This window comes from Oncorhynchus keta, chromosome 27, assembly GCF_023373465.1.
Source record: "Oncorhynchus keta strain PuntledgeMale-10-30-2019 chromosome 27, Oket_V2, whole genome shotgun sequence".
In the NCBI taxonomy this organism is placed as follows: Eukaryota; Metazoa; Chordata; class Actinopteri; order Salmoniformes; family Salmonidae; genus Oncorhynchus; species Oncorhynchus keta.
This window is the reverse complement of record NC_068447.1, coordinates 14149848-14283816: the sequence shown is the minus strand read 5'-3', so window position 1 is coordinate 14283816 and position 133969 is coordinate 14149848. Positions and strand designations below refer to the sequence as shown.

Here is a 133969-nt window from a genome sequence, read left to right as displayed (position 1 = left end):
GTGTGAACATCTGGCACGGTAATCTCTCTTAAATTAAAATGTGAGCCATGCAAAGCACCCTGCCTGGTCATGGCCCTGAGTGGCTCAACTTTGTATTAAGGGGAAGCATGGAGTCTAACATCTGTCTAAGGGTTGTGTTTCTAATGCCAGAAAGGGCTTTTCAGATACTTAGTTATTATCCCTCATTTCAACATGAGAGCACCTAAACAAGGTTGTTCATCGCAGCATTCAGAAAAACAATAACAGACCTTAGTTCCCAGCATTCCGTAAAATGCATAATGTCAGGTCTGGTGCATATTGTTTATTCATGAGGAGGACTGTTATTTATTAACAACAGGGTGTTGTTGTCTTCCTAGGACATTAGCTTACATGGTTACCAGTGCATTTAAAAAATATGAAATTACAATTGTAAAGCAAAAATTGGAGTGAGAGGTAATACATAGTGATTAGTGGTTAATTTGTTGTTTTGTGAGGTTGTCATTTTAAAGAGCCGCATCCATCAAAATGAGACAGCTGCAAGCATCTGATGCCCTAGGTCTAGGAGCACAGTTTACAGCCTAAAAATAACACTAGACCTTTGGACAATTTATTCATATACTGTCTGGATTGGACAGACACATCACTCACGGTTAGGAGAGGAGGCAAGAAGTCATGTCTGAGTGACAAAGGATTGGATAATGATGGGGACTGAGTATCCTGTTGACAAAGGATTGGATAATGATGGGGACTGAGTATCCTGTTGACAAAGGATTGGATAATGATGGGGACTGAGTATCCTGTTGACAAAGGATTGGATAATGATGGGGACTGAGTATCCTGTTGACAAAGGATTGGATAATGATGGGGACTGAGTATCCTGTTGACAAAGGATTGGATAATGATGGGGACTGAGTATCCTGTTGACAAAGGATTGGAGAATGATGGGGACTGAGTATCCTGTTGACAAAGGATTGGATAATGGGGACTGAGTATCCTGTTGACAAAGGATTGGATAATGATGGGGACTGAGTATCCTGTTGACAAAGGATTGGAGAATGATGGGGACTGAGTATCCTGTTGACAAAGGATTGGAGAATGATTTGGACAAAGCATCCTGTTGACCAAGGATCCATTGTAGTTGGGTTCTTTAAACATGGCTAGAGGGGTTGATAATGGGGCGAGGTATGTCTGCCTGGGTAGTGATATCAAAATCGATATGAAGGAAAATGTACAGTGATACTGGTGTCAGAGTACTGGCTGCTGAATGTGCCTCTGATCTGGTTGTTGTGTTCTCCCAACTGATCCATCCCTCCTACTGTACATCCTGCTGTAAAAGCATTCTCACACACACTATTTTGTATATACCTACATTTCTATATTTTAGTTACACCCACTGATCTTTCAGCTCTGTGTCTATCCTGTCCTCCATTTGCATGTTCCAGTGTTCCACCCGTTAGAGCCCGTTGAGGTTTTAGAGATAAGGAACAGCCACGGAGCACCAGCCATTAAGAGCAGCCCAAGGGTTGGTTCCTTTGCTACTTCCTGTCAGGTTGCCATGGCATCAGGCAAGGTGGCCCTGTTTCCTGCCGCCCAAAGGAACTGTGGGGGTTACGTCCTAAGTGTGCCCCTGTTCTCTAATGTGATCAGACAGGCGTGGTGGAGACTGTCACACTTCCCAGCCAGACAGGGGCCCCAGCCCATCGCTGAGTGCTGCCAGCTCAGCGAGTACCACTCTGAAACATCTCCCAATGTAATATTAGGACTGGAGCTTGCCTCCACTGTAGCCTCCTCCATCAGATATATTTTAAAGCCACTAACCGTGCTTGGCTCTGCCCCTCTGCGGCTTAGCCTTCTCTGATGCAACTCTCCAGGGAGTCAATTTGTGTGCAGCGCTTGAAAGGAGCTGGGTAATTATTCCCATCTTGTTTTCATTTTCGTGTCTTTTCATTCTGGTTCTATTGGTGTAACTCTAGTGTGTCAATGTACCGTCTTTGTTCAGAAGATTTCAAACAAGGCTTTGTCATGCCAACGTTTCCAAAGGCTGAGCAAGAGAATATGTCTTGGGAGCACCACAGAATACTCACACTGTGTTTTTGTGATTTGATTTGTTACCCACTTCTTTTTCTCCCCACACTGTACTTTAGTGAATAATTGAATGAGACTGTGGGTTTGCTGTCTCTTTGGTGTAAGCCACTGACAGCATGAGGTATGTGTCTATGGAGGTTTGTGGAGAAACAACAGATTTGGAGTGGGTTGACAATCGACCTCTTGACAGCTATAATTTAAAAAATCATAGTTAATACATTGGATGTGGGCTAGAGTAGTCCACGTTACTGGGTTTGAATGAGATACTAATGTTTTGTGCTGATGAATAAGTTACATTTGAGGAAAGGCGTCTGACCTAAATACCAAAAATACCCCAGTCTACCTGCGCATCTCTCACATTTTAGAGCTATTTCTCTCATAAAACATCAAGATGGTTGAGCAGAGAAGAAACATCAAGATGGTTGAGCAGAGAAGAAACATCAAGATGGTTGAGTGGAGAAGAAACATCAAGATGGTTGAGCGGAGAAGAAACATCAAGATGGTTGAGTGGAGAAGAAACATCAAGATGGTTGAGTGGAGAAGAAACACATCAAGATGGTTGAGTGGAGAAGAAACAATTCCCTGACATTACGTCAACAGAGCCTGATGCTTGTCATCTTAAGGCATTCCAATCGCACTCTGCCAAAGTTCAAATCCTCTTTACTGTGAGGTCATTGGTAAACAGAGTCATTCTAATGTTTGGAGAAACCGGTGTGTGTTGACATTTCCCTATTGAAGCTGACTGGTAGTTTTTAAAGAAGCTTTTTTGGATAGCAATATGAACCTCAATATGGCAGGTATGCTATGGAGGCTTCAGTTCCATGAGTATGACACTGAGGTATTTAAAACAAGCAGTGGAATCAAAGTCTGTAATATAAAATTAGGTGCCAGTTTTCAAAATGTCACCCTTGTCTGGTTTCAGGTTCTCATTTCATGTTGGTGTTGTTTCTGACCAGTGCGGAGGCAGAAGGGAATAACGTTATTTATCTTCCTGAGCAGTAAATGCTGTTCAACCCACTGATTCATTGTGTAACAATGCCTATTACCTGTCACCAGCCTCTCACTGCCTGCCACAGAACCCACAGAAACTAGTGGAGAGAGACCTGGAGGCACACGTCTCAACCCCACACATAAACTGATCCTAGAATTATTGTAACATGTAAATTATCGTCACAAACACATTACATTATTAAAAAGCCACATTCAAATTGGATATACACAGCTACAGTATTGATTTCTACATTTAGTTTCCTCAGGGCTAGAAGATAGATTTTGTGTCACAGAAAACAGCCCAATGTCTGCTGTGCCATGTGGAGGTTCGGTTGAATTTACCGTGGGTTCCATAAGCTGATGGACACCTTAATGCCTTTGGCTTGACAATATGTTTTCCTGCTGGGTCAGGCTGATTTACAGAGTAACAGGAGCTCTGAATCATTCATACTGCCCCAGTCTTCACATAGACTTTTATTTCTTATAGTTGTGGCCCCTGAGGTAACACAACATCACAGCTTTAAGGAAACCTTGTTGTCCACAATGTGTTCTACAATTACCATGAATGTGAAAAAGAGAGAACTATTCATCACCCGTTTAAGTGGGCTGCCTAATTCAATTGTATTTTTTTATTGATTTGCAGGTGTGTTGTAAAACATAAACAAATACCTGATAGATGTATCTTTACCTTAAATAAATAATAACTTACAAATGAATGGTTGTTGACCATATTTACATGTGAAATGCATTATTGTCATGCAATATTTTTGACAATATGTTTTATCATTTCTTCTTACAGGATTAGACCTAAGCTCCATCGTCATAGCAGAAGAAGGCACAGTTTAACCTGGCCCAGGGTTAACAGGGTTACCTCATTCTACTGCAACATGGGAGGATCTGGGATCTGTGCTCGGCTGATGATTGTCTGTCTAATGGGGATCTCATGTCAAAGTTCAGAAGCTAGTTCTCCCTGCCCAGCGCAGTGTGTATGTGAAACACGTCCATGGTACACACCTCAATCGGTATACCATCAGGCCAAGACGGTGGACTGCAATGAGCTCCATCTTAGTGGGGTCCCGTGGAATATTTCAGGTGACACTCAGGTGCTTCTCCTCCAGAGTAACAACATCTCCTCTGTGTCTGTGGAGCTCCAGAGTCTAGTCAACCTCACAGAGCTAGACCTCTCCCAAAACCACTTCACACAGATCCAAGACATTGGACTGCACAACCTGACCCAGCTTGTCACTCTCTACCTTGAGGAAAACCAAGTAAAAGAACTGCAAGATTTCTGTCTGAAGGATCTTGACAGTTTGGAAGAGCTTTACATCAACCATAACCAAATCTCCTCCATTGGGCCTAAAGCCTTCTCTGGGCTCAGAAACCTCCTGAGGCTCCATCTCAACTCCAACAAGCTGGTGGCCATAGACAGCCACTGGTTTGAGTCTCTCCCTAACCTGGAGATTCTCATGATTGGGGAGAACCCCATCCTGGGGTTACAGGATATGAACTTCCACCCCTTGTCAAAGCTGCACAGTCTGGTGCTGGCTGGCATGGGCCTCAGGGAGGTCCCGTCAGGAGCTTTCCAGGGGTTGGAATACCTGGAGAGTCTGTCCTTCTTTGACAACAAGCTGACAGCAGTCCCCAAAGATGCCCTCCGGGTCCTACCAAATCTCAAGTTCTTAGACCTTAACAAGAATCCCATTGGCCGTGTTCAGGAGGGAGACTTCCATGATTTCCCCCATCTGGAGGAGCTGAGTCTGAATAACATGGAGGGCCTGGTTGCCATTGAGAGGGGGGCGTTCTCCAACCTCCCAGAGATGGCAAAACTGGAAATTTATAACAACCCCCATTTAGCTTATATTGATCGTGCTGCTTTCATTGACATGGGTGGCCTGCGCACTCTGTTAGTCCACAACAATGACATCAGCCTCTTGTCACACGAGGTTTTGTCCTCTTTCCCTAGCCTGGATGAAGTGAGTCTCCACAGTAACCCTCTCAGGTGTGACTGCCTCTCTAACTGGGGCCCAGTCCTGGGGAACCAGTCCACCCTCAAGTTGCTGGAGTCCCAAATCACCCTCTGTGCCTCCCCTCCCCATTTGGTTGGCCACGCCCTCCAGGAAGTGGTCACCACCAGCTGGAATGTTGTCAGCAACACCTGCCTCCCTCACATCTCCCTGCACACATTCCCCCCACTGCTCAATGTCACTGCTGGACAACCCCTGACTCTGGACTGTTGGGCTGTTGCTGACCCTGCACCTCAGTTCTACTGGGTGACGCCAACAGGAGACAAGGTGACCTCAGAGGCTGTCTCTGCAGTCATGGTGGACGGCAGGAGCACAAAGAAACACAGACTGCAGGAACAGGGGGCTCTGGAGATCCTCCAGGTTGAGCCAGCTGATTCTGGTCTGTACACGTGCGTGGCGTGGAACACAGAGGGGGCGGACACGCGTAGTGTGTCAGTGTACGTGGAGAAAGGAGACTGGCACGGTGGCAGGCTGAATGTCGGGGGGCACACGGTAAACACCATAATGGCCCTGGTGGTCCTGGCTAAGATCATCCACTCCCAGTCAGTGGTCCTGGAGTGGAAACTCTACCCTCCTCATTTCCACAGCCATGAGGCATCTCAGCCCAAGTGGTCCAGCGCCACCATGAAGATTGACAACCCTCAGATCAGCTATACAGCCAAGGTTCCGGTTGATGTGCAAGAATACAACCTGACTCACCTGTTGCCCTCGACAGAGTACAGAGTGTGTCTGACCATGTCAGCTACAGAACAACAGACGCAACACTCCTGCATCAACGTCACCACCAAGGAGGCCAGTTTTGCTGTGGAGATGGTGGCCCAGCCCACCAATGTGGCCCTTGCAGCTGTCATGGGCTCCATGTTTGCCATCTGCATCATGGCCCTGCTTGTGTTCTACATGGGCCGGCGTATGAAGCAGAAATCCTGCCATCACTCCCTGAAGAAATACGTGCAGCATGCCACCTCCATCCCCCTGAATGAGCTCTACCCTCCCCTGATCAACCTGTGGGAGAACGAGACTGAGAAGGAGAAAGAGGGTCCAGTGGATCCCCAGAACTCTCAGATTGACACCTCAAAGACATACATGTGGTAATAAAGGTCAAAGTGCGTAGATGTAAAAGAGACATTTAAAGACGTTTATGTACTGTACTGTATGTAATCTTAGTTACTGCTCAATCTTGAGATTTAAGAGTAAGATGTCATTGTGAAAGATAAGGTATTTTTAGACTGCAGATCTCTAGCTCAAGCACACTTAGTTGTCCCGTTGAATAAGGATCCTATTGTAATGCAGTTGTTACATAAGGAAATATGCTGAGTGGGCCAGGTTTGAAGTATCCATGGCCAAACACACCTCCACAGAAGTACACTAACATTAAGCATGTAAGATATTTTATTGTTTATTTAATTCACTTTCTAGATTATATTTAACTAAATATGAAACGAAACCATACTACATTTCTGCCAGAGCACTTAGGTCAAGACCTGTTCACTGCTGCGTACTAATTCCAAATCACTGTTTAGGATTTCTTGCATGTCTACCTGCATGTTTTTCCTGTGCTCTGAGTATTTAGTCAAGTACCACTTCTCTCCTTTCCCTTTGAAATATACAGGTGTAAAGCTGACAACGAAACATGTTTCTTCTACTTGGGGGTCGTATCCTGTTGTTCTTTCTTCTTTAGATGATTACTCAACGGACCCTGTTTCGTAGCTTTAAAGGTGGACTCGGCGATATGACGTAGATGGAGAAAGTAAACAGCATAGTGGGTCAATTTCCGCAACAACTAAGACAGTTGAAGCGCGAGGCTCAACTTCTCCGCTTATTTTGGTGCCATGGCTACCACGCTGTGAACCCCGTGCACATGCGCATATACTGTGTGACTGTGTGAGAGCGAAGTCTTGCTCATATCTGCGGTGCAGCTTGTGGCAACGTAATTTCACTGAGTCTACCTTTAACAGTTCATGAACATACAGTAAGGAAATAAATGCCATTCTTGTCTGGCATTGCATTTATTGTCCATTTGTTACTGTTAGCCTGCACACGAAGAAAAAAAACAGCATTTGAATGTATGTTTATTTATTTGTTTGCTAACTTGTTTCATATATATTTATTTTCTCACATTTTATAATCGAAAATGTGCATTATAGTTAACCTATGCAGGATAAATGAACACTACCCTCATGTTCTTTGACTTGTTCATTACCAGACCGAAATCATAATGAAGTCATGCAGAGTTGAACCTTTATTAAGATTCTCTGCATGGACAGTTAAGGGGTATTAACAACATGCGTTTTCCTTCACACACAATGCAACATTTAGTGCTATCTACTGTCTATCATGGTGGTTAATTACCACATACGTGATTTATTTATGTTCTATTAAAAATATATTTCTAGAATATAGCAATTTAAGGTTGCACACAATGGCCAGTTACTGCATGAGTTTGCACTATATTTTGTGGACTGTTTTTTAAACCATGCCATACAGTACAAGTGAACCTATTTAAGATGGAATATTTACTCACAATACAATGCACTTAGTTGTTGGACTATGCTCATCCAAATGTCTCCCCTGTACCAAAATATTTCAACCAAGATTCGACAGCTTGAGCAGATCTGGAAAATGTCTCCAGGATATACTGCTTTTTAACTCAGATGTAACACAATATTTAGACACATTACATGGTTTTGCATTAGATGTAGGAAACTGCTTATTTTTTCATTTAATTTTATAACCTGATGAAACATCCAAACATTTTAGTTATGTGCTTATTTGTTTATATATTGATTGATTATGAATATGACACATATTAATCAAAAATCAGTTTTTTATATATATATAATATATATATATATATATATATTGAGCTATTCAAAAACATTAAGCCAAGGAATAACATTTCAGACACAATACATTTATTGTGTGTATAGTTCCATAACAAAGAGGCTGAAAATATCTTTTGAGCTATCAAAATGCTGTATGTAGCAAAAGGCTGACTCTCAAAATGAAAATGAAAATGTTGACTAAAGCATGCCATCTAGTGGCATTAGGTCATTAATCAAAGTACAGTGTAACGTTTCAAATGCTGTAGTCTAGAATTTGATTAAACTTGACAGTGAATTGCAGGGTATTTTGTAATATAAAGCAATCTTGTTATATTTTAATTAAACCATTAATGTTCCTCAACACTTTAGACGTATCGGTCTGTGCTTCTGTAGTTAATGGGAGATGACTGCGAAGAAATGTATTTCTTGCCATGAATAAAATCATTATCCCACTTATTTGAATTTCCTGTATCCATTTTTTTTGTTACGGGAACATTCTTCTCTTGTAGTATGAAAGAGAAAACATTTCAAATTTTAGAAAATGATAGGCAGAATCTACTGCACACCCACAGCTGATTAGTGAAGGTGTTGTAGGCAAAAGTGAAGAAACAGGAAAAAGTATCTGCACACTTCTAGTCAGATGCCATTTTTCTTTAATTGTGGCTCAGCTTTCAGTCAGCTGACCTTCATCAGCTCAGCAACAAGAATCTGAATGCAAATGTGCAGACTTTCCTGTTTCTCAAGTTTTAGTAAAAAAAAAAAAAAAATCAAATCAAATGTTATTTTTCATACACATATTTAGCAGATGTTATTGGTCACATACACATATTTAGCAGATGTTATTGCGGGTGTAGCGAAATGCTTGTGTTCCTAGCTCCCACGGTGCAGTAGTATCTTAACAATTCACAACAAATCACAATACACACAAATCACTGGAGACTCATATCCCTGGAGACTCATATCACTGGAGACTCATATCACTGGAGACTCATATCACTGGAGACTCATATCACTGGAGACTCATATCTCCCGCATTAGCTTTAAGCACCAGCTGTCAGAGCAGCTCACAAATCACTGCACCTGTACAAAGCCCATCTGTAAATAGCCCATCCAACTACCCCATCCACATACTGTATTTCTTTATCTTGCTTCTTTGCACATTCATCTTCTGCACATCCACCATTCCAGTGTTTAATTGCTATATTGTAATTACTTCGCCACCATGGCCTATTTCTTGCCTTACCTCCCTTATCCTACCTCATTTGCACATACTGTATATAGACCTTTTTTCTCTCTACTGTATTAATGGCTGTATGTTTGTGTATTCCATGTGTAAGTAACTATGTGTTGTTGTATGTGTCAAACTGCTTTGCTTTATCTTGGCCAGGTTGCAGTTGCAAATGAGAACTTGTTCTCAACTACCCTACCTGGTTAAATGTAGGTGAAATAAATTAAATTCAAAATCTAAAAGTAAACATATGGAATTACGAAATATATAAATATTAGGACGAGCAATGTCAGAGTGGCATTGACTAAAATACATTAGAGTAGAATACTGTATATACACATATGAGATGAGTAAAGAAGTATGTAAACATTATTAAAGTGACAATATATATAAGTGTAACGGCGTTCTTCGTTTGTCGAAAGAGAGTCGGACTGAAATGCAGCGTGGTGGTTACTCATGATCTTCAATGAAGGATCGCGATACATTAAATAACTTATACAAAATAACAAACGGAACGTGAAATCTAATTACAGCCTATCTGGTGAACACTACACAGAGACAGGAACAATCACCCACGAAATACAAAGTGAAACCCAGGCTACCTAAATACAGTTCCCCATCAGAGACAACAATTGAGAACCGCCTCAGGCAGCCAAGCCTATACTAGACACACCCCTAATCAACCACAATCCCAATGCCTACAAAACCCCCAATACGACAATACAATAACCCCATGTCACACCCTGGCCTGAACAAATAATAAAAGAAAACACAAAATACTAAGACCAAGGCGTGACAGAACCCCCCCCTAAGGTGCGGACTCCCGGACGCACCTCAAAACCATAGGGAGGGTCCGGGTGGGCGTCTGTCCATGGTGGCGGTTCCGGCTCGGAACGTGGACCCCACTCCATTAAAGTCATAGTTCCTCCCTGTCGCGTCCTGGGATAATCCACCCTCGCCGCCGACCATGGCCTAATAGTCCTCACCCAGAACCCCACTGAACTGAGGAGCAGCTCGGGACTGAGGGGCAGCTCGGGACTAAGGGGCAGCTCGGGACTGAGGGGCAGCTCGGGACTGAGAGGAAGCTCAGGCAGGTAGTAGGAAGATCCTGGCTGGCTGGCGGATCTGGAAGAGACTGGTTGACTGGCAGATCTGGAAGAGACTGGATGACTGGCAGATCTGGAAGAGACTGGTTGACTGGCCGATCTGGAAGAGACTGGTTGACTGGCAGATCTGGAAGAGACTGGTTGACTGGCAGATCTGGAAGAGACTGGTTGACTGGCAGATCTGGAAGAGACTGGTTGACTGGCAGATCTGGAAGAGACTGGTTGACTGGCAGATCTGGAAGAGACTGGTTGACTGGCAGATCTAGAAGATCATGGCTGACTGGCGGATCTAGCTGCTCTATGCAGACTGACAGCTCCTTGCAGACTGACAGCTCTGGCTGCTCCATGCAGGCTGACAGCTCCTTGCAGACTGACAGCTCCTTGCAGACTGGCAGCTCCTTGCAGACTGGCAGCTCTGGCTGCTTCATGCAGACTGACAGCTCTGGCTGCTTCATGCAGACTGACAGCTCTGGCTGCTTCATGCAGGCTGACAGCTCCTGCAGACTGACAGCTCCTTGCAGACTGGCAGCTCCTTGCAGACTGGCAGCTCTGGCTGCTTCATGCAGACTGACAGCTCTGGCTGCTTCATGCAGACTGACAGCTCTGGCTGCTTCATGCAGACTGACAGCTCAGGCTGCTCCGAACAGGCAGGAGGCTCCAGCAGCGCTGTAGAGGAGAAAGGCTCTGATAGCGCTGAACAGGCGGGAGACTCCGACAGCGCAGGAGGGAAGGAAGGCTCTGATAGAGCTTAACAGACAGGAGACTCCAGCAGCGCTGTAGAGGAGGAAGGCTCTGATAGCGCTGAACAGGCGGGAGACTCCGACAGCACAGGAGAGGCGAGGCGCACTGTAGGCCTGATGCGTGGTGCTGGCACTGGTGATACTGGAGCGAGGACACGCACAGGAAGCCTGGTGCGGGGAGCTGCTACCAGAGGACTGGTGTGTGGAGGTGGCTCTGGATAGACCGGACCGTGCAGGCGCACTGGAGCTCTTGAGCACCGAGCCTGCCCAACCTTACCTGGCTCGATGCCCACTCTAGCCCGGCCAATACGAAGGGCTGGTATGTGCTGCACCTGGCTATGCACCCGCACTGGAAACACCGTGCCGCTCCATAGCATAACACGGTGCCTGCCCGGTCTCTCTAGCCCACCGGTAAGCACAGGGAGTTTGCGCAGGTCTCCTACCTGGCATAGCCATACTCCCTGTAAGCCCCCCCCCAATAATGTTTTTGGGCTGCTTTTCGGGCTTCCATCCGCTTCGCCGTGCTGCCTCCTCATACCAGCGCCTCTCCGCTTTTACCGCCTCCAGTTCTTCCTTGGGACGGCGATATTCTCCAGGCTGAGCCCAGGGTCCTTTTCCGTCTAATATCTCCTCCCAAGTCCAGAAGTCCTTTGATCGCTGCTCCTCACGATTAACAGGGAGAGTTGGCTCAGGTCTGACTCCTGACTCTGCCAATCTCTCCCTGAGCCCTCCCCCAATACATTTTTGGGGGTGACTTTCGGGTTTCTTTCTGCGCCGCCGTGTCTTTCTCTTCGACTCCATTCTCCTATAGACCTCTTCGCACTGCTCCAGCGAATCCCAGGTGGGCGCCGGCACTCTCTCTGGGTCGACCGCCCACCTGTCTATTTCTTCCCACGTAGTATATTCCATACTTCTGCTGTCCATAACGTCCTCCCTTCGCTGCTCATGCTGTCGCTGCCTGTTAACACGCAGCTCGGTCCGTGTGTGGTGGGTGATTCTGTAACGCATTCTTCGTTTGTCGAAACATTTACATTTACATTTACATTTAAGTCATTTAGCAGACGCTCTTATCCAGAGCGACTTACAAATTGGTGCATACACCTTATGGCATCCAGTGGAACAGCCACTTGCATCTAAATCTTTTTTTTGGGGGTGAGAAGGATTACTTACCCTTACTTACCCTATCCTAGGTATTCCTTGAAGAGGTGGGGTTTCAGGTGTCTCCGGAAGGTGGTGATTGACTCCGCTGTCCTGGCGTCGTGAGGGAGTTTGTTCCACCATTGGGGGCCAGAGCAGCGAACAGTTTTGACTGGGCTGAGCGGGAACTGTACTTCCTCAGTGGTAGGGAGGCGAGCAGGCCAGAGGTGGATGAACGCAGTGCCCTTGTTTGGGTGTAGGGCCTGATCAGAGCCTGGAGGTACTGAGGTGCCGTTCCCCTCACAGCTCCGTAGGCAAGCACCATGGTCTTGTAGCGGATGCGAGCTTCAACTGGAAGCCAGTGGAGAGAGCGGAGGAGCGGGGTGACGTGCGAGAACTTGGGAAGGTTGAACACCAGACGGGCTGCGGCGTTCTGGATGAGTTGTAGGGGTTTAATGGCACAGGCAGGGAGCCCAGCCAACAGCGAGTTGCAGTAATCAAGTAATCAGTAATCAAGACGGGAGATGTGCCTGGATTAGGACCTGCGCCGCTTCCTGTGTGAGGCAGGGTCGTACTCTGCGGATGTTGTAGAGCATGAACCTACAGGAACGGGACACCGCCTTGATGTTAGTTGAGAACGTCAGGGTGTTGTCCAGGATCACGCCAAGGTTCTTAGCGCCTGGGAGGAGGACACAATGGAGTTGTCAACCGTGATGGCGAGATCATGGAACGGGCAGTCCTTCCCCGGGAGGAAGAGGAGCTCCGTCTTGCTGAGGTTCAGCTTGAGGTGGTGATCCGTCATCCACACTGATATGTCTGCCAGACATGCAGAGATGCGATTCGCCACCTGGTCATCAGAAGGGGGAAAGGAGAAGATTAATTGTGTGTCGTCTGCATAGCAATGATAGGAGAGACCATGTGAGGTTATGACAGAGCCAAGTGACTTGGTGTATAGCGAGAATAAGAGAGGGCCTAGAACAGAGCCCTGGGTGACACCAGTGGTGAGAGCGCGTGGTGAGGAGACAGATTCTCGCCACGCCACCTGGTAGGAGCGACCTGTCAGGTAGGACGCAATCCAAGCGTGGGCCGCGCCGGAGATGCCCAACTCGGAGAGGGTGGAGAGGAGGATCTGATGGTTCACAGTATCGAAGGCAGCCGATAGGTCTAGAAGGATGAGAGCAGAGGAGAGAGAGTTAGCTTTAGCAGTGCGGAGCGCCTCCGTGATACAGAGAAGAGCAGTCTCAGTTGAATGACTAGTCTTGAAACCTGACTGATTTGGATCAAGATGGTCATTCTGAGAGAGATAGCGGTAGAGCTGGCCAAGGACGGCACGCTCAAGAGTTTGAGAGAAAAGAGAGAAGGGATACTGGTCTGTAGTTGTTGACATCGGAGGGATCGAGTGTAGGTTTTTTCAGAAGGGGTGCAACTCTCGCTCTCTTGAAGACGGGAGGGACGTAGCCAGCGGTCAGGGATGAGTTGATGAGCGAGGTGAGGTAAGGGAGAAGGTCTCCGGAAATGGTCTGGAGAAGAGAGGGATAGGGTCAAGCGGGCAGGTTGTTGGGCGGCCGGCCGTCACAAGACGCGAGATTTCATCTGGAGAGAGAGGGGAGAAAGAGGTCAGAGCATTGGGTAGGGCAGTGTGAGCAGAACCAGCGGTGTCGTTTGACTTAGCAAATGAGGATTGGATGTCGTCGACCTTCTTTTCAAAATGGTTGACGAAGTCATCTGCAGAGAGGGAGGAGGGGGAGGATTCAGGAGGGAGGAGAAGGTGGCAAAGAGCTTCCTAGGGTTAGAGGCAGATGCTTGGAATTTAGAATGGTAGAAAGTGGCTTTAGCAGCAGAGACAGAGGAGGAAAATGTAGAGAGGAGGGAGTGAAAGGATGCCAGGTCCGCAGGGAGGCGAGTTTTCCTCCATTTCCGCTCGGCTGCCCGGAGCCCTTTTCTGTGAGCTCGCAATGAGTCGTCGAGCCACGGAGCGGGAGGGGAGGACCGAGCCGGCCTGGAGGATAGGGGACATAGAGAGTCAAAGGATGCAGTAAGGGAGGAGAGGAGGGTTGAGGAGGCAGAATCAGGAGATAGGTTGGAGAAAGTTTGAGCAGAGGGAAGAGATGATAGGATGGAAGAGGAGAGAGTAGCGGGGGAGAGAGAGCGAAGGTTGGGACGGCGCGATACCATCCGAGTAGGGGCAGTGTGGGAAGTGTTGGATGAGAGCGAGAGGGAAAAGGATACAAGGTAGTGGTCGGAGACTTGGAGGGGAGTTGCAATGAGGTTAGTGGAAGAACAGCATCTAGTAAAGATGAGGTCAAGTGTATTGCCTGCCTTGTGAGTAGGGGGAAGGTGAGAGGGTGAGGTCAAAAGAGGAGAGGAGTGGAAAGAAGGAGGCAGAGAGGAATGAGTCAAAGGTAGACGGGGGAGGTTAAAGTCGCCCAGAACTGTGAGAGGTGAGCCGTCCTCAGGAAAGGAGCTTATCAAGGCATCAAGCTCATTGATGAACTCTCCGAGGGAACCTGGAGGGCGATAAATGATAAGGATGTTAAGCTTGAAAGGGCTGGTAACTGTGACAGCATGGAATTCAAAGGAGGCGATAGACAGATGGGTAAGGGAGAAAGAGAGAAAGACCACTTGGGAGAGATGAGGATCCCGGTGCCACCACCCCGCTGACCAGAAGCTCCCGGGTGTGCGAGAACACGTGGGCGGACGAGGAGAGAGCAGTAGGAGTAGCAGTGTTATCTGTGGTGATCCATGTTTCCATCAGTGCCAAGAAGTCAAGGGACTGGAGGGAGGCATAGGCTGAGATGAACTCTGCCTTGTTGGCCGCAGATCGGCAGTTCCAGAGGCTACCGGAGACCTGGAACTCCACGTGGTCGTTGGGACCACCAGAGTAGGGTGGTCGACGCGGTGTGGAGCGTTTGTATGATCTGTGCAGAGAGGAGAGAACAGGGATAGACAGACACATAGTTGACAGGCTACAGAAAAGGCTACGCTAATGCAAGGAGATTGAATGACAAGTGGACTACACGTCTCGAATGTTCAGAAAGTTGCTTACGTAGCAAGAATCTTATTGACTAAAATGATTAAAATGATACAGTACTGCTAAAGTAGGCTAGCTGGCAGTGGCTGCAATTGTTGACACTACACTAATCAAGTCGTTCCGTTGAGTGTAATAGTTTCTACAGTGCTACTATTCGGGGCTAGCTGGCTAGCTAGCAGTGTTGTTTACGTTACGCTCGACAATAGCTGGCTAGCTAACCTAGGAAATCGCTCTAGACTACACAATTATCTTTGAAACAAAGACGGCTATGTAGCTAGCTATGTAGCTAGCTACGATCAAACAAATCAAACCGTTGTACTGTAATGAAATGAAATGAAATGAAAATGTGAAACTACCTGACCGGGTTGTTGAATTCAAACAGTAGACGTTGGCTAGCTGTTAGCTGTTGGCTAGCTAGCAGAGTCTCCTACGTTAAGGACGACAAATAGCTGGCTAGCGACCCTCAGTGAATTAAGATAATCACTCCAAGGCTACACACACTAAACTACACAATTATCTTGGAAACAAAGACAGCTATGTAGCTAGCTAACACTAGACTAATCAAGTCGTTCAGTTGAGTGAATAGCACTACAGTGATGCTAATCCGTGTGCGTTAGCTAGCGTTGCTAGCTCCTGGGCGAATAGCAGTGAAGGCTACGTTAGGGCGACGAAATACGATAATTATGCAATTATCTCTGATACAAGGACGGCTATGTAGCTAGCTAAGAAGAATTGCTAAGATTAGACAAATCAACCGTTGTACTATAATGAAATGTAATGAAAAAGTTATACAACCTGCAGAGCCGAACAAATTGTCGCTCCAACCCGGAACCGAGAAAGAGAGTCAGACCGAAATGCAGCGTGGTGGTTACTCATGATCTTCAATGAAGGATCGCGATACATGAAATAACTTATACAAAATAACAAACGGAACGTGAAATCTAATTACAGCCTATCTGGTGAACACTACACAGAGACAGGAACAATCACCCACGAAATACAAAGTGAAACCCAGGCTACCTAAATACAGTTCCCCATCAGAGACAACAAGAATCACCTGACTCTGATTGAGAACCGCCTCAGGCAGCCAAGCCTATACTAGACACACACCTAATCAACCACAATCCCGAAGCCTACAAAAACCCCAATACGACAATACAATAACCCCATGTCACACCCTGGCCTGAACAAATAATTAAAGAAAACACAAAATACTAAGACCAAGGCGTGACAATAAGGCTGCAACACAAGAATGATGTGTATATGGCTACCTGTGGAGATGAGAGGGGAAGAATGAAGACCAAGAAATCCATTTAATTATTTTGGATATGATATAATTAATTAATCAATAAGGCCCGAGGGTGTGGTATATGGCCAATATACCACAGCTAAGAGCTGTTCTTTTGCATCGCATAGTGACTAGACACAGCCCTTAGTTGTGGTATATTGGCCATATACCACAAACCCCAGAGGTGCCTTATTACTATTTATAAAAATGGTTACCAATGGAATTACAGCAGTAAAAATAAATGTTGTCATACCGGTGGTATACGGTCTGATATACAATGGCTGTCAGCCAATCAGCATTCAGTGCTTGAACCACCCAGTTTATAATTGCTATTCAGTTTATAATTGCTATAATAAACTGGCTGGTTCGAGCCCTGAATGCTGATTGTTTGACAGCCGTGGTATATCAGACCGTATACCACGGGTATGACAAAACATTTTTTTTACTGCTCTAATTACATTGATAACCAGTGTATACTAGCAATAAGGCACCTCAGAGGTTTGTGGTATATAGTCAATATACCACGGCTAAGGGCTCTATCCAGCCACTCCGAGTTGCGTCGTATGTAAGAACAGCCCTGAGCCATGGTATATTGGCCATATACCACACCTAGTCGTGCTTTATTGCTTAAGTAACTCTACCTAAATAAACACATTATGACTATATTTCCTCTTTGAGGAATGAAAGGATTAGGAAATTGTGAAGGTAAGGCAGGATAGCAGCCCTAATTAAACTACTAGTTTAATTAGTATTCTAGTTCCTAATTCTATGGCAGCAGCATCGCCATTTGATCATTCCAAGAATTACAGCTAGTTTAGCAGCATTCTAAATGCTCTTCCCACAATGAATAGCCTATGAATTGGAAGATACCTCACATGACTTCATGCTTTTGTCACAGTCGTCCTCTTCATCTGAAGAGGAGAGGCGAGAAGGATCGGAGGACCAAAATGCAGTGTAGTATGTGTTCATGATGAATATTTAATAAAAGAAAGCACTGAATACAAAAACAATAAACAAATAACGACCGTGACGCTATAAATGAGATCTGTGCTGACACAAATAACTAACATCACCCACAAACAAACAGTGAAACCCAGGCTACCTAAGTATGATTCTCAATCAGAGACAACTAATGACACCTGCCTCTGATTGAGAACCATACTAGGCCGAAACATACAAATCCCCAAATCATAGAAAAACAAACAGACTGCCCACCCCAACTCACGCCCTGACCATACTAAATAAATACAAAACAAAGGAAATAAGGGTCAGAACGTGACAGCTTTAAATTAGGTGAGGTAGGCAAATAGAATGTAATAGAATTACAGAACAAAAATATAGATGCAACATGTAAACTGTTGGTCCCAGGCATTTTCCATACGTACCAAAAAAAGGATGTATCTCCAATTTTGTGCACAGATTTGTTTATTGACCATTTCTCCTATGCCAAGATAATCCATCCACATGACAGGTGTCAAGTAGTTGATTAAACAGCAAGATCATTACACAGGTGCACCTTGTGCTGGGGACAATAAAAGACCACTTCAAAAAGTGCAGTTTTGTCACACAATACAATGGCATACATTTCTCTAGTTTGGAGGGAGCGTGCAATTGGCATGCCGACTGCAGGAATGTCCACCAGTGCGGTTGCCAGATAATTGAATGTTAATTTCTCTACCATAAGTAGCCACCAAAGATGTTTAGAACATTTGGCAGTACGTCCAACCGGCCTCACAACTGCAGACCACATGTAGCCATGCCAGCCAAGGACCTCCACATCCGGCTACATCAGCTGCGAGATCGTCTGGGGGGGCTGTCTGTAATTAAGCCCTTTTGTGGGGAAAAACTCATTCTGATTGGCTGGGCCCAGTGGGTGGGCGTATGTCCTCCAAGCAGTGGCGTTGGCCTTATTTCTATTACAGTATATTGGATGACTCATTCATTTTACATTCACCCAGTTCAATGTAAAAGCGATGCGTTTAGGCTACTAAATGATACTCAAATTTGCCCTATACCCATCATGAGATTGTTACAACCTAGCCTATGAATTCAAATTGACAACGTAGGTGCACACAGGTCGAGAGACAAATGTGATACATGGACAGACAATGACATTCAATACAGCCTTGCACACTCTTGCCTGCATCTATCTGAAAATGGTGTAATCATTAGTCCAACAGTTGCAAAAGAGAGTTTCTGTTGGACAAATTCGGATATGTTTTTCCCTGTTTTGTTCTGTTTGCTTCCGTTTAAGAAACGTTTTTCAACAGAATCGTCAGAATTAATACACCCCTGATCACACGTAAATACAGTTCACTTTTATAGCAGCCACGTTGTATTCCTTCTTGCATCCAGGTGCTCTCCTCCTCTCACCTCTTCCTTTCACTTTTGGACTTCAATGCACAACACATCAGCTGTATGTGACCAGGCGAAAAAACCTTTCCAAACCAAACCGCTACACACAGCCTACATCGTTGTCACCATGTTAGCTAAATTAACATCATAGTCAGCATGGCTAATAGAACTAACGCGTTAGTAAACCCGCTACAATCATACAATAAATTAGCAACACCAAAAGCTTACCTTGACTTGGAAAAGTTCCAGTGTTGTGTTGGAAAGCCATAGGCAGCTAACTAAAATTGTTAAACTATTGTCTTTCGCTCTCTTTGAGTCAACTACTCACCACATTTTACACACTGCAGTGCTAGCTAGCTGTAGCTTATGCTTTCAGTACTAGATTCATGTCAGTTCATGTTGCAAGAGTTCTGATAGAGGACGTCCTCCGGAAGATGTCATAATTACTGTGTAAGTCTATGGAAGGGGGTGAGAACCACGAGCCTCCTAAATTTTGTATTGAAGTCAATGTACCCAGAAGAGGACGGAAGCTAGCTTTCCAACCAGCGACACCATGGTTCTACCCTACAAAACAGTGTGTTTTAATCAATTATTTGGTGACATATTTAGTATAGTTATCAAAAACGTGTAACTTTTTTAATGTTTAATTTAAAAAAAAAATGTATTCACTGAGGAGGATGGTCCTCCCCTTCCTCCTCTGAGGAACCTCCACTGCAAGGCCCAAACATTGCTGCACCCATACCCAGTCATGTGAAATCCATAGATAAGGACCTAATTTATTTATTTAATTTGACTGATTTCCTTATATGAACTGTAACTCAGTCAAATCTTTGAAATTGTTACATGTTGCATTTATATTGTTGTTTAGTATACTTTCTTTTTCCAGGAACAACTTCAGTTGATCAGAGATGTGATGACCCACCTCAACCATGTATTGTAGGCCCAACAGAGTAAATATAGACTATGCATATTCACAACATCAACAATACTACATACAGTAAGGTTTGTGCAGTGGGGCTTGGAGCATATCTAAACATCTTGGTGAAAAGTGAGTATTTAATTTGTTTTATTAGACCTACTATTTCAGAGGTGAATGCTGAAGCAATTGCCATCACATGGGGCTCCTATGCCCAATCACACAAATCAAGTAAAGTCGGCTTTATGAACGGAAAAAAAATAACAACTAATCATGACACATGCCAATTGTTATCATATGGATTTTCCAAAATGCCTCTTCTTTTGAGGGTACATTTAATTAGGCTAAATTGCTGGAATTTGCATTAGGAATATGTGCATTCAGATACTAAAATCAAACACACATTTTATCTAATTATTTTATTCATAATATGAGTCCAAAAATAGTAAGACATGATTAGTATAGAACGGCAGGTAGCCTAGCGGTTAAGAGTGTTGGGCCAGGAACCAAAAGGTTGCCGGTTTGAATCCCCAAGACAACTAGGCGAACAACCTGTCATGGTGCCCTTGAGCAAGGTCCATAAACCCTAGTTGCTCTGGATAAGAGTGTCTGCTTAATTACTAAAATGTAATTAATTATATGTTCAGCAAACATTTACTGTGGTCTCTTTCAGGAAAAAACAAACACTTAATCAATGACATGTGGATTAATAAAGAAAAAACTATCTGGTCATATTTATATTTTCCATTAAATGTATACATTATTTGCATTTGTTCTACATTATCATTAAAATGCCACAAATAGTGTTTCCATTAGTTACCACACCCAAAGTGGCTATATGGTAAACATTCATAAAGACTAAAATGAGCTTTTCAGTCTAAACTTAAGGTTGGGGTTAAGTATAAGGTTAGCTGTTTGGTTAAAGTGAAGGTCAAGGTTAGGTTTAAAATCCAATTTTAAGAAAATAAATGGTAGAAATGGGCAGGGTTTTGGACTTTGGGGCTGTGGTAACTGGTGACGACCCAGAAAGACCATTGACGAAGGAAAACGTCCAACCCTAATCTCCTAACCCCTCAACTACAAACCTTTCCTAACCGTACCTTAACCGTTTTTAAACGTCAACTTCAATGGGGATGTGGACGTTCCAGGGATCCCGAGTAGCACAGACCCTGAAAAAAAGCTCTTGCAAGGGAAGTGACGTTCCTGTGTCGTCAGATCTGTGTTGATGTTTTGTGGGGAATGGAGAGCTTGGAGGACGGGAAGAGGGAGACGGTTTGTTATTGTTCAACTAGCTAGCTATCCCCAGAAAACAAAGCCAATAACAGATGATATCGATATATTTTGTAACCTAAGTGTTTAAGGTCGAATATTGCACAAAAACTGACGGCCTTAACGGCAAAGTAGGCCTACTAGCTACATTCTGGAAAGAAGGAATCGTCACCCCGTTGACCCCCTCCCTAACAGACAACCATGACGATTCTTCCGAAGAAGAAGCCGAACTCGAGTGTCGGTGTTTCGGACCACCCGGACGAGACTGACAGAAGGAGTGGCTCTGACCCACATCAACATCCACACGGAGGTCGTACAGGTGCAAGACCGAGGGCCTCGCCGCCACCATGGTCCTATCAAGCCGCTCCACCTTCGACAAGGGAGGATAGACGGAACGAAGCTAGCTCTCGGCCGCAGCAGGCCTCTCCCCCTCCCGTGGTTTCAGGGTCTCCTGTTGGACCTGGGGATGGTAATGGGACTGGAGGAATACCATGCGTTGCTGGGACACGCGGAGAACTGTCAGGCAGCGTTGGTTGTGGTGGGGGAATTGGAAGTTGTTGCTCGGGGCCTGGTCTGAGTAAAAGGCGACGGCAAGCAACCTGCTCTGGGGTGGCCGGTGGTGGAACACCCGGCGTAGCTGGAGGTGGCGGTGGAGGTCCTAGTGCTGATTCGGAGGAAGGTGCGGGTTACAACAGTGAAGATGAATACGAGAACGCATCGAGACTGCAGTCTGAGGACCCAGCGACAGTGGAGCAGGTAATGCTGTGTAAAATGTAGTTCATTAGTTCAGCTCATGGCCTCCAGGGTGACCACTACCTTCGTACCGCAACTAGCCATTTAAATGAACATTTCTATTAAAATGTCTTCCTGTTTATTTCACACAGACTTTTTTTTGCAAAATGAAGCAATACCAGTAGCACATTGGTTTTAAATGGGCGTTCTAGAAATGACCAGTTTGGGAGTAGCGGGTAAAATGTATATGTTTTGAATGTCACAAGTTATTTGCTTTTTCCATCCAGGTCTGTTCTATCAACCACATCAATTCAGGCGTCATCTAAAATGGAATGTGAAAGTATTCAACGTTTGGAGAAATAATGAGCTAGCTATTTGTTGTTGTTGTATGCCAGTCATTTGTTTTTATTACATAGCAGGTGTCATAATGCAGCACCTTTTCATTAAGCCTTAGCATTAAAGACTATCAGCATCACAAACAATGGAGCAAATGCATCCCATTCTTTTTTCACGTGCAAATAGCAGTTTGTTTGCTCTACTGCTAGTCAATAAATGGCGTTAGGCTACAGGATAGCAATATCTCTGGCTAAATATGATATGATGTGGTAGCATTAAAAGCTTGTGTAGGCAAACCAGTAATATTCATCCATTAAAAAAGAGGGCTAAAATGAAATTGACAGATTATAGAGTTGCTCAACGATCTCAAATAAGTGTATTCTTGAAATTCATCATAGCTTCTTATTCTGACTGAATGTTCATCATTATGAACATATCTAGGCTGTTTATTTTTTTAATTTGACCTTTATTTCACCAGACAAGTCAGTTAAGAACAAATTCTTATTTTCAATGACGGCCTAGAAACAGTGGGTTCACTGCCTGTTCAGGGGCAGAACGACAGATCAGTGACAAATGAGGGATGCTATTTAATAAACCAGGAATTTTCAGTTGTTCTAGCGTCGCAGAAAGTAGGCCTATTTAATTGTTCAATCAGCAATAGTAAGCCTACTTCTCCTTTTCAGTGGTCATGTCCATTATTGATATACCTAGTCCTATTTGTTTCTTCAAGAATCAAAATGCCATGAACATACTCATGAACTTATTAGTACAGCTGTCTTACTCCATCATAACCCAAAATATAGGCTGTTTGTTTTACACAATTGTTTAAACAATGTCTTTTAAAACCATGTAGCCTAGGCCTCTGCTTTTAAAAAGGATGAAATAATTGCAATAGGTTACACATCGATTTGAATAAGGTGAATAGACTAAGCCAAGGATGTGTTTAATAGGCCTACTCATACGGTTGGCTTTGAAGACATTTGAGGATATTTGTATTTTACCTCTCGATAAGAAAAGGACAAACTTAATACTACAACTTGTCATTAATGAATTAGCCTACATAAGTTAGAAACAAACATATTAATGTAATGGTGTGGTAAACAAGGATTTTCTTTAATTCAGTTGGACGTTGGCTTGGCAGATATACCATTTCGACTATATCCCGGGGGATTTTAAATTACCGACCATAGGATTTTCAAAACTGTTTTTTTGGGGAGGTTGGGGGCATCCCTGCCTCACGGGGGCAGTGGGGATGCGTGCACTGTTTATATAACTATAAGTTAAGTATAACTATAAGAAATGTAAGATGTCAAATAAATGATATCCAGCTCAGGGTTCCAGCGACACATTTGGTTTGCTAGCGAAGTGTCAAGATGTTGTGATCAAGCTTCCAGGTTACAGCAGAGACATTCAATCCCCTCCTGGATCAAGATCCCTATTACCTAAATTGTTTTGTGCAGGTGTAAAAAAAAAAAAATACCTCTCGTTGTGTGCACTTTCGGTAATATCGTATACCCCGGTATGACGTGTGAAAATCTGGATATTGCCAGTGGTCGAAAAATTACTCAATTGTCATACTTTAGTAAAAGTAAAGATACCTTAATAGAAAATGATTAAAGTGAAAGTCACCCAGTAAACCACTACTTGACTAAAAGTAAAAAAGTATTTGGTTTTAAATATAGAATTGCTAAAAGTAAATAGAATTGCTAAAAATGTACTGAAGTGTTGAAAGTAAAAGTATAAATACTTTCAAATTCCTTATATTAAGCAAACCAGAAGGTACAATTTTCTAGGTACTTTTTTATTGACGGATAGCCAGGGACGCACTCCAAAACTCAGACATAATTTACAAACAAACAAGCATTTGAGTTTAGTGAGTCCGCCAGATCAGAGGCAGTAGGGATGAGCAGGGATGTTCTCTTGATAAGTGTGTGAATTGGATCATTTTCCTGTCAAAATGTAAATAGAACTTTTGGGTGTCAGGGAAAATGTATGGAGTAAAAAGTACATTATTTTATTTAGGAATTTGGTAAAATAAAAGTTGCCAAAAATATAAATAGTAAAGTACAGATACCCCCCAAAAACGACTTAAGTAGTACTTTTACTAAAGTACTTTACACCACTGGATATCGCTCAACCCTAGTTGGACGAAATGATTCAATGATTTGAGAAAGTTTTGGCTGTTACCCATCTAGAGGGCGTCAACCTCACACCTTGCTGGCACACAGGTCTGCTTTAATGTCATTGGAGACTTTGTAAACAAATGTGTAGCTAAAACTATATTTTAGCCTAATCTGCACTCTTTGAATGTTATTCCAAAAATACTTCAACAAGCACACTTGAGACGTTAATGTAAGGTTGCCTCCTATGGTAGTCGGATAGACCTGCCTGTATAACCCACTGCATTGAATTACAGATGTTCTATTTCTCTCAGCAGGAGCACTGGTTTGAGAAAGCGCTTGGGGAAAAGAAAGGCTTCGTCATTAAAAAAATGAAAGAGGACGGAGCATGTCTCTTCAGAGCTGTCGGTAAGTGGACAGCCTTCTCATTTGCCCTCTAGTGGACCCAGGCCTTGTCTTTGAACTTGATCAATCCAACATAAAACCTACAGCAAAGATGTGCTGATCATTTGTTAAACCTTTATTTGACCAGGGAGTCATACTGAGACCAAGGTCTCTTTTACAGAAGAGCCCTGAATTACAAAAATTACTAAACTGCATCAAATACGAAATGCAAGCGGAAACTAAACACGGTCATAAATAAACAAAAACATTCATCAGTAATAATGTCCTCAATCACCAGTCTAAATTGCTCTAGAGGCACCGAAACGTCAAATCAAATGTATTTATAAAGCCCTTTTACGTTACCAGATGTCACCAAGTGCTATACAGAAACCCAGCCTAAAACTCCAAACAGCAAGCAATGCAGATGTAGAAGCAAATTTAAGAGAAATGTTAACATTGTTTCTCAAATACAGTGCAAAAAAACCCTAAAAGCTGATTTACCTAACTCAGTGGAGACCGAAGGAATTTACAGAGTTAGCCATCCTTGAGACTGGATGTGGTAATTCATATGTTTTAAGATTATTAATGATGTAAGGTACAGTGGTAGTTTTTGTAAAAGGGCTTTATAAATAAAGAAATTAATGAATCGATGTCAAAGATTGCAGTGATGTGAAATGCTCCAATGAAATGTGGAAAGAATTTTGAAAGAATGTCAGTAATGGACTCCATGGAGGAGCTTGAATGTTATGCACATGTTTTTGACATTGGTATCGTTAGCCTGCATTTTGTCTACCAGACATTGAACTAAAATCAAGGTATAATTTGGTAAAGAGCAATGCCAACCAATTTCCGTTTATGCCACTAGATGGCGCTACTTTACCATGGTTATTCATAGTGGATTCAATGACGCTGTGACTGTATGAACCCTGTCAAAAAGCACAGGGGCAATTTTAATGCTTCCAGTTCATGTGTTTTTAAAAAATGAATTACTTATGTATACTATTTCTTGACCCCAAAAACGTTGTTTAGGCCTACTTGTAAGGTTTTCATTTTTGTCATTATTTTGTCGCATTTCTTCCTGAATTGTTGTGAAAAAATGCATTGTTTCCCTGAATGTGTTCTGTCGATTGAGCATCCCATGACCTGGCCACCTGCAGGTGTCAGAACGGACTGAGAATGGCTCCTCTTATCTGGGTCTCATAGCTTTGTTATTACCCTTAGGCATGGATGGAAACCACATTCATATTGACCTACATCTATGAATTCACACCAGTTACATTTCTCTTCACACTCCCAGTACTTCTTGTATGAAATCAATCCATTCCCAAACAATTGGGATAGTTGAACAAGAATGGGGTTATATAAGAGCAGTTCTGAAATGAGGCTAGCGCTTTCCCTTCAGCCAGGTGCTCAAAAAGACTGGCCTAGTTTCTTCTCACTCCATGGGAAAACATTACACTAAATTATTTGGGAATCTGATGGAGGTTTGTTATTTTAGTTTAAAGCCTTCAGGTGTTTGCCTTTGTTTTTCTGGTTAATATTTTTATTTGATCTGGATACAGGCCTAGCTAAAGAGAAGATTTAAACAGTAAAACATCCTGTATTCTTATGCATCAACTGTGTGTGCTTTACAACTGTTTACATATCACTCAACTGAATGAGGGTTATTGGAATGTTGCATCCTTCCTCTCCCAGCAATACGCAACCACAATACCTAAAGCACTCTCTTCTTAAACATAATACAGCTCTTTTAGTCACCTCACTTACAACTAGGGTTCTCAGGTGAAGTCATGAAGGTCTCCATTCGCTTCAGTTAAAGTTTTGCCTTAAACTAGTTTCATTTCATAGAAATGAATTTCTCCATCAAAGTGTAACAATAATACACAGACGACATGCAGGTGGTTTTTCTACATCAGTGGTGTGAAAGTGAGTTGTATTTGACCGTAATTCACCCCTGTCCACACCTGATGTGTTGTGGTGGGGATTTCTCAATGCTGTAGTTTCTGCTTTGGTTTCAGATGTGGCCAGATCACATTTAGACCAATGCTTTCTCTCAGGAACACTATCTAACCCACAACACACTTTTTGTAAACCGGTATATCTCCCTCCCCCTGTCCACTGAGTATAATTTACCTAGATGTTTAAAGACCTATTATCATTCATTACTGACTTCTGAACTGTGATGTATTATGGCTTAACTAAGCTAAGCTACAGTGAAAAAAATATATAAATGCAACAATTTCAAAGATTTTACTGAGTTATAGTTCACATAAGGAAATCAGTCAATTTTAAATAAATTCATTAGGGCCTAATGTATGGCTTTCACATGACTGGGAATACAGATAAGCATCTGTAGGTCACAGATACCTTTAAATAAAGATGTTGGGGCGTGGATCAGAAAACCATTCAGTATCTGGTTTGACCACCATTTGCCTCATGCAGCACGACACATGTACTTTCCATAGTTGGTCTGTTTGTTGATTGTGGTCTGTAGAATGTTGTCCCACTCCTCTTCAATGGCGGTGCGAAGTTGCTGGATATTGGCGGGAACTGGAACACGCTGTCGTACACCTCAGTCCAGAGCATCCCAAACATGCTGAGTGGGTATACAGGCCATGGAAGAACTGGGACATTTTCAGCTTCTAGGAATTGTGTACAGATCCTTGCACCATGGGGCTGTGCATTATCATGCTGAAACATGACGTGATGGCGGGAGATAAATGGCACGACAATGGACCTCAAGATCTCGCCACGGTATCAAATTGCCATTGATAAAATGCAATGGCAATACTTCACATATTAACAAATCAAATTAGTGACATTTTATTGTCCCCAGCACAAGGTGCACCTGTGTAATGATCATGCTGTTTAATCAGCTTCTTGATATGTCACACCTGTCAGGTGGATGGATTATCTTGGCAACGGAGAAATGATCACTTACTGGGATTTAAACAAAGTTGTGCACAAAATTTGAAAATTTGAGAGAAATAAGCTTTTTGTGCATATGGAAAAGATTGTGGATCTTTTTTTTCAACTCATGGAACATGTTGCGTTTATATTTTTTTTGTTCATTAGGCAATATAATTACATATTTTTTTAAGAGTATCCTAAATACCCTCACTCCTCCTTTCATTAATTGGAGATTTTCAGTCACTTTGTTCCCTTTCCTTGCTCTGTTGGCAGAGAATAATGCATAGCGGAAATCAACTTGACATTAGAGCTGTGTGTAAACTTTGTGTGGACATGTGGGAGTGGGCCACTCTAACCCAGGCAGCTAATCACCTGGTCAACCATCTAGGTTATCTGTTAATATTTTCCTGACACTGGCGCCAGAATAATAGAACTTCATTGGTATTGTTTTGGTTGACACATTTAATTGATATCCGTGAGATTAAAATGGTTAATGGGGCATTCCACGAAAATAGTGATATTTTAAGTAGAAATAGTGCACCAATGTTGAATTTTAAAAGCCTTTTATATTAAAACAAAGTTCTCTTTTACTTTAGATAACATGGAGAATTCAATCAATCAGATTTGTAATATTAATAAAGACTTTTTAAAGTGCACCCTCTGTGACTTCTAGGAAGACTTTCACCCACTTAATCCACACAGTTTTCACCATCATTTTAAAGTCCTAGTTATTTTGTTGCATTTCTGAAGATCATTATTTATTTAATGTGATTAGTGATTCATTTACGTCTGTCCCTCATTATAAAGTCAACCCTGTTCTGTGAACTGAACTCTTGTTTTAATATGGTGAAACTATGCCTTTAAAAAAAAAAAAGTCAAAAGCAACATTGAACATCTAATAGTCAAATCATAGTGTAAAAGCAGTTTAGCCGGTCATGTATTTGTTTAGTGTTTTCTGGTGGAACACGTCAACCCTGTTACCATAGACGGACAGGTTCCAAATGTTAATACATTTTTGGGGGTGAAGCTTGCATTCAATTGCAACTCCTTGTTGCACGCAACAAGCTTCCATTCCTCCTGTCACACGGGGATTCATGACTGATTTAAGATGAGATCGTCAACCCTGTTAGTTTTATTTGGCACTTAATAGGCAATTACTGTAGTAATTCCTTTTCCCTTTTAACCTGCTGAAATTAGAACGTGTTTTTTTATTAAGTTCAACAGCTCTTTATGACAGAATGTTAAAAAAATAATTAAACATGTAAACACTTCTCAAAATGCACTGAATTGGTGCAATGACCCTAATATTGAGAGGACTTATTGGATAAATTAATTGTCACTGTCTTTCTCTCATCAATATCGAGCCTGTTTTGTGATAATTGGTTGGTAGTGGGACACTTGTGCAAAAGGAGCTCTCGTCTAGACCCTTTGTGCTTTTGATCCCTACCCTTTCTTGATTAACAGACTGGAACGCACACTGCCAATGAGCCAGAACTAACAGTCCCAGCCGAGCACTTATCATTCCCAGGACTATCTCTTCTCTACACAGCCCAATTCCACTAACTATTATTAAAACACTTTTTTTGTGTGTGTGTGCCTAAGAGACAAACAAAAGTTAGTATGTTTTTGTTCGTTGCCAATCGCACAAGATAATCAAATATCAATCAAATATGTCTGACAGTTCACATACCATGGAGCATTGCTTTGATCAGAATGTCCTACTAATTATATTGCCATGGTTTCATACCAATTAACATTCCAGCAGTATTCTCGCCAACCTTGTGGCATTCTCAGGTGTGAGTGATACTATCACTAGTCACAATCCTATACGGTCTGTAAGTAGGAATGTGAATTACACATTAACATGCCAGGGCTGAAACAAGTTAAACCTGTGTGTGTTGAGACTAGGTCATCTCATTTCTCAGGTGTGTGTATGAACCTGTCGGAGAAAGCCTTCAATTATGCAAAACACATTCCAGCTGCATGTGACTCTGGGTTGTGTGTCCATCAGGTTGTGTTCAATGTTTCTCTGTCTGTGGTAGTAAACAAAATGATTGAGATTCTTTCTGTCTGGCATCCAGAGAAAAGACAGGTGTGAGTTAACATGTCCTTTGTTTGTGTTTTACACTGTGAATGTATTTTTGTTTAGCATTGTCTGTCCATGAATCCAAACATGGACACTTGCTGCACAACAACAATGATGTCATCCAGAGAACCAGGCTTGATTGATAGACCCATAGCCTCTTCTCATTTCCTACTTTTTCCCATGACAACATTGATGGGTTCCCCTCCATTAGGACCCTGCAGGGCCTGTATATTGCTGCTATCATTTAGGCCTTAGTTATTGACTTCTGTGCAGTCCTCTCCCCAGTCCTTTGATTTCATTGTGCGTTAAGGTGCGGTTGAAATTCCTCACTGACAATGTTGACACGGTAACGGGGTCTCCACTAAGGAAAAGAGTCGTGTGCATTGTCATTGTGTTTAACAGGCCCAGAGGGGCTTTAAAATAGTCTAAACTTCTTAAAGAAAGTTCTTAAAGTTCCAAATCCACATAGCCTAAATTAAGTTTATGACTGGTCTCTCTGTTTTACAAAATGTATTTAACAACTTGGCATACAATCTGAGGTAGAAGCCAGTTAATATATTTTCTTTGCTAAGTGAGTGAGTGTCCCAGGAGGCTCAGGATTTGTACCTGCGACTCCCCAAGCCACTGAACACACAGCCTGAAGGCTGACGAGCATCTGGATATTATGCTCTCACATTTTCATAGTAATAAAATTACTGGCATGAAGGCTACTGGCTGAGCTTTGATAACATTGAAGCTGCTCCACTAAGGATCTCATTTTATTTGTCTATTCAAAAAAACGTAGAGCAAAGTTTGAAGCTAAACTGGAGTTAAGATTTTCTGTGGTGCATTCCAAAGACGTCGATCATTGTGTTGACCCTGTGTTTCTTCCAGGCCTCAGGACTACACATTTCATAAGGATCACTAAACACTACCCATGTAACCGGTCAGGACAGCACATTTGGTTGCCTTTGACCTTTCACAGTGAGGTCATGAGCGACGCTAGTTGTACCTGTGTAAATTAAACTTCAACTGGCAAGATCTTTTTTTTTTTTTTTTTTTTTTTTTGCGAGAGAAAAATGTGAAGGCACACTGTACTGGTGAACTTAGATATGGTGCCCTTTGGCTTAATTACTGTTACAGTGAGTCTACACATTTTCGTCTGTCTGGTCTGAAAAAGCAGAGTTTTGCAATAATCCCAACCAGCATAGACGACTGTCTGAAAAATTGAGAAAGATTGGAGATCACCCCCCACTGTCATTTTGAAATGTTACCCCAGAGTCAGTCTGATCAGAATATACTTCATGATCTTAAGCCATACTATGATTCAGAAGTGACGCTAATCTTAAGTAATAATTGTTAATTTGGACTTTTTGAAGTTCACACATTGCTCACTTTGCCCTTTTACCCAATTGCACATTGCTCTTATGAGTTGCAATAGTACAGACAACACACACCCACACACACACACACAACACGTGGGACCCCCCACACACCCACACACACACACAACACGTGGGACCCTCCCCACACACACACACACGCTGGGCTTAGTAATTCAGAGCTAGTAAGTTTGAACTTTTCCATATTGAAATGGTTCTGAACTGTTAGATGATGGTGAAGACAGAGATAAAGGGGTATAATGACAGAATAAGCCCTTACAAGTGAGGCTTTAAGTAATCTTTCATCCAGTTTTAGGCCTAGCAGCCTGATTGAGGAAGTCTAATTCGGGTAAGAATTACACTGAAGCGAGCATTGAGGCCGCAGTGTAATTTTAGCTCAAAAGATCAGACGGTAGTAGGTAGGCCTAATCTGTGATTAGATGTTGAATGCAGTTGACATAGGTAGGGGGCTATTGATCTGTTTATGTTTAAAGAGCAAAGTTCAAGTTGGAGATGTCCGGTCAAATACAACAGGTCACTGGAACCTGGCAGTATCATTGTCAAATAGGTTACACTGCTCTGCCTTTGACTGTGACAGTGGTGTTCATCTCTTCCAGGATCATTCAGTGGGTCAGTATTCAGTAGCAAAACATCAACAATGGTAGCCATGATTCACCTGCATCTGACTGGCTGGGCTACCTTACCCTAAAACGTTCTTCTTCTAGTTTTTTTTGTATGCCCACTCAACTGTGGTGTCGGAAATGGTATGAATACAGGGCCGTTCATAGCATTCAATATCTGCTCTCAACTCATCTTCTTGAGTTGATTCTGCCCTCAGACCTTATTATTTTGTTTCCTGGCCAGAGTAGCGTGAGTGAAGCAGTCTCTAAGGATCTTTTAGTAGCATGTCTTATTACAGCCTACTCCAATACTGTTTTGAGTTGGCAAAACACTGCACACTGTGTTTTTTTTCTATCTTTCCACAACTCGCTGCATGAAGACACAATGGGAGCAACGTCAGGCCTTGCCGATATGATTCCAGTGAAGAGCAGATTTCTTTATTCACGTGCTTGTTCTCCATTGACGGGTGACTTAAGAGTAATTTATGCATCATTTAGATAAACTTTATCAACCGTTGACAGACCAGCAGGGTAGGAACCAAACTAATCTGCCTGTCTCTAGATCTGCATAGAGCCCTGCCCCTTTCTTAGAAATGCACTCATTGGTTACTTACACAGCATTGCATTATCGCTTGGTTGTAGCTAGTATGCATGTGGTTTCTGGTTCTCTGTGTGGTGTTGGTCTCTTCTTGTGAAATGTAGCCTATCTATTCAGCTATTTTCTCAGTAATCTTGCACATAGAATTTCTTCCTCTTCCGTTTTTCTCGTCAGTCTCCTCCTCATTGACCAGTTGCCTGGTCATGTTTTCTGACAGGCATCAAACCCCAGTTCGTCATATTCACCAACCCTACCCACTGATAGGTTGCTTTGGGGGGATATTCTTGGTACAATATCTCAGATTGTTCTGGTAATTCTCACATAGAAACTTCATTGGGAGGAAGAATGTTTTTTTAATTTTACATTTATATTACTAGTTTTTCTGTTTTTATCATGATGAAAGTGGCCATTTTAGGCCCCTTTTCAGACCTCTTCATTCTCCTGTAAGACCCTGTGATCTGTACATGATACATCCTGGTGTCACTATAGTTCTTATATGGAGTATGTCTAGATTCTGAAATACACATTTATACATGAATGATATATCTCAGACTACCCTTTTTTAGATTGTTCATTTTTAGAGGTTTTGTTTAGAACAATATACTCTACAAGTACATCACATTTCCGGAGTGGGCTCTGCAAATTCCGAAGTTCTAATCCATTTTATGAGCACCGTGAATGGTAAATGGTAGGCATGTGCCGAGTACTCGGACAAAACAAGTATCGTTACTGATATGAATTTTCCGAATATGATTATGACACAAGTCTATTTTTTGAATTTTTTTATTGTCCATGATCGGAAGAAGAACAAAAAAACTATTTCAGCTGCCAACACACATCTCTCTTTCATTCAAACAGTGTGAAGCACTGTGTGTGATAAATGACTGTTGGCTATTTCTTCTGTCTGTAAAGAAACGGGCGGGGTATCGGTTGAGCCTGTTGCAACGATTGGATTATAACATATGCCGCTCTTCCTCTGCTCTCATTCCCAAGACAGACACGTGACGATCTCTTTAACTCACTTACTCATCTCCAAACATCATTTCTGAATCCGTAGCTAGTCATTGTTGTTCAATCTACAACATGCGGTGCGACTAGACTTCACCTTCAGGTGGAAGGCGCTTTCCCCTCTCTCTGGTCAGTCTCACCATAGGAAGGAGAGAGCAGGGACCGTGAGAGGCGGACCCTCTGCCGCTCTCGCCCGCCCTTCAGCTGAGACTAATGTCGGGTTGCAGACAACTGGGAATTCAGAGGGGTGGGGGGGGGGGGTGAGATCCGACTGGGGGGAAATGGTTTTGAACGGTCATCCAACTCGGGAATTCAATGTTGGAAACTCTGGCATCTTTCTAGACCTCCGACTTGAAGATCACTGACGTCATGATTTGACCTTGTTTTTTTCAGTTGTCTTGAAAGCACCATGACCATTAGATGCAGGTACCATCACTCCATTAAAATAAAAAAGATAATTATTTAAATTTATGCTCAGCTGTGCCTTGCAAGTGCTACACCAACTGATCTATTTTGTAATCAAAGCTTGAGTTTTGAAATATGGTTTGAGAAGAACAATATTGTGTGGCCAGGCATATAGCCAATATGCTGTGATAATGTATTAGGCCTAATGCACAAACCTCATTCACATAGAACTGTTTTATTAGGTTAATAGTAATAAGTAAAAAAAATATAAGTTATGTTTAAAACAATCTGAGCGGTAGATCTCTGCTTGCTTTTTGACTGAGAAAGTGATCTTGACTCAGAAAAGGTTGGTGTCCACTGCTATAAGGAATATAATGACACTAAGATGTCTGTATCGTGTACAGTTCACAGATCAGAGGGTCTTACAGGAGGCATGTACAGGTCTAAAAAGGGCTTAAAATGGCCACTTTCATCATGGATTTCAAAAAAATGGTTTGTGATACAAATGTAAAAAGCATTTCAAACATCCATCCTTCTAATGAAGTTTATATGTGAGAATTGCCAGAATAATCTGAGATACCAGACCCTTTGTACTCTTCATTGATGATTTTTGTTATTTTAGAAAATGGCTGAAGGCTACATGACAAATCAACCACATAACTAAATGAGGTCCTAGCATCTGTTTTGTTCAGAACTGAAACGTGCAGTGGAAAGATCTCATGAGAATGGGATTTTTGGCAGATGAGTCAGATTTACACCAATGGGTTTGGGGGTATTCCCCATCTCATACAGCCCTCCTACACCTGTCCATGTCATACTTCACTGGAGTTCACTTGGTTCATAGACCATTACATCTCAACCTCATCAGGGGAATTGGGTACTGAAAGCAGTCAAACATGTGACTCGTCTCCTCAAGCCTAATTCTCCACCACTTCTTTAAACCAGTAGGTCACAGGCTGCTGAATGATATTTAAACATCCATACATCTGTATTGTAGGCCTATTTGTTTAAATCTGACTCTGTCCAGAGTGACAGTGAGGAACATGTTGAAGGTCAGGAACACCACGAGCAGCTCATTCAGGCGTGTTGCTGAGGCATAATGACAAACTGGACCTGCCAGAAAATGTGCCCTCCATCCAACACTAGCCACTTGGAGTGTTGCCAGTGCCACATCTTGCCATGAGAACATTCAGTCACAAGGGAACTAGAATATTTTGTGCTAGTCATACACAAGCTTCAAAGCACTTATGTTTTTTTTTTTTAATTCAGGACTACGTTGTCAATATTGACATTTTGGAACTGACATTTTTCAAAGACTTTAATAACCACCCTTCAGGTTAAAACATTGAGGCTGTTTACTCTTTTTAGTTTGCATTATAGATGTATTTAGTAAAAAAATATATGTTTGGTGGTGGGAAGTAAGATAGGTTTTTACTGTTATTCTATTTCCATAGCCATTTTTGCTACATGTATTTCTGTTCCTGCCCTGGTTAAGCAGGTTGATGCTGAGAAAGAGGAAATTGACTAAGAGTTTCTCAGAATCTTTGCGGCCTACATTACCATGTGACTTGCCGGAATGAAGACTGAATCGGGTGCTCATTTGCATATTTTGCGCTGGTTGAGGAAAGGGGGGTCTTTGGAGAAGAAACCTTTTAGTTTTGTTTACATATGTGGATCATACAAGTGACTCAACTCATCTCTCTATATAGATCACGTATAGCTGGGGATGCAACCACAGAGAAAGCCCGCCAAAATACCCCTTTATAGTCAATCTACCATTTTATGCATTCAAATGTGCAATACTGATGATAAAGCATTTGCACCTGCTTTAATAAAATAGTCCGAAAGATTCATATTGATTACAGTACCAGTCAAAAGTTTGGACACACCTACTTATTCAAGGGTTTTTCTTTATTTTTTACTATTTTCTTCATTGCATAATAATCGTGAAGACATCAAAACTATGAAATAACATATGGAATCATGTAGTAACCAAACCAAATGTTGATAAACTCAAAATATATTTTATATTTGAGATTCTTCAAAGTAGCCACCATTTGCCTTGATGACAGCTTTGCACACTCTTGGCATTCTCTCATTCAGCTTCATGAGGTAGTCACCTGGAATGCATTTCAATTAACAGGTGTGCCTTGTTAAAAGTTCATTTGTAGAATTTCTTAACTTAATGCATTTGAGCCAATCAGTTGTGTTGTGACTGGGTAGAGGTGGTATACAGAAGATAGCCGTATTTGGTAAAAGACCAAGTCCATATTATGGCATATTATAGCTCAAATAAGCAAAGAGAAACGACAGTCCATCATTACCTTAAGCCGGGAGGGTCAGTTAATTAGGAAAATGTAATGAACTTTGAAAGTTTCTTCAGGTGTCACAGAGCTCAAGTAACAGACACATCTCAATATCAACTGTTCAGAGGAGGCTCTGTGAATCAGGCCTTCATGGTTGAATTGCTGCAAAGGAACCACTACTGAAGGACACCAATAAGAAGAGACTTGCTTGGGCCAAGAAACACAAGAAATGGACATTAAACAGGTGGAAATCTGTCGTTTGGTTCAAATTTGAGATTTTTGATTCAAACCGCTGTGTCTTGTGAGATGCAGAGTAGGTTAACAAAGGATCTCTGCATGTGTAGTTCCTACCATGAAGCACGGAAGAGGAGGTGTGGGGATTTAGAATTCTAGGCACACTTAACCAGCATGGCTACCACAGCAATACGACATCCCAGCTGGTTTGTGCTTAGTGGGACTATCATTTGTTTTTCAATAGGACAATGACCCAAGACCAAGAAGGAGAGTGATGGAGTGCTGCATCAGATGACCTGGCTACATTGAAGAATCTCAAATATATTTAGATGTAACACTTTTTTGGGTTACTACATGATTCCAAATGTGTTATTTCATAGTTTTGATGTCTTCACTATTATTCTACAATGTAGAAAATAGTAAAAAATAAAGAAAAACCCTGGAATGAGTAGGTGTGTCCAAATGTTTGACTGAGAACGGTAAATGACATACAATTGCATTAATCGTACTTTGTTATACTTTGTCAGTCATATGCTACTTCCATACGTATTAATTTCATCTAGGCTTCGTCAGAAAGATGTATAATTGCATTTTGTTGTAACACCTAATTCCCTCTTGTTTGCAGCTGATCAAGTATATGGAGACCAAGATATGCATGAAGTTGTCCGTAAACACTGCATGGACTACTTGGTAAGTTTTCTTCTTTCTTTGGTGACCAGGTAAATTTCACCTGTTGGGATTTTTCATAATGAAAATGTGTACTCTAATTTCAGACGAAAAATGCAGACTACTTTTCGAACTACGTGACGGAAGACTTCACCACGTACATCAACAGGAAGAGGAAAAACAACTGCCACGGGAACCATATCGAGATGCAGGCTATGGCAGAGATGTACAATCGACCAGTGGAAGTTTACCAGGAGGGCACAGGTGTGTTTTTCTGTAGTGGGCCATGCCAGGTGCATTGTTATCAGAGCTAATGGCCCTCTGGTAGGTCCTCTGTAACTCAGTCAGTAGAGCAAGACGCCAGGGTAGTAGTGGGTTCGAATCCCAGGATCACACATACGTAAAGATTTATGTAACCATGACTAAGTTGCTTTGGATAAAAGTGACTGCTAAATAGCATATATTATTATTACTGTATACAGTTTGCAATTTTTGAGTTTTATGGCCTTTGATGTGTAGGCCTACTTGAAAGAGATTACTAATAGGTACTCCTGTGAGTCATTGGACTGTTTTTCAAACAGGACTGACATTTTATTATTGATTAAAATCTAGACCATTTGGGCATTTGTGTTTTAAATCAAATAAGTGTGGACATAGTAGTGCACTACATTCTGGTTCTGTTAACTCTTTTTTTCCCTCTCTTCCAGAACCAATCAACACGTTCCATGGCATTCATCAAAACAATGACGAACCAATCAGAGTCAGCTACCATCGTAACATTCACTACAACTCTGTGGTGAACCCCAACAAAGCGACAATTGGAGTAGGCCTTGGGCTTCCTGCTTTAAAACCAGGGGTGGGTACCTACATCTTGTCTATGGGATTTAACACTGAAGTGGGCAATATATCCTTGTGGTTGTTACATTACTAGAAAATAAAAACAGTATTTAGATGTATAAAACATGCCATTTGAGGACAACTGGTAGAGTGTTATGTAGGCTCAGCTATAAGATACCTTGGTCTCAGCATGGCTCCCTGTCAGAATAAAGGTTAAATGTGTGTTCTGGAGAATTTCATTAGGTTCCCTTGATTCACCTTGATTTACGATGCTAGAGATGTTGGCCCAGTTTACGACGGTGTGACTGTCTTCTTCCTGAGTGTGACTCAGTTGACCCCTCTGTCACGCTAAAGGATTGTTTGAAAGCACGGTTGCCTAATCGTTGCTTTTCAGTGCATTGACATGTTCCAGCTGGCAGCCTGCAATGCCTCTGAGTCACAGACGCATCTCACATTGCAGTGTCATTTCAGTGACGAGTAGTTTAAGTTGAGGTCATGATTATTGGTGATTTATTGACATTAACCAATTAGCAGCTGCCTAGCATTGCTGTTAGTGTTGTTATCTTTTCCTGTCTTAAACAGGTGGTTATCAAATTTGACTAAGTTGATTAGCCACATAAAGTTATAAAGGCTTTTTGGATGCTGCGTTGGTTGTGTAATAGTGCAATTGAAATCTTTCATAACTGAATCATTCAGAGATCTTGTGACTTTCCCCTGACGAAATGGATGACGTCCATGGGTCCATCCAGACACAGTCAGGCAGCCAGGCACACTCAGTCAGAGTGGAAAAGTGGGAGAGAGGTGACAGTCTTTGGGTCATCATAGCTTAAGATCCCTGCGAGACGGGAGCGTGTGGCTTGGAGTGTCCCACTTTCAGAACACATACACATCAAAGGAAGGGAGGCTGAGCTCAGAGAGGGGCAACATTCCACATGTCCCCGTCTCTCTGGAGGAGCCTATTAGCAGTACACTGTGCTGTTTGTCTTGAGATGCCTAATGATAACACTACCATGATCAACAAGCAGCGCATCATGGTGAATGACCCACAGTAATTAGAAAACACTAGCCAGAGCTCCCTGGCCAGGAAAACCACTGTAGCACTCAACAGAATAGCTGTTTGTTGATGTATATTGTATTTATTGAAGATTCCTGTTTTGTATTGTTATTGGTTAAATGTTGGCAGATGTTTGAGCCAGTTAGAAGCGACAGTGTTTTGATTACAACACATAAATTAGGATGTGTTAAACTTTCTAATTTGTAAAGGAAAAACATATTGTCTTAGTCTAATTTGTTGTCAGTAAACAGCTTCACATTGCGGTTGTCACGGAGTGCTAGCTAGATAACGGTGGTACTGTTGAGGTATCTTGGGTACTCAAAGTGCTTTAGAAGCACATCAGATGTTATCGGTAGGCCTAAGGAGTTGTTAGTTGGGAACTAGCTGTGAACTTTGTGCATTGGTCTCATTCATCATATTGAGCAGGGCAGAGGACCATGACGTTATGGGGAACAGACTGTGCAGTTGGATTGTTCAGGCACTAAGGACATGTTGTCTTCCATGGGCGGAGCTCCCACATAGAGGGCCACACACCTAGCCATCTCCATTAAGCATTAGATTAGGAAACGGCATGCTTTCCCAGAAAGGCTAGAGGCAGTTTTTCCATTTGCTAAATTCTGAGTGTCCTGATTGTCTCTTACTAATGCGCGCATGGACAAAGATATCAAAGAGCTGGAGTCATTTCTAGACGGATAACAAAACATTCTCTTGATAGCCAGCAGACTAAACTTGTCAAATCTCCTTGATAAGGTGTGAACGATCTAAAGAGTTTGTCTTTGTCGTTACACATTGTTACTTGGTCGTTACACATTGTCCCCTAGGCCTGGGAATTGCCGGGGACCTCATGATACGATATTATCACGATACTTAGGTGCCAATGCGATATGTAATGCTATTCTCATGATTCTATATGTGCATATTGCTCACCATATGTCTGCTGCAGAGGGACAAGAGAGAGAGAGTGAGAAAAGAGAGTGAGGCACTCTCACAAGAGAGTGAGCCATGAGAAAATGAGTTTGGATCCCTATTTTAAAAATTGAGTTTTCATGCAGGCCCAGCCAACTAGTGCAAAAATGATATTGTCGATATGATATATCATCAGAAATAATATCCCGATATGTAACTATTTTTTTCAGTTTTATGTCCAGTTAGTGACCTTTGTCCTCTCCCTCCATCCCAGCAGTATGTAGACCAGTCACTTATGAAGAACGCTATAAAGACCTCTGAGGAGTCATGGATCGAGCAGCAGATGCTGGAGGACAAGAAGAGAGCCACGGACTGGGAGGCCACCAACGAGGCCATTGAGGAGCAGGTGGCCAGGGAGTCCTACCTGCAGTGGCTCCAGGACCAAGAGAAGCAGGCACGCCAGGTGAGAGAGAACTTGGAAGTACATGGCAGATTAAAGAGCAATTCAGTGACATCCTTCTTAGAAAGACAATAGTACCACATTTGGTTCATATGAATCTAGTGTCCAGTATTGAAGTGTTGCAGCAGCTGGCATGTGTTTTAATGAGGTCCATGTTTCCCTCTCCTCCCAGCCCCGAAAGGCTAGTGCCACCTGCAGCTCGGCCACCGCAGCATCTTCTAGTGGTCTGGAGGAGTGGAGTGCCCGCTCGCCCCGGCAGCGCAGCTCAGCTCCCTCACCGGAGAACACTGACCCCTCTCACTCAGACACAAGCAACAAGCCTCCCTCCCCTGCTGGGGCAGCCCACATGTCCAAGCCCCCTTCACCTTGTGCCCCAGGTTCGTCACTGTGACAAACCATCAGAAGTGTCATGAATCAACTGAGAGGGTTGTGAATCAAATGAACATTGGAATCATAGGGTTCCATCTTTGTCTCATGATGGGAATGTCTCTCTGCCCTCTACTCTAGGTCCCAGCAACCAGGCTTGTGTTGGGCCTGATAGACCCACCTCCTCTCTGAAGTCTCTGTACCCGGCCCTGGAGTACCGTGCTATCATGAAAGAAATGTCACCCACCGCCTTTGGTAAGATAATCACTTGCTCTTTCTTTACTTAAAGACTTACTCAATTGAATGCATTCAATTAAGTTCAAACGACTGTATTACTCCCCTTAGGGCAGTTACTGCTGTTGTATGTTATGTTATTCATAGAATGGGTAGTATGTTCAGTTTGAGATATAATATTTCGCTTGGGATAGTTTTCAACACTAGCTGCAATCCTTAACATAAGGCATATCAATCACAGTGTTCTAGACAGTGTTATTACACATCCTCTGTTGTGAAAGCACGGTGCTGTAGCTGCTGCTGGACTGAAGACACTTGAATAACAACATATGTATGCTAGAGATTAGTGGAAATGTTTGTTTTATTTGACATAACTTTCAAATGTTAATGATAGGATAGGTAGGTTACAGTGTATCATCATAATGTTTATTTTTTTATTCGATTTATTAGGATCCCCATTAGCCAACGCCAATGGCGAAAGCAAATCTTACTGGGTTCCGACACATAACGAAAAATACATTACAGACAAAATAAGTTCAAATGTACATAATGTACATTTAAAAAAACTGTGTGTGCACCTATCAGTTATACATACATGTAGCTTTAAAGTATTTTGGTCACCATAGGACATGTATTTTTATTAATGATAATTTCTCATGATGGTATATTCTATCGCTTAGCAACTCTGTATCTGAAAGGACAACAAACAGGAAATCAGAAGAAGAATTGTAAAAACGTAGAATAGTAGAAACATGAAACAAGGTTGTGGTGCCGGAGCAAAGCTGAAAACGGATGCACTTCACCTGAAATTTCCTCCCTCTCATATTGGCTGGGTCGTGATTGGGTGCATATACTGCCACATTTGTATTTGTGTACAAGATTTTTCAACCCAAACTAAATCTATGTTAACCACTGTCACTAATGTGCAGAATATAAACAGCAACTAACAATATTTTATAAACTAGTAATTCCAATACCCCTCTTGATTTCAAATAACTACCAGATTTTTTCCCCCTCAAAATCCTCTGACATTAGAATGCTAGAATGTGTATTTTTTCCTTTCTCTATGGTGTAGGCTTAACAGACTGGGAGGATGATGAGATTCTGGCCTCAGTCTTGGCCGTTTCACAACAAGAGTACCTCGACAGCATGAAGAAGAACTCAATGCATAGAGAACCCTCTCCAGACAGCAGTTGATAAAGGGGATCAAGCACACACACAACGTCCCCTGGAAGGAAGGTGGCAGAACGGGGAAAAATCCAAACGTCATCATGTAACCATCCAGTCTTCTCTCCTCCTTCTCCCTATCATCCATCTCTGCCTCTCCACACTTACCAATAAAGATCCAGCATAATCAGACTCCACCCCCTTCCTTTCTAATACCATAGACACCATCATTGGACTTATTTAGTTGCATGTTTAATTGAACACAACCAATATCATCATAGAAAACAAGAAGAAAAAATATATAAAAATGGTCATACTTATCCTCTTAATGATTGGTTAATATAAGTTTGTTTTATTTTCTTTTCTTGTTTGGGATGAAAATACTTTTTTTTTCTTGGAATAAAAGAGGAAATCTTTCTGAAAAACAGCATTTTTGTGTATTTCTTTTTGCTATAACTGTACTTATAGCCACTCGAAATGATATACACTTCTAAATATTGAATTGCATTTTACCTGAATAATTGATTGGATTTGTACATAACGAGTGCAATGGAATTACCATTTATGTGAGGTTTTTTCTCTCTGTCATTGCCGCCCACCAGCGCCCACCCTTCACTGTTTACTTGTGGGCAGTTTTTTTTACTCCCACCTCAAATGAACGTTAACCTCCCGGCAGCATTTCTTTCACAAATTAATCTGAAAGGATTATATCCTAACAATAACAGACATATGTGTTGACGGAAATGTGGCTGCAATTGTGACAGGCAGACAATACTTTGTTATTATTAATCTATTACTATACTGTCGATGATGACAGAGCTGTGTGCAATTTACTTAAGTAAAATGTTAAATATTATGTTCATGCCATGAGCACACACCTATGCACAGTGAATACAGATACAGAATCAAGCACTGTAAGAAGAAGAGAGATGTGCGCGCTAAAATTAAAAAGTACCACAAGAAAGGTGCTTCTCATCAAAAGACCGCCCATTTACTGGAATGTAGCTAATTCGGAGGAAAGTAGTAGTGGTATATGAATATTAATATAGTTAAATCATGCTACATTGTGATTGGACCACAATTCAAAATACTACCGCTAATGCAGCGATGATTGGATAGGTGCTTCGTGTGGGCGTGTTCACCGTTTTAACCTTAAAAAACAGCAACAAACTTTCTTTGGCCAGACGTGTCAGTTTGTTGTGCAAATTGGTCTTTCTGAGAAGCGCATCTGTCTACAGCAACTTGCTCTGTGTTGGATATTTTGAAAACGGAAGATTCTTCACGGATTAAATTCGAAATGGACATAACCTTGAACTAAATTTATACAACTGTTTTTACTTCGGATACATTCAATTTATAAAAATGTTGGACAAACGTAGTGTTGAGCTCCAATTGGATCAGGAGGATGTCAAAGGAAAAAGCGGTAAGAATTTGGAGGTGCCAGTGCCATATGTTTTTCATTTAATGGCTCATTAATGTATGGTTCACGTTTGACTGGAATATCAAGGTTGATCAAGAAAGGAGGTATAGCCAGTACATATATTTGCTTTCACAACAAGCAAGACACATACCTAGTAATGACACAATGTAGTGGACATAGAGACAGTTTCTTACATAGGCTACCTACATTACCTACATTCATTACAACTTTGACCATGTTTTGATGTATGTTATTTGACACCACAGGTAAAGAGTCCTTTGAGAAGCATTACCAATTCGGTGCGCTTCTTGGAAGTGGTGGATTTGGGTCCGTCTTTGCTGGTCAACGCATCTCAGATGGTCTGCAGGTACTTACAGCAAAATATTGTATTTAATTTTTTTCTTTCAAGTGACGAGAAAATAGTCAATCAATGACAATAACAAAAATTCAAAACGTGTTTTTAGACTAATAAAAAAAATGGATATATGAACACTTGTTTTTTTAATCCTTAGGTGGCAATTAAGCAAGTTTCAAGTGACAGAGTGCAGCAATGGGCGCGATTGGTAAGTTACATTTTTTAAAATATGATTTAAGATGTGCGTTTATGTCTTGTTGGGGCTTCTGCCAATTGTATATTTTTTTGTGGTTACCATTCTTGTACACCTGACAGTCTTGTCATGTGTGGAAACAAAAAGCGGGTATTTCGTGCCCTCTGCTGGAAATCGAAGAGAAACCACATATTGTTTTTTCATAACCGTGACGTAGTTGTAATATTGTGGAAATTACGTGGTAGGGTTTTTCCTCAAATATTTTTTTTTTTGAGGAACTTAATATCAGTACTTACCCTGTCTGGACCAAAAAACAAATGTCAGTATATGTAAAAATATATATATATACTATTTTTATTCTCATGTGTTTTAGGAACAAGTATATTGATGCTGACCTACTCATAATAAGACTAACCCTCCCTCTGTCTCTCTCTGCCGACAGCCAGATGGACCCAACCTGGTACCCATGGAGATAGCCCTGCTCTTACAGCTGGGGGGTGGTGCAGGGGCAGGACCCTGGCACCATGGGGTGATCAGGATGCTGGACTGGTTTGAGGTGCCAGGGCAGGGATTCCTCATCGTGTTCGAAAGACCACAACCCAGTCAGGACCTCTTTGACTTCATCACAGAGCGGGGAGCCCTGGACGAGACACTTGCACAAAGGTATATTACTGTTTCAAGTCAGTACACTTATTTCACTCACAGGTTGATCATCTCCACTAAGTTTCCATGTTTGGGAGGCTGCTGGATTTTCGGTGCTCATTAATGTGATTTTATATTATATTCTAATTAAGGCTTCTTTTTCCAGGTTCATGCTCCAGATAGTGGAAGCGCTGCGGTTCTGTCAAGCACAGGGGATCGTGCATAGGGATGTGAAGGATGAGAACATTTTAGTCGACACTCGGACAGGAGATGTTAAGATCATTGACTTTGGCTCCGGTGCTCTGCTCAAAGACACTGCTTACACAGAATTTGAGGGTGAGTGAAAAACACTACTTATGATATCCATATGTACCCTTCTAAACTTATTTTAGAAGTATTGATGACTCTTATTTTTTTGTTAGTAATGTAACCATCCCTTTCTCTCACTAGGCACCAGAGTGTACAGTCCTCCTGAGTGGATCCAACATCAACACTATCATGCCCGGTCTCTGACTGTCTGGTCACTTGGAGTGCTTCTCTTCGACATGGTTTGCGGGGACATCCCCTTCGAGAGGGACAGAGACATTGTGCAGGCCACGCCAAGTTTCACCAAACGCATTTCAAAAGGTACATTACTACATAGGCCTATTCTTACTATCTGACAACATTTATAGGGCAATGACAGAATAAATTATGGATTTAATTTCTATATACAATTCATCATGACTGAAAATCCCACCCCCCCCACAGAGTGCCAGTCTTTGGTTCGTTGGTGCCTTGCCTACAGACCAGAAGATCGGCCAAGCTTAGAAGAGATTTTACTCCATCCCTGGATGGAGTCATCTAACGACAGTGGAGACTTGCATGGGGATCACAACTCTTTGCCAAGCCAGTCAAGCCTATGATTCCTGGAGACTATTGGGTGGCTAAAGAAACTTCAGATGCCTTTTAAGATCACACTTATATTTACTGTGCTTAACTTATCAAGTCCCCCTATGGAAAGCTATTTATTTATCATTTTGTGGTGTTGCAATACTATTTTATTTTAATTTGACAAGTATTATACAAAAAATTCTGCACTAATGTAGTACCTTAGTACAAAGAAATGTATCACACACTTATCTTGAGCCAAGGCAAACTATATCTAAATTATCTTCATAAGTGTTACAAAACGGCACATTCCATGGTAATATAGACCATATTGGGAAGAGATATGTATGCTTTATTTAAAAAAAAAAAATCATTTATGGGTATTTATTTAAATTACTATTTATTTATCTTTAGGGTTGGACTTTCTGTTTACATCAGTTATACTGGAGGCATGTCGGAGTTTCTGATACCATTTGATTATATTATTTAATGTGATTTGGTTGAGATCACATACTTTTCCATGTGAAGACCTGGTTTTACAGGTTATTTAAGTTACCTCGTTTCAAGAGGAATAGAGGACTACAGAACAACAGTAATCCGGAGCACTATGGATATCTTAAATTTTCTATGGATTTTGTCCTGATGTTTTGGTAGTGACACAGGCAAGGCAACATCTCTATGGACACACAAGTCAGGCTCATACGCCTCATACAATGGACTTATTCGCTGGAGCTGAGTAGTCTTGGGAATGGGACATTGACACTGTTTTCTCTGCAAAATAATATTTGCATATTATTTTGGAACTTTAACGCATTTAGAATGTCAAATAGTATCCAGGATGTAATACTATCCTTCAGGATTGACCTTTAGAATGTCTGTGTAATTTTTTTGTGATGGGCAGGCCTCCAAGGGTTTGTCAACACCACAGCAATGAATCATCCAAGAATGTGTCCAAACCAGAAACTAAACTGGATGATCTTTCACATACTTTATCTTGGAGGGAAGTTCAAATATGTGCTTCCATTTTCCTTCCTAGGACGTATGTTCTTGTTTTCTGTGGAGTTTGAAGGTTTACCTGAAGTAAATGCCTCAGTGTTTTAACCAGTGACTGTTGTTCAAGACAATAGACAACGTTCAAAACTGGGTGATTTTGACTTTTGTGTTATTTATTTACTTTTGTTCTATTGTTGCAAGTGGAACCCACATGACCAATTGTATGTATGTATATATGTTGTTGTTTAAATGTTGGTGAGACTTCATCATATGCCTTAATCTAAATCCTACCTTAATGATGGGACTGCAATGACAAACATTTTCTCATTCATGACTCAATTTACCCAATGGAAGAGTTAATACATTGAAATCTTGTTGTGAAAATTGGATAAAAAAACAAACATAATCATAGTCAATGAGCTGAGGTAGCATAGTCATATTTGTTGTAAATACTTATGTATTGTTTTATACACTGTCAGTTGTCACAAATCTCTTTACATTAAATTAGAATTTCAGGAGACACATTCTGTAAAATTCTTGATTCTTAAGTGTACATAAAGGCTGTCAATGTTTATCTGTACTGTTTGGTTTTCATTAATCATGATTTCACAAGATTAGACTTCACTCATTTAGAGTGCCTTTGTTACAAGTCAAACACGTATAGGAAGGATAGGCCTCCATTTAAAGGGCTTGATAGCAGTTGGAAGTTTGAACCATCACTTAGTTGTTATATCAAAACGAATGACAACATCACTCATAAACAGGCAATGGGGTGTCCCTGACAAAAGAAGATTAGCGTTTTGAAACTGCAGTAATGGCAGTCGACTATGGCATTTTGGACACAGTAATTGCAGAATAACTGCAGTGTACTGCAGTTATAATGCACTGTAACTACAGTTACACTGTACAACTACTGCATTATATACAACTGCGGGATCATACTGCAGTTATACTGCTCTGTAACTGTGGTTACAATGCAAAATTACAGCAGTAAAAAAACTATGGGATCATACTGCAGTTAAACTGCACTGACTGCAATATTTTTTTGTAAACGGGGCAAGGCAAACACAGGACAGAATGGTTTAGTACCTCGCCCTGTGGGCAAGCACCAGTACTGTGTGTGAAAGGAAGTTATGTGACTGTTGGTTGACACTTTTGGGATATTTAAGAAACTTGAGGATCGTATAAATTGGTATGGGTCCATTAGAGGATCAATTTTAAGATCCCAGTCTGTCCTGGTTGTACAATGATCAACCAACCCTATACAGCATATCAAACGTGGTTTCTCTCATCAAAGACAGGCGGACCATTAGTTGATACTTTCTTTCACAGCTCGAGTGCAATGCTGCCGTAGCCTATAATTTGAGTCTGGCGTAATCATTTTAGGCTAATGTTGAAATACAGTAGTCGTCTTTATGGTCTCCAGAAGATGAGGACACTAATGGCGGTTAATTGGCGAGTTCGTTTTGTTTGCATCGACGGGATTTGCACATTTTAGACCATTCCATTGGTCCTATCAGTACCACCGAACGACGGAGAGGCTGTCCCTCAACTCAACAACCAATAGGATCATCTGTACTGGAAGCCCTGGGGGTTTTGTGAATGTGCCAGCGAACAAGGAAATGATTGTGAAGTAAAAACGAAAAACAACATATCAGTGTTTTAATCGTAACGTGGAATGGCTCAGCTAGTGGAGTTGGGAATCCTAGCACTCGTTGTCAGTTGACGTGTGAAAGGGGCTGCAACAGCTATTGGATGCAAGCTAGCTACCAGTGCTAAATTAGCTAACATTAGGTGAAAGTCAAAGGCAAGGAATTAGCTCACTGGCTAGGTGACAACACATTCCAGTTCACATAACGTCAATGCCAACATGGCAGGGGGCAACAACAACGGCCAAGGGACAGGAGTTGGAGAGGAGAAGACAGCCTCTCCTAGACAGAGTGAAGGTACAACTATATTTTGTTCAGCTGCTAGTTAGCATGATGTTTAGCAGACTGTACTGTGTTGATTTGCTATCCATGTTAGCTCATTTAGCTAACGTTAGCTAACTAACTATACAGCTACAGCAGTGTCAGTCAATGTATCCGGTGGCTCGTATCTAGCTATTTTAAAATAGCTACCTAGTTCATTAATAAAGTATCCAGGTAGAGGATATGGCCTATTATTCAGCGTGTATATATATATATATGTGTGTGTGTGACTCTGAAAGTTGCATTCAAAAGGTTAACTATAGCCTCTTTCATGCATTGAGCCTGTGTGTGTTGTAACTTTGGTGATGTGGAACTTGTCTTTCTCTTTCTTTTTTTTTACAGCCAGGTGAGGGTGGGGTCAGAAACTCCTCACACCTGTTTGAATTAACTGCGCCTTAATGTAACTAATATGATTCAACCAACCAAACAAGTCAGACAACTAGTAGGAGAATGTGAAAAGAGTAGTCCTTTATCGTACAGTAGGCAGATATTAATAATTGTAAACTGGGTAGTTCGAGCCCCGGATGCTAATTGGCTGACAGCCGTAGTTTATCAGATCTTATACCAACGGGTATGACAAAGCATTTATTTTTATTGCTCTAATTACATTGGTAACTAGTTTATAATAGCAATAAGCCATCTTGGGGGTTTGTGGTATATGGCCAATATACCACGGCTCAAGGCTGTATCCTTGCACTCCGAGTTGCGTCTTATGTAAGAACAGCCCTGAGCTGTAGTATATTGGCTGTATACCACACCCCCTCGGTCCTTATTACTTATTAAAAAATGAACGGTTTAAATCAGCACAGTAGTTTATTATAATAATAATATGTTCTGTTTGCTTTTGAAAGTAAAAGTCAAATTGAAAACATTGGCATTGTTGAATTCAATTTTCATAATAGCAAGCTAGGACTGATGTTTTGGTTAGCTAAACTAGCAAGTCATTTTGTTTGGATACAAAGGCAACAACTGTAGCTATCTGGTAAACATGCCAGCTATCTACTTCAGTGCATGTTGAACACATTTCTAGCGGCAAATGTGTTAAATTATAGCCATGGTATTTAAGTGATAATGCCTGAGAAGCCGGTGTTTGGAGGATATATTGGCACGGTGTTGTTACGCCTGAGATGGCAAACCGTACCAATATATCCTCCAAACACCGGATTCGAGGGCATTATCACTTTTATACAACATATTCAGATAACGATTGACATATTTTCATAAACATTATTTGGATTAATATCTTCCTTCCACAGGTTATAGTCCCTATTACATCTAGGGTTGCAACCCAAGCCGGCTGGTCGTTTGTTCTATCAGTTCAGTTGCCAGAGACGGGACCCACTCTTTTTGTTCTGCATCTATGGACGTGACACAGTCGGCCATATTGGCTGGCAACGTTCTTATCCCTTGCTATCAAATAAACGTAACAATCCAAGTTTTGTCCCAACCACACCATATTCCTGCCGAATTAGACACCGGGCTGCCATTAGACCACGCAAGACTTCTTAACACATAATCTACCTGTGTCTACACAGCAGGAATATGGTACAGTTTGGACAAAAGTTGGATTCAGATGTTTTATTATTTTACATTTTTTATTTAAAATTGTACCCCCTTTTCTCCCCAAGTCCGTGGTATCCAATTGTTTGTAATTACTATCTTGTCTCATCGCTACATCTCCTGTACTGGCTCGGGAGAGGTGAAGGTCGAAAGCCTTGCGTCCTCTGAAACACAACCGCACTGCTTCTTAACACAGCGCGCATCCAACCCGGAAGCCAGCTGCACCAATGTGTCTGAGGAAAACACCGTGCACCTGGCTACCTTGGTTAGCCTGCACTGCACCCGACCCGCCACAGGGGTCGCTGGTGCGCGATGAGACAAGGATATCCCTACCGGCCAACCCTCCCTGATCCGGACAACGCTAGGCCAATTGTGCGTTGCCCCACGGACCTCCCGGTCACGGCCGGCTGCGACAGAGCCTGGGTGCGAACCCAGAGTCTCTGGTGGTACAGCTAGCGCTGCGATGCAGTGCCCTAGACCACTTTGCGACCCGGGAGGCCCAGATGTTTATTTGATAGCTAGGAACAACTTCACGTTATGTCTGATAAGTAAAATCCTTAGATTATACATATGGTTTTGTTGACAGGTAACTTTTTTGGGGGGTGACGACGGAGGGGTTCCAACCAATACACAGACTCTAGAAGTTGTCCCAAAGCTATGCTCTGCCTATGTCTTGTGAGAATAGATTTTCAACTGACTTGGATTTTCAGCTATGCATGCAAAGTAGTCTAATGATGTCATCTGATGTTGTCTTCTTACTACAGTGAACAGAAAGCTGAAATACATCAGTTTGGCCATCCTTGTTGTCCAGAATGCCTCTCTCATCCTCAGCATTCGCTATGTCCGTACGCTGCCCGGTGATCGTTTCTTCACCACCTCTGCAGTGGTTATGGCAGAGGTGCTCAAAGTACTTACCTGCCTTCTCATCATTTTATTCCAGAGAAAAGGTAAGCCTCAATGATTGAATATTGAAACCCCCTAAGGTCGTTGTCCGCGCCTGTACGGAAATTGAATTAGCGTAATACAAAATCCCCAATAAATATCTGCCCGTTTAATCTCTAGATATGTTTTTATTTTGTATTGGATGCATCTCAATCCCCTACATCCGTCTGTCTCACTTCCACATCTGCCGGCAGAGCTGGAGCGGTGTTTGTCAGACCATGAGACATCACCAAAATCGGTGTTCTCATAATTGTCTGAACAGTTTGGCCTACAAACTATGGTGAACAGATGAGACTCTCACGAACACAAAAGGGTGTTCTCTGTTTTGCACTACGACCCCCACAAGCGTCTTGAGACTTATCTGAAGTCGGTACAGCCGATCTGCCCACTTCTGTCTGAAGCGTCTGATCAGTTTGGGCTACAAAACTAATATGACGCCTCTGGGTAAAGGTGAGACTCACACATGCATTCAGAAAGTATTCGGACCCCTTCCCCTTTTCCACATCTTTTAATTGATTGGACATGATTTGGAAAGGTCCCACAGTTGATAGTTTTTGCTCTGACGTGCTCTAAGCCATGAGGTTGAAGGAATGGTCCGTAGATCTCAGACAGGATTGTTTCGAGTCACAGATTTGGGGAAGGTTACCAAAACATTTCTGCAGCATTGAAGGCCCCCAAGAACACGGTGGCCTCCCTCATTCTTAAATGGAAGAAGCTTGAAACCACCAAGATTCTTCCTAGAGCTGGCCGCCCGGCTAAACTGAGCAATCTGGGGAGAAGGGCCTTGGTCAGGGAGGTGACCAAGAACCAGATGGTCAGTCTGACAGAGCTAAATACTTCTCTTTGGAGATGGGAGAACATTCCAGATGCGCAACCATCTCTGCAGCACTCCCCTAATCAGGTGTTTATGGTGGAGTGGCGAGACGAAAGCCACTCGTCATTAAAAGGCACATGACAGCCCCCTTAGAGTTTGCCAAAAGGCAGCTAAAGACTCTCAGACCATGAGAAACGAGATCCTCTGGTCTGATGAAACCAAGATTGAACTCTTTGGCCTGAATACCAAGTGTCACATCTGGAGGAAACCTGGCACCATCCCTATGGTGAAGCATGGTGGTGGCAGCATCGTGCTGTATTTATTTAGTTTTGCGGCAGGGACTGGGAGACTAGTCAGGATCGAGAGAAATATGAACGGAGAAAAGGAGAGATCCTTGTTGAAAACCTGCTCCAGAGCACTCAGGACCTCAGACTGGGGCGAAGGTTCACCTTGCAACAGGACAACGACCCTAAGCACACAGCTAAGACATACAAGAGTGGCTTCGTGACAAGTCTCTGAATGTCCTTGACTGGCCCAGCTAAAGCCCGGACTTGAACCCGATCAAACATCTCTGGAGAGACTGGAAAATAGTTGTGCAGCGACGCTCCCCATCCAACCTGACAGCGCTTGAGAGGATCTGCAGAGAAGAATGGAAAAAAACTCCCCAAATACAGGTGTTCCAAGCTTGTAGCGTCAAACCCAAGAAAACCCAAGGCTGTAATCGCTGCCAAAGGTGCTTCAACAAAGTACTAAGTCATTTTAAATGTTTTATTTAATTATACTTCAAGGGGTCTTAAAATTCTAAATCAAATGGCAAAATGATGCTTGGTTTGGCCAGTATTAAACATGCCATATAGCTTAGTAGAATGGGTTAATGTGTGTAATGGGGATTTTCAGTTGAACCAAGGAGCGAAGTCATTGTTAATATCAAACAGAAATGTTTTACAACAATTCAGGGAAAACACCTCCAGAGCAGAAGCAAAGAACATGAATTGGAGACAGGCCCTTAATACTGTAATCAGTACCCAATGTTCTCCAAACATCAGCCTGAGAATCTTGTACAAAGTCAAAACAAAAGACAGTGACTTTGCCAGCTGCTGTAGAATCGGTGTTCATAATGTCATCAATACAATAATAATCAGTGTGTCCTGGGTCCTTGTACCTTCAGTAGCCCTGACGTCAATCACTATCAAACGGCATAACAACCCATAACATTCGGTAACAATTCTGCTACTGACCATCAACCAGTATGAAAAATGAATATAGCACTGGAAGCATTGTTAATTACTCTAAACTGAATATGAACTTTATTCATCTTAAATATTTAAATTTACATTGTGTTTACTGCATAAACATTTTGGCATTGTTTTTAAAGTTCAATACTTGGCTAATTTGTGTTGTCAATACACATGACCTACCTGCAAAATGTAAATGTGGTGGTCTGCATTTTCACCTGTCTCTTACAATCAACTCGCTCTCTCCCTCTCCCAGGAAACCTAAAGGAGTTTATTGTATTGCAGTACAACTCCATTGTCATCCAATACAAGGACACGCTTAAACTGGCTGTCCCAGCCCTCATCTATACCTTGCAGAACAACCTCCAGTATGTGGCCATCTCCAATTTACCAGCAGCTACTTTCCAGGTTAGTTGCTCTGGCTTCCCGGTAATGAGATATGTTTCTTCTAGCGTCGCATCCTTGATTATGATATCTCATAGCAAATCACTTTACCACAAGCATAAACCCCTTGAGTACCCCACAATAGCCTATAATGACATTTTTTGTTTTGTTTCCCATACCCTCCTGTAAGCCATTAAAATATATATATATATTTTAGTCTGCAATATGCAAAATGTATGTTGTTATATGATGTTTGGTTTAATGAATGTTGTGGTTATTTCTCCAGGTGACCTACCAGCTGAAAATTCTGACCACAGCTCTTTTTTCTGTGCTGATGCTGCGGAAGAGCCTATCACGGATTCAGTGGCTGTCTTTGCTCCTGTTGTTCGCTGGGGTTGCTATCGTACAGCTGGAGCAGGAAGGAAAACAGAAGGAGACTACCGTCACTGGACCGAGCCAGAACTATGCCAAAGGACTGGTGGCAGTGATAGTGTCCTGCCTCTCCTCTGGCTTTGCTGGAGTGTACTTTGAGAAAATCCTTAAGGGCAGCTCAGCCTCTGTGTGGATGAGGAACATCCAGCTGGGCATATTTGGCACTCTACTAGGCCTGTTGGGCATGTGGTGGAACGATGGCCTTGCCATTGCAGAGAAGGGCTTCCTGTTTGGGTACACACCCATGGTGTGGGGCGTCATCTTTAACCAGGCTTTTGGGGGTTTACTGGTGGCGGTGGTAGTGAAGTACGCAGACAACATCCTGAAGGGGTTCGCCACTTCCTTTTCCATCATCGTCTCCACTGTCGTCTCTGTCTACCTCTTTGGGTTCCACGTGGACCTCCTCTTCACTCTGGGTGCTGGTCTGGTCATTGGAGCCGTCTATATGTATAGTCTGCCCAAAGCAGCTGCTCCCTCCCCGTCTACTGCTACCCTCTCCTCTTCCAGCCACAGTCTGGCCGACGGCGCTGGAGACTCGGAGACGGAAGCTTTCCTCCCAAAGTCAGTCCTGGTGAAATGAGCGCTCTGCAATCCTGTCTGTCCTTCTCTTTTTCCTTTCAAATCTCATTATTTTTCCATCTGGACTAAAACAAACTTTGCCTTCCATCTTTATCTTTCTGCTACTTATATTTAATTTGGGAACTTCATATCAATAGATTTTTTTTGATACAAACGGAAGGGGTACGGCTTTGCTGTATTTTAGTTCTGTAGATAGCCCAAGGTTGTTATTCCTCAGACGACCCATCAGTTTATTATGCCTATAATGGAATTGGTAGCCAGAGATTTTAACTCTGTTTTCGTGCAGTAGTCTGCTAAGTTACAATACTTTTTGAAAGCACAAGAGGGTGAAGTATGAAAACTTGTGATATTCTGTTCATGTTAATCATGCCTCTGGGAATATCTTTGCTTTCAATACTTAGTTCTCTACAGACCCCTCTTTGCCTTAAACAATGTATTTTTAATCAAAAGAAAGCCTTACCACATATCCAGATGACTTGCCAGAGGACTTAAAATACAGCTGCAAATTTAGTTGTTTTAAAAAAATTGAAGTTATGGTCTTCAAGAAACCTAGTTACTTGGATACAACTCTTTAGACAGAGAGTCTGGCCATTCTACCATAAAGGCCTGATTAGTGGAGTACTGCAGAGATGGTTGTCCATCTGAACTATAATGGAATATAGTTGAAAGACTTCCAATTGGCATGGTGACTTTATAAATGTCTATAAACCTAAACTGAAAAGGAGTTTGAGGTGTTCTGGAATTAATGTATTTCTGTCTGCTCTCGCTTGAGCTCCTCAGGTGTAGACCCAACTAATCGAATCCCATCCTAACGGCGCCTAAAAGGGAGGCTAGTTTAGGGTGGGCCCGGCTAGTTTGGGCACCACCTGAGCTAATGGTCATGCTGTGCCTTTTCTCTTTCATTTGTACAGTAATGATATCATTTGTTGACAAAAGTTGAAAAATGCATAAATAATATCACATTTATAATTTCATTTTTTGCTTCGACTAATTGTGACAGGTTTGTGGAAATATGCTCATGCTCATATTTATACACAAACTGTTCTCTGAGATGTCTTTTTTTTTAAGATATCAACTGGAGTTGATGGAATGTTTTAATGTTTTTTGTCAAAGTGGAAAGTGTTTGTCCCTGAGCAAAAAAACACAGAGTAAACTGGACAAGTATCAAATGATAAAGCATTAGTTGTGGGTGTTTTTTTTTTTACACTCAAGTCTGCTTTATTATCATATTAAATGAAGGAGCTTTTCTCTTTAAATCAAAGTTAAATCCCAATGTTACCAGAGAATATTGAGCATACTTGCTTAGATTTTGCAAGAATGGTTTCTTTAAAATCATCAAGCTGACAAGGACAATATACTGTATTTTTCGGCAGCTAAAATCCTATTTTGTCATGAATTGGTTTATTTAGTTTTTGTTTACTTTCAGGCTGTTGGTGTTGGGTTAGAAATTCAGATACAGCTGCTCATAGTCTTTTGACCTACAGCCAATTCATTTTATTTAAAATGCATAAACAAGTAGACCTTTATATAGAATTCTATCTTAAGTCTGGGTTAGTATCATTGACATTAAACAAATGAATTGATAGACTTATTAAAGGCAGTTTGAAAATGCTTTACAAATGGAATTCATAAAGGAAGGTGATATTTCTCACAATTTGTTTTTCAGTGTGAAATATCAGGGGAAAAAACTAATTGATACAGTTTAGATCAAGAAAAGTATTTATCTGAATTTTTTTACTATGTTCGTGACTTAGCTTTTTCTGTACACTCTCAGACAAAAGCATATTTTATTTAGTCATCAACATTTTACTACAGTATCCCCATGCCTTTTGGCCTCTGAGAAATGACCTGACCACCATATGCTAGAATAATTAATGAACACTTACATGTTACCTATTTAAGTTACCTAAGAAATAGTATCTGGTTTCAGTATGATGAGGTTATCGTTGTGTTCCTCCTCAGAAAGACTATTAGCAGCTGTTCAATATGGGATGAATTTGTCTGCGTTCATTGCCTTCAATGTTGACACAGAGCCACTGGCCTCTACTTGGTGTCTTATTGTCCCACATCACTGTTCAGCGTTGGATGCATTTATATCTGTGTGATATGAACTTATGAAGAAAAAGATAGTTATCATGGTTAGTTTGCACTTTTTACGAATGCCTCTGTACAGATAATACTTCTTTTAGTAAAACTTTTATAAAACTGGAGCTGGTTTCCATCCCTCTGGATTTTGTCTTAATTCATGTATACTGAACAAGAATATAAACGCAACATGCAACGATTTTACTGAGTTAAAGTTCATATAAGGAAACAAGTCAATTGAAATAAATTAATTAGGCTCTAATCTATGGATTTCACATGAATGGGCAGGGACGCAGCCATGGGTGGGCCTGTGAGGGCTTAGGCCCACCCACTGGGGAGCCAGGCTCAGCCAATCAGAATGGGTTTTTCCCCATAAAAAAAGGGCTTTATTACAGAAAGAAATGCTCCTCAGTTCCATCAGCTGTCCGGGTGGCTGGTCTCAGATGATCCCGCAGGTGAAGAAGCTGGACGTGGAGGTCCTGGGCTGGCGTGGTTACACGTGATCTGTGGTTGTGAGGCCGGTTGGACGAACTGCCAAATTCAATAAAATTACGTTGGAGGCGGCTTATGGTAGAGAAATTCATTAAATTCTCTGGCAATAGCTCTGGTGGACATTCCTGCAGTCTGCATTCTAAATGCACACTCCCTCAACTTGAGATATCTGTTGTACGATGTTGTGTGACAAAACTGCGCATTTTAGAGTGGCCTTTTATTGTCCCCAGCACAAGCTGCACCTGTGGAATGATCATGCTGTGTAATCAGCTTCTTGATATGCCCCACATGTCAGATGGGTGGATTATCTTGGCAAAGGAGAAATACTCATGAAGAGGGATAAAAACAAATTTGTGCACAAAATTTGAGAGAAAAAAGCTTTTTGTCTATATGGAACATTTCTGGGATCTTTTATTTCGGCTCATGAAACATGGGACCAAAACTTTACATGTTGCGTTTATAATTGTGTTTAGTATAATTGTAATGTAAGTACAAAATCCTGTGTCCCTTTATAAGTAGAGCTAACAAAATGTTAACATTGTAATATTACACTTGGTGCAGAGCACCACCAGAAGTGTTATCACCGTGATCCAGTGCACTATTGCATCCGTTTAAGTCATAAGGCCGTTCTTATCCCTGCATCTTTTTCCAACGAAGAATTATCGTCTGTAGTGACAAAGATGTCGAGAGATGCTATTGTCCATCAACGTTAAGACAAATATCCCAGTCAAACCAGTAACATTGGCTTGCCTACACTTTTTCATGCTAAACTGGGAGTGAGAGACAAGTGAATATCAGGGGGAATCAGGATAAACATCAGTCAACCATTTTTGTCGGAAGTGATACAGTACACGGCCTTTAAGAGTTTTTGACTTACAGTACCAGCCAAAAGTTTGGACACACCTACTCATTCAAGGGTTTTTCTTTATTTTTTACTATTTTCTACATTGTAGAATAATGGTGAAGACAAACTATGAATTAACACATGGAATCATGTAGCCAAAAGTGTTAAACAAATTAGAATATTTTAGATTCTTCAAAGTAGCCACACTTTGCCTTGACAGTTTTCCACACACTCAGCCAGCTTCATGTGGAATGCTTTTCCAACAGTCTTGAAGGAGTTCCCACATATGCTGAGCACTTGATGGCTGCTTTTCCTTCAATCTGTGGTCCAACTCATCCCAAACCATCTCAAATGAGTTGAGGTCGGGTGATTGTGGAGGCCAGATCATCTGATACAGCACTCCATCACTCTCCTTCTTGGTAAAATAGCCCTTACACAGCCTGGAGGTGTGTTTTGGGTCATTGTCCTGTTGAAAAACAAATGATAGTAACCCTGAGTGCAAACCAGATGGGATGGCATATCGCTGCAGAATGCTGTGGTAGCCATGCTGGTTAAGTGTGCCTTGAATTCTAAATAAATCACTATCACACCACCTCCATGTTCCACGTTAGGAACCACACATGCAGAGATAATCCGTTCACCGACTGCATCTCACAAAGACATGGCGGTTGGAACCAAAAATCTCCAATTTGGACTCATCAGACCAAAGGACAGATTTCCACCGGTCTAATGTCCATTGCTTGTGTTTCTTGGCCCAAGCAAGTCTCTTCTTATTGGTGTCCTTTAGTAGTGGTTTCTTTGCAGCAATTCGACCATGAAGGCCTGATTCATGCAGTCTCCTCTGAACAGTTGATGTTGAGGTGTCTGTTACTTGAACTCTGTGAAGCATTTATTTGGGCTGCAATTTCTGAGGCTGGTAACGAATGAACTTATCCTCTACAGCAGAGGTAACGTCTACCTTTCCTGTGGCGGTCCTCATGAGAGCGAGTTTCATCATAGCGCTTGATGGTTTTTGCGACTGCACTTGAAGAAACTTTCAAAGTTCTTGAAATGTTCCTGATTTCCTGACCACCATGTCTTAAAGTAATGATTGACTGTAATTTCTCTTTGCTTATTTGAGCTGTTATTGCCATAATATGGACTTGGTCTTTTACCAAATAAGACTATCTTGTCACAACACAACTGAATGTCTCAAACGCATTAAGGAAAGAAATTCCACAAAATTGACTTAACAAGGCACATCTGTTAATTCTAATGAAAAACAGTGGCTAATTTGAAGAATCTCAAATATAAAATATATTTTGATTTGTTTAACACTTTTTTGGTTACTACATGATTCCATATGTATAAAGAAAACCCCTGGAATGAGTAGGTGTGTCCAAACTTTTGACTGGTACTGTATATATATATATATATATATATATCAGTGTTTGAGCTTTTCGCTACCCTATTTTCAGAGCTGTAAGATATACAGTTCTAAAGTTCTCCCCAGGGAGAATGTTTATTTTCACATTCGTTCATGTGAGACAATAACATGTTTTTTTTTTTTTGATACGGTTGATATAGTATTTGCTTAGGACAGAACAAAGATCTCTTCTTGAAAACTATCTGACTGGTGCTTTGTGTTCCATTTTCTCTCTGTTCCTAGGGCCTCTGAAAAGGAAAAAGGATGCTAAAGAAAGTGCTTCACGTCTGAAGGCATACCATCCCTGCATCTCATGCCAAAGTGATGTTGAAAGGAAAATGATTACAAATGCCTTCTATTAATTTAATTGAAATTCCTATACTAGCAGATCTGTTGGAGATGTTTGCCTCAGTGGCGAATGGGTATTGTATGAAGAGAATTACATTATCTTTTAATCATGCTTAATTTACATGTAACAGATCAGGAGTTGAAACTTCTTTTGTCGAAAATATTTCCTTACACTGTTGCCTTACTATTTATCTAACATTAACATGAGTTCTTGTTAAAAAATATTTTTCTGCTCCGTATCTACCCATTTATAACAAGTATGATTTAATCCCCAAGAGATTGTTGAATAGTGTTTAATTATTAGTTGTATTATGTGTGTGATGCATTGAAACACTAATATCAGCCTTTAATGTAAATCTATCACGGCCTATATTTAACTTTTTATTTTTATTTTTGATGTGTTTGTTCAACACCCAGCTAAGCAAAACTGAAAATGTGTTGAAAGTAAGGGCAGCAGGTAGCCTAGTCGTTTAGAGGGTTGGGCCAGTAACCGGAAGGTCGCTGGTTCGAATCTGTAGACGATTATGGGGGGAAATCTGTCGATGTGCCCTTGAGCAAGGCACTTAGCTCTAATTACTCCTGTCAGGTGCTCTGGATAAGAGCATCTGCTAAATAAATGTATATGTGTTGACTTTTATTTGGGTTGAAGACAGTCCATGATCATTTGGCGCCCTCTACTGAACAATATTTTTTATGTCAGCTTTGAATGTTTTTTATTTAACCTTTTATTTAAATAGGTAAGTCGGTGAAGAACAAATTCGTATTTACAATGACGACCTACCAAAAAAGGCAAAAAGCCTCCTGCAGGGACGGGGATTAAAAATATAGGACAAAACACACATCACGACAAGAGACACACAACAACACTACATAAAGAGAGACCTAAGACAACAACATAGCATGGCAGCAACACCATATTACAACATGGTAGCAAAACACATGGCAGCAGCACAAAACACGGTACAAACATTATTGGGCACAGACAACAGTTAAAGGGCAAGGTAGGGACAACAATACTTTACACGAAGAAGCCACAACGGCCAGTAAGTGTCCATGATTGAGTCTTTGAATGAAGAGATGGAAATAAAAAACTGTCCAGTTTGAGTGTTTATTGCTGCTCGTTCCAGTCACTAGCTGCAGCGAACTGAAAAGAGGAGCGACCCAGGTGCTTTGAAGACCAAGCACTTGTATGAGGTGACTACTTCAAGCTCTAAACCCTGAGAGGTAATAATCACACCGGTGGGGTCGGGCGTTTTTAATGTTAATGCACACGACAAAATCATGATTTGGGAGACGTGTGTGTAATTATTGCCTAATAACTATGTATGAAATTAAATAACTGTCCTAGTTTGTCATGCAAATTGAAAATATTTTACAAAATTGTCAATGTTGGTTCAAGCTTTCTCAGATAAATAATAATAATAATAATATATGCCATTTAGCAGACGCTTTTATCCAAAGCGACTTACAGTCATGTGTGCATACATTCTACGTATGGGTGGTCCCGGGGATCGAACCCACTACCCTGGCGTTACAAGCGCCATGCTCTACCAACTGAGCTACAGAAGGACCACAAACATGCTTAGATGTCAAAATATTTTCTTTGCCTATTATTTAATGATATGTAATGTATTAGTAAAAAAACAAAAACATATTTTTCACTTACCAGACCATTTTAGTTGACAAGAGGGCCCACTAGCATGTTATGGAAGGATACAAACCTCTAAAATGGTCGTCACTAGTTACCACAGCCACAAAGTCATAATTCCCGCCCATTTCTACAATGTATCTTCTTAAAATGTGATTTTAAACCAACTTTATGCCTAACCCTAATCTTAAATTATGACCAAAAAGTACATTTTTGTTTTCATGAATTTGTACGAAAAAGCATTTGTGGCTGTGGTAAAAGTGGAAACCTTCTAAAATAGATTAGATTGCCCAACCTCGTTTTATGGACTTTTGATCTGTGCCCTCTTTCACCAAGCAGATGTGAAGTCTTGTGCTTTAACTGACCTTAGACAAAGATGATCTATATAATATCTGGAATGCATCTCTGACTCAACTATACTGTAGTATGGGGCAATTTAACCTTTACCCCCGTCTCATGATGAGATGAGCTGGCACCGGAAGTAGGAAGTAACTAGCTAGAAAGTCTTCAAGAATGCATTTGGCTAATTAGCGTTCAAGCGAACTACGCGTCGTTTCTGTTTTGATATACCTCAGCGGTCGAGATCCCTATAGGAAGACCAGTCTCCGTGCATCCAATAATTGAAGTGTTGTAGGTGAGTACTGCTAACCGTTGCATAAAGTGAGTTTTATTAGGCCTGTGCTGAACATTAGCAGGTAACTTAGTCACAACCATTGCGCGAAATCCAGCTAGCATGCTAGTTAACTAGCATATTTAGCTATCTACGTCATTACTTCGTGTTTGTAATGTCTGGTCTTTGTCCAAACTTCCAGCTACTAGTAATTTATACGTAATGTCCAGCCAGATATTACAAACAGTTGGCTGGTTAGTGTCCTTTTTTTTGCAAGAAGCACGTGTGCGTCACATTTTGAAGCACAATGAGGATTGAGTTAATAAAAGCCATTTTTTTTCTATGCGCGCTGGGGCTCCTAAATAAAACATTCCAGGTCGCACAAAAATATTTAGGCCCATATCTGAGTAAAGTGGTTGCACTGTAGAGCCCTTTAGCGACCTTATTTGTTAGTTAGCAGCTATTACCAACTTGTATAATTAACTAGCCATCATTGATGAAAGGGAGGTAGCTAGTCGGTTGTACAACTCAATGTCTTCAACTGAAATGTGTCTTCCGCATTTAGCCAAACCCATCCTGAATTAAGAGGTGCGGGTGCTGCCTTAATCGACACCCACGTCTTCGTTGCCCTGGGAACAGTGGGTTAACTGCCTTGCTCAGGGGCTGAATGACAGACAGCTTGACAGGTTTCTTAGAGTTAAAATGTTTGAACTTTTTGGGCGACGATTCTCTACACGGTTGCTTGTTTTGTCACACTGCAATTAGGCGAACGACAAATGTTAGCAACCAAAAAATAGCTGCGCGATTTCTACATATTGCAAGTATTACCAGTGTAGTCAACGATGTTTATAACTAACCAAAGATGGACCACAGCCTGTCGTTTCCAATGGGAACAAATTAGTCACTCACAATGGGAACAGGCAAAGAGGGGGCGGAGCGAGCGAGATCACTACAGACCCTGGTTCGATTCCAGTATCACAATCGGCTGTGATTGGGAGTCCAAAGGGGCGTCGCACATTTGGCCCAGCGTCACCCGGTTTAGGTTTTGGCCAGGGTAGGCCGTCATTCTAAATAAGTATGTGTTCTTAACTGATTCATTAAATAAAGTTAAATAAAAATTAAGTAGTCCATGGGAAGCAAGACACAGAGCCTCTTTTTAGAATCTGCGAGTGGAATCATTTTAACTTACTTTACCTGTTGTCCGCTGATTTTGTCCTGTGTCGGAGGTAATCTGAGACAAAATATCCACAGGGAACTCTTATTAACCCGACTTCCAGCACGCTGGTCTGTATATCGGTTTGTATTTACAATACTGATGCAATTCGCACATGATGAACACCTTGCACAATATGTAAACCATGGCTGGCCTAGCTTAACCAAACCACAGATCGAAAGTTGTCCCATGTGATCAGCTGGCAAATTTCACTATTGCTTCCAGCTAATTCGCTTGAGAATGTGCTTCGGTCGACGAAGTTTAGTTTCATTCGGTTGTTTACATGTTGTGCATCACGTGCAGAGTATCAGATATTAAATATACAAGCGACAGAATCTACCCTCGGGTGAACAAAAAAATATCCACAGGAAAGTAATCTCCACTTCCTGCTGCCAAAATGACCAACAGCATGTATAAAGTGAAAATAAAGTGTAAGTATCATTTTATTCACCATTGTCTTGTTGAGACTCTTGCGTCTTTAGGGCAACTTCTTTCAGACTGAATATAAGTCTGTTTTGGCAGGGATTGACAGCAGGCCACTCAGCTTTCCTAGCAGTAGGCCTATCTGTCCTGCAGTCTCTGTTCCATTCTCCTTGAAATTATGTGAACATTTTGTGCCAGCATTAATTCAAGGATAGAATGACCTGATTTAGACTCATGTTCAACTGTCCAAAAGTATGTTTATGGTAATGGACTATTTAAAAATTCTCGAAAGTTTACAGCAAGCACACTAATAACCTTGAATTATGTTGGATAACGGTAGTGTTGTTGATTTCAACAAGAGCGTTACTTTCTTATGTTTTATTTGCTGAACAAATGCATTTTTTTCTCTCTCTCAGAATCTTATCTGATCAACATGAGTCTACAGTGGACGGCCGTGGCCACATTCCTTTATGCGGAGGTCTTCTTTGTGTTGCTTCTGTGTGTGCCCTTCATCTCCCCCAAGAGGTGAGCCACCCAGTTGAACTGCAGTCAACTGGTCAAAACAAACCGTCTCCATGCACAGTCTAATTCCACTAGTGCAGTATCTAATTTGCCATAAAAAAAACATGTATTTCCTCGATTGCTTAAAAAGATTTGATCACATAACCACTTAATTATTTGCGATCTTGGCAAGTCTTATTGCAAAGTGGGAATTGCAAACATTAAACATATTACCCAATAGCCTTTAGTCAAAATGTGAATTACCTCCCTTGAGACTTGGTTGGGTTACACAACAATAATTTTGAATGGAGTGATTATTTCTTGCCATTCAATAACCTGTTTAAATAATATCTTTAAGATATACGGCGGTTGCCTGGTCTCGGTATAAGATGAGTCGTTTCAAGTCTTGTGTTCACTTTCAAATGTTTAATGAATGTATCTTTGCAGATGGAGTAAGATCTTCAAATCTCGTCTGGTTCAAACTATCGCATATTATGGAAACACCTCCTTCATTGTAGCCATTGCCATTCTAGTTTTCTTACTAATTGGTAAGTGTGTGTAGTCTACACCCAACATATCACATCAACTTATGTTCACAGGTTTTGATCATTTGTTGTTAATTGTACTCACGATCACATTGTGTCGTGGCCGAGAGAAACCCACACCACTTTAGTCTTCCACAGTTTCCCCATGCTCTTGTCTCTGTTTCTATGTAGATGCGTTCAGGGAGGTGCGAAAGTACAGTGTGACTGAGAAGGTGGACCTGACCAACAACCCAGTGGCTGTAGATCACATTCACATGAAGTTGTTCAGAGCCCAGAGGAATGAGTACATTGCTGGCTTCGCCCTGCTCCTGTGTGTGTGAGTATCCATGCCTCCTCCCCTGCCCAGAGCACACCAACTGGCTCCAGTCTGTTCTTGTTCTAGAATGGTTTCTTAGGGAGGTTGATGTGTAGCTACTCTGACTTTTCACTAGCGCTCCTGGTTTTTTAGTACACAATCACTGTAGGCATCTGTACCTTTCAGGAACCAACCATTTGTCACCATATTTCTGATTGAATTATGACATTTATTTAACCTTTTGTTTAACTAGGCAAGTCAGCTAAGAACAAATTCTTATTTTCAATGACGGCCTAGGAACACTGGGTTAACGGCATTGTTCAGGGGCAGAACGACAGATTTTTACCTTGTCAGCTCGGGGATTCAATCTTGCCACCTTTTGGTTACACGTCCAATGCTCTAACCACTAGGCTACCTTAACTTTACAGTTTAAAATAACTGCCATTCATGTTCTTTATAGAATAGCTGGAATAACTTGATAGTAGGACAAAAGACATGAAGATGAAAGCTTACGTTCTGTCATCAGCCCAAACAATATGTTTTTTTGACCTTATGCTAGTGATGAGTAGGTGGTGTGTATACTTTACTAATCTACTGAGATTTTACAGTAGCTATTGAAGGAATGTCCGGTGGGAGGGGGAGCTTGCTAGCTAGACATTTTCCATTCACAAGTCTCATCCGAAGTGTAAAGTCTGGTTAACATGATAGGATGAGCATTGTCTGACGTAGTGTATATTCAACTTTTTTTAAATTTTGTATGCCTGGTTGTGTCCAGTCTGCATATCTTCTCCATACAGGGACCCTGTCATATTCCTCTGAATGGTATGCTATTAATAGACCTTCGAGTGGCTACTACAGCTATTTGTGCTACTTCTTTGCTCTACCACTGCTTCCAGGTTTGGGTGTTTGGACGTGTAATCTTTTGGGCAGCTGCGTCTGAGAAACTGAATGACATGTGATCAAGCAACTGGTGATGAGATTTAAATTTAGCCTCAATGACATGCTTGGCTGTAGACCTATAGCTCAGGATTCACATTACTAGCTGCCTAGTGTTACCTCTCACACAGGGTCTGGCCACTTAAATGGCATCAAAGTAACTCATTTATAGCATTACAGAACAGTGCATAGGGATATCAAATATACACTTTTTTTTTTTTTAACATGGCTGAAATGTCGTCTACTCCTTTTGTATAGACAACACTTTAGATTGTTTATAGCATGTTATTTCCGTCATGTTAGATTGTTTGTGGCATTGTTGGACATAAGACTGTTAACACTAGGAAATTGACAGCAAGTGATTTAATTTAGGAAATTTGCTCAAGTATTCCCATGCATAATCCACGCTAGACTTGGGCGGTATCCAAATTTTAATACGGTCCTTCTCTCATCCTGGGATTTACGCTATTACCGGCACAGCACACAATGGGGTGCTAAAAATGGAAGAAAAGCCAATTTGGCCTCTTACCAGAATGTTAACTAAATTTGGACAAACTAATAGCAAAATCAAAAACACTGTTAGCTAAATGCTAACGAACGAGAACTAACATGCCTATTTGCAAAGATGGGCAAATCCAGCTCATCATACAGTTTTACAAGTGAAAGTGAACCAGAAATTGTGCAAATTAATGAATTTGTGCAGCATGGGGGGGTAAAAATGACAACTGTACAGGAAAGATCTCTGGATGCGTTGATTTATGGCTAGGGTTTCCCTGGCTTTCAGCCGGGGGAAAATTGGCACATTATGAGGCATATTTTACCTTGCTTCAAAGTAGCCTAGCAAACATCAGACCCTATCTGTAGAGGCAATTATTTTATATCTACTTTCTTTCGTTGTCAAGTAGCCAATCCTAGTCATATTAGCAACCCTTGCTAGTTGTTGGTAATCCTAGTCATATTAGCAACCTGTGCTAGTTGTTGGTAATCCTAGTCATATTAGCAACCCGTGCTAGTTGTTGGTAATCCTAGTCATATTAGCAACCCGTGCTAGTTGATGATAATCCTAGTCATATTAGCAACCTGTGCTAGTTGATGATAATCCTAGTTATATTAGCAACCCGTGCTAGTTGATGATAATCCTAGTTATATTAGCAACCCGTGCTAGTTGATGATAATCCTAGTCATATTAGCAACCTGTGCTAGTTGATGATAATCCTAGTCATATTAGCAACCTGTGCTAGTTGATGATAATCCTAGTTATATTAGCAACCCGTGCTAGTTGATGATAATCCTAGTCATATTAGCAACCCGTGCTAGTTGATGATAATCCTAGTCATATTAGCAACCCGTGCTAGTTGATGATAATCCTAGTCATATTAGCAACCCGTGCTAGTTGATGATAATCCTAGTCATATTAGCAACCCGTGCTAGTTGATGATAATCCTAGTCATATTAGCAACCCGTGCTAGTTGATGGTAATCCTAGTCATATTAGCAACCCGTGCTAGTTGATGATAATCCTAGTCATATTAGCAACCCGTGCTAGTTGATGATAATCCTAGTCATATTAGCAACCCGTGCTAGTTGATGATAATCCTAGTCATATTAGCAACCCGTGCTAGTTGTTGCATATTTGATCTCCCCTCTTTCTAAATTCCTAACAGATTTTCTTATGTCACATGAAACCTCTCGAATGTGCGGTGCGCTTTTGAAAACTATTTTTTCCGCTAATTGCTTTATGGAATGAAAATCGTGTGTAGCCTGCTGCGTTGTGCACGTGTCAAGAAATAGTTGATCAACATTTTGAAGCTAAATGTTCTTATCTGTTGCATCACTCATTTTGCTTTTCAACAAAACATTTTATCCTAGTCCTACTGGTTGTATGAATTTGGGATCTATCATCCCACAACACTCCGTGTCTGTTTGGAATGGCCTATTTCTTTTTCCACAAGCTGACCAATAGAATAGGTTAACTCTGCTACTATGCGTTATTGTAGATCGACAGGCTTATTGATTTCGCTGTTTGTTATTTGTCTTGTTGGCCGAGGTAAAGTAAATGTGGACAGTTATTCTAACGTCTTCAAAGTGCGCATCAGAATTAGGTAAGGAGGAGCGCACATTGTTCCATCCCTTACTTACACGTTCTGTTAATGAGAGTTACCATAATATAAATGTGATTTCTGTTATTCTGAGCACGGTGGGTGGATGTCCTAATCAGGTTACGCATCCAATGCATAGGGGTCCGGTACATTTTAAATGCTGCCAGTCAAAAAAGCACCTGGTTCTTTCTGGTAGGAAGCCATCATAAGAAATCAGATGGCAAACATTTAGTAGTGAATTGCATACAAGTTTAACTACACCTCGTGTGTTGCACAACAGACTCGCCGATAGATGTAGATGGACTCACCATCTCCTGCTTTCTCCTGTTTATAAACGCGTGACTGTCTCAACTGTTCTAAGCTTCATAATGTAAAATAATATTTACCTTTATTTAACCAGGCAAGTCAGTTAAGAACAAATTCTTATTTTCAATGACAGCCTAGGAACAGTGTGTTAACTACCTGTTCAGGGGCAGAACGACATTTGTACCTTGTCAGCTCGTTGGTTTGAACTTGCAACCTTCCGGTTACTAGTCCAACGCTCTAACCACCGTGCTACCCTGCCGCTCCAATATGACCGGTGAAATTAACACAATCTGCTTTATCTCTTAATGTATTGCACAAGTTGAACACAATCTGCTTTATCTCTTAACGTATTGCACAAGTTGAACACAATCTGCTTTATCTCTTAATGTATTGCACAAGTTGAACACAATCTGCTTTATCTCTTAACGTATTGCACAAGTTGAACACAATCTGCTTTATCTCTTAATGTATTGCACAAGTTGAACACAATCTGCTTTATCTCTTAACGTATTGCACAAGTTGAACACAATCTGCTTTATCTCTTAACGTATTGCACAAGTTGAACACAATCTGCTTTATCTCTTAACGTATTGCACAAGTTGAACACAATCTGCTTTATCTCTTAACGTATTGCACAAGTTGAACACAATCTGCTTTATCTCTTAATGTATTGCACAAGTTGAACACAATCTGCTTTATCTTAATGTATTGCACAAGTTGAACACAATCTGCTTTATCTTAATGTATTGCACAAGTTGAACACAATCTGCTTTATCTCTTAACGTATTGCACAAGTTGAACACAATCTGCTTTATCTCTTAACGTATTGCACAAGTTGAACACAATCTGCTTTATCTCTTAACGTATTGCACAAGTTGAACACAATCTGCTTTATCTCTTAACGTATTGCACAAGTTGAACACAATCTGCTTTATCTCTTAACGTTGAACACAATCTGCTTTATCTCTTAAGTTGAACACAATCTGCTTTATCTCTGTATTGCACGTTATAATGCACAAGTTTTATCCAAAGCGAACAGTCATGTGTGCATCTTCTACGTTTATCTCTTAATGTATTGCACAAGTTGAACACAATCTGCTTTATCTCTTAACGTATTGCACAAGTTGACTGCGGATATTAACTTAAATAGTAGCTACAAATATTCACATTTAATTTAAAAAAAACTTGTTTGAAGAACCATCCTGTGGCTTTTCCCAAATAGACTGGTGATGTGGTTTTATACAAATGTAAGCAAGGTTTGTAATGATTGTTTTAGTCAAATATATCGGTTTGGGCTTCTTGCGGTTCATTTACAGTCCACAAATGATTAGTAAATATGTTCTGGCCCCTGACCATCCGTTCAAGAAATAGTATCACCCCATAGCTGAATCTAGTTGATCCCTGATTTACAGCATATCAAATGCATTGTTATATTATTTTCAGCCATATTTCCTCCATGTGGAAGGGGTTGCTCCAGCTTTTGTATTAGGCCTGCTGAGGGCAGCAGGGAGGTGTCATTTGTGATATTAGTATCACATCCAGCACTTCTGCATATCTAAGAGAATTACAACAATGATAAAACTAAAAATGACATGACTTTTGTTTACAGATATGGTATTGAACCTGACCCTGAATATAGCTTCTTGTTTTTATTTGTTGTGTGTTTTTGTTCCACCTTGTTATTTTTAGCGATATCATTGATGTTGATTTCGGCATTGTTGGATTTAGAGCTAAAGATAGGCATTTCACAACTTGTTCACGTGACACAAAAAACCCTGTACTGTTCAAGTGCAGTGATACCTATTTTCTAAAGGTCAACAACCACTGCAGTAAACTAACGTTTGACATTTCTTTGATATTCCTACTCATTTTTGTGAAAGTGTTGTGAAATGTGCTGATGAAGTTTTAACACAGTAACTGAACAGGGACTGAGCTGAGGTCCGTTTGTGTGACATGAGCATGAGAGCAAACTAGGCTAACTGCATTCGTCTGCCCCCTGTGTAACTCACTACAATGCTGACGCTTATCTTGTGCATGTGCCCCTTGCCGAATACAGTGACCTCAACTTAAGCGTGCCAGATATTGCATATACTATTTGAATCTCCATTAAATTTTGAAGTAGCATATAAACTCAGCAAAAAAATAAGTCCCTTTTTCAGGACCCTGTCTAATTCGGAAACATCCAAAAAATAACTTCACAGATCTTCATTGTAAAGGGTTTAAACAATTATTGAACATGCACCTGTGGAACAGTCGTTAAGACACTAACAGCTTACAGACGGTAGGCAATTGAGATCACAGTTATGAAAACTTAGACACTAAAGGGGCCTTTCTACTGACTCTGAAAAACAAAGATGCCCAGGGTCCCTGCTCATCTGTGTGAACGTGCCTTAGGCATTCTGCAAGGAGGCATGAGGACTGCACATGTGGTCAGGACAATAAATTGCAATGTCTGTTCTAAGACGGGGAGACAGGACGGACAGCTGATCGTCTTCGCCGTGGAAGAGCATGTGTAACAACATCTGCACAGGATTGGTACATCCGAACATCACACCTGCGGGACAGGTACAGGATGGCAACAACTGCCCGATTTACACCAGGAATGCACTATCTCCATCAGTGCTCAGACTGTCTGCAGTATGCTGGACTGAGGGCTTGTAAGGCCTGTTGTAAGGTCTTCATCAGCAACAACCTCGCCTATGGGCACAAACCCACCGTCGCTGGACCAGACAGGACTGGTGTTCACAGACGAGTCGCGGTTTTGTCGAAGGAATGAGCATTACACCGAGGCCTGTACTCTGGAGCGGGATTCATTTGGAGGTGGAGGGTCCGTCATGGTCTGGGGCGGTGTGTCACAGCATCATCGGACTGAGCTTGTTGTCATTGCAGGCAATCTCACCGCTGTGCGTTACAGGGAAGACATCCTCCTCCCTCGTGTGGTACCCTTCCTGCAGGCTCATCCTCACATGACCCTCCAGCATGACAATGCCACCAGCCATACTTCTCGTTCTGTGCGTGATTTCCTGCAAGACCGGAATGTCAGTGTTCTGCCATGGCCAGCGAAGAGTCTGGTCACGTCAACCCCTTTGTTCAGGTGACAAACAGAAATGGAATAATGTGTCCATGTCTGTGGAACTTATTCAGTTTTTCTGTTGAATCTTGTGTTCATTAAAATATTTACACATGTTAAGTTTGCTGAAAATCAACGCAGTTGACAGTGAGAGGATGTTTCTTTTGCTTGGTTTACATCATGCAGATGAGATTAATGTCAACATAACAGCTGGCTGCCGGTGGCTGGCTGGCGGTCGCTGGCTGGCTGGCGGTCGCTGGCTGGCTGGCGGTCGCTGGCTGGCTGGCGGTCGGTGGCAGGCTGGCTGGCTGGCGGTCGGTCGCTGGCTGACGGTCGGTCGGTCGCTGGCTGACGGTCGGTCGGTCGCTGGCTGACGGTCGGTCGGTCGCTGGCTGGCTGGCTGGCTGGCGGTCGGTGGCAGGCTGGCTGGCTGGCGGTCGGTGGCAGGCTGGCTGGCTGACTGTCGGTGGCTGGCTGACTGTCGGTGGCTGGCTGACTGTCGGTGGCTGGCTGACTGTCGGTGGCTGGCTGACTGTCGGTGGCTGGCTGACTGTCGGTGGCTGGCTGACTGTCGGTGGCTGGCTGACTGTCGGTGGCTGGCTGACTGTCGGTGGCTGGCTGACTGTCGGTGGCTGGCTGACTGTCGGTGGCTGGCTGACTGTCGGTGGCTGGCTGACTGTCGGTGGCTGGCTGGCTGGCTGACGGTCGGTGGCTGGCTGGCTGACGGTCGGTGGCTGGCTGGCTGGCTGGCTGACGGTCGGTGGCTGGCTGGCTGGCTGACGGTCGCTGGCTGGCTGACGGTCGCTGGCTGGCTGGCTGACGGTCGCTGGCTGGCTGGCTGGCTGACGGTCGCTGGCTGGCTGGCTGGCTGACGGTCGCTGGCTGGCTGGCTGGCTGGCTGGCTGGCTGGCTGGCTGACGGTCGCTGGCTGGCTGGCTGGCTGACGGTCGCTGGCTGGCTGGCTGGCTGGCGGTCGCTGGCTGGCTGGCTGTCGCTGGCTGGCTGGCTGGCTGGCTGGCTGGCTGACGGTCGCTGGCTGGCTGACGGTCGCTGACGGTCGCTGGCTGGCTGACGGTCGCTGACGGTCGCTGGCTGGCTGACGGTCGTGGCTGGCTGGCTGGCTGACTGTGGCTGGCTGGCTGGCTGGCTGACGGTCGCTGGCTGGCTGGCTGGCTGGCTGACGGTCGCTGGCTGGCTGGCTGGCTGACGGTCGCTGGCTGGCTGGCTGGCTGACGGTGGGTCGCTGGCTGGCTGGCTGGCTGGCTGTCGGTGGCTGGCTGGCTGGCTGTCGGTGGCCGGTCGCTGACGGTCGCTGGCTGGCGGTCGGTGGGTTGCTGGCTTGGCTGATGGTCAGCGGACGCTGGCCGGGTTGACGGTCGGCCGGCTGACGGTCGGGCGGCTGGCCAGCGACCGCTGACCATCAGCCAGCCAGCAACCCACCGACCATCAGCCGGCTGGCTGGCCTGGCTGACAGTCGGTGGCCGAGGGTGGCTGCCTGGCTGGCGGTCAGTGGCTGGCTGGCGGTCAGTGGCTGGCTGGCTTGGCTGATGGTTGGTGGGTTGCTGGCTTGGCTGATGGTCGGTGGGTTGCTGGCTTGGCTGATGGTCTGTGGGTTGCTGGCTTGGCTGATGGTCGGTGGGTTGCTGGCTTGGCTGATGGTCTGTGGGTTGCTGGCTTGGCTGACGGTCGCTGGCTGGCTGGCCTGGCTGACAGTCGGTGGCCGAGGGTGGCTGCCTGGCTGGCGGTCAGTGGCTGGCTGGCGGTCAGTGGCTGGCTGGCTTGGCTGATGGTTGGTGGGTTGCTGGCTTGGCTGATGGTCGGTGGGTTGCTGGCTTGGCTGATGGTCTGTGGGTTGCTGGCTTGGCTGATGGTCGGTGGGTTGCTGGCTTGGCTGATGGTCGGTGGGTTGCTGGCTTGGCTGATGGTCGGTGGGTTGCTGGCTTGGCTGATGGTCGGTGGGTTGCTGGCTTGGCTGATGGTCGTGGGTTGCTGGCTTGGCTGATGGTCGGTGGGTTGCTGGCTTGGTTGATGGTCGGTGGCTACCTGGCTGGCGGTCGGTGGCTACCTGGCTGGCGGTCGGTGGCTGCCTGGCTGGCGGTCGTTGTTTCCATATGGTTGGCGGTCGGTGGCTGGCGGTCGGTGGCTGCCTGGCTGGCGGTCGGTGGCTGCCTGGCTGGCGGTCGGTGGCTGCCTGGCTGGCGGTCGGTGGCTGCCTGGCTGGCGGTCGTTGTTTCCATATGGCTGGCGGTCGTTGTTTCCATATGGCTGGCGGTCGTTGTTTCCATATGGCTGGCGGTCGGTGGCTGCCTTGCTGAGGTCGGTGGCTGCCTGGCTTGCCTGGCGGGCGGTCGGTGGGTTGCTGGCTTGGTTGATGGTCGGTGGGTTGCTGGCTGGCGGTCGGTGGCTGCCTGGCTGGCGGTCGGTGGCTGCCTGGCTGGCGGTCGTTGTTTCCATATGGCTGGCGGTCGGTGGCTGGCGCGGTGGCTGCCTGGCTGGCGGTCGGTGGCTGCCTGGCTGGCGGTCGTTGTTTCCATATGGCTGGCGGTCGGTGGCTGCCTGGCTGGCGGTCGTTGTTTCCATATGGCTGGAGGTCGGTGGCTGCCTTGCTGGAGGTCGGTGGCTGCCTTGCTGGAGGTCGGTGGCTGCCTTGCTGGAGGTCGGTGGCTGCCTTGCTGAGGTCGGTGGCTGCCTTGCTGGAGGTCGGTGGCTGCCTTGCTGGAGGTCGGTGGCTGCCTTGCTGGAGGTCGGTGGCTGCCTTGCTGGAGGTCGGTGGCTGCCTGGCTTGCCTGGCGGGCGGTCGGTGGCTGCCTGGCTTGCCTGGCGGGCGGTCGGTGGCTGGCTGGCTTGACGGTCGGTCGGTGGCTGGCTAACGGTTAGGGTTGAGTTTAGGATTTAGGTTAGGAGCTAAAAAGTTAATTGTCTGTGATGAGATTCAAATTTGCGACCTTTGCTCGTTACACGACCACCCATCCACTGCCTTAAGTCATACTTATTTGAGTGTCCAGGATTAACGTTTGTTACGTCTAGTCGTTGAGATCAGGCTGGTTATAGGAATAACATGATATGCACAATGTCATTTTACGTAAGATCTTAAATATGTCACAATTTGATTTATTTGAAATTCATGACTAGTTAGTTCAGTTTGACGGGGTTTATATTTCGGAATTGTTTCTGGTCAACTGTTCCTAGAAGTGTGATGTGCTTTCACAAAGTAATGTTCTGTAATTTTATCTTGCGTCCAGTTTGACCTTTTCAATAAGACTGGGGCCCATCACTCACATAAATGTCTTAGCATCTGATACCCTGAAATGCTGCCATTTACCTCATCATGATTCCTTGGATACTGCTTAAACTACAGGAAATGTGCAAGTCTTGGGCCTAAGCCATGGTTGTCTTGTACGGGTGATTGCGATTTCTAATGCATTTTTGAATATGCTCACATTTTAAAAGTGACTTGTTTGCTAACTCCCCAGATTTCTGTACTGCATGTAATGTGTTGTCTATTTTTATGCTGATGTCAATCTATTTCCATGTAAATGGACCAAGTATACTGTATCATAAATCTGTTTTGAAACACTCTTAAAAGTTGGAAATTAGTCAGTGACCCTTAATAACCCCTTCTCATGTCCAGGTTGCTGAGGCGACTGGCAACCCTGCTCTCTCAGCAGGCCACTCTGATGGCTTCCAACGAGGCCTTCAAGAAGCAAGCCGAGGGAGCCAGTGATGCTGCCAAGAAGTACATGCAGGAGAATGAGGATCTGCAGGCGGTGAGCTGGGGTTGGGTGCTATACAAGACATTGTTGTGCTTCTGATGTCAATCGTGACCTTTACAGGAGTTTTGGCTTTCTCCGTAAGGTCAACACATAAGACATCCTTAGATATGAGGTAAATGCTTGCACGTGATTTATGTGGAACAGGATGTTATCCTACGCTTACGAAAGTCTTGTGGTTTACTGTTTGTGTCCAACATTCCTCAGTTAGGTTCACGGGCAGAACAATACAAGTTTAATTTAACCAGCGTTCTGCTGCTGTTCCTTTGACAGCCACAGGGGGGCAACACTATTTCAAGCAGTTAACAATTTAAACAGCTTCATCGTCACCTGATACAATCAGTGTTTATTTGAATCAGTCATCCAAGAGATGAAAAAAAACAACTAGCTTGACAGTTTTGTATTTTACATCATAATTATTTAGTTTTTTACCAACTATTATCCCAATTGCTATGATGGCTCAAAGTCCCTTGTTATTGCCATATTAAGTGTTTGAGATGAAAAACATTGTGCTAGTGGAATTGGGTTACTTGAAAGTCACAATATAGGCCTTGTGTATTCCCTCTGCTGATATCTTTGTGGTTGGATGTTCTGCTAGATCAGAACTGCTACTTTTCTGAGGTTTCTCTTTGCAGCTCACTTTATTCAGAGTATTATAGGGATTAGGTCCAGACCATATAATATTAACAAACTATTAGTGTTTGGAATAGGCTTAATTTACTCCAATGCATTTATAAACACTTGGAATATTTTCCTAGTATTGAATTAGAGTGAGTAAACATATATTCTCGTCCTTCTATGGGCTGAGTGTTTGTTTGACTGGTTTCATTTGGTAAATAAGGACGGTGGCTGAAGCTTATAATGCACCTCAACTACGGAAGGTAACAATGTAATCATTCAAAATGTGGATCTGGGGTCTGCAGAAGGTCACCATGCATGTGGATGCTCCACAAGCCAAGGCCCTGAATATGCCTTCATTATTTATGACCAGCAAATGGGTGTAATGCTCTGAAGAGGTGAAATCATATGCCAGATAAAATACAACCCTGCAGCAATGTGGGGATGGAAATACTTATGTTTAGATAGATGGAGAGGTTTTATTTACATATTTGGCCTGCCAGAAAATCGTAAGTGATATTCATTTTGGAAATCTCCTCCCAAATATTCCTACGCATAATAGAGAAGTGATTGTATACAAATGTAAGCGAGGTTTGAAATGATTGTTTTAGTCAAATATTATCAATCAAATGTATTTAGAAAGCCCTTTCTACATCAGCTGATGTCAAAGTGCTGTACAGAAATCCAGCCTAAAACAGCATGCAGTGTAGAAGCATGGTGTCTAGGAAAAACTCCCTGGGACGAAACCTAGTGGAACCAGGCTCTGAGGGGTGGCCAGTCCTCTTCTGGTTGTGCCGGGTGGAGATTATAACAGAACATGGCCAAGATGTTCAAATAGATAGATAACCAGCAGGGTCAAATAATAATCAGTGGTTGTAGAGGGTGTAGCAGGTCAGCACCTCGGAAGTAAATGTCAGTTGGCTTTTCATAACCAATCATTCAGAGTTACAAGTTTCTTACGGTCTATTTGCAGTCTACAAATGATTAATAATTAAGTTCTGGCCCCTGACCAGCCACTCAATAAATAATTGGCCCGCGGCTGAATGAAAGCTGATCCCTGGTTTACAGTAAAGAAAACTACATTGCAGTGCAGCTTACATAAGAAAAAGTATGTGATTTATTAATCTATTTTATCCCTCAACGAAGCCAGAGGCTTTAAATGTATTGTGACTAGCTCGTCCTCAGAAGGCCCAGCCACTGTTAGGTATGTCCTTTAAATCTTTAAAACTCTGGGCACCCTCAACCCAATCACTGAGTAATGGCTGTCCATATTGCTATTGATTCCCTGCACTACCTATCTGAGCCAGACTCTGACTAACCCAACTATTGATCTATTTAAGCAATATGGCCTGAGGGGGTGTGGTATATGAACAATATACCACGGCTAAGGACTGTTCTTTGCACAACGCAGAGTGCCTGGATACAGCCCTTAGCTATGGTATATTGGTGATGTACCAGAAACACCTGAGGTGCCATGTTGCATAAATAAACTGCCTACCAATGTAATTAGAACATGAGTCTTTTTTATATATTTTTTGCCATACCTGTGGTATACGGCCTGATATACCACAGCTTTCAGCCAATCAGCATTCAGCATTCGTACCACCCAGTTTCTAAACTAGAATGAATATCTTCTGTAGCTGACTGAGCTTAAAGTGGACTCCAACTAGGTGATATGGAAATGTTTCTTCTCTTTGATCTAACCAAGCTTGTGTATGAGGCTCCTTGCTATAAATGTACAATCTGAGCTACAACTAGGCTAGCTACGTGTTTTGCATTTTCACTTGCGTCATCAAACAAATACACTGTAACGGCTTGATTTATTTTACAGCACCCAGCATTTCTTAGCCTAGATTAGTACATTCTGTCTGGTCCTAGAATCTGTCTGTAAGGAACATCACAAATCCTCTGCCCTAGTTACAAGGTCTGTTCCCTCTTAGGGGAAATCCTAACCCAGATCTGTCTGATATTATTTAGACAAATCTATTCTCCTGTGAGACCTAGAGTTGGGACACTTCAAATGGCAGTACTTAATCGGGTCCTAGTGACATCAGTGACTGCTCCTAATGTCCCTCTAGGACATGGATTCTGTGTTCCTGGTGATGTGTGTGTGTGTGTGTGTGTGTGTAGCGTTTATCAGTGTGTTTTGGTCTGAGGTCTCAGGTGGCCTTGAGAAATATATTTTAAATGATTTGTACCAATGTTGTTTTCGCTGGATGTTTTTGATACGCACACAATTTACTTGAAAATGCAGATGGTTTAGAGGAAGCTATTCGAAGCAAGGTATCAAATAAGATCATAGTTGTCTTTGCTGTTCCAACTAGCTATAAGTAGAGGGGCAGCTAATCATAACAGTTTGTGATAAAAGCACAACATGTTTCATTAAAATATTTAGATATCAGGCCATCGCAGGTTTGACACCTGTTAGCCGCACCGGCATTTTAACATTTTTATATATATATATATATAATGTTAAAAGATTCTACAAATTCCCACAATTTCATTTTTTTTTCTAAAATAATACCCACTCTGATATTAGCACCGGCTCTCTAGCCTACAGTGCGCGTCGGCTAGCCTACATTTTGAGATTATGGCCAAATGAGCTCGATTTGTCAAATTGCAGCCAAGCATGTCACCAGAATAAGACCCTCGATATTTATTGGCGCATCAAGCTCAACTTGCACGTTCACCACTCTTAAGTTAATCATAATTTATTTGATCTGTAGCCTAAAACTGCATGCTTTCTGGAATCTTAGTGGGAGGACCACATGTCATCACGTGACTTCAAGTTGATGTTGCCCATTAACAGTGTTTCACTGCCATTTCTCTCATAATAATTTTACCGACACAAAGATCCCACCTTGTCTAGCGTATTTTGTTTCCATCAGGCCTGACATGACTTTATATCTGACTTGTACTTGCATTAAAGGGCTGGGTGGGAACCTGGTTTCTGTCGTTATCATCTCCGGTTTTAGCTAGTGAAGAGCCAATGTCTTCAGAAAATAACATCACAATCCGTTCCCTGGTTTTTGGCCATCATATCAGGAAATTGACCTAATCAAATGTATGTTGTGTTGCTTAAGACATGGTGTGGTGGATGATTCTGTGGAAGGAGGTTTTGAGTCATTGTTGCAATCCAAGAGGATCAGGGCCAAGACCAGCAGCTGGGTGGTGGGCTTGGTATGAGCACCTGTTCTGAGGCTGTTGGCTGGATTGAACCAGTCACACTAGCTTTATGTAGGCTAATGGTCATTAGGGCTGTGACGGTAACGGTAGCACAATATTTTTGTCCATGGCAAAAATGAAAACACAAAGCAGACCAAACCCTTTAGTCCATTAAAAACCTGATGTATGTCAAATGTTGTGTGCTGTAGCTTGGAAAATAAATCCATATGACTGCATGACAACTGTTTTTTTCCTAACATTACATCTTCTTTTTCCTAAAGAAGTGAAGTCCGCTTTGTGTTTCCTTGTCAGGATACGGAGTATCGCGATACTGGTATCGTCCGGCCCCCAAGTCATGTAGCTGCAGAATGATTCTGGTGGCCATGGAATGGGGTCATTCTGGGGTGGTCTGACCACACCTCCTACAGTAATATTAAACAGGCAACAATCTTAGTGCAAATGTCATACTTTCCTAGAACAACTTTTTTTACACAGAACAAAAAATATCAACACAACATGTAAAGTATTGGTCCCATGTTCCATGAGCTGAAATGAAAGATCCCAAAAATGTTCCATATGCTCCAAAACCTTATTTGTCTCATTCTTTATACATTTGTTTACATTCCTATTCATTAGCATTTCTCCTTTGCCAATATAATCCATCCACCTGACAGGTGTGGCATATCAAAAAGCTGATTAAAAAGCATGTTTTGTGCTGGGGGTAATAAAAGACCCATCTAAAATGTGCAGTTTTGTCACACAATACAATGGCAGATGTTTTGAGGGAGTGTGCAATTGGCATGCTGACTGCATTAATGTCAATCAGAGCTTTTGCCAGAGAATTTAATGTTAATTTCTCTACCATAAGCCATCTCCAATGTCGTTTTACAGAATTTGGCAGTACATCCAACCGGCCTCACAACCGCAGACCATGTGTATGGCGTTGAGGGGTTTGCTGATATCAACCATTGTGAAGAGTGCCCCATGGTGGGGTTATGGTATGGGCAGGCATAAGCTACGGACAAGGAAAACGATTGCGTTTTATCAATGGCAATATGAATGCACAGAGATACCGTGACGAGATCCTAACGCCCCTTGTCGTGCCCTTCATCTGCCTTATCACCTCACGTTTCAGCATATGCACGGCCGGCCCCATGTCGCAAGGATCTGTACACAATTCCTGGAAGCTAAAAATGTCCCTGTTTTACGGCCTAATGAATACATTTAAATTCACAAATTTCCTTATGAACTGTAACTCAGCAAAATCTTTTTAAATTGTTGCATTTTTATCATTTTGTTCAGTATAGTCAGTTATCCATAATCCGTAATCAGGGGTTAAAGGAAATTCTTTATTTTCTTTTCAGAAACTAAAGGATGCCGGCGTCGCTGTCCCAGAAGTGGGCAAGAAGCCGTCTGGAGTTGGAGTGCAGGAGGAAAACAAGATGTTGAAGGCAGAGGTGCGCTCTCTGAAGGATGAGCTGGAAGCCACAAAGAAAGGTTAACTTTTTAAAAAACATTTTTTAACCTCTAATAGAGGTTCTCTACCAAAAGATGATAGCTGGATGAAAATGGGGAGAGAACCCCAAAATGTAATTTGATCATCAGTGAAATGTACAGTGGCCTGCCCTCTTGTCCTGACTGTAGTGTGTGTGTGTGTGTGTGTGTGTGTGGGTGTGTGTGCCCCCGCAGTCCTCCTGAAGTCTGACGGTGACGTGAAGGCAATGAAGAAGCAGGCGGAGAACCTGACTGTGGAGTATGACCGCCTGCTCAATGAACATTCCAAGCTGCAGGTCCGTACTGGGAACGCTCGTGTGTGTTCACACACACACACACACACACACACCCCACAGAGGCACAAACAACCACACCAGGGTTTCCGTTAGCCAGTAATAGTAATAACAGTGATTATTTTTTAAAAAATTGAAAAGCCGATAAATAAAACTGGCACCGGCCAATTGTCCGGGAGAAGAAGAAAAATCTATGCTTTTCACCCTATTTATTGATTAAATACATTGACTGGTTGTGCTTATTGGTCTATAGGTCAATTTACATAATTTAGTGGAATTAATTACAGTGTGTGTACAGGTATATTCGTTATGCGTCTTTATCACTTGGTTTAAGATGGATACAGGGCCTTGGAGTGGAGAATCTGTCAGGCAGCATGAGAGCTGCTGCAGCCTTTTGTGGTGCCTTCAAAACTGTCCCAGAGTCTGTTTGGAATAGGCTTTTCTTTCTCCACAAGCTGACCAATAGAATAGGTTAACTCTGCTACTATGCGTTATTGTAGATCGACAGGCTTATTGATTTCGCTGTTTGTTATTTGTCTTGTTGGCCGAGGAAACGTAAATGTGGACAGTTATTCTAACGTCTTCAAAGTGCGCATCAGAATTAGGTAAGGAGGAGCGCACATTGTTCCATCCTTTACTTACACGTTCTGTTAATGAGAGTTACCATAATATAAATGTGATGTATGTTATTCTGAGCACGGTGGGTGGATGTCCTAATCAGGTTACGCATCCAATGCATAGGGGTCCGGTACATTTCTAAAACGGCTGGTAAATTTAAAAATGTTGGCGGTTAAATGTCCAGCGCCACATTTTCCTAATGGAAACTCTGACACACACACTGATCTGAGCAAAACTACTACAATCAGGTAACGATCTCGTTGAGTAACAATGGATGTCATGGTGTGTACGTGCTGGGAAGCATGGATCTGAGCTAGTTTAGGACACACCCTATCGTAGTATCAGTCATTGTACATGTTGTAATGATTAATTGTCTCTTGTAGTGCGCTCTACTGCACACATACAGTATGTATGTAATACGAGCTGCTGATTAGAGGAGTAATGATATCACAACCGTACAGGAAGGTAATTCATGACAACTAAAACCTGTCAATGGTCACGGAGGCAGATGTTTGCGTTTTGAACTCTTGAACCTAGAGTGATGCACCAAGACACTGCACTAACTCTACATCATGTTGTGGCCATTCAAGTCCCATGGGTATATTGACCTGAGCAGTGACTAATAGCTTAGTAATGCTGAACATATCCCAGTCCCACCTCAAAACAGTGTGGGTCTTTCTCATGGCTGATGCTTGAGCAATAGTCTTATGATAAAATGAACACTTCCCACTTTTACTGGCGGGGGAGTCAGCCGGATGACACTTAAAAGGAAGACACTTACTCTTCTGCAATGAACATGTCTTGTGAAGACGTTTGACAAGTTGAAGAAGCCTAAAATTCTACCAGGCGTGTAACACTTAAAAGACATGTTACATTTATAGCACTCGGGGGGGCATATGCCACAGCTTCTTGAATGACCTCCCACATGCGCTGCGTTGTTGTCTCGTGTTTAAGTGTTGTTTTTGCTGTCACTCGAGGCTCCAAACATGTCAGCAGGCAGGTGGTCTGGTACACGTGTGGCGAACATGGCTACTTAATGTTTGGATCCGTGGGTTTTGGAATCCCTCTGAGCTTGTTGCACCTGATCACACGGGCCTACTCTGGTTTCAGGGACTTGATTTCCCTGGCACAAGGCTCCTGCTCCTTTCCCTGGCACAAGGCTCCTGCTCCTTTCCCTGGCACAAGGCTCCTGCTCCTTTCCCTGGCACAAGGCTCCTGCTCCTTTCCCTGGCACAAGGCTCCTGCTCCTTTCCCTGGCACAAGGCTCCTGCTCCTTTCCCTGGCACAAGGCTCCTGCTCCTTTCCCTGGCACAAGGCTCCTGCTCCTTTCCCTGGCACAGGGCTCCTGCTCCTTTCCCTGGCACAGGGCTCCTGCTCCTTTCCCTGGCACAGGGCTCCTGCTCCTTTCCCTGGCACAGGGCTCCTGGCACAAGTCCTTTACCCTGCTGCTTTAAGCCTGCCCACTTCATTCAAATGTAAACAGGAGAAAACCCAGTTATGTTTAGACCGTTTTCATTCCCTGGCCAGTGGCCCGATGTTCGTGTAACCTATACACAAAGGTTAAATCGTGTTACTTATTTAGACCAGAGGTCACGTCGGCTATCAGCTCTCAGGATGAGCAGTGCGGAGAGACATGCTGTAATTTGAGATTGGCCTTTCAGTAATACGAGGAACTAAAGGTTAACCTACCTAAACTTGAGATTTGACTGCCTTATCTGTAAATCCCTGTATGGATGTTTAGGTAGGTTAACCTTCAGTTCCTTGTATTACTGAAAGGCCATTTGATTATCAGAAAAGGCCTATTTTCAATTCTATAATAAACTGTGCCAATGCAGTGGCTATTACTTTGTTGACTTGTTTAAATTACAAAATGGACTGTATTAGGGTTGCACATTTTGGGGAATATTTAGTGGTCAAAACTTTCTGTGGGAATTATCGAGAATATATTGGAATTAACGGAAATATCTGAAAATGAATATTAATACCATTTAAATGTAGATGTTTTTTGCATTGGATATATTTACCATATCATATGGAAACATCAACCTTTTTACCGTATCATAAGTAGACAATTGCAAATGATTATATCCTTCCAATAGAAAACAAACAAAAGAATTTGCTTACGAATTCAACTTTTGAGTTGATTGTTCACATGGGACGATTTCACCGAACAACAAAAAGGGAATATTGAATGATCATCGCGTCTCGCAAAAACGTTTTCAACACACATCTGTAAAATGATAGTCTAGAAACTAAAGCTTGGGTTGACTTCCTCTCAGGCTTCCATGTCTTCTCCTTGGACCTCCTCAATGTCAACCTCTTGAACGTCAGACTCTGAGGCCTCATCTTAACTGTCACTTTCCAACCTTGTTGAGGATGGCTCGTTGTCAGGCTCAAAATGATTTACATTTGCCCGGATGGCCACCAATGTTTCAACCCTTATATTGGTCAGCATGTTGCGTGCTTTGGTGTGCGTGTTCCCAAAAAGGACCAGTTGCGCTCTGAGGTGGCTGATGTTGGTGGGATCTGCATACTCGCCAGACATGTCACCCGTTGAGCATGTTTGGGATGCTCTGGATCGACGTGTACGACAGTGTTCCAGTTCCTGCAACTTCAATGCATTGAAGAGGAGTGGGGCGACATTCCACAGGCCACAATCAACAGCCAGATCAACTCTGAAGTAGATGTCACACTGCATGGGGCAAATGGTCACACCAGATACTTACTGGTTTCTGATCCACATCCCTAACCTTATTTTTAAGGCATCTGTGACCAACAAATGCATATCTGTATTCCCAGTTGTGAAATCCATAGATTAGGGCCTAATTTATTTCCTTATGAACTGTAACTCAGTGAAGTTTTTGAAATTGTTGCTTTTATTTTTGTTCAGTTTATGAATCAATTTTCTGAATCCCTTTTCTACAGGCAAGCAGTGATGCTCAATCGCAGGACAAAAAGTCCAACTGATCGGGAGAGAAGTGTTGACGTGCTCGTACCATCCACCGTCAACAACAGCCACCCACCACTGCTTTACAGTCATTAGGTGCTGAATGTGCAGACCTGCAGGAGGAGGATTTGGTTGATCTGCCTTTAAAGCCTCGCTACTCTGTTGTGGCGCACAATGGATAGACATGTTTTTTTGTATGGTTTGCCTCCATTTGTGAAACCACCTTGTACTTTATATCTGTACTTAGCTGTTTTCATTCCATTTGAATTTAAATGAACGAATTGCACATCTGAACAGATGATCCTCTGCCTCTTTGTATTTGAGAAGGCCATGTCCCCTGTTGGATGTCTGATTTTACTACTTTAGTTGTTCAACCAATGTATCTATTCTGAGGGGACCTGGTAACAGTTGTCCATGTCACAAATATTCCGATATCTGAAAATATGTAGTTGCGAGTCACCTTTGGACTTACTGTAAGGTTTAATATCTCATTCCTGTTTGTCAATTCTTCATTCTTGTTTTGAATGTAATCTGTGTTACCTGTTACAGTATGAGGCAGACCCTACTGTCATTAAGGGCATCATATTGTATGGGTGGGAATCTGCATATGCTCCTTTGATGGAAAGCAGTTCATTTTCACTCCAGTAATTAGGCCCATTTCATGCTTTTGACTGAACAAATCTGTGATTTGGCACATCTTGTTCTTTGAAGCCCTTATCCACTTGCTTTGTTTGAAAATTAATAAGTTCCTTTTACCTCGTCTGACTGCACACTTCTGTATTGGAGAAGTGCCTCAGGCACATGGTGTGATGAACTTGTACCACTCAAATCACTAAGCCGCTGCATAACATGATATGAGATGAGCTATATTGGAATGTAGGGCTTCATGGCGTCCTTCCATTTGAAGTCTCTCATTGGTTGAGATGGCATTTAAAAACACGGTTGGTTCAGTCTTTCAAATGTTAGACACGATGTAGTCTTTAAATTCTGATATTTGAAAGAATGTTGGAAAATTGTTTATTAAACTTTGCGATCTCACACCCTGTCTTTTCTTTCCTGTTTTCCCACTTGCTGATCATAGAATGGTCTATTTGGAGTGCTTCACCCGCCATTTTGAATTTAATTGGAGGGGAAGTTTTATGAACTGCATAATACGCTTTGCCTGCCTATACATCCAATTTGAACGGCGAGGGCTGTAAATAAATCTCCCATTAAGCAGCAACCTAAAGAATTGTGGAACTTGTCAGTAATTAAATAGTCAACTGGCCTTTCACCAGGTGACAGTAGAATATATATGTATATAGCCTGGTAACTTGCTGAAATTAGTGCTTTGGGTCATCTGAGGAATTCCATCATGAATTGTTGCACCAGGTAAAAATAGGGACTTGTAGAAAGTCCCTGTCATGGACACTCTGACCTTCAGGGGAGATGGTAACCTGTCGGGGTCCGTCTGGTGTTGTACGAGAAATTCTTAGTTTGTGGTGATATTAACATGCCTAAGAACAGTACACTATTAATCCATGTTTATATGTAATATCAGTGTTTAGTTACCTTCATTTATAATGCGCCCTTTACAAGGTCGCCGAGCAGGCCTAGTACTCGAGGTAAAGGTTCTATGTATTTGACCATTTCTTTTGCTTTCATCTATTTTCTTGTGGGCGAGGGGTTTGTTCTGATGAACTATTTACAGTAAGTGGTAGATGTCTGGAAGCCATCTGATTTTAAACGCCACTTTTTTCCCCCTCATTACATTGTCAGTTTTTCCATTTTGTCAGACACTGGTGATACTCATTTCTTAGTCCAAGGGCTATTGAAATTCATATTCTCAACAGAGAAGATGAGTCTCAAAGGTTTTGCAGATTTTGTCCTTGCAGTTTAGTCATTGACTCTTGATGATATTAATTCTATTATATAATCTCATTTGGTGGCCTTAAGTGTCATTTAACTGACCTATTTTTGCATGATGACTTTCTCACAAGAGAACTGCATTTACACATCGTATGATCTTCTGTCCTTTCAAGAAATGTTAGCATGTCACATCAAAGTTTTCCCCTTATCTTGGAGGGAAGAAGCTTGCTGTTTCATTATAACTACATGTATTTTTTTGGATTACAGCATCTATGTTTGCAGTCAACTACATGTATGAACATGGTCAATGCTGTTGGTGTGTAATGCAAAATAAATATATTTCTCAACAATGTCTGACAAGAACTAGGTTTGGTCATTTGCAGTATGTTTGTCGAATGCCCCACATGCTGTATACAAATCGTTGAGTTCCTCTATTGCTCTTTTACTAAGTTATAAATTGCTAAATATGGATGGCTAGGCTTTGCAAATCGGGTTTCTTCATGACATCGATTTTTGTTCTAGAACAGCCTCCCACAGACGGTTTGTTTTAGAACAGCCTTTCAAAGAGTTGTTTGCTCTCGAGCAACCTCTCTCCGAGACAGATTTTTGTTGTGGAAAAGCCTCGCACAGAGACATAGATTTGTGTTCTAGAACAGCCTCTCACAGAAACAGTTTGTTCTAGAACAGTCTCTCACGGAGACATAGATGTTTGTTCTAGAGCAGCCTCTCGCAGACAGATGTTTGTTCTATATGAGCCTCTCACAGAGATTTTTGTTCTAGAACAGCCTCAGTCAGATTTTTCTTCTAAAACAGTCCCTCACAGAAACAGATGTTTGTTCTAGAGCAGCCTCTCACAGAGACATAGATTTCTGTTGTGGAACAGCCTCACAGAGGCATGATTTTTGTTCTAGAACAGCCTCTCATAGAGACAGATTTGTGTTCTAGAACAGCCTCTCAACAGAGACAGATTTTTGTTCTGGAGCAGCCTCTCACAGAGACTGTTCTGGAGCAGCCTCTCAACAGAGACGCAGATTTGTGTTCTGGAACAGCCTCTCACAGAGACTGTTTGTTCTGGAGCAGCCTCTCAACAGAGATGTAGATTTTTGTTCTGGAACAGCCTCTCAACAGAGACGTAGATTTTTGTTCTGGAACAGCCTCTCAACAGAGACGTAGATTTTTGTTCTGGAACAGCCTCTCAACAGAGACTTAGATTTTTGTTCTGGAACAGCCTCTCACAGAGACGTAGATTTTTGTTCTGGAACAGCCTCTCAACAGAGACGTAGATTTTTGTTCTGGAACAGCCTCTCAACAGAGACGTAGATTTTTGTTCTGGAGCAGCCTCTCACAGAGACGTAGATTTTTGTTCTGGAACAGCCTCTCACAGAGACGTAGATTTTTGTTCTGGAGCAGCCTCTCAACAGAGACGTAGATTTTTGTTCTGGAACAGCCTCTCAACAGAGACACAATTGCATCATCCTTGATGATGATCCAACCATGATTTGATGAAACTGCTTTCTGAATAATTCCCTTCATGAGCGATTGAAGACCAGGCACAGTCTTTCCAGTCGTATGACACTAAAAGCATGTTTCATTGGCTTTTAAACATTTTTCTTTAACGAGTAATAAGTAGTCTTTTAGCCACTATCAATGGTTGTGCTCATGCAGTAGGGTTTCCTTCCCTTTCAAACACTATAGACGGGTTGGCTGACAACATAACAAATGATGCACGGTGCATTTGACGAGGCCGAAAGGTGTGCGTTTATGATTCTGAACGGTCAGATAGCGAGCAACAATGACAAGAACCTGCCTTTTGAGGAATCATAGGTGGCTAGTTTCAGCTCATCTTGTTATTGATACCATGTTTTGTTTGGACTGATGTCATGCCTATGCTAATATGGCTAAAACTCGCTAGCTAACCAGCAACTGTAACAATATATTTGAGACAAGTGCTCATTGTGCAAATATATTTGTTTTCAATAAACACACAGAGACTAAATATAGTTGACATGTTGCCAACCACGTCTGTTTTGCCCCATTGTGCACGTGTCAGTTTTGTTGATAAACAACCAACCTGGCTGGGATGGGTATGTCCATGTGACAAGTGTATACAAATAAGCCATGGATATAGACGCTCAAACTCGTGTTGCATATGTTTGATTCTATAAATGATAGTCAATAACTACTAGTACACTTTAGGAACTGAGTGAAGTGTTCTCTACAACTATTTGACAACCAATTAAAATAACCAAAGAGTAATTGAACTTTGACCAAAAGTAAAACATCAACTATTTTCCTGCTAATCAGTAATCTGACCCTGAGCTGAGATTTGTGCCAAACCACTCACTGATAAACTATCTGCTTCAGTTTTTCTGGGTAAATCGTCTGACATTGGTTGGTCCTTTTTTTGCATTCAAGTGTTCTGTCCATTATGGTAGACCTGACTTGCAATGAATTATTTTCTTACTTGCTGACGGCTACTTTGACGTAAAATGTACTTACCATGCCTGTGATATGTGGTTGTCCAACCTAGCTGTCTTAAGATGAATGCGTTATCTGTAAGTCACTCTGGATAAGAGCGTCTGTTTATTGACAAAAATGTGAGTTAGAACAGACTAGCTTGTAAGTGAGCAGGGAGACGTTTCACCTGCCGTTGAAACATAACCTCAGAATCTCTACTAGAGGAAAGAATCACCCACTCAGCTGACGATGTGATCTGTAACAGCTAACCTCCAGGCCTCCATGCCTGTCAACCCAATGTGATCTGTACCAGCTAACCTCCAGGCCTCCATGCCAGTCAACCCAATGTGATCTGTACCAGCTGGCCTCCATGCCTGTCAACCCAATGTGATCTGTACCAGCTAACCTCCAGGCCTCCATGCCTGTCAACCCAATGTGATCTGTACCAGCTGGCCTCCATGCCAGTCAACCCAATGTGATCTGTAACAGCTAACCTCCAGGCCTCCATGCCAGTCAACCCAATGTGATCTGTAACAGCTAACCTCCAGGCCTCCATGCCAGTCAACCCAATGTGATCTGTAACAGCTAACCTCCAGGCCTCCATGCCAGTCAACCCAATGTGATCTGTAACAGCTAACCTCCAGGCCTCCATGCCAGTCAACCCAATGTGATCTGTAACAGCTAACCTCCAGGCCTCCATGCCTGTCAACCCAATGTGATCTGTAACAGCTAACCTCCAGGCCTCCATGCCAGTCAACCCAATGTGATCTGTAACAGCTAACCTCCAGGCCTCCATGCCAGTCAACCCAATGTGATCTGTAACAGCTAACCTCCAGGCCTCCATGCCAGTCAACCCAATGTGATCTGTAACAGCTAACCTCCAGGCCTCCATGCCAGTCAACCCAATGTGATCTGTAACAGCTAACCTCCAGGCCTCCATGCCAGTCAACCCAATGTGATCTGTAACAGCTAACCTCCAGGCCTCCATGCCAGTCAACCCAATGTGATCTGTAACAGCTAACCTCCAGGCCTCCATGCCTGTCAACCCAATGTGATCTGTAACAGCTAACCTCCAGGCCTCCATGCCAGTCAACCCAATGTGATCTGTAACAGCTAACCTCCAGGCCTCCATGCCTGTCAACCCAATGTGATCTGTAACAGCTGGCCTCCATGCCAGTCAACCCAATGTGATCTGTAACAGCTAACCTCCAGGCCTCCATGCCAGTCAACCCAATATGATCTGTAACAGCTAACCTCCAGGCCTCCATGCCTGTCAAACCAATGTGATCTGTAACAGCTAACCTCCAGGCCTCCATGCCAGTCAACCCAATGTGATCTGTAACAGCTAACCTCCAGGCTTCCATGCCAGTCACCCCAATGTGATCTGTAACAGCTAACCTCCAGGCTTCAATGCTAGTCAACCCAATGTGATCTGTAACAGCTGGCCTCCATGCCAGTCAACCCAATGTGATCTGTAACAGCTAACCTCCAGGCCTCCATGCCAGTCAACCCAATGTGATCTGTAACAGCTAACCTCCAGGCTTCAATGCCAGTCAACCCAATCTGATCTGTAACAGCTAACCTCCAGGCTTCAATGCCAGTCAACCCAATGTGATCTGTAACAGCTAACCTCCAGGCTTCAATGCCAGTCAACCCATTGTGATCTGTAACAGCTGGCCTCCATGCCAGTCAACCCAATGTGATCTGTAACAGCTAACCTCCAGGCCTCCATGCCAGTCAACCCAATGTGATCTGTAACAGCTAACCTCCAGGCTTCAATGCCAGTCAACCCATTGTGATCTGTAACAGCTGGCCTCCATGCCAGTCACCCCAATGTGATCTGTAACAGCTAACCTCCAGGCTTCAATGCCAGTCAACCCAATGTGATCTGTAACAGCTAACCTCCAGGCTTCAATGCCAGTCAACCCAATGTGATCTGTAACAGCTAACCTCCAGGCTTCAATGCCAGTCAACCCAATGTGATCTGTAACAGCTAACCTCCAGGCTTCAATGCCAGTCAACCCAATGTGATCTGTAACAGCTAACCTCCAGGCTTCAATGCCAGTCAACCCAATGTGATCTGTAACAGCTGGCCTCCATGCCAGTCAACCCAATGTGATCTGTAACAGCTAACCTCCAGGCCTCCATGCCAGTCAACCCAATGTGATCTGTACCAGCTAACCTCCAGGCCTCCATGCCTGTCAACCCAATGTGATCTGTACCAGCTGGCCTCCATGCCAGTCAACCCAATGTGATCTGTAACAGCTAACCTCCAGGCTTCCATGCCAGTCAACCCAATGTGATCTGTAACAGCTAACCTCCAGGCTTCAATGCTAGTCAACCCAATGTGATCTGTAACAGCTGGCCTCCATGCCAGTCAACCCAATGTGATCTGTAACAGCTAACCTCCAGGCCTCCATGCCAGTCAACCCAATGTGATCTGTAACAGCTAACCTCCAGGCTTCAATGCCAGTCAACCCAATCTGATCTGTAACAGCTAACCTCCAGGCTTCAATGCCAGTCAACCCAATGTGATCTGTAACAGCTAACCTCCAGGCTTCAATGCCAGTCAACCCATTGTGATCTGTAACAGCTGGCCTCCATGCCAGTCAACCCAATGTGATCTGTAACAGCTAACCTCCAGGCCTCCATGCCAGTCAACCCAATGTGATCTGTAACAGCTAACCTCCAGGCTTCAATGCCAGTCAACCCATTGTGATCTGTAACAGCTGGCCTCCATGCCAGTCACCCCAATGTGATCTGTAACAGCTAACCTCCAGGCTTCAATGCCAGTCAACCCAATGTGATCTGTAACAGCTAACCTCCAGGCTTCAATGCCAGTCAACCCAATGTGATCTGTAACAGCTAACCTCCAGGCTTCAATGCCAGTCAACCCAATGTGATCTGTAACAGCTAACCTCCAGGCTTCAATGCCAGTCAACCCAATGTGATCTGTAACAGCTAACCTCCAGGCTTCAATGCCAGTCAACCCATTGTGATCTGTAACAGCTGGCCTCCATGCCAGTCACCCCAATGTGATCTGTAACAGCTAACCTCCAGGCTTCAATGCCAGTCAACCCAATGTGATCTGTAACAGCTGGCCTCCATGCCAGTCAACCTAATGTGATCTGTAACAGCTAACCTCCAGGCTTCAATGCCAGTCAACCCAATGTGATCTGTAACAGCTAACCTCCAGGCCTCCATGCCAGTCAAGCCAATGTGATCTGTAACAGCTAACCTCCATGCCAGTCAAGCCAATGTGATCTGTAACAGCTAACCTCCATGCCAGTCAAGCCAATGTGATCTGTAACAGCTAACCTCCAGGCCTCCATGCCAGTCAACCCAATGTGATCTGTAACAGCTGGCCTCCATGCCAGTCAATCCAATGTGATCTGTAACAGCTGGCCTCCATGCCAGTCAACCCAATGTGATCTGTAACAGCTAACCTCCAGGCTTCAATGCCAGTCAACCCAATGTGATCTGTAACAGCTAACCTCCAGGCCTCCATGCCAGTCAAGCCAATGTGATCTGTAACAGCTAGCCTCCATGCCAGTCAACCCAATGTGATCTGTAACAGCTAACCTCCAGGCCTCCATGCCAGTCAACCCAATGTGATCTGTAACAGCTAACCTCCAGGCCTCCATGCCTGTCAAACCAATGTGATCTGTAACAGCTAACCTCCAGGCCTCCATGCCAGTCAACCCAATGTGATCTGTAACAGCTGGCCTCCATGCCTCCATGCCAGTCAACCCAATGTGATCAGACCCCATCACTATTGGGTGTCTATGGCTTCCTGCTCTTTATTTATTATTGATTTATTTTACCTTTATTTAACCAGGCAAGTCAGTTAAGAACAAATTCTTATTTTCAATGACGGCCTAGGAACAGTGGGTTAACTGCCTGTTCAAGGGCATAACGACAGATTTTGTACCTTGTCAGCTAGGGGATTTGAACTTGCAACCTTTTGGTTACTAGTCCAATGCTCTAACCACTAGGCTACCCTGCCGCCCCGCTCTGGGGATGTCTTGGGGTATCTGAGGTGCTGGGAGGGGGGCAGCTGTCCCTCTCAGATATAGTTTGCGACTGAAGGCCGACCTGCTCTAGACTCCAGACAGAAATAGCCCAGAGCTCAGAGGGCACTGGCTAAACATAGCCAACCAACTTTAGCATGCTGGAGCCCTGGCTTAATATGGCAGCTGCACTTCACTGACAAACTGGGCATTTGTCATTAAAACCGGTTTGAACTGCATATTAACTATCCCATCGCCTCCCCTTACAGTGGTGACCATGGTTTGAGTTGAATTAGTGGGTAACGTACTGCTGCTGTTAGCTAATGCCTACAGGCTCCGAGGTTCATACCTATCAATTTCTGTGAAAATAATTTTCTGGATGAATAAAGTGATGTGAGCTTGAATTAACCTCTTGATCATAAAATGACTTTTCCCACCTGTTCACAGTGCAAGCTCAGAACCATGAACCCATTACAGGGTTACCAGGTAACAAGGTGGGATTCTAAGTGTCTGCCAGTTGAAAATACGGGATAAAACGTAAATACTTTGGATTCAAATGAAACCGGAGATGTTTCAAATGGTAATTGTTGAAAGTTGGTTCGACAATTTCAAATGTATTAACAAAGACAGAATATTTTTTATTGAAGTAAGTTTTATTGCCATTTTGTTATTTTGAATAGGGCGAGTGGATTTTTAGCACAGAATCACAGTGGTATTAAGCATGAATCCCTTCATAAATTGTGAGGGACAAGGTTGATGGAACACTTGGGATGTCAACATAGGTTTACAGTCATCTCTATCACTATTCTATGTTATGAATGGAAGACTGATGTTAAATCTTACACGATACAGAGTACAATAACAGTTAGATGAAGTCAACAGTGTTACTATATCTTTTTCTAGACAGTATCCTTTGCCAAAGGACTCAGTGGATGATGAAATGCCATTTTCTCAGGCTTGATTGTACCCTTCTTTCCAGGCCTTTGTGTGAGATTTGTGAAAACAAAACTCAAAATGACATTGTGGAAAAGGAGAGGGGATGAGGAAGAGAGATAGCTGTGTAGGGGAGAGTTGTGGCCCCATTTGCACTGCTATCTGTTCACTGTCAATCACACAGCAGATGCCATAAGAATTATTCAACTGTCAACTGTCGCAACAAGTGTTTCTTTACAGCTTTGCATAGTTGGTTAGCGTTAGTCTTTATCAGCTAATGATGGATATTCCAGTTTAATGTACTGTATACAATCATTACAGTACAACATATTCCATGGTAACTATGGTAATTGGTCTGTATAGTTTATGAAAATAAACAGAACATTTTAAAAGACTTCATGTAGATTTTAAAATAAACCAATCATATTCAGCAATGGGGAATGAGTATTTTTTCATATCTATTACATTTTTTTTAACCATTTTGTATGATATGGAATAGATCCACAAAGCTTTCATTATCAATTCAACATTTCCCCTTTGTGAGTCATACTTTGGATTAAAGATACTGTCAAGAACAATTTGGCAGAGCGCAAAAGATGACACCATACATATGATTTTGCTTATGTATATTTCATTTAGATTTTCTACATTTAATGACTACATTTAAATGTTTCACCTTTTGACCAACCCAGGCTATAATCTAGGAGTATTATAAGGAAAGCCAATGTAAAAAAAAAACGTTGTTAAAATAGATTCTTAACTTTAACATTTATTTTACCATAGCCTTGCTATAAAACTTGCCTTGTGTCCTCATCCTTACATATGTCCATAGACCAACAGTATGAAAGGCGCATTAAGTTCTAGCACTACATTTAGGAGGGAATGTTTGTTCTGTCTCCAAGTTGCATAACCAACAACCAAACCCACCACTTTTACCATGTGGTTTTCAATTTTGAAAGGTGGGAGAGCATTAGAGTATTTTCTATATGCCAGGTTTAGTGTAGGAGGACCGTGGCAGATAGTCAATAGGCATATACAGAAAGAGAGTTTTGTTTCTTGTCAAATTCTGTAATATCTGCCACAAAAGAGGACCTTTTAATCTTAATGATTTTTTTTTTTTGCAAATGAGAGCACACTGCTTCTAAGTAGAGAACATAAATTACACTTGAAGCCAGACGTGAAATATGTTGAAAATGATGAAATCACAAGTAAAAAAATATTCCAAAATCTTTTAATTCTTAATCAAATTAATACTCCTGTGTTGTGTGGACCAAATTAGAAGGTCTTTCTGAGACATATTAACGTTTAACTGAGCTCTGGGTGGTCTGAGGGAAATACTGTAATTAAACACACACAAATAATCTATTAGGCTACTTAACACTGGATCACTTGATATTTGAAACCAAAAATCCCTTCTGTGTGTTATGAATCACACAAGCCTTTTGAGTAGTACTGCATCGCAGCATCTCAATGGCGCATGCTCTTCCCCTTAGAAATCTTCATCAAAATTACATACTGCATCAAACTCTTTAAAATATAACACACAAGATATTCAATATATTTTTTTATACTGTATGTATAAGCAAAATAAAAGCCTTCACAAAATAAAATCTCTGATTTATTTTACAATATGTAAAACAAAACAAAAATTGTTATTCTAACACGATTTTTTTTAAAGTGCTAGCGAGATATTTTACAATGTGCAAATGTAGTTTTTAGCATTGCATTATTTAATATATTTTACATTCTAATGATCTTTTCAATATCGAAATAAATCATATGTTATCCATATCATGGTAAATGGCAGAATTTCCATTTGGTTATCTTCAAGACTGTTCCTCAGTGGACCAGGTAAGAATATGGCTAGTCAGAGTTGACATATGGGCTCTAGATTTAAGACAAACAACATAAGGCAATGATCTACATGTCCAGCTCCTGTACGGCTGCAACATTAATACTGTGCGTGTAATACTCAGAGTTAAACTCACGATATAACACCTTACAGTTAGTTACTCATCACCCTGTTCCAGTCACTGGCAAATGGCACAGCAGCTACTTGTTGTGGCAATGTTGTAGTTAGATCCAAATACTGTCCTCCTACATGCTGCAGAGATGTACTTGCCTTTGTAACAATAGGTTGGTTGAAATATGAGGTAAATCCTTACCACTTGGCCAAGTGATCATTTTGCAAGTTAATGCCAGAGGAAGTATCGGATCATTTGTTTTTAATGGCCATTATGAGCAATATATCAGCCAGTCACCTTTTTGAATTAGAGAAGAGGGATCTTAGATCTTACAGAACAGTTCAATTTAGTGATTATTGTTGATTAAAAAATATATATCTGTAGACACACTTATCAATGAAAATGTTTCAAGGCATCTAAGAGCTGCATTGTTTGCTTTCAAGATGTTCCCAAACATCAGACAGTTAAATCGGAAGACACAATATATATCAGACTGATCTAGGCAAATAAAAATAGATAGTGTATATGGCAACCAAAACCATTCTCTATCAATAACAAGAGAATGACAAGTATGCTCCATTTTGGCACTGAATCAATCTTTAGTTTATGTCTAAAGTTCTGAGGACTATTGTCGCCATGAAAGACACATTACACAAGCTCAATGATCAAAGATGGTCATTTTGACAGTTTGGCAACTACATAACTTCAGGGGCCTAAAGAAGCCAGAATATTGAAGTCAATTGGAAAAAATTCTGTATTTTATATTTCAACTCAGCCAAACCTACAAACTGTAGTGTATTATACAGTATATGATATAATATCAATTGAACAAATGCTTTTAATTATATATTCATATATCAAATCAAACTTTATTTGTCACATGCCGAATACAACAGGTGTAGTAGACCTTACCCTGAACTTCTTACTCTCAATGTGTAATACATATAGTTTCATGCATCAAATTAGCCAAATAGATTTTTATGCAAGATTTCTTATGAAGGAGAACTACACCGGTTGATACACAAACCCTCCGTACCACATGATTGGTCTTGCAGTAATGTGTAATTTCAAGGAATTCCATATCAGTCTTAAAGATAGCCTGTAAAAATTCTGCCATACTGGGTGAGGTGGTGGGCTACACATTGGTAGACTATGGCTCTGGCCTGATGGAGTCACAGACAGACAGGGACAGTTTGGGTATCAGATCACCCCCCCCAAAGACTATACGGCACCTGTATATAGAATGGACCAATCAGGACATTGATTATCAACATCCCAGGTGAAAATTATCGACTGTCCAATAGACCGTTGTGAATTGATTTTGTATAGGTGTTGAGAACCGTCTGTGTACATTATCTGCATCCTCTAATTAATTGCACATAATTACCAGGTGATTCCTTTTTGATTGTGTCATCAACCCAAATGAATACATCAATTATTACATAAATGATCATCTGGTCTTTAGAGTGTTGTCAAAGGCTTTCCTGTAGGCTACAGCCTACATACCACTTTCAAAGATGATAACCTTGTTGTCTTCTGTGCTGGCAGAGAGGGAGGCCAGGCTCTTTATGTCAGTATCAGGCGCCATGTATTCAAGGTGATGGGGACCCCATTGTGGTTTGGTCAGCTTCTCCCAACGCTGAAGGAGGAGAAAACATGTTCCTTTAGGACATGGAGACCCATACTAATCAAACTGCTGTATTACTCATTCTGATGGGTGAGAATGAAATTAAAATACATTTTAAAAAGCTATATTCAAAGAGTAGGCTACATGCTGTCAACTGTCAACTGAGGTTTCCACGTTCCGATTTTCCCTTAACTATTTACACTTTCGTATGTTATGCATTTTATTTTTCCCACGGCTTATTCCTTTCCACCCTCCCTTACTCGATGCTAAGTCTTCACCATTATTTTCATAATCTAATAGAAATATTAATGTTGACCAATGTTTCAAAAAGACCATTCAACTGTGTTGAGTGTTCCACAGGTTTTGTGAGGGCATGTGTGTTACAGTGAGGGAAAAAAGTATTTGATCCCCTGCTGATTTTGTACGTTTGCCCATTGACAAATAAATGATCAGTCTATAATTTTAATGGTAGGTTTATCTGAACAGTGAGAGACAGAATAACAACAACAAAATCCAGAAAAACACATGTCAAATGTTATAAAATGATTAGCATTTTAATGAGGGAAATAAGTATTTGACCCCCTCTCAACAGAAAGATTTCTGGCTCCCAGGTGTCTTTTATACAGGTAACGAGCTGAGATTAGGAGCACACTCTTAAAGGGAGGGCTCCTAATCTCAGTTTGTTACCTGTATAAAAGACACCTGTCCACAGAAGCAATCAATCAATCAGATTCCAAACTCTCCACCATGGCCAAGACCAAAGAGCTCTCCAAGGATGTCAGGGACAAGATTGTAGACCTACACAAGGCTGGAATGGGCTACAAGACCATTGCCAAGCAGCTTGGTGAGAAGGTGACAACAGTTGGTGCAATTATTCGCAAATGGAAGAAACACAAAAGAACTGTCAATCTCCCTCGGCCTGGGGCTCCGTGCAAGATCTCACCTTGTGGAGTTGTAATGATCATGAGAACGGTGAGGAATCAGCCCAGAACTACACGGGAGGATCTTGTCAATGATCTCAAGGCCGCTGGGACCATAGTCACCAAGAAAACAATTGGTAACACACTACGCCGTGAAGGACTGAAATCCTGCAGCGCCCGCAAGTTCCCCCTGCTCAAGAAAGCACATATACGTGCCCGTCTGAAGTTTGCCAATGAACATCTGCATGTTTCAGAGGACAACTGGGTGAAAGTGTTGTGGTCAGATGAGACCAAAATGGAGCTCTTTGGCATCAACACAACTCACCGTGTTTGGAGGAGGAATGCTGCCTCTGACCCCAAGAACACCATCCCCACCGTCAAACATGGAGGTGGAAATATTATGCTTTGGGGGTGTTTTTCTGCTAAGGGGACAGGACAACTTCACGGCATCAAAGGGACGATGGAGTGGGCCATGTATCGTCAAATCTTGGGTGAGAACCTCCTTCCCTCAGCCAGGGCATTGAAAATGGGTCGTGGATGGGTATTCCAGCATGACAATGACCCAAAACACACGGCCAAGGCAACAAAGGAGTGGCTCAAGAAGAAGCACATTAAGGTCCTGGAGTGGCCTTGCCTTAATCCCATAGAAAATCTGTGGAGGGAGCGGAAGGTCGAGTTGCCAAACGTCAGCCTCGAAACCTTAATGACTTGGAGAAGATATGCAAAGAGGAGTGGAACCAAATCCCTCCTGAGATGTGTGCAAACCTGGTGGCCAACTAGAAGAAACGTCTGACCTCCATGATTGCCAACAAGGGTTTTGCCACCAAGTACTAAATCATGTTTTGCAGAGGGGTCAAATACTTATTTCCCTCAATGAAATGCAAATCAATTTATAACATTTTTGAAATGTGTTTTTCTGGATTTGTTGTTGTTATTCTGTCTCTCACTGTTCAAATAAACCTACCTTCAAAATGATAGACGGATCATTTCTTTGTCAGTGGGCAAACATACCAAATCAGCAGGGGATCAAATACTTTTTTCCCTCACTGTAAGTGCCTTGCCCAAGGGCACGATACATTTTTCACCTTGGCGGCTCGGTTATTCAAACCAGCGACCTTTCGGTTACTGGCCCAACCCTCTAACTGCTAGGCTAGCTGCCACCCATGTTGGTAAGGAGCACAGTATGATATTGATACTGACCTCCTTGAAGGTTCCCGTGGCCCTGCAGAGCTTGTACAACACGCTGACAGGGATACAGAGCATGGACATCAGAGCCATGCACCAACCAATCACCTCACCCCACCATGGGTACACATACGTATTGTTGTAGGTAAGAGGCTTGTAGTTGAACAGGTGAAATAGGAAGATACCCTTTGGAAGGACAAAAAAAACATGATTATTTTACCAGGCAGGTCAATTAAGCACAAATGTACAATGACAGGCTATGTAGTCATGACTAGAGGTGTGTATACAGTGGTGTATTGGTGTCTGGAAAAGTGGGTATTATCTCATTTGACAAACATTTCTCAAACGGCCCGAAGGAAAGCTGCCCTGTGTGAAAAATTCTATGAGAAACAGTGAACACTCTGAATGACCTAAAATGATCAAACCCATATTGGTCTTTCACAGTCAGGACAACCCAAGCTGTACTGTGCAAGTAGGCTAATAGTAGGCTTACTATTGACACGGATGAATGAGCCTGTCAACTAAGTCAGGTTTTCGCTCTCAATCACTTTTTTTTTTTTTGTAGAAAAACTAAATTGGATGTTCTAAGTCCATAACAATGCTCTAACCACATCAGGAGAACACTTTGGAGGTCTGGGAAAAATCGAAGTTGTTTATATTTTTTTGTGTAGTTACCCTTTAATTCTAATATGCATGCACCTAGAACTGTTTTCTATTTTATTTTACCTTTATTTACCTAGGCAAGTCAGTTAAGAACAAATTCTTATTTTCAATGACGGCCTAGGAACAGTGGGTTAACTGCCTGTTCAGGGGCAGAACGACAGATTTGTACCTTGTCAGCTCGGGGGTTTGAACTTGCAACCTTCCGGTTACTAACGCTCTAACCACTAGGCTACCCTGTCGCCCCTATTGTTTAGTTAGTGGTGTTTTTGTAACACATATGAGATGGATTTAGCAAAACAAATGGCAACTGGATTGATGAAAATAATCATGATATCATTCTGACACGTAGGCATAGACCACTTTGTAGTTAACATTTAATAGAGAAGGTTTTTGGGAAAGCCTTTCCATCTAGCAGATGTTCATTCATTATTTGGAACTTGCATGTTTTACTTCATATTATATGAATCATGTCTTACTTTGCTTCAAAGTAGCCTATAGCTAAAATCCCACCATCCCATCAAATGTGGAGGTATTATTTAATAAAGACTTCCTCATATGCTTTCTCCTGTTCTATTGGTTTTCTTTCAACTGTATTTCATCGTCTAGCAGCCAAAGGCATGATCCTAATCAAATGAGCAACCTATGATCGTTGTTGCATCTTTAGATCTCCCCTCTATCTAACAGATACTTCCATCTCTGTCCATGAAATCGTGTGCATTTGCTGTGCGCATTTTAGAACTGTATATTCCCGCAGATTGCATTTTTGGAACATTTGCCCGAAGGCCTACTGCCGTGTGCACGTTGCTGTGCCTAAAATGTGAAGAAATAATACTTGACCAACATTTTAAGCTAGATATTCTGATCTGTTCCATCAGCCTTATTAAATGATACGGTGTTTACCTCCACTACACCATTTTGATACGCATCGTGGGGATTAAGACTTGAGTGTACACGATGCCCACTGAACTATAAGTGGGTATACGGCGTATACTTGCGTACTCCCTCCACTATACCACCGTGTGTGTATAGTATTGTACATCACTTACCATGCAAACACATGGAGTAATAAACGACCAGCACCACTTCATCCAAGGAAAAGGCCGGTAACCAATCATACGAGCAATGTCATCCATGAACCTGTCAGCACCTGTACACACAGAATGGCACGGTTAGAGACTCGAGCTGTCTAAGAATGGACGACAAGCACAACTACAAATACTGGTATACGGTATATACCATGTGTATCCTGTACATACGACTAATAAAACTTGTATTTACTCTTTATACATCAATTGTCACAAAGGTGAATGTTTCTTACCGTAGACCCAGCTGACAACTATGCATTCCCAGAATGCTTGCCATAACAGGGTCATACCGCTGGCGGAGTAATAATCAAAAAGCTGGAAGACATACATCCCTCCCTGTTGGCACACATGAGAAATAATTCATAATTGTGAATAATTTGTGATTACCATCTAATATGGATGTTACACAATATGGAATCAGCGCCCGTCAAAGGGTAGTGGCTTACCTGTGTAACCATGGAGAGATCTATAATAAAGCACATTAAACAGCAGATTGCCACAGAGATTTCACGCTTATAGCGCATGTAATACTTTCCAGGAAAGAGATCTAGAATCCCAGTTACAAAACCTTCCACTCCAACAAACTGTGGATAGAAGAGGAGAAAACACAAATATAATTGTACTCAGTAAGCTTCCCACTGGGCACAGACATCAGTTCAACGTCTAGTTTTGATTTACATTGGGTTGAGTTGTCAACTGATGTGAATTCAACACAACATGTCATTGGATTTAGGTACAAAGTTAAGTGAAAAATACTAGGAAATGCTCTTTGTTGTCACGTTGAGGGGGGTGGGGGGGTTGAAAAGAGGTAGAAACACTGTGGATACAACCCGTTTTTGGTGGATTGAGAGTAATCTGGTCCAGATAGTTTAAGTTTGTAACAAATGGCAACCATTTAAGTGTTGTGTCCAGTAGTGTAAAGTTGCTCCTACCTGACTGTCAAGACCCAGTACGAGCAGCATAAAGAAGAAGAGAGCAGCCCAGACCGGGGGCATTGGCATCAGAGTCACAGCTTTAGGATACGCAATAAAGGCCAAGCCAGGACCTGTAGAAGAGAAGTAGGGATGAGAGACTCAACCCTACAGCTCAGACTAAGCCCTTAACACAGACACACTCTACACACATACGTACAGTACAGCAAAGAGGGAGAAGGAGATAGAGAGATAGAGAGAGAGAAAGAGAGGCACCTGAGTGAGGTGCTATTGTGCAAAAGCTGGATGTGACAATGTTGGCTGCCTTTTTGTCTCCTGTCTGATTCTATTGTTGTGTTGTTGTGCATTGCGTCAACGCAACAGTAGTGCGGTTTAGTTGTTAAATACGTCATTGCAGGAGTTAGATAGAATGATAATTTCAGTGTTTAACAACAATGTGCATTGTATAACGTCATGCTTTCTAGCTTTTTTTTGTATATTGTTAGTGAGGTACTTTCAAAAGAATCAATGATGCTCATGCCTTATGATGCTCAAACAAACGTTTTATTAATGCATATGAATAAATAGGAGCTATAGTAACATTAATTTAAGCCGGGTGAGCGTCACACGGCTGGATGTGCTGACTACTGTAAATACTTGGTAGTGTATAGTCAACCAAGTTTAAATAGCAGATTTAAACTTGTGTAGCCTTAACTATGGTAGTAAAAGTAAAACAGTTGCACTACCTATAAAAATGCATCTATAATAGCGACCTCACAAACTTAAGGTCATGGTACATATTTGCATTATAAAGAGATTTTCGCTGTACTCCGCTTGTACTTGGTTGTAACCATAATTTAGATTGTAGTTTATAGACACACTGCACTGAAGTAGCAAAGAGAGAGGTGGTCAATATTTGCTTTACAGTTACAACTGCTTCAACTACACAAATTTCACTAGATAAATTATAATTTGAGTTGTGTCATTATAAATAGGTCCATGTTTTCATTGAAGATGAGAGGGATGGAACAGGTGAAGATGTATGATACTGTACTTTCACCACCAGAACTAGTCCTGGTATAGCAACTACTGCAAGGTTCATACACAAACAAAATAACAAAATAACTTGAAAACACATATGTTTTGCAAATGGCTCTGGATATGTTTGCAGATGATGGGGCTACGGGGCTGCTGGGTAGAGAATTTGTCAGGTGTCTTGTGTGTTCTACCGTTAATGTTTTTATTGTGTTTGGGTTTAGTAAAGTTAGATTTGGGAATTTGGGCCTACGCTTGGAAAATGTCATGTCACTGCTTTGATTTCTCTAGCCCTGTCCTCTGCTGCGGTCGGTCAATGCAGTCATTGGTTCTGATTTTGACTAGGCTGGATTAAGGTGTAAATGCTGTCATTAGATAACAGATGTTTACCTTCAACAGTAGTCAGCTCCAGGACCCCTCTTGAAAGCGAGATGTGCACATCTCAAGAGGCAAAGTTCCTGGTTAAATAATCCTTAAATTAATACTTAAAAAATCGAAAATATAGATATATAGAGATATAGATCAATGAACTGATGTCAATCACAAGTCATATAGAATGGGACTGAGGAAAATAAACCGAAACCCTGTTAAAAGGATAAGAAGATTCATGAGGAAGGGGAGTTTTTCTCTTTCGTTCGTACCAACTTGCAAAAAAAACAGGAGTCTAACGCTGAACCAAAATCAGGGCCTCGATCCATTAATGTACCTTCTCACAAAATCACACTCCTATTGACACTCTCACAGGCAGTCCTGCACACACACACACACACACACACACACACACACACACACACACACACACACACACACACACACACACACACACGCACACGCACACACGCACAAGCACACACTCGTACACACACACACACTCGTACACACACACGCACTCGTACACACACTCGCACTCGTACACACACACATGCACTCGTACACACACACACACACACACACACACACACACACACACACACACACACACACACACACACACACACACACACACACACACACACACACACACACACACACACACACACACACACACATATGTACACACAGTAACTGCACTCATGTGTAGTACCAGTATAGTAAATATTGAGTGACAGAAAGCTATTTGTACAGTTGAAATGAGAGGGGTAACTAGGGCTAAACAAGGCCTATCAGTTTCATCGCCACCTCTCTCCTTCTGCGTGTGGGCAGGCAGTAACAGATGGACTTTAACTCAATATTAGTTTCACTGTAAATAGCAGTGCTTAGTAAATTGCCTCCTACAAAATCCTGCTCAACTGTGCTACTGCAACACAGTAACACTGTCTGTCCAAAGTCCCCTGTCTGTCTACCATGTTAACAGAATCGTGCTGGGGGATGGTAGAGGAATACTACTATTTAAGTTCACCAAGGGTGTCCTTAGGACAAAAATATATTTTTAAATATTGCAGATTTCAAAATGTAGCTATCATCATCATTGTCCCATTGAATGTATTTAATATATATTTTACAGATACAGCTTAAGATATCTAATAAAATAAAATATATGTCATATAAATGACAGACATAATACTTCTATGGCCACCCTTGTTGTACTTCCAGTTAAATCCCGATCCAGTGGTGTCTTTACAGATGACTACTGCCAAAACAATGTATTGGAATTGGTCAAATTTAGCTTTGTATGATGAGATGAAACTAAGGGCCTGGTTTCAATTCGTATCGCGGAAGAATCACGTTAAGATCCGCGGTATAGCTGGATTGAAATTTAAAGGCAATGTTCCCATGGAGATTCCATTTACGGTAAACGACTCAATCAGAAATGACCTTTACATTCCAACACAGATCTTCCATGATACTTCCTCAAAGGATTCAATCCAGCCCTAAGATGTATAAGGTGTAAACTTCCTGCTGTACTTGAGTTTGATCGTCTCCTTGATGAGATGGTCCAGTAATTGAAAGTCTCATGCATGTGGTTTGGTTGGTGAGGAGACAGGTATATGCACTGCACTAATTGGGGAACATGAAGAGTGACTCAAATTGACAGGTTTATTTGTTGTGTTCATTCCTTAACAGCATGGCTATGGTCATAGCTGACTACTCTTTTACACGGGGTTCGACATTATAATAGTGCTCATGTATCTCTGAATAAATATAGTGAATATTTAAACTTACAGGGTAAAATATTAGTATAATTCAGTATGCTATTAGTAAAGAATATGTTGTGATATGTAGAGATGGATTTCATAGATGATAAGTCCAGGATGGTTCAATCCAGTGTGTTTCTGACTGTGTGTATAACTACTGTCATGAAGCCAATAACATGTGCAGATAGTAATGGACTACACACGCCTATTTCCCTACTATTCTCAATAAGTCAATACTCAATTCAAATAATGATTGAGAGAGTGAGCTAAGACACTGAATGAAAATGGACAAACTATTAACAAACTAATGTGATTATTTTTGGAAGTTACATGCAAGAGCACAGATGTGAAAGCATGCGATATGTCAGAGGCGCCACACACAGATGCTATCTTCTCCAGTAAACCTATTAATAACTGAATGGATAGAATTAGTTGTGAATGTCATGTGCTTTGAAAGTCTATTAATACAAATAATTATCAGTTATGTGTGACAGTTGTTTGGTAATTACACATCTCTTGTTAATTCACACACAACAAAAATGTAATTCTTACAACAATTTAGATGTTATGGACAAATACATGGCCACTGCCAATGTCTCAATCTCTCCTCACTGCGTCCCCCTCACTGTCAAACACTCATACAGATCATCTATTCCAGCACGTACAAACACAGACAAATCTTCCGCATCACTGTCTTTCATACTCTATACCAAGAGATCTCAGAATATTCTCTCTTGAATCACACATAATTCACATACACAAACACACGAAAACATACTGTTCATTCCCAGATTCATACACACACACACACACACACACACACACACACACACACACACACACACACACACACACACACACACACACACACACACACACACACACACACACACACACGTACACACGTACACAAACACACACACTCGTACACAAACATACCGACACACACACACACACACACACACACACACACACACACACACACACACACACACACACACACACACACACACACACACACACACACACACACACACACACACACACACACACACACACACACACACACACACTCTCTCCATCAGAGGAACTTAATTCTATAATACTGATTTCCTTGTGAATCAATACAGGTGACTCCAGGCAGAAAACATTTGGTTGAGGTACAAGTTACATACAGTTCATGTAAATACATTTTTACGTTTAGAATTTCTCAAATGCTGACAGACTCAATTCAAACATGCATTTCAATAATTTCTTGATAGTTTAGTATATTTCTATATCATTACTGACACATTAAACAACAATATTTCATCTTCACATTTCTGTAGAGTAAACAAGTGACTTGCTACACCCACTATCCTTACACACTGTACAGCAAGGTTACATTTCACACGTTTATCTGTGCGTCATTTCTATATTAAAAGTTCATCGTATTAATAATGCACTGCCAAAAGTGCAGCACAAGCATAAAATAAGGATTCAGCTTTGAGGACCGGAATCGGTCTAAATTATTGAAGAGGTACGGCTGTCTTCCTCAGTGCTAGAGGGGCTGCCAATGTGAAGGTAAAACAATGACATCAACACTTTCAATTAACACTTTCATGCATTCCTAACAACGAGGACCAAAGCCTTCAGTAATACTCTCCTGTTAGTACCATGGTAGGTTTTGAGATGCCAGAATATAAGACAACCTCTGTAGTGTAAGTGTGAGTGTGTTCTGCATACCTGTTTCAGCCACTTGGGAGATGTCCACTCCCTGCTCGTTTGCCATGAAGCCTAGAATGGCGAACACCACAAAGCCAGCAAAGAAACTGGTGCCACTGTTGATTAGAGCTAGCATGAAGGCATCCCTGGACAGAAATAAAAACAAAAACAAAGGGAGAAATAATCACAAAAAACAAGTCAGAATCATACAGGAGACAGTAAGTGCAACAAGAGGCGAGGTGAGACCATTCAGCTGTCATATCACTTACTTGTAGCAGTCATTGTTGAATCTGTTGTAGCTGCCTAGGGCAGTGAGAGCTCCAAGCCCAATAGCATAAGAGAAGAAGATTTGTGTGCCAGCATCAATCCACACCTACCAGACAGTAACGATAATGAAAACTGATCAGTTTAATCTGCAACACAGCACCAGAGTTAACTAATCTAAATAATCAATCAGTTAGGACTGTGGACAGATGGGTGGATGATGGGTCGCACCTGCGCCTCGCCAAGCTTGGACCAGTCAGGCTTGATGTAGAACATGATTCCATCGTAGGCACCAGGAAGAGTCACCCCTCTCACCAGAAGGATGATCAGGACGACGTAGGGGAACGTGGCAGTAAAATACACAATCTGCAGCGAAACAGGGAGACCAGTGTCATTATTCTAAATCCATATGATATTTCGGTTACAGATGTAGGATCCTAATTTGTCCAGTTTCTCACAGCAATGAAATAATCCTGCAGCAACTGGACATTTTTGTATTATTGCGTGGAAATGTGAATCATTTTTGTAGGGGTTGTAGGGTTCGATACAAGTCCAAAATGTTGAAGAGGAAATTACTAAATTTAGATGCCTTTTTAAAACTAGAATACATGACACATTTGCATTTCCTGCTGTACAGGAAATGTCCTGCAACAACAGGGTGATCTAATTAAGATCCTACACCTGTAGATGTCACATTATGAGAAGACTTGCAGAGTGGTGCAATCGGAGACCTAAAATGATTGGATGTCATTTCAGCCTACTGTAGTTTCATTGACATGCATAGTGTGAGGAGCTGTACTGTACATAACTACAGTTTGGCTGATCATTCACATTTCAGACTGCAAAGGTTTCAAAGGTGTCAAAGGTGTCTGACACAAGGGGATTGCAGTCACAGTGACATGCTGGGGACTTTTCATATGAGCAATGGGAATATCATCTGTTGCATTCCTGCCAACCTAGCACACGTACAAGATAGAGCTAAGTGGAAGTCTTTATCTAATCAGGTGAACGTTTCAAACACTGAACTTTGACCTAGTGCCATATGAACCACTGTATTATAAAGAGCTTTTCTACAAGGCTGTTAGATTTCAAAGCCAATTGTTTTTGTGACTTGGCGGCCCAGGCACACCTTCAGGCATGACTACCTACTCTCCGTAGCCCAGTCTACTTGACCTAAATACACAGCTAATGTAGGACACCCATTCCCCACCAAGCCCTTATTCATATAACAAACCTGTTTTGTATAATCATTACTCAAGCACTTATCTTTGATTAGCAACCTCAATAGGCCCTTACCTGAAAACTTGTAATATTAACTAGAGAACATTTCTATACATTGCATCTATAAATGTTGTGGATGTATGGCTAATTGTCATTAATTAATTACATCACTAAGCCTATCCCTTAAATAATAAAAATAAAAATCTATCAAAATTCCTTCTGGCTAAAATGTGAGCAGCTCTGACCTAATGATCTCTTAAAGATAAACTGTAAGTAATTTTAATATCATTACTATATAAATATAAAAACAATAAAATGTTAATGAACACTAGAGGTTGATCTCATTATCTGTACAGAAAGTGCTGCTACATATAAAGTGATCTAGAAATCCTGATAGAGATCCATATAAAATGGACTGGAGATAAACACTGATATCATTTAAAGAGGCTTGGATGTGATCCCACCTCAACAAGCAGAAAACATGGCTGTTGGAATATTCGCACAGGGCCCCAGTCACGTCGCACTGCAGTCAACCTACCAACTGCCCACCAATCAGAACGCACCATGTGACAGGGACACTTTGTGATATGTCATAGCCACACCCCCTGTCCTCTTGATGTTGCTATAGAAACACTGCCTCATCATTGCCTTGCTGTCACACAGCAGGAGAGGGTGGCACTATGTGAATCACACAAGGTTAGGAAAAAGTCACACTGCCTTCTCATTCACTCATGACTGAGAGTCCATTACCATAGCCAGAACTAAATTAGAAACCTATCTGGCTATAGCTACAAATCTATCTCCTCGTTCTCTCTGGGAGAACTGTATATCTATACATTTTAACCCCCTTTCACCTCTATTTGTTACTTTTCTCAGTAACCTTTCTTGCTCTTTTAATATAATTCCAGACTATGTTTGATACCACACAGCAATATCCTTCCACTGCAGCTGCATTAGCCACTGAGTTGTTCTAATGCAGGTATCCAATCAGAGACCAGTGCAGTGACCTGAGCTGATGTAAAACAATCTGTCTGCCACGGCCGGAGGATAGTCTGTTACATAACAGCTAGCTATAGGAGATACCTAAGGACCAGAGTGAGTCACATGTTCATTGCAGTCACCATCGTGGTGCTCATATAACTAATAAGATAACGATGAGCTTTTCAGAGAAATGTGTATTAGTTACCTTGCCTGTGGACTTCACCCCCTTCCACACACAGAAATACACCATCACCCAGACGGCCGCCAGGCACAGCAACAGCTCCCAGTTGATGGATCCTGGGTAGTCCAGCCCTTGTGAGATGTTCAGCACCTTGTTTCTGGAGGGGGGAGGGGGGGGTCATAGAGTAAAACTATATGAAAATGACATGCGTTTGTCTAAGTTACAGGATAGAAAATGAACGGCATGATGCTCTACTCCTGTAACAAAAGTCTGCCCTTTGTCCCCAATAAAATCTATGTCAGTCAGTAACATCATTTGCATTTTCTACCTACAGCCATGACAAAGGCACTTATGTCCCTGCACATGCCATAAGGGAGAGTGGGAACAAACACTCTGGTAGTCATGGACAACGGGGATCACATGAGAACATTAAAACTTGATGACCTCGATGACCATCAAAGAGAACTATGATGAGGACTAGAGGAACAGAGAGGGATGAAGAACTGGGCCGAGGACAAATGAGATTCCAAATCAGAACACTAACCAATTCTGTCACACTGCTCTTTAAAAGCAGAGCATTCAAAGGCCACTCATTTTTTTATTTTTTTATTTAACCTTTATTTATCCAGGTAGGCTAGTTGAGAACAAGTTCTCATTTACAACTGCGACCTGGCCAAGATAAAGCAAAGCAGTGCGACAGAAACAACACAGAGTTACACATGGAAAAAACAAACATACAGTCAATAATACAATCGAAAAAGTATATATACAGTGTGTGCAAATGAGGTAGGATACGGGAGGTAAGGCGATAAATAGGCCGTAGTGGCGAAATAATTACAATTTAGCAATTAAACACTTTAGTGATAGATGTGCAGAAGATGAGTGTGCAAGTAGAGATACTTGGGTGCAAAATACATCAAATAAATAACAGTATGGGGATGAGGTAGTTGGATGGGCTATTTACAGATGGGCTGTGTACAGGTGCAGCGATCTGTGAGCTGCTCTGACAGCTGGTGCTTAAAGTTAGTGAGGGAGATATGAGTCTCCAGCTTCAGTGATTTTTGCAGTTCGTTCCAGTCATTGGCAGCAGAGAACTGGAAGGAAAGGCGGCCAAAGTAGGAATTGGCTTTGGGGGTGACCAGTGAAATATACCTGCTGGAGCGAGTGCTACGGGTGGGTGCTGCTATGGTGACCAGTGAGCTGAGATAAGGTGGGGCTTTACCTAGCAAAGACTTATAGATTACCTGGAGCCAGTGGGTTTGGCGACGAATATGAAGCGAGGGCCAGCCAACGAGAGCATACAGGTCGCAGTGGTGGGTAGTGTATGGGGCTTTGGTGACAAAATGGATGGCACTGTGATAGACTGCATTCAATTTGCTGAGTAGAGTGTTGGAGTCTATTTTGTAAATGTTGGAGTCTATTTTGTAAATGTTGCGAAATAGGAAGCCGATTCTAGATTTAATTTTGGATTGGAGTTGTTTAATATGAGTCTGGAAGGAGAGTTTACAGTCTAACCAGACACCTAGGTATTTGTAGTTGTCCACATATTCTGAGTCAGAATCGTCCAGAGTAGTGATGCTGGACGGGCGGGCAGGTGTGGGCAGCAATCGGTTGAAGAGCATGCATTTAGTTTAACTTGCATTTAAGAGCAGTTGCAGGCCACGGAAGAAGAGTTGTATGGCATTGAAGCTCGTCTGGAGGTTAGTTAACACAGTGTCCAAAGAAGGGCCAGAAGTATATAGAACGGTGTCGTCTGCGTAGAGGTGGATCAGAGAATCACCAGCAGCAAGAGCGACATCATTGATATATACAGAGAAAAGAGTCGGTCCGAGAATTGAACCGTGGCACCCCCAGAGGCCTGGACAACAGCACCCCCATAGAGACTGCCAGAGGTCGAAGAGGCTCGTAATAGGGGTTGCAACAATTTTGGTGGATAACTTTTCATGCTGTGGACCAATTACTAAAATCCCTTTTCTAAGTGACGACTTGCAAAATATTTGAAATAATTAACTGTGACAAATAACAATGTTTTATTCTTAGAACTTTCGGCACAGACGTCAGTTCAACGTCTAGTTTTGATGTAATAGTGTGTTTTTCCATTGGGATAGAGGAAGTAAAGAACTTACTCCCAGAATTCAATAATGGGAGAACGCCCATCTGCCAGCTCCTCACATGTCATGTTGCCATAGGTAGTGTTGCCAATGGTGCCATTCAGGCAGTCTTCATGATGAAAGATCTCGATGCAGCTGGGCGTGTTCCAGGGGTTGTCACAGGTGGACCAGGGCAGGGTAGCGTTGAAGGACTTGATGAAATAGTAGAAGGCCCAGGCTAGGACCATGATGTAGTAGGTGTTACAGAAGAACACTATGACCATGGAGGCATACCCCAGTCCTGGAGGAATACGGAGCAATTCAACAGTTTAGTGTTCAGCACTGAAGAGACAAACAGAGCTTACTTATACATTAATGTCAATTTTGTAAGAAACATTGGAGCTGTCTTGGTTTTTATGTAACAAAGGTGTATCAACTCTTAGAATAAAGCGATAGAGGAATACATAGTAAATAGGCCACAGCTGTGAATGTCTGAAAACTGCCTTTCTATTCGAAAGGATCAGTTAAAAGACTTGACAAATGGCTGTACAAATGTTTCAGAGAAGCCACACAAACTGCTGAGAGAGCAAAATGTTCAGTACCTTTAAATAGAGGTGCGATGTTCCACACGTTGATGCTGCCAGCCTTCATAAACTGTCCCAATGCAATCTCCAGGAAGAATATAGGAATTCCCCCAACAACCCCAATGATGAGGTAGGGAATCAGAAACACCCCTGTGAGGGACAAACAAACAGGTGTTCAATGGACCAGTAGAGTAATGCACTCCTTGGGTCACTATGGGGGATGTGCACAACCCATTATTAAACCACCATCTTATGTTCCCTAAAGAAAACATCACTCTGCGACATCAAATGGTAACAAGGATGCAACATAAAACCTTCTACCTTATAGTCTATGCAGCTATAGTTGGTGTTCTCATTACATTTTAATATATTTAAAATTATACTTAAAGAGGTAAAGCAAGCCCCACAACTTTACTTCGTGTAAAGTTACCATCTAGTTACATTTGAATGGCCTTATATAACTGCGTGTGAGCAGGAAGTGCATATTTCAGTCTCATCCACTAATTGGCACAGAAGGGAAGTCCATTTTATCGGTGAAAACACGCATGCTCACCTCACCCCTCCTACGTCTGCCTACACTTCAGTATGTTCAAATGTGACTGTGATGCTGTTTGCGGCATTGGCTCGCATCAAACAGGATCTAGGAGCACGGCAAACCATCAACAGTAATAACGCCATGGCTGACTGATTCCAAATGAACATCAGCAGCGATAGCGGCTTAAGACTGACAGGGGGGGTGGAGCAAGGAAGGAGGCGGAAGGGTTGGTGGGGGGAGGGGAGGGGAGGGAGGGAGGAGAGGGAGGGGTGGTGGGAGGGAGAGAGGGAGGAGTGGTGGGAGGGGAGGGAGGGAGGAGAGGGAGGGGTGGTGGGAGGGGAGGGAGGGAGGGTGGTGGGGGAAGGGGGAAGGAGGGGTGGTGGGAGGGAGGGAGGAGAGGGAGGGGTGGTGGGAGGGAGGGAGGAGTGGTGGGAGGGGAGGGAGGGACAGGGGGCTTTGCAGTGGTAGTCAGCTCCTGCTTCAGCCTATAACGCAGATTATCCATTGAACAATGTGCTGCACTGAATGAAGCTGAGATGACGTCACCTTCAGCCCAGAGGTCTCCTGATAGGCTAACATCGAGCGCCGGGGAGGGCCATGGGCTGCGTTATAAAAAGCACCACCCGTTGTGTAACGTAGGCTCTGCAGGCTAGTGGAAACAGCCAATTCCTCCCTGACAGAAAAGAGACATGGATGCGCAGAAGCAAAGGCTCTCCTTTGTGAAGAGGATGGGGTTGACAACCCAATCTGAATTAGCAATGGGGACTCTCAGCATGTAAACCAGCCTGAGAACACAATCACAATCCCTTCATACAGTTCAACACATATCTAGGGTGTGACTGAAAATAACACATAATAGCACCTCTATTAAAGGAAAAACGTGTGAACAGCAATTTCTGACAAACTCAGTCAGATTGGGGAACTGCACGCACTATACACCACTGACCTGAAAGAAAGATTCCAGCATCAGAGGGAAGAATAGCTTCTCTCTCTCTCTCTCTCTCTCTCTCTCTCTCTCTCTCTCTCTCTCTCTCTCTCTCTCTCTCTCTCTCTCTCTCTCTCTCTCTCTCTCAAGCATCTATAAAATGTGTAGTCATGTGGGCTTTGTGAGGGCTGATGTAAATGGCTGTTCATTTGCAAACAAAGCATTTGCTATAGAAGCAGCGGCAGTGATTATGTGTGAGAGTGTACACACACACACCCACCCACACACACAAAACACACAACAGTCGCAGAGACAGTCGCAGAGACAGACACAGGACCGACTCAGTGACGGCATGCCGATGAGTCAGACAGACGCTGCCTATGGCGCAGAAGGGGAAGGAGCTACGTAGTGCGTCGTGACTCCAGTCAGAGCTAGCAGAGCCACTGAGGCATTCCAGCCTGTCAGGAGACAGGAACCTGACTGAGAATCTGCTCAGCCTCTTAATTAAACAGTTAGATAGCAGATAGAGAGAGAGTGTAGTGAAGTGGGGTAGGAGAGGATAGGGGAGAGGGAGAGAAAGAGAGGAGCTATTTGTCCACAAGATGCTACTCCCCTGTTAATGGCATCTCCCACTGAGGTAATGCTGTTACCACTGGTGAACATGCTAGTTATGTGATTATGGTGAACAAGGTCCTGCTTGGCTGGTAGATGCAATCACCTCACCATATAGTGATTATGTATGATAATTACTGATACTGTAATTCTCTTTTCAATAAATGGCCATCTTTAAATTAACAAAAAATGCTAATGAATTACAAAATTTCTACATGTTTTCAGAGAAAACACAATATTTGGTATACTTAACTTTTGGGGAGGTTATTCACAGAAACATGAGGAAGGCTCACATTTAAACTGAGTCACACAAATAGAGAACCAATTCAGGTACATATGGCACGTGCTAAGCTTTCTAATCTTGATTAAGTGTCGGGAGCAGCTCTGAACGCTAAGTATTGACAGGCCTTTGAATCCCTTTTTCTGGTTAGTTGAGTGAACTAACAGGAGCAGCTAATGCAGCATATAGCAGTACAACTGAGGTTGGTTAGACCAGGTGTAATCTCTTGTGGACAGACTACATAAATCTAAAAAATAAATTACACTCGATTTTTGTTCTGGGTTAACCAAGAATAGAGCAGCAGGTGCATCATTTTGTCAGGTGATCCCTGGGCCCTGCCTATAACAAGCTTCCAAACAACTGACCAAGCTCCAATGGGACACGTGTGGACTTGGATTTGACTTATTGTAGTGGTGTACATGACAATATATAAATACTCCCCTACACCTAGGGTTGCAAAATTCCAGGAACTGGTTGGAGGATGCTGGATTTCCTGCTTATTCCTTCCTGAGTCCGGGAGTCCTCCAACTGAGATTTCAGGAAACCAGGAAATGTATTGAAAGTTCACAGAATTTTGCAACCCTACATACACCCTCCCCCCCTAACATTCACATGGAAATGGTATCTTCCATGCACAGATGCAATCTCTTGTATGGTCCTGCGATATTACTCCTGAAGCAACAACAAAACAATTGCAAATTGTATTGATTTGTAAATGACAATGTGCTATGCTGTCAAAATCACACAATAATTGTCATTCATCTCTTATTTTGTGAAGCTTAGCTTTCCCCTACAACTGAGTGCCCTACTTTACATGTTGCTCATGAAGCCTGATTTTCAACTCCCAAGAGAGCCAGTAAACTTGGACAGATCACCCTTTGGTCATCTCCATGTTAGTGGATATGTTGTTTACAATGAGATTACGGCACAAGAGATTGGCACACCTCTTTAAAGCACAGTGGGTTGTTGCCAGACATGCTTGTTCATACAAAAAAAGAAATAACTGCAGTGTCCTAAATTCGGGAATAGAAAAGATTAGCTAACATTTCAAACATGACGGTGCATTTATGTTGACCCATCCCCTTCATTCATGTGCTTCGTTCAAGCAGAGATACCGTGTATGTTACTTTATTATAATGACTACACACGCCACACTGCAAAGATCACCACAAAACCTAAATTGCGTCCCAATATTCTCTCCTTTTCTCCCAAAGTGTGCACTTGTTCACTTCCCCTCATGGATTTGAAAGGTAATAAATGGTATATAGAAACTCCCACTTTAGCCATGCCTATGTAACAGTATAACTTTAGACCGTCCCCTCGCCCACACTGGGGCGCGAACCAGGGACCCTCTGCACACATCAACAACAGTCACCCACGAAGCATCGTTACCCATCGCTCCACAAAAGCCGCGGCCCTTTGCAGAGCAAGGGGAACCACTACTTCAAGGTCTCAGAGCAAGTGACGTCACCGATTGAAACACTATTTAGCGCGCACCACCGCTAACTAGACTAGCGTTTCACATCCATTACACCTACACCAATCCAATGCGTTTACATTTGTAGGGAACAAGTACACAGTGCACATCGTAGAAAGGAGAGATTATTGGAAGGCAACCATATTGAACATGAATTCTCTATGCTGCACTACACCAGCATAAACATCATTCAGAAAAGCTGTGCAGGGTGTAATTGGTCTTATCTAAACGCCAGGTCAGAGAGCACACAGACATTTGCCCGAACGCATTGCTAACCTGAGGTGACATCATGTAGTACAGCGTTACATATATCCCCAGAGCATTGAGCTGACCTAACTGGGGGTTATAGCCTACCATTCCCTGCCTGAGGCTGAGCCATATCCCAAACAACACTGCACCGGACCGCACCATGCCATACCGAACCACACCGAACCACACCAAACCACACCGAACCACACCAAACCACACCGAACCACACCAAACCACACCAAACCACACCCCACCACACCCCACCACACCCCACCACACCCCACCACACCAGCTCCCAGTCAGAGAAAGGAGATTAAAAGATTAACAGACACTCTTCATAATCGCCCGTCCACGTGGGGTGAGGAGATGATGTCACTCGGGGCAAAGGGCCAGCGTACTGTAACCCTGCGGTCTGCGCATCACACCTGCTCAGATGCTGGACTCACTTGCAAAAGGCAAGCCACCATGATGGTTGATAGTGTGACATACACTGATTAGACACTGTGCCAAAGAGCTAAAAACTAATTGCTGGATAACTGAAGCTGACAGAAAATAAACTTTACAGATTGCTGTGTAAAAAGATAAATTCATAAAGATAAATTCAACGTTGTGTATTCTTTGACAAAAGAGGGCAAATTACTAAGTGTTTGACTTGGACCCAACAGGAAGCCCACTCTTTACGGTTTTGATTCAAAAGAAGGCCTAAAGACAACACAAATACATACTCAGTCTGCCTGACACCGTGCACGACCTTATCTGATGACCGAAATAAGAAACATACCTTCTGACAATATTCACTGCAGTGTAATGCCAAATGGCCTTATTGGTGGGTAGTAACATGGCTTAAATGTTGGAGTCCTTTGCTCTGACGAGAACACGTAGTCCGCTGCACGGCTGCAGACACACTGCCAAGGACAATCAGAGAGCTCACTGCAGAGCTCGTAAATCTACAGGCTGTAAGACTGCTGTCTGACAGGGTGCAAGCTGCTGCTGCTGCTGCTGAGCAGGCCAGGCTACGCAGTACAGTACTGCCCTGGCTAGAGAGAAGGCATCCCCATCACAGGAGAACCCTAAAATCCCACAGCTCCCAGACAAACTCTCAGAGAAGAGTTATCACCTGTGCTGCGTGCTATGAACCCATATACTGAACATATGTTTATGGATGTGACAATAGGATAGTTACCGATGTGGTCGTTGATAGATATGCCTTCTCTCTATTTGAAAGGAGCACAAAGAATGGTAAATATTGTAAAAGGTATGATGGTTATTGTGGTCCTTCTGTAGCTCAGTTGGTAGAGCATGGCGCTTGTAACGCCAGGGTAGTGGGTTCGATTCCCGGGACCACCCATACGTAGAATGTATGCACACATGACTGTAAGTCGCTTTGGATAAAAGCGTCTGCTAAATGGCATATATTATTATTATTATTATTATTATTGATAGGCAACTGTACTTTGAGTAGACGGTCTATGTCGTTATATTGCTTTGATAGTATAGACAAGTCAGATTCTAAAACTTCATAAAAATTGCCATCAATACAGACTCCAATGTACAGAGACACCAATCATAGAATGTTTGACAATACTTCCTGACAGGTAAAGAAGATACTTGCACTTGACAAATACATTTATGTGTGTATTATAACACGTCAAAATAGGCAAATATAAAGATTTTGACAAGAATGTCCTTGCGATGACAACAGATGATTTGCCATGGCAACTAATCCACCTGTCATGTTACAACTGATGGGAATAGGAAAGAGATTTAAAGAGACTTAAACCCAAGTCTCACTTGAATGAGGGATACCGTCAAATTAGAAAATGAAATTCATCTAATGTACCTGGGCATTAAAGGTAGTCTACTGACAAACACCCTCACAGTGCATTGTTGTAGTTGAAGGATGGCAGAGATGCCATCTCATTAGATCTACTCTGCTGCAGCTTGGTTCTGTCTGTGTGAACAAGACCTTTTCAACTTGGGCAGCTTGATTTGATTTGGCAGAACCCTGCAGGGGTCTCCAAGGAAATTTACACAAATCCAGAGACACACACTGAGTCTGGCAACCTGAACTAGGAGAACATCTTCATGTTACCTTGGAGCTCCTAGTTGGGGGTAAAACAAGTATTTTTTAAGATGAAAATTTAAGGGATCACCCAACGCTCGCTCCTGTCTCTTTAACATGTCTCTTTTCTCTCCCTGTCAGGTCACGACTGAAGCTCTTTGTTTTTTTGACAGAATTGATGTTTTCTCTTACAGTTCCCACCAGCTGGTCGCCGTGCCCTTTCCTTGCCCACCACCGGTAAGGTCAACCTGAACCGCCTCAGAGATATCCTTTATCCAAATAGTTGGATGGATACATAGAAACATTATCCCAGATGATGTTGCTCATGGATCCCAAGTGTAATAATAACACCAAGCGGAGCCCTAATACCATTTTTAGCCTGGGGGATTCAGAGGAATTTCATTCTTTACTCAATTTCTTTAACTCTATACACCAACCAAATACTTGTGTAGCATATAGTCAGTATTTATTCAGGTTCACCTCTCTGGTTTCATTTTTTACACTAAATATATATTGTTACTCTGGAGATCCTGAGCTATCTGGAAGCCGAAACACCATACTTTCACTGACAGACAGTGATGAATTCCACTTTGTTTTTCATAATATCCCTCCATATCGATCACTGTCTAGATACTCTATTAAAAAAAGATAGTGCATGGTTATGTAGTTTTGTTCAAATAGCCACCTATTTAAAACCCCCCAAAAAATACACATTTTCATAGAGACAGCATCACTTATTCAGTGAGACAAATCCTTCATTCATTGAGTACATTTTAGCTGCTGTCCAGATGATTGAGGGCACATGGAGACAGATATTTCACTGAGGCAGATACACTGCACCTCTCTTTGATCACACACTCATATTTTAGACAGACCTCATCATTATACTATTGTAGCGATGTTTAGCGAACGCCCTCATCTCGAAGCCGGGTCTCCCAGTCCATGAGCAGACCTGCTAACCACTGCTCCAATAGGGATGCTCTATTTTGGGGGGTGGGATCGTAACAGGCCTACCCAGGCAAAGTTTGTTACACTATCCCTACCGTTCAGGAGAGCGCGTCCCCACGCTTCACTATACCAAGTCCCTCACCTGTGCACACCTCTCAAATGGCCCCTAAGGCACAATCCCACCACAGACACCAATGTAGCGAAATTTGCAAACAGCGACAGTGTAAAGGCCCTTCCTGGTCTCAAACCTGGGTCTCCCAGCCTGTAAGAAGGCCCGCTAAGGGTGTCGAAACAGGCCTATCTAGGAAAAGTTTATGAAGGACTTGCCAGTAAGGTGTATCACTAAGTTTTTTCAATAAATGCAATTTCAATCTAATGAAACTACAAGAAGATCCAATTGTTTGTTCCACTGAGTTTATAGATCCGAACCTGGTCTGAGATGTTAAGCTGGTAATGGTATTGTTTTTTTGTCCATTTCAATGGAAAGGTGTGTAAGCTGTGTTCACCATCAAGTCTACACACAGGTTTCTATTGACAGTAGTAATTCATGTTTTAATGTAGTGTTTATTACACAAACTAAATTCTGTTTTGATGTGGGAACAAAAATGTAATTTCCATGTTGTTTCACAGCCAATCTATCAAAGCACTGTGTATGTTGAATGTATAATCTCTTCAAATTTAGACTATTCTCATCTGTAAATTGACAAATCAGTTTAATTACACTTGTTGTTAAATTATTATTATTATGATTATATATATATTTGTTTTTCATATGGCAATCAATTTGACACAAATGATAATGATAATACAGCGGCAATGTGAGTTCTGTTCTGACATTCTCCAGCAACACGATGTGTATACAAATGGACAGGACTCACCCACATCCACCCCCGTCACACAGCGTCATACGCAGGCCCATATGTGAGGTATGACCTGTCGCTCTGATCAAGGGTAGAGAACGGTGTACACTGTGCGATAATCTTCACGATGAACAGCCAGTAGAATAGATAGACAGCCTGAACTGGCGTTAAAATATAGAAAGGTGGGCACTGTAAGCGATATTATCTCTCTATAATACCGTTTCTGATATGGACTAAAATAATTGTGTGGGTAAGAATGTGAGCTACTGCTATATGAGATGCCTGCAGTGCCCTCACAGGAGCTGATCATATGATTATTGCTTTGGATGCTATGACGTCTATACAATCCCTCACATAGACATCTCAAGGCAACATGCTATTCGCTCAGCCACATTTTCAATTGTTTTAGGGAATTTTTATTATGGGACAGGAGAGCCATCAGCCCTATAGGGATTTCAGTATTTTGTGTTTAGATTTTTACTGGTTTATTTAGGCTACTGGTTAACTTACCTCCACCATTTTTGTAGCATAGGTAAGGGAAGCGCCAGACGTTTCCCAGCCCTACAGCGAAGCCGACGCAGGACATTATAAAATCCATCTGTCTGGTCCATTGCTCTCGTTCGGGATACCCTGGCACTGGTTTCTCCACTGACGACATCGTGCCAGGTGTGGCTCCGCATCCTGCCCCGTCAGTTCCACCAATGAGGCTTCCGTTCACGCCAGCTTGGTGCCCGTTTCCGTTCGGAATGAGGTGACCCTTTTTCTCCTCCCCGAGGACCACGTTCACAGCACAGCAGTCAGTTTCGAATGCAGGTTTCTCCATGCCAATTACGCACTTGTAAACAATGCACCCTCAATTTCCCACTAAACACTGAGGAGGAAACCAGTGAAACGATCGGTGACGATTCAGGACAATAGATACAGCTTTCTTAAGCTTTTATTCGTTCGGGTCGATTTCCCTGGACCCGAAGATGGTCCTTTGTTCTTCTTCTGGCAATCCTATGGGAATAGGATCTGATTTATTTCCCCTTTTTAATTTAAGGGTATGATATGTCACTTGAATAGGTATAATTTGTATCTCTATTGTCGTATAGCAATGTCAAACGCGCAACGATGAGACGGAGATCAGAATTAAATGTTTATTACATTTGAGGTGTATAAAAAATAAAGGACACTTGCCCCCAAAGAAAATCACCGAATTTGAGAGCACCTTCAAAAACAATCTACGAAACACTTGAATGTGAGTCTGAAGAATCGCATGGGAACTTATCTCTCAAAGAGGAGACGGGTGTCGAGGCGAAAAACTCAGCGGGCTTTGCGCGCGCTCGATGACGAATGTAACGGAATTACATTCGTGGTTTTGTCTTTAGATTCCGAGGCTAGATCATCCTGCTCCTCGGCTTCCTTCGCTTCGGAAAAATACTGACAATATGATAGGTCTATCGCGGTTATCCTTAGCTGCTCTCTCTTGGTGCACTGTACGACAATTAACTGAGCCTGCAGCCGCGCGCAGCTTTAAAAGGGTTGGTGCGGCGGCGATGGTACTGAGGCGCACGTCACTTGGATTTCATCCCTCCCCCATCCTTAAGGACACAGTTGCCTTATCAGTTGTATTAGCTCTGTTGCAACGAATATCAAGAAATTATTAAGACCCGCATTCAACATTGTCTAGCCTACGAGGGCGATAATTTCTGTCAAAATTGCAGGTGCACTGATATTGTGTGCCTGCCAAAAGCACGGAATATAGAACTGGGGCTCTGCTGTTCAATGGCACGAAATCCTTTAGGCAACACGAGTGTGTGTAGGCAACACATGCACTGGGAAAGAATTAGGATATTTCACACTATGATGAATGATGAACAAGCTCTAACTTTAGTTCTGTCAAAGCTTCAGTTAGTATTAGCTTATAGCCTAACACCAGAATGTTTGACAGACCTGAAGGTATAGATTGTTCATCATTCAACATTACTGTAAGAAAGATATTTGACCCAGAATCCGAGTGCATGGGAGTCAGATAAAATGGAGCGTGTATCCTCCCAGACCCTCCATCCTCCTCACTCATACTGTAGGCCAGGGGTGCAACTTTCACTGGGGACGGGGGGACATGTCCCCCCCACATTCTGAAATTGTATTTTTGTCCCCCCCAGTTTTATCATTGGAATGTGATACAAAACAAGGCAACGGAGTGCTTTAGGACCATGCGGACGACTCCGAGCGGTCGGGTAGGCTATTTGGAGTGTTTATCCGACTGTATAAAAAAATAAAAAAATAAAATATATATATGTATATATTATGTCCCCCCCACTTCTATAACCAAAGTTGCACCCCTGCTGTAGGCTATAACTCGCTAAAGGGAGTCAGATGAGTGTTAGATTACCCGACTGACACTAAAACATTCCTCATATGATTAGTGGGCCTTTATCTTATCGTACATTTAAATATTTAGACAATCAAACTTCACTATTTGGTCTTTAAACGCAATACCATTAGTAAGGAGACACCTGCAATGACAAAAATGTAATTATGTGTAAATGTTAACATTGGAATGTCTGGTAGTTTCATTTCAAATAGAAACATCCATACTATATGTTGTACATAGAAAGTGTTATTGGTGAAGGAATTGTATATCAAGTAACATATAAAAAAAATATTCTCCCCTACCAAGTTACATAACTAATTGTCAGAATGTTGTTTACCATACTAGGATAGCTAAGGTAAAGGCACGCGAGGACATACATGCTTTATTTACACACATGCAAAGGGAGTTCTATTATTCCATTTATATATGATTGATCTTGTCAAATTGTTCATCAGTATGTATATTACCCCTCCAGTGTTCATTGTAAGTGGAAGTAAAGGCATATATATGCTGGAAATAAGTCCTACTGTCTTCCTGGTGGATGGATTACTTGGATGTTGACAGAATGAATCAGTTTAATATTTCAACTGTTGGTCTGAGCTACTGCTTTTACTACAGAACTTTGGCAGAGTCCCAACTATTTTGAGCCCCACCTGTTCAGCTAAAAAAAACGTTTGCCTGTTTTGCATATTATTTTGGCATTAATACGTGTCACATATCTGTATGCAAACATGTAAAAATAAATAATAATAATTATACTTGAGTTAATAAAGCCGCATACAAACATGGTCTCATTTTTGCTTTCTTGAGTAAGGCAGCTCCAAAATGCATCTGTTTCAGCCTAGCTCAGTGCTTTCTGTGGTGGTGGGGCAGCCTAGCTCAGTGCTTTCTGTGGTGGTGGTTCAGCCTAGCTCAGTGCTTTCTGTGGTGGTGGTTCAGCCTAGCTCAGTGCTTTCTGTGGTGGTGGTTCAGCCTAGCTCAGTGCTTTCTGTGGTGGTGGTTCAGCCTAGCTCAGTGCTTTCTGTGGTGGTGGTTCAGCCTAGCTCAGTGCTTTCTGTGGTGGTGGTTCAGCCTAGCTCAGTGCTTTCTGTGGTGGTGGTTCAGCCTAGCTCAGTGCTTTCTGTGGTGGTGGTTCAGCCTAGCTCAGTGCTTTCTGTGGTGGTGGTTCAGCCTAGCTCAGTGCTTTCTGTGGTGGTGGTTCAGCCTAGCTCAGTGCTTTCTGTGGTGGTGGGGCAGCCTAGCTCAGTGCTTTCTGTGGAGGTGGTTCAGCCTTGCTCAGTGCTTTCTGTGGTGGTGGTTCAGCCTAGCTCAGTGCTTTCTGTGGTGGTGGTTCAGCCTAGCTCAGTGCTTTCTGTGGTGGTGGTTCAGCCTAGCTCAGTGCTTTCTGTGGTGGTGGTTCAGCCTAGCTCAGTGCTTTCTGTGGTGGTGGTTCAGCCTAGCTCAGTGCTTTCTGTGGTGGTGGTTCAGCCTTGCTCAGTGCTTTCTGTGGTGGTGGTTCAGCCTAGCTCAGTGCTTTCTGTGGTGGTGGGGCAGCCAGCGGAAAATATGGCATGTAGGGGTTGGTAATGTTTTCTAGGTGCACCGTGTTGGTCTCAGTGTTCTGTCACTCATGGGGACACTACATAACCACAAAATCTACGGGGAAAGCTAAAAAAAATTCAAGCCCCTTAGGTGCTGCCATATAGTTACATTTAGAAGTGCCCATCCAAAAAGGCTCAAGGTTATTGGCCACAGATAAAATGATGTCAAATCACGTTATATCTACGGTAGTTTTGATTGGACTGATCATGCCAACATCATACCTTCAAAATCTTAGCTTGCAAGCTAGCAGTCATCGTCATGAATCAAGGCGACTACCGACTGGCAAATCCTTTTCAATCCTTGTCATATGAAGAGAAATAATGAAGAGAAATTAGAGATAAAACGTATCGATGCTCATCGGCCGTTAGACATAAACATTACACAACCAGTTGATTTGGAAGGAATCAGTGGCTAACTGCAAGCATTGCAAAGCAATCACTAGCCTGCTATTCAGTGGAGTGGGTGTGTGGTCCATGTCTGGGTTTAATTTAAGGGTCTCTTTTCCAAGCTTAAAAGGATAAACATTCAACACTGGCCATGCTGTCAAGACAGCATGACTTCTGCAGCGTTCAAAACAATTGGAAACTCGGAACTGGGAAATTTCAGACTTGACTGGGAACTGTGAAAAAAAACATGCTCCGACTGGGAAAATACACTTTGAACGGTCATCCAACTCGGAATTGCAAGTTGGGAACTCGGGCATCTTTCTAGAGCTCCAACCTGAAGATCACTGATGTCATGATTTTACCTTGTGTTTTTCCATTTCCCATTTGTCTGGAAAGCACCATAAATCCAGAGAATGCCAGACTTTGATTACAATGTTTGATGACAAAATTTGCGCCACCTTCCAAGTCAAGTGAGCACAGCACAACAAGTGAGCACAGTCCAAACATGTATTGTATGCTGCTGCATAATGATGTAATATTCCAGAGAGATATGTATACTGTAGCTAAAAAAGTAATATTAAGTGTATGTTGTGTAGTAAGCTGTTAGTAGCCCATGTGCCTTACCCAAATAATTTGGTCCATTTTCCCCTGACCTGGTGGTGCACATGTAGCCTATAGCTTGTTTTAAAGAAATGTCATCATCGAATATTGTAAGAGCTTTCATTGTCTGCTTATATGCCCCCTTTATTTATCCTACTATTCTGACTTGGTGTACAGGGAGAACACTGTAGGAAAACAACCCTTGTTCTGAATTATATCGCTGTACATTTCAAAAGTGAACAAATAAACTCAGCAAAAAAAGAAACATCCCTTTTTCAGGACCCTGTCTTTCAAAGATAATTAGTAAAAATCCAAATAACTTCACTGATCTTCATTGTAATTTAAGCACTGTTTCCCATGCTTGTTCAATGAATCATGAACAATTAATGAACATGCAGCTGTGGAACAGTTGTTAAGACACTAACAGCTTACAGACGGTAGGCAATTAAGGTCACAGTTATGAAAACTTAGGACACTAAAAAGAGGCCTTTCTACTGACTGTTTTTCTTTTGGGGTAAAAAACACCAAAAGAAAGATGCCCAGGGTCCCTGCTCATCTGCGTGAATGTGCCTTAGGCATGCTGCAAGGAGGCATGAGAACTGCAGATGTGGCCAGGGCAATAAATTGCAATGTCCGTACTGTGAGACGCCTAAGACAGCGCTACAGGGAGACAGGACGGACAGCTGATCATCCTCGCAGTGGCAGACCACGTGTAACAACACCTGCACAGGATTGGTACATCCAAACATCACACCTGCGGGACAGGTACAGGATGGCAATATCAACTGCCCGCGTTACACCAGGAACGCACAATCCCTCCATCAGTGCTCAGACTGTCCTGTTGTAAGGCAGGTCCTCACCAGACATCACTGGCAACAATGTCGCCTATAGGCACAAACCCACTGTCGCTGGACCAGACAGGACTGTCAAAAAGTGCTCTTCACTGACGAGTTGTGGTTTTGTCTCACCAGGGGTGATGGTCGGATTTGCGTTTACTGTCGAAGGAATGAGCGTTACACCGAGGCTTGTTGTCATTGCCGACAATCTCAACGCTGTGCGTTACCGGGAAGACATCCTCCTCCCTCATGTGGTACCCTTCCTGCAGGCTCATCCTGACATGACCCTCCAGCATGACAATGCCACCAGCCATACTGCTCGTTCAGTGCGTGATTTCCTGCAATGGCCAGCGAAGTGTTCTGCTATGACCAGCGAAGAGTCTGGGCACGTCAATCCCACTGAGCACATCTGGGACCTGTTGGATCGGAGGGTGAGGGCTAGGGCCATTCCCCCCAGAAATGTCTGGGAACTTGCAGGTGCCTTGGTGGAAGAGTGGGGTAACATCTCACAGCAAGAACTGGCAAATCTGGTGCAGTCCATGAGGAGGAGATGCACTGCAGTACTTAATGCAGTTGGTGGGCACACCAGATGCTGACTGTTACTTTGGATTTTGATCTATAATATAATATAATTTCCCAAGGTTTTTTACCATACAATATAGCTCAGTATTTGAATAATTTATTTTATACAGTCATTTATGATCATCTTTATCAAGGGTGTCAATAATTTCAGACCCCACTGTATTACTGCCATACAGATACATGGATATAGTTTATTTGTATATTATTGTAATTGAGCGTGCCACAAACAGGTTGTCAGTGTTGAAACATAATATTTTAACAACAGAGAGCAAGCCATGAAACTGTCTCCATCTCACTTAACTGGCTCTGGCTTCACTCGATCATCAGGTCATAATGAAGTGCTTCAGAAGCACGTTTTTATTCTGTCTTCTCCATGAGCACAGGATCATTGTATATGGTACAGTGGATTTAATTCTTGAACCTGACGTTTCAGTTTGTTGGCAGTCAAGCCTCTGCCATCACATGAACGTTTGAAGGATTCTTTGAAATGTTCACTGCGCATAGCAACCCTTATAATGCATTTCACCACCTCTTGTCCTCGATTAAGATTGTAATAGGAGAGATTACAACTACGGTATGTGATTTCCTGCTTGTAATTCTCACACTCCGTTGTTGAAAGTGTATTGGACTGCCAACGTGCTGAAACACAGATATGTTGGGAGTTGCCCGGATGTCCTTGTCAGAGCCACGATGTGTGAGGTAACGTGGTAGCCATGCCAAGGCAAGGTGGGGGTACTGCTATGGTAACTCTTACATGTTTTGCTCTAAGTTTAGTCCTGAATAGAACCCGTGACTTAGGAGCAGCTGCCATGAAAAGGTTACAGCCTCTTCTTTTATGGCTCTTTGGAAATAGCCATGCCACTCTCTCACGATGTTCTCCTCTTTTTTTAAATATAACATGTTCATAAAATGACAGAGGTAGTACTGTAAATGTGTGTAGTGTGGCAGTGAACATGGTGACTGATTATTGATACTATGGTTAGAGAAAGACAGTAGATCCACAAATCATTTTTTTTCTTCATTTTTTTCCCCTTCTCAGTTCTCTGACAGGCTCACTTGAAAACATTAAGTTGGTATGATATGCTATGAAAATAATAATTGGCTTAATTGCATATGTGATATAAAATATATAAACAGATAGTATTCTTTGTTGCTGTGAGTGCCACTGCCAATACATACACCCCCATCATGATGGCTCACACGTTTAGCCAGAGAGAATGGTTTGTTGTTAACCTCCTAATCGGACAGTCTTCAGAGATGACAGATGGACTTTAAGAGTTCCTCCGTTGACAGGAAAGGTATAGTTGCCGTCTAAGTATATTTTATGATATTTGAAATCTGCACACCGCACAGGTAAGGTAAACTATATGCTGTAAACTGGTTGATTGTGAAGGGATAAGTTTACGTTTCCGGATGAGGAATGTCCAGTGTCCTCTGGAGAAAGAGAAGGGGCCTGAAGCAGCTCTGTTAGTGTGTTACAGGTAGAAGAACTGTCTTTCTAGTTAAAACAGGGACACAAAATTATGGACAATAACATCAGAGACCATATAAAAAGCAGTAGCTGCTATCCAGGCTCCTTGGGATGTCACAACCCTGGTTTCATGTCCACGCCCTGGCTCAGCCCTAGCCGTAACCCTAACCCCTAGCCTTATTTCCAATCCAAATCTATTGGGGAAATCTTGAGGAAACCTGTCTGCAACTCAGGATGCCTTTTAGTACCAATTGACCAGATTTTAGTACTAGTTTAACTGATTGTGTTATAATGAAGACTTTACAGATAGCCTCTGCATTCTAAAAGGTTGTACATAAAACATGAAGCATGTTGATACAATGTCTCTCCCTAGTGGCTAAAATTCCAAACATCACAGAGGGAAAATGTTGTAATATTCTTCACATTTACATGGACAGAGCCTGTATGAATGGTTACTCTGTGTTGTCTGTTCACACTGATATGCTTTATCTTGGCCAGGTCGCAGTTGCAAATGAGAACTTGTTCTCAACTAGCCTACCTGGTTAAATAAAGGTTAAATAAAAAATAAATAAAAAATGTTATCAGTTATCACTCAGGACAATTTGAATTCTACACAGCAGTTAGAAGTTTGAAATTACTTTGTCGAACAGCATATTTGAAATTATAAATAGGGAGTGTAATTTCATTTAAAATAATATTCATAATAGTATACGTATATCATTTGATTTCAGAAAGACTAGGCACAATAATTACATGATTTGTTTGTATTTTTGTTCCCAAGGCATGTCCTTTGTGTAAATGCCTCTTCCTCTATTGAACAGCTACTCTGTTGTGAAAGGCATGCAGACTGTTGTATAGACTGCTCTTCAGCCCGAGACGTTTGTTTGAGTTCTTTGTGCCAGGTGGATTAGATCGATTCTCTGGATAACCCTGTGCCCATAGAAGGATAGTGCAGGATGCAGAGACAAAAGCCAGATTTCATCATGTAACTATAACTAATGGTCTGCGGTGCTCCCTTCACAGGCTCAGACAACCTGCAAGTAAACTGGTGCACATTGCTTTCTCCCTGATCATGTATTATAATAAAACAAATTGGACAAAGTGCAAACAGTGTTAACAAACTTAATGTACCAGATGCAAAGAAATGTTCTGCATAGGGTATGTTCAACTGAGTAGTTCCTCTTGGCAGTAAGCTGCTAGCACATGGCTTGTTCTTGTGAAGTGGATGTAATGAATAACTGTGAGAGGCAGTTTCCATCCTTGCTCTCTTTATCTGTTTCTTTCTGCTCTATCCTTTTTTTTAAGTCAGCTTTTGTGTGGAGAGTGTGGGTGGGGTGGACAAGGATGCTTCAGAAAAAGAAGAGTTTGAGTTTCAATGAAAGCTCATAGAGGCTAAGGAGAGTGGTGACATCTGTATGGAGAGAAAGAACCATGAAGACCGTTGACAGAATAATTATCCACCACTAGAATCAACAGGTAAACAGCACCATATTATTATTTATAACAAAACAACACTTTCCAGATAGACACAAACTTTCCAGATACATGACACTTTCTTTGAATCGTAATTTCTTATTTGTGAGGGCTAGGATTAGGTTATATTTGACCAAGGCATCCTGCCATGCTATTTGGGGGTAATATAATAGCCTTTGAACACTATCAAAATATATAATCAAAATGCACCCGAAGGTAAGTTGAATTCTGCATTTTAACATTTTGGCTCCACGGTTGGAAAATGTAATAGTGAATCCCTTGTACAGACAAGTGACTGAGTTGACTGTACAGCTGTCAGAACCTGCACAGCAGTATAAAGAGTGACTGATTACTTCCAGAATTATCTCATGAATACTAGAATGACAGATACTCGAACATTTCAGTTGAACACCTTTTTAAAAGGATTTGGCTGGTTAGACATTAGCTCAAAACACTTTAGAATATAAAATATGTGCTACTCTCAACATAATAGTAAAGATTTACATTTGTGTTTATTCTAGAGGTTGTGGTTATTGTGAGGTAAAGTTGTGTGCATTGTTCAGTGACATAGCCAGGTTATGTTTAGCCAAACAACTTACCAGTGTAATTGGGTATTGCTTTTCATTTGAATGGTGAATTAACGGCATATTTTTCTCTTTTCCCATTGTACAAAGCCTATTGAAAAGGCCTCTTGGTAAAGGAATTCAGGAAGAAAGAATAGGACATCACAACAGTATCTGATCTGAGAGAAGCTGGGATAGTGACTGTCTGTTGTAGTTTAGCAGATCTAAGCTTCTTTACACTGCACTTTACTACAAATGTATGTTGCCATACAATTCTGTGAGCCATTACCTCAATGTTAACAGCTGTCATGGCACATTCTTCCATTATCAAGTTTTGAAATGCTTTAGCAGAGGAACCCAGAAACGTCAGACGGGATCAGATGATTGTATAATTATTTTCCAAAATAAAGCAATGAGAGCCAGAGCCTGTATGAATGGTTACTAATAATATTTTGGGGTCCATTTCTGAGGTACGGGTGGCTCAGCACTGCCGTACCCCGAGACTGAGATGTCAAGTGTATCGGCAAGAGGGTGCTTAAGGGAAAAGAGGGCATGTTGGAGAATGAGATTGCAGCGCTCCGCAGGTTAGTGTCATGTTTAACGAATACAAAACACTTTTTTTATACCAGACTCAACCATCCCAACATGGTGGCAATGGAGGAGACCTTTCAGACATCGTCAAAACTGTCTCTTGTTATGACTCAGTGGTGGAATCATATTTTAGATACCCAGTAATTATGTAATCTAAAGATTGTTCATCCCATATCTTATATTTCACGCTGCAATAGAAGGCATGTCTCAGCCCCAAGAAAAAAGTTGAGTCAAATAATAAATGAGCTACGGTGTTTACCCCTAAATGAAAAGCGTGTCACAATAGTGTTTACAGGAGGCACGTTTCTGGAGAGGGGGAGCTACACAGAGAGATGCCAGCCGTGTCCTACTGCAGGTTCTGGAAGCAGTCCAATAACTCCACCAGCTGGGTATCGTGCACAGGGACCAGAATGTACAACTTGTCCTCTAGCTGTTATAATATCACATGTTACTACGTACGCCTTTGGAGGGAATGCAGCACCCTGCTACATCTCACCTCCCCGTGGAGTGAACACGTATGTGGTCGTAGGTGCGGGGAAGGACGACAGAGGCAGAGAAAAATCCCGTTTACAGGGAATTTATTCTTCCTTAACACGGGAAGGTGGGGAAAAGGGTCTGGTCAGAACCAAAGAAAGTACACATTATAGAGTCCTTTCTCCTACAGCATGTTACCTGCCTTCCCACTACTTACCTAACTTTCAGCACCACCTGGCGCGCACTAACCAAAATACAGGGGGTGGTCCGCACATGTATGCCCGTAAGCCTCTTAATTAAACACTCCCAAGGTGCGCCCCCCCCGGAACAAATTAAAAATAATATACTTTAAGTGAAAAATTTCCTGAACAAAAAACACTATATCTTATTGGCATACACATACCTCTGAAGGAGCAGCTACAAAATAATATCGACAAAACATTTACTGAGCGCAAAAACAATCAAAACAGGACATAAAAAGAAGCTCTCTCTCTGACAAAGGAGCACTGGCTTTTATCAAGCTGTAGAAGGAGTTGGTAATTGAAGAGCCAGCTGTTTCCCCTGACGAGAGGGAGGGGTCAGAGCGCCAATCAGCGATGGGGCCGACCAATCAGCTGCGTGAGGAATCCAGGATGCTATTTCCAGAATACACACATACAAACCCACAACAACACAGCAACTGGGGAACATAACAACTTTACACAGGGACCTGAATGTCCTCCAGCTGTAATAATATCATTTAACGCATGGACCTGGTGATCTGCTTTATAGTTTGGCAGCAGTGTTAAATGGATAGATAGATAGATAGATAGATAGATAGATAGATAGATAGATAGATAGATAGATAGATAGATAGATAGATAGATAGATAGATAGATAGATAGAGCTTAATTGTCAATAAAGCATTATGGACTTTCTATTATTATTATTGTTATTATTATTTCTAGTATTATTATTGTTATTATTGTGATCATTATTATTATTGTTGTTATTATTGTTATTATTATTATTATTATTATTGTTATTATTATTGTTACTATTATTATTGTTATTATTGTGATCATTATTATGATTGTTATTATTATTATTGTGATCATTAGTATTATTGTTATTGTTATTATTGTGGTTATTATTATTATTATTGTTATTATTATTGTGGTTGTTATTATTGTTATTATTATTATTCCTCACAGCCTGAGAACTTACTATATCAGACTTCGTCTATAGATTCGAAGTGACTTTGTCCTGTCCAAGTTGGAAGAGCAGTGTGCTCACAACAGCATGTGGACCCCCTGCTTATGTGGGTGAGGATCCGCAAATACATACATCTCATCTGAACCCTCATCATGTAGAATTAAAGCAGTTTGAACCTCACACATAAACCCTCTCTTTAATTTTGTGTGCAGCCTCATAGCTTCTGCAGCAGAAATATTATGATAAAGAGGTGGACCTATGGGCTCTGGGAGTGATCATCTACAGTCAGAAGTTTACATACACTTAGGTTGGAGTCATTAAAACTCGTTTTTCAACCACTCCACAAATTTCTTGTTAACAAACTATAGTTTTGACAAGTCGGTTAGGACATCTACTTTGTGCATGACATCAAGTAAATTTTCCAACAATTGTTTACAGACAGATTATTTCACTTATAATTCACTGTATCACAATTCCAGTGGGTCAGAAGTTTACATACACTAAGTTGACTGTGCCTTTAAACAGCTTGGAAAATTCCAGAAAATTATGTCATGGCTTTAGAAGCTTTTGATAGGCTTATTGACATCATTTGAGTCAATTGGAGGTGTACCTGTGGATGTATTTCAAGTCCTACCTTCAAACTCAGTGCCTCTTTGCTTGACATCATGGAAAAATCAAAAGAAATCCGCCTAGACCTGCACAAGTCTGGTTCAGCCTTGGGAGCAATTTCCAAATGCCTGAAGGTGCCACGTTCATCTGTACAAACAATTGTACGCAAGTATAAACACCATGGGACCACGCAGCCATCATACCGCTCAGGAAGGAGACGCGTTCTGTCTCCTAGAGATGAACGTACTTTGGTGCGAAAAGAGCAAATCAATCCTAGAACAACAGCAAAGGACCTTGTGAAGATGCTGGAGGAAACAGGTACAAAAGTATCTACTGTAAATCGAGTCCTATATTGACATAACCTGAAAGGCCGCTCAGCAAGGAAGAAGCCACTTCTCCAAAACCACCATAAAAAAAGCCAGAATACAGTTTGCAACTGCACATGGGGACAAAGATCAGACTTTTTGGAGAAATGTCCTCTGGTCTGATGAAGCAAAAATAGAACTGTTTGGCCGTAATGACCATCGTTATGTTTGAAGGATAAAGGGGGAAGCTTGCAAGCCAAAGAACACCATCCCAACCATGAAGCACAGGGGTGGCAGCATCATGTTTTAGGGGTTCTTTCCTGCAGGAAGGACTGGTGCACTTCACAAAATAGATGGCATCATGAGGTAGGAAAATTATGTGGATATATTGAAGCAACATCCCAAGACATCAATCAGGAATTTAAAGCTTGGTTGCAAATGGGTCTTCCAAATGAACAATGACCCCAAGCATACTTCCAAAGTTGTGGCAAAATGGCTTAAGGACAACAAAGTCAAGGTATTGGAGTAGCCATCACAAAGCCCTGACCTCAATCCTATAGAACATTTGTGGGCAGAACTGAAAAAGTGTGTGCGAGCGAGGAGGCCTAAAAACCTGACTCAGTTACACCAGCTCTGTCAGGAGGAATGGGCCAAAATTCACCCAACGTATTGTGGGAAGCTTGTGGAAGGCAACCCGAAACGTTTGACCCAAGTTAAACTATTTAAAGGCAATGCCAATCAAATACTAATTGAGTGTATGTAAACTTCTGAACAACTGGAAATGTGATGAAAGAAATAAAAGCTGAAATAAATCCTTCTCTCTACTATTATTCTGATATTTCACATGATTAAAATGAAGTGGTGATCCTAACTGACCTAAAACAGGGACGTTTTACTAGGATTAAATTGTCAGGAATTGTGAAGAACTGAGATTAAATGTATTTGGCTAAGGTGTATGTAAACTTCCAACTTCAACTTTGAGTGTTTAGTAATGGTAAATTCTTCACATTTTAGTTAAAGGGATACTTCAGGATTTTGGCAACGAGTCCCTTTATCTACTTCCCCAGAGTCAGATGAACTCATGGATACAATTTGTATGTCTCTGCATCCAGTAGGAAGGACGTTGCCAATTAGCAAAGAGCAATGATTGGAAGTCCATGGGACTTCTATGCAGACTTCCAGGGTTAGTAGATAAATGGCTTTATTGCCAAAATCCAATGTATCCCTTTAATACAGACAAGTGAAAAGTGATGTTATGTTAAAAGGTTTTATTTGAATGTTCCAGACTCTGTGGCTACCCTCTGTTTTATGACCACAATGACTCAC

At 42.2% G+C, this 133969-nt stretch overlaps 7 protein-coding genes across 9 annotated transcripts in view; 6 read left to right on the top strand and 1 right to left on the bottom strand.

Annotated features, from left to right (window-relative positions):
* si:ch211-180f4.1 (uncharacterized protein LOC100144405 homolog) overlaps window positions 1–8356 on the top strand; it is a 15268-nt gene extending 6912 nt beyond the window's left edge. Inside the window, exon 2 of the mRNA XM_035738068.2 lies at window positions 3854–8356. Coding sequence (XP_035593961.1) covers window positions 3942–6170 — 2229 coding nt within the window. The 5' untranslated portion in view covers window positions 3854–3941 and the 3' untranslated portion in view covers window positions 6171–8356. The remainder of the gene's footprint in view (window positions 1–3853) is intronic.
* A 12532-nt stretch (window positions 8357–20888) lies between these two features.
* On the top strand, window positions 20889–42187 carry otud5a (OTU deubiquitinase 5a). Of its 3 annotated transcripts, none has more exons than XM_035738066.2 (9): window positions 20889–21726; window positions 24476–24566; window positions 36696–36760; window positions 36844–37000; window positions 37444–37592; window positions 39808–39996; window positions 40166–40370; window positions 40501–40614; window positions 41669–42187. In XM_035738066.2, exons 1-9 carry the CDS (start codon window positions 21172–21174, stop codon window positions 41788–41790), a joined length of 1647 nt encoding a protein of 548 aa, XP_035593959.1. In that variant the 5' UTR covers window positions 20889–21171; the 3' UTR covers window positions 41791–42187. The 3 variants fall into 3 exon arrangements, with proteins under 3 accessions (XP_035593959.1, XP_035593957.1, XP_035593958.1); XM_035738064.2 differs by having other exon boundaries at window positions 20891–21726; window positions 24473–24566; XM_035738065.2 differs by having other exon boundaries at window positions 20894–21726; window positions 24473–24566; window positions 39811–39996.
* Window positions 42188–42929: 742 nt separating this feature from the next.
* pim2 (Pim-2 proto-oncogene, serine/threonine kinase) lies at window positions 42930–46813 on the top strand. Its single transcript, XM_035738067.2, has 7 exons — window positions 42930–43183; window positions 43447–43547; window positions 43693–43743; window positions 44171–44391; window positions 44537–44706; window positions 44821–44997; window positions 45121–46813. Exons 1-7 carry the CDS (start codon window positions 43123–43125, stop codon window positions 45273–45275), a joined length of 936 nt encoding a protein of 311 aa, XP_035593960.1. The 5' UTR covers window positions 42930–43122; the 3' UTR covers window positions 45276–46813.
* A 706-nt stretch (window positions 46814–47519) lies between these two features.
* Window positions 47520–59960, top strand: slc35a2 (solute carrier family 35 member 2). Its single transcript, XM_035738063.2, has 5 exons — window positions 47520–48179; window positions 50528–50710; window positions 53011–53162; window positions 53425–54131; window positions 59219–59960. The coding sequence occupies exons 1-5, from the start codon at window positions 48104–48106 to the stop codon at window positions 59244–59246; spliced, it is 1146 nt and encodes a 381-aa protein (XP_035593956.1). The 5' UTR covers window positions 47520–48103; the 3' UTR covers window positions 59247–59960.
* Window positions 59961–61436: 1476 nt separating this feature from the next.
* bcap31 (B cell receptor associated protein 31) lies at window positions 61437–86073 on the top strand. The gene is made up of 8 exons (XM_035738062.2): window positions 61437–61605; window positions 63634–63742; window positions 64166–64266; window positions 64435–64579; window positions 74600–74735; window positions 79886–80018; window positions 80211–80311; window positions 83852–86073. The coding sequence occupies exons 2-8, from the start codon at window positions 63651–63653 to the stop codon at window positions 83891–83893; spliced, it is 750 nt and encodes a 249-aa protein (XP_035593955.1). The 5' UTR covers window positions 61437–61605; window positions 63634–63650; the 3' UTR covers window positions 83894–86073.
* A 6749-nt stretch (window positions 86074–92822) lies between these two features.
* Window positions 92823–121119, bottom strand: slc6a8 (solute carrier family 6 member 8). The gene is made up of 13 exons (XM_035738061.2): window positions 120130–121119; window positions 111690–111821; window positions 111124–111388; window positions 109022–109154; window positions 106846–106980; window positions 106620–106723; window positions 106372–106496; window positions 101498–101610; window positions 101012–101149; window positions 100799–100901; window positions 100527–100627; window positions 98833–99003; window positions 92823–96724 (listed from the first exon to the last, which is right to left on the bottom strand). The coding sequence occupies exons 1-13, from the start codon at window positions 120440–120442 to the stop codon at window positions 96584–96586; spliced, it is 1974 nt and encodes a 657-aa protein (XP_035593954.1). The 5' UTR covers window positions 120443–121119; the 3' UTR covers window positions 92823–96583.
* An 8785-nt stretch (window positions 121120–129904) lies between these two features.
* The window catches only part of pnck (pregnancy up-regulated nonubiquitous CaM kinase), an 8406-nt gene continuing 4341 nt past the window's right edge, over window positions 129905–133969 (top strand). Inside the window, 8 exon segments of the mRNA XM_052482644.1 lie at window positions 129905–129975; window positions 129977–130054; window positions 130100–130174; window positions 130335–130473; window positions 131729–131769; window positions 131771–131800; window positions 131802–131839; window positions 131942–132000. Coding sequence (XP_052338604.1) covers window positions 129905–129975; window positions 129977–130054; window positions 130100–130174; window positions 130335–130473; window positions 131729–131769; window positions 131771–131800; window positions 131802–131839; window positions 131942–132000 — 531 coding nt within the window.

What these genes read in the sequence shown, in the direction of transcription:
- slc35a2 (XM_035738063.2), top strand. Translation starts at nt 48,104, where the DNA reads ATGGCAGGGGGCAACAACAACGGCCAAGGGACAGGAGTTGGAGAGGAG. An exon ending in TACCAGCAGCTACTTTCCAG is followed by an intron (nt 53,163 to 53,424) that starts GTTAGTTGCTCT and finishes TTATTTCTCCAG; the next exon opens with GTGACCTACCAGCTGAAAAT. An exon ending in ACGGAAGCTTTCCTCCCAAA is followed by an intron (nt 54,132 to 59,218) that starts GTCAGTCCTGGT and finishes CTCTGTTCCTAG; the next exon opens with GGCCTCTGAAAAGGAAAAAG.
- pim2 (XM_035738067.2), top strand. Translation starts at nt 43,123, where the DNA reads ATGTTGGACAAACGTAGTGTTGAGCTCCAATTGGATCAGGAGGATGTC. An exon ending in GGATGTCAAAGGAAAAAGCG is followed by an intron (nt 43,184 to 43,446) that starts GTAAGAATTTGG and finishes TTGACACCACAG; the next exon opens with GTAAAGAGTCCTTTGAGAAG. An exon ending in GACGAGACACTTGCACAAAG is followed by an intron (nt 44,392 to 44,536) that starts GTATATTACTGT and finishes TTCTTTTTCCAG; the next exon opens with GTTCATGCTCCAGATAGTGG.
- otud5a (XM_035738064.2), top strand. Translation starts at nt 21,172, where the DNA reads ATGACGATTCTTCCGAAGAAGAAGCCGAACTCGAGTGTCGGTGTTTCG. An exon ending in ACCCAGCGACAGTGGAGCAG is followed by an intron (nt 21,727 to 24,472) that starts GTAATGCTGTGT and finishes TATTTCTCTCAG; the next exon opens with CAGGAGCACTGGTTTGAGAA. An exon ending in AACACTGCATGGACTACTTG is followed by an intron (nt 36,761 to 36,843) that starts GTAAGTTTTCTT and finishes CTCTAATTTCAG; the next exon opens with ACGAAAAATGCAGACTACTT.
- slc6a8 (XM_035738061.2), bottom strand. Translation starts at nt 120,442, where the DNA reads ATGGAGAAACCTGCATTCGAAACTGACTGCTGTGCTGTGAACGTGGTC. An exon ending in CCAAGCTTGGCGAGGCGCAG is followed by an intron (nt 106,724 to 106,845) that starts GTGCGACCCATC and finishes ACTGTCTGGTAG; the next exon opens with GTGTGGATTGATGCTGGCAC. An exon ending in TTCAACAATGACTGCTACAA is followed by an intron (nt 106,497 to 106,619) that starts GTAAGTGATATG and finishes ATTTCTGTCCAG; the next exon opens with GGATGCCTTCATGCTAGCTC.
- bcap31 (XM_035738062.2), top strand. Translation starts at nt 63,651, where the DNA reads ATGAGTCTACAGTGGACGGCCGTGGCCACATTCCTTTATGCGGAGGTC. An exon ending in TCTAGTTTTCTTACTAATTG is followed by an intron (nt 64,267 to 64,434) that starts GTAAGTGTGTGT and finishes GTTTCTATGTAG; the next exon opens with ATGCGTTCAGGGAGGTGCGA. An exon ending in AGAATGAGGATCTGCAGGCG is followed by an intron (nt 74,736 to 79,885) that starts GTGAGCTGGGGT and finishes TTTTCTTTTCAG; the next exon opens with AAACTAAAGGATGCCGGCGT.